The sequence below is a fragment of the Choloepus didactylus genome, chromosome 2 (genome assembly GCF_015220235.1).
Source record: "Choloepus didactylus isolate mChoDid1 chromosome 2, mChoDid1.pri, whole genome shotgun sequence".
NCBI classification, from domain to species: Eukaryota; Metazoa; Chordata; class Mammalia; order Pilosa; family Megalonychidae; genus Choloepus; species Choloepus didactylus.
The window spans coordinates 15706243-15850421 of NC_051308.1; the positions used below are offsets into that span (position 1 = coordinate 15706243).

At 37.3% G+C, this 144179-nt stretch overlaps 3 protein-coding genes and 2 pseudogenes across 4 annotated transcripts; 1 reads left to right on the plus strand and 4 right to left on the minus strand.

The window, feature by feature from the left end:
• Window positions 1-2333: 2333 nt before the first annotated feature.
• On the minus strand, window positions 2334-10199 carry EXOC8 (exocyst complex component 8). The gene has a single exon (XM_037820904.1). The coding sequence runs from the start codon at window positions 10103-10105 to the stop codon at window positions 7931-7933; it is 2175 nt and encodes a 724-aa protein (XP_037676832.1). The 5' UTR covers window positions 10106-10199; the 3' UTR covers window positions 2334-7930.
• A 162-nt stretch (window positions 10200-10361) lies between these two features.
• Window positions 10362-21929, plus strand: SPRTN (SprT-like N-terminal domain). Of its 2 annotated transcripts, XM_037820907.1 has the most exons (5): window positions 10362-11003; window positions 12139-12238; window positions 14209-14337; window positions 17189-17456; window positions 18463-21929. In XM_037820907.1, exons 1-5 carry the CDS (start codon window positions 10783-10785, stop codon window positions 19212-19214), a joined length of 1470 nt encoding a protein of 489 aa, XP_037676835.1. In that variant the 5' UTR covers window positions 10362-10782; the 3' UTR covers window positions 19215-21929. The 2 variants fall into 2 exon arrangements, with proteins under 2 accessions (XP_037676835.1, XP_037676837.1); XM_037820909.1 differs by lacking the exon at window positions 14209-14337.
• Window positions 21930-27503: 5574 nt separating this feature from the next.
• Window positions 27504-82495, minus strand: EGLN1 (egl-9 family hypoxia inducible factor 1). Its single transcript, XM_037820913.1, has 5 exons — window positions 81071-82495; window positions 38127-38246; window positions 34434-34570; window positions 31621-31688; window positions 27504-30499 (listed from the first exon to the last, which is right to left on the minus strand). Exons 1-5 carry the CDS (start codon window positions 82013-82015, stop codon window positions 30435-30437), a joined length of 1335 nt encoding a protein of 444 aa, XP_037676841.1. The 5' UTR covers window positions 82016-82495; the 3' UTR covers window positions 27504-30434.
• LOC119526756 lies at window positions 65913-67164 on the minus strand (annotated as a pseudogene).
• A 52721-nt stretch (window positions 82496-135216) lies between the features above and the next one.
• On the minus strand, window positions 135217-135609 carry LOC119522471 (annotated as a pseudogene).
• Window positions 135610-144179: the final 8570 nt, after the last annotated feature.

The window sequence follows — 144179 nt, forward strand, 5'->3', positions numbered from 1 at the left end:
AGCGATCCATCACATACAAAGGAAGCTTGATAAGACTGGGCGGATTTCTCAATAGAAACCATGGAGGCAAGAAGGAAGTGGGGTGATATATTTAAGATACTGAGAGAGAAAAACCACTAACCAAGTATCCTATATCTGGCAAAACTATCCTTCAAATATGAGGTAGAGCTTAAAATATTCTTTGAGAAACAGACAATGACAGAGTTTGTGAACAAGATACCTGCTCTATAGGAAACACTAAAGGAAGCACTGCAGACAGAAAGGAAAAGACAGTAGTGAGAGGTTTGGAAAACAATTTGGGGAGATAGTGGCACAGCAGTGTAAGTACACTGAACAAAGATGACTGTGAATATGGTTGAAAGAGGAAGGCTGGGATCATGTGGGACACCAGAACAAAAAATGAACAATAAAGACTGGGACTGTGTAACTCAGGGAAACCTAGGGTGCTCAACGATTGTAACAAAAGGTACAAATATGTTTTTACATGAGGCAGAACAAATGAATATCAACACTTCAAGGTGTTAAAAATAGGGTGGGAATGGGGGGAAAATATAATCAATGCAAACTAGAGACTATAATTAACAGAAACATTGTATTATGCTTCCTTTAATATAACAAAGGCAATATACCAAAGCTAAATGCATATGGGGGGGGGTGGGGAATAGGCGAAGGGTATGGGACTCCTAGCATTGGTGATGTTGTCTGACTCTTTATTCTACTTTAGGTTAATGCCGTCTTTCCTTTTGTCACTTTCTAGCTGTCAAGTTTGTTTTTTTCTCTCTTTCTCTTTTTCTTTTTCCTCTTTGCCTTCTTTGACTCTTCCTCTGTCTTTGTGGAAGAAATGGAGATGTCCTTACACAGTGGCGATAGTGCTGAATACATAAATACATGACTATACAGGGAACCAATGATTGTTTACTGAGAACGGAATGTATGGTGTGTGAACAAAACCATCTTAAAAGAAATGAGTTGATGAAGAAAACTTGAGGGCACTATATCGAGTGAAATAAGACAGACACATAAAGGCAAATATTGCAGGCTGTCACTGATATGAACTAATTATAATATGTAAACTCATAGACATGAAATGTAAGTTACCAGGATATAGAATGAGGCTAAAGAATGGGGAGCGGTTGCTTATTATGAGCAGAATGTTCAACTAGGGTGAACTTAAATGTTTGGAAATGGACAGGGGTGATGGCAGCATGTTGTGAAAATAACTAATAGTGCTGAAAGGTGTGTGAAGGTGGTGGAAAGGGTAAGCTCAGAGTCACACATGTCACCAGAAGGCAAGTTGGAGGTTAAAAGATGGGAATGTATAAACCAGTGAATCTTGTGGTGGACAATGTCTGTGATTAACTAAACAAATATTAGAAATCTCTCTCACAAACTAGAACAATGTATGACACTATAACTAGAAGTTAATAATAGAGAGCCATATAGGGAAAAAATATATACCTATTGCAAACTATATTCTACAGTTAGTATTTTAACATTCTTTCATCAACAGTAGCAAATATACTATACCAAAACTATGAATCAATAATGGAGGGGGGCATTGTTCTAGTTTGCTAATGCTGCTGGAATGCAAAACACCAGAGATGGATTGGCTTTTATAAAAGGGGGTTTATTTGGTTAAACAGTTACAGTCTTAAGGCCATAAAGTGTCCAAGGTATCAACAATAGGGCACCTTCACTGGAGGATGGCCAATGACGTCCGGAAAACTTCTGTTAGCTGGGAAGGCACGTGGCTGGCGTCTCCTCCAAAGTTCTGGTTTCAAATGACTTTCTCCCAGGACGTTCCTCTCTAGGCTGCAGCTCCTCAAAAACTTCACTCTTAGTTGCTCTTGGGGTGACTGTCCTCTCTTAGCCTCTCTGGAGCAAAAGTCTGCTTTCCAGGGTCGTCTCCAAAATGTCTCTGTAAGCTGAAGCTCCTCTCTCAGTTCTAGAGCATTCTTCAAAGTGTCCCTCTTGGCTGTAGCAGCCTGCTCCTTCTGTCTGATCTTATATAGTGCTCCAGTAATTTAATTCAGATGCACCCTGAATGGGCGGAGCCAACACCTCCATGGAAATTATCCAATCAGAGTCATCACCCACAGATGGGTGGGGCGCATCTCCGTGGAAACACTCAAAGAATTACAATCTAATTAACACTGATAACGTCTGCCCACACAAGATTACATCAAAGATAATGGCGTTTGGGGGGACATAATACATTCAAACTGGCACAGCCATGGTTAGGGGTATGGAGGATCTGAGTTTCCTTTTCTTTTTCTGGAGTAATGAAAATGTTCTAAAAATTGAAAAAAAAATTAATTGTGTTGATGGATGCACAGCTGTATGATGGTACCATGGGCAACTGACTGCACACTTTGGATCTTTGGATAGTTGTATGGTATGTGAACAATGTCCATTAAAAAAAAACAACCAACAAATCAATATGATAAAAGGAGGAAAGTCATGATTAGCTGAATAAATGCTGAGAGTCACTTGATAAAATTCAACATGCATTCCTCACCTAAAATTAAACACAACTCCTCATTAACTGGAATAAACTCTTCCTTAATAAAATGATCAAGAATGAGCATCATGCTTCAAGGAAAAACAGGAAAAACAGTCACATTAACATCAAGCAAAAAAATATTATTTAACATAGTTTTGGATGTTAAACTTAGTATTGAATAGAGAACTATGTAAGAAGTATGAAAATTGAAGAGGCAATATGATCTTTATTTGCAAGTGATATGACTGTATTTTTGAAAACTCCAAAGAAACAACCAGATAACTATTAAAATCCATAAAATAATTAAATAGGACACAGGTTACAACATTTGTAGTTAAAATAAGTATGTTTCCTGCATACAAACAATCAGAAAACATAATGGAGGTAAAGATTCCATTTACAATAGCCTTGAAAGATGAAGGAATAAACTCACCAAGAAATGTACAAGATCCACCTGAAGTACAATTTTAAATGCTACTGAAATGCAAAAGAAAACCTGCAAAAATGGAGAGGCAGATTCAAAATCATAAAGGTGGCAATTCTGCCTAAATTAATCTATAAACTCGCTATGATTGCAATCCAAATGCCAAATCTTTTGGGGATGGTAGAGAATGTCATAAAATGATTAAATACAGCTTGAATATTAAACATGTGAGAATACTTAGGAAGACTCTGAAAGAGCAAAGTAATGAGACCAGTACCATCAACTGTTAAATCTAGTTACTTAAAACAACTTCATACTGGCATAGAAAGAGAAAATAGTCTAAAAAATGTACCCAGATACAAATCTAATATGAATGTAATATATTATTAAAACGGCATTTCAAGTAAATGGGGGAAAGTTGTTGTTAACAACTTGCTAGTTATTTGGGAGGATGGGTCATGGAATTCTTACATCATTCTTTACTCCAAAATGAATTTTAGATGGAGCAAAACTTCAAATATTAAAATGTCATAAATTGCTAGGAAAAAAAACATGAATATTTTTAGAATCTCAGAGTGGGTAAGACTTTTTTAAGCCTGACACCAAACATAAAAGTCATTAAGAAAAAACACATAAATCTACTTTTGTAACAGATTAAAATTTACTATACTACAAAAATAAAGGAATGAATAAATGATAACCATGAAAAAAAAAACCAAACCAACAACACATAGGACAGATGAAAGGTTAATTTCCTAAATATATAGTAAACTCCTACAAAAATAATTTTACAAAGATAACCTAAGAGAAAAATGAGCAAAGGTCATAAACAGGGAGCTTAATGGAAAAAGAAATCCAAAGTTGTTCAGCCTTGCTCATAAGAATTACAAGTAAAACCAGATACTAATTTTTCACAGATAAGTTAGTAAAATTGAATACACTGTACTACAAAGTGTTTGTATTTATGATACAAATGTATGAGAATTTGGGGACACAGGTATTTTAAACTGTCAGGGAGAATGTAAAATTGTGTAATTTTCCTGAAGAGCAATTTGGCAGTGTTTATCTAAATTTAAAATGCACAGTTTGACAGAACAATTTCTAGAAATGTGTTCTATAGATACAGTCATACAAGTAAGCAAACATATATAGGAAATTTTTTTTGCAGGATTTTTTTGTAATCACAAAAATCTGGACATAACAAAGTAACTAAAAAATGCAAAATGATTTATCCATTCAATGAGACTTAACACTATTCAACCACATGACAAGAAAACAGGTCTAGTCATAGGAATAGGTCTTAAACATATGTTTGAAATATACTGAACTAAGTAAAAAAAATCAAGATGCAGAACAAAATGTATAATACGATCCAATTTCTGGAAAAAAAAACACGAGAAATTCCCAGCAGTTACCCCTGTTGGGAGAGATCATTAGGGGGTTTGGGTGAGAATGAGAACTTTGATTTTTTACTTTTGCATTGATTGGAGCTTTCTTAGTAAGCATGTATTACTTTTATTAATTTTTCCACTAACTGAAAAAAATCTGCAATGACTCTGTGATAGTAATACATCAAGTCTAAATCCTGATGGTTGACTTTCAAAACTCTTCATAATGGGCTTATAACCCCCATACAACATTATTTCATAGAACTGTCCAACCTGCATTCTGCAATCCATTCAAGCAGATCTCTTCAAATATGCCACACATATTCCCACTTCTGTGTTTTTGCTCAGGTCATGCTCTTTCTTTTTCTTTGCAGCTCTAAATCTTCACCATTCTTCAAGGGCCAGCTCAAGTGCTAGCAATTCCATGAGAATTTTCCTAACTCCTCAAAACTACCCTGCTTATTCCTTTACAGTGTTCCCACTGAAGTGAAACTGTAACACATGGCCTGCACTTAACTAACATTTGTTGAATTTTCCCACAGTTTAAGCATCTTAAGAGGAGAAAGCATGCCTAAATTTATTTTATATCCTTATTCCCACAATACAGACAATGTTAGGCATAAGAATTCAATAAATACTTTTTAATCAGTTTTATGTGATAATTCCCTCAGTATATATATATTATTGTAAAAAAAAAAAAAAAGAACTTTATCATTTATTTCCCAGGAATTGTGGCCTGTATTGTATTTTCCTCATTTAGGTACATGCAGATGATACAATATCCACTTTTTAGAGTAAATTTACATTTTGAATATATGAAAATTTCCCATTCAAGGGAATCCTAAAAATTTCAGACCTGATTTATTCATAATTCTGACAGTAAGAAGAACATGAATTACATTAGCTAACAGCTTTCTGTCTACTCCCCTATACCAATAAAAACCCACCAATCTTGGCTCTCCAAAATATTTCAGTAGTGAAATTAACAAGAGGATAAGAATATTAAATTATGATCAAAGACTTTAGAGAAATAGATATAACATTTTAACATCAAGCAATTTTATCCAGTGTAAGAAAATTTTCAATCTTTATTTTTATAAAACATTTCAAATTCTCTTATATCACAGCATCATATCAGTAAGCAAAATGCACATGTACTGATTTCATATTACATATTAAGTCCTAAATTCCCAATTCTAGGTAAGATAATCAAGTTGCAAAATACTAGTGCTGACAATTAAACGATAGGTAGTATTTTAAACAAAATAAGTGAGGTTTCAGCACTTAAGTGAAATGAGGCTTTAATCAAAGAGACTTAATTTCACAGTGTCTTTTTTCAATAGCAATTAATTCAATTAAGTCTGTGATTCCAAGCTTAAGTGACAGTGTTATGTTTGAAGCAAACAAGAAAAGGCAATCAGCTCTTAATATGTACTATATTTCTGGGAAAACTCTAACTGCATTCAATTTTTATAACTTGTTTTAGAGTTTAAAGAAACAAAAGAATCAGAAAGACAAGCTCTGACTCCACTTTAAGGAATGGAGCTTATTTGTTCTGTCTTGGCACAAAGGTATATTATAACATTGGTGGTCTTTAATCAACTTCCCACACTAATTGATTCATCAAAAAAAACCTTCCTTCAGCTACAACTCTGACTAAGAAACACACAAGTTTAACAGAAGAAAGTTCTGTACTTCCAGTTTTAAAAAGCAGCCAGTTTTATGATGAAGCAAACACTTAAATACCCAAGTATACACATTTAAGTTTTTATAACTTCATGTCTTAGAAGTTTCAATTTGAGAAGTATCATGTCATGGACCCAGCATCAAATTTTTACACAATATGTGTTTCATACAGTATAATTTTAGCGACCTTAAATGGCACAAAATAATCCTAACAATCACAAAGTTTTATCAAATTTAAGTTTCCAGTGATCTTAAAAAAGAAATAACTGTCTTTGTTCAACTGACATCTCCAGTTATGCTTATTATCTAGAAAATCTGAAAGTTATAGGAGAAAGTTGGTCAAAATCTGTAACTTGATAATTTTCATACTTTTAAATATGCATAGCTAAAAATGAAATAAAATAAAAGGCTGATCTGGCAAATGAGCAATTAAGTCAAGGAGTTTTATAATCCTAAGCCACTGTTTGGAATCTATTTTAGGTTTTACGTAATTTCCCGTCTTACCACCATTTTTATTTGGATAAAAGAAATGACCTTTTGAAGTCCTTGGCATCAAAAATGGCATTTATAGACAAGAATCACAACTAGAAGTTAGGGGGAAAAATGGATCTCAGCAAGCACAATTTCTCTCAAAGTATGAGGAATGTTATATAATCAATATACTGTAGAAGCAATAGTTTAGAAACCTTGGGAAACCTAAATTTCTTTAGTTGTTTTACCAAACAATCTGAAATAAACATTATATTCACTTTTAAAAACAAAGCAGGAAAATAAAAAATAAAATAAGAAAAATGTGGCACAGCTTTCAGGAGGAGTCATAAAAAGTTCTCCTCCTCCCTAGGCTTTGGGTACATTGTCTCACCTCAGTTCTCCACTTTGTTACAAAAACAAAAACAAGTCTCTGCTCAAAGTAGTTACTTGAGAACACTATGTGATTTGCATTTGATATTTCCCTATTTCTCTGTTCACCCAGACCCTGAAATCCAAGCTAACATTTCAGTGAAAAATTTTCTCCTATTTGCACAAAGTCTGTGGCACTACATCACCTACACTGAAACAGGGGCAGCTAAAAGCACTGACTGCTGCCAGCTTCCTCAGTGCACCCAGTCTTTTGATTTTATTAATATCATTGTTATTATTTTAACAGGACAAAGATGAAAACTCCAGCTGGAAACTTACACAGTTCTGGAATACACTGAAAAAAATTACTTTGCCATAGTTGTTAAGATTTTGAAGTCAAGGCTCTCAAATCAAGTAGTATGTAGCTGCTAATTGGCAGCTGAAAATAACCAATCATTCAAAGTATGCTAGAAATGTCAGCTGAACTGTTTTAAGAAAGCTTCCTCTTTTATTGTATAGGATTGACCTATCTAAGTCCACACACTAATTAGTTTCAGGAAAGAATTCTTTTGACTATAATTTTTACCCTAACACAAATTTTCCCAACTCCTTTCTTTTCTTCGAATTGTTCATTCACATTTTACAGTGGGGAAATACATGATGCAAGGTGTTTTATATGGCATTGTACCCTGTAAGTGATTCAAAAAACCTAACATTTTAGTGAAATGGGAAACTTTTCACAATATACTTTAAACTCTATGTATTTACAGATATTATTTCTCTGTGCTATATAATATATACTGTGAGAAAGCGTATGTTGACTCAAAGGATAAGGTGAAATACTATAGTGTGACTATATAGAATTAGCATAATTTAAAAGGAAAGAATATTATATGTTTTAATAATTCCACTGATTTTGTTACTTTGGCTTAATTAAACTTTTTGTTTCTTTTTCCTTTTGACTTGGCATTTCTGAGAGGACATCTTTATTTTTAAGTGATGTTGGAGACATTAAAGAATATGCTAACGTAACTTAATATAAATAATACATAAGTAATTTATGTACATATATATGAACAGACCCAAGCATCAGACTACTGATGTTGTACTTTCAGGGTTCACACGAATAAGTCTGGATGCATTCCTCAGGTCTTGGAGTTGCTTGGCCGGTTTCCCCACACCTTCTTCAAACCTTTTCTCCACCACAGGGAGGACTGTTTCATATAGAAAGGATGCATTCTGTCTGATAAAGGCCTTCTTCTCCGGATCCTGCTCACACCGAAGACTATAATCCACATGCTGAACTGCAACCAAAATAATTTCCACCAGGCTCTCCAAAAGTACCATGTGCAGCTCTGGGAAGTACAGCTTCAGTGCCTCTTCCAAAAAGCCCATGGTCTGTTTGGTAAAAGCAACCACTGTGTAACTTAGGTTCACCCAACAGTCATCCCCTGTGTACTGCTCAAAATTACTTACCCCACAACTTTTCATCTCTTCTTTGAGTTTACCCAGGGCCTCTGGAGTCATCAAGTTCATTCTCCTCCACATTTCCTCAGAGTTGCGATGCTTAGTGGCTTCGATGATGATTTCTTTGTAACTGTGCAAGGCCCCTTGGATATCTTTCACCAGAAGGGCATGGATGATGAAGGTAAGGTCTAGTCCCCTATCACCCAGTAGCTGACACTGATCCTTAGCCACCTTTACACACTCAGCGGCTGTTGAGAGGCTCTCTTTGCTATCAAACACTTGCTTGCTAAAAGCATCCACAAACATGCCCATGGCTGACCGTGCCCAGACCACAAAGGCGGAGCAGCAGCCACTGTCAGTGCCTGCAAAATCTGTCTCAAATTCTCTTGCAGTCTCAAGTAGGCTGTTAAAGAAGACATGGCATAGCTTATGAATATAGAGTAAAGTGGCACCTTCAATGCGCAGCTGACGTATGGCAGTATGCACAGCTGCTGCCCTGTTTCTCAAAAACAACTCACAAGCCTTGGTGCACTGGCCAAGCCGGATTAGTTGAGAAACTGCCCTGCGAGTAGCCTTGGGACCACCTCTCAGGGAACGATCTGGGGAGAGTTCAAAAACTAATACCTCAGTGAGCTGACGGACGCGCTCATCCACTTTGGCCCTTAGTTCTTTTACAGGCGGGGGACTGGGCTTATCTTCCAGGTAGTGGTTCAGTTTGTCCAGCAGGTCAACGGCCCCTTCAAAGTCCCTCTGGGCAATACAAACGTCCAGGTCTTCAGGTAACTCCTGGATCCATTCCATTGAGAGGTCCACCTTCTCTTCCTCTACCTCAGGAACAGCCAGTTCTTCTTCTTCATCATCCTCAAATGGGTTGGTGGCCTTGGAAGTCACTTGCGGTGGCCCGCGAGGGGCCGCTGCCTCCTCTTGCTCCCTTCGTCTTTTTTCACTGAGGGCCCTCTTGGTTTCCTCCAGCACTTCCAGCCACTCCCGTTTGATTTTAGCATTTTCCGCCTGAAAAATACGGCTCTCGGGAAACATGAGCAGCTTGAACATGTCCTTCATGGGTGGGTTGTCCTTAACGTTGACCACGGCCAGACCATCTAGGGGATAAAGGGCGTTGTAGCGATACATGCCCCGCCGCTGTGGCAGCCAGGTGGCCACCAGCAAGCAGTCATTCATGAGAAAGCCATGCACCCGCTGCAGCTGGGCCATGTGGTCCGCCTCGTATTCCACCAGATCCCCGTTGTACACCAGGTACTGGCCCGGTGTCTCTAGCAGGTGCCGGCAGCCTTCCACCTTCTCAAGCAAGGTGGTGAGAGTGCGCTGCTTCCCTTCCTCACCCGAACCTGAACTGTCGCGGCAGGCGCCCCCGGAGGTAGGAAAAAAGCCAGCCTGGCCTCGGAGGTGGTCTCGGCCCCCAGCACCCACTGCTCCCTCCTCTCCTCCAGAGGCCGCGGCAGCCCCAGAAACCGCGGCGGTGGCGGGGAGCAGGGTAAGCGGGATGCTCTCCAGGCTGCTCTTCTGTTCGGTAAGCAGATGACTGAGTTGATACATCTCGCTCTCCAAGTAGGAGATCTCGCGGGCCGTCTCGATGAATTGCCGGTAGTTCTGGTAGACGTTGCGCTTCAGGTTCTGCGCCGTCTCCTCCGCCAGCGCCTGGATGCGCTGCCGGTGCTCCTGCAGATCCCGGTCCCCGTCCGACTGCTGCGAGAGCTGCTTCACGTACAGGCTCGCCTCAAAGCCACCCGACTCCAGCTGCCGCCGCAAGCGGCTCGCCCCACTGTCCGACATCGCCATCGCTATTTCCTACTAAGTCTCAAGCAGTCACTGTCACTACCGCAGCCGCCACCGCCGTCGAGACCCACCCAACCCCGACAGAGGTCCAGGGCTACGGAAGCTGGATGGAAAGGAGAGGAGTGCGCCTGCGCCCAGGTTTGAGCTCCAAACACTGCGCCTGCGCACGGGGGTTGCGCGCGCGCGCGCGCGCACATAGTGCGCCTGCGTAGAAAAGCCAGCTGCTTAGCGTGCCTGCGCCGAGTTCGCTGTTGCGGAAGTGAAGGCAGGGCGGAGGCATGTAGGTACTGCGCATGGATTCGTGTGACTTGGGGTGTTTGAAATTATGGGCCAAGTCCAGGGAATCTAAAGACAGTAACTTATCAGCTTCCGGAACCCTTCCTCTGAGCAGAGTCCTGAAAACCCAAGTTTTGCGGCAAGTAGGAGGTGTCATATTAGTTGTTTTTTTTTTCAGTCCCCAAATCTCGGCTTCGACGTTTGGTCCAAGCTTAATTCTCGTTCTCAAGCCAGTTTTGCCTGAATTCTCGCAAGTTTGGTAGGATAACCCCAGAGCAGCCTGGGAGCCGGTATCTCCTAGGAGCTAGACTAGGGCCCTTGGAGCCTGCGAGGACTTGGAAGTCTCGGCCTGTCCTGGGAGCGGTTTAACCTCGGCGAGTCCCTGCTCTGAGCTCCTGGCAGCGATGGACGAGGACTTGGTGTTAGCGCTACAGCTTCAGGAGGAGTGGGACTTGCAGATCGCGGGGCGCGATAAGGCCCCGCAGCCCTTGTCGCTAGTGGACGCGTCGTGGGAGCTGGTGGACCCCACCCCAGATTTGCAGGCCCTGTTTGTGCAGTTCAACGATCGGTTCTTCTGGGGCCAGCTGGAGGCCGTAGAGGTGAAATGGAGCATGCGCATGACCCTGTGAGTCACTAGTCCCAGGGTGGGCAAGAGGGTCTTTGGCTGCTTCGAACCTTGGGATTCTCTTCTTTCTCAGCCCTGATGGTCTCAGGGGACTTAATCGAGGGGGTTTGGTTCTAGACCAAGCAGCTCTTTAGTGTATTTCTCCCTTTCTTACCCTGTCTTTCGCTCAAGCAACTTGAAGAAAGCTCTGAGCCCCGCCTTCCCCCAATGCTACATTACGTTGGGAAATAAGAGAAAAGGACTCTTTTTTGGAACTCACCTCACTTGAAAATAAGTTAACACATTTCTGATTTGTCTTATGGTGGCGCTTTAGGACCGAGGAGGAAGGAGCAACCGAAGTCTGCCTGTAATTAAAAATAATGAGGACGCAGAGAAGCCTCCAAAGGATATGTGTTGTCCTCTTCTGAGTAGAAGAACTCAGATACCACCACTTAGTTGTGAATTCATGTGTTGGAATGGAGAAGGAGTGGACGTTTGTCTGTATCTGGCCCAGGCAATCGTCAGTGGTGCCTTTAAAAGAATTCCTTTTGTACTTTCTTGAAACTATATCGTCTTTGTTATGAGATGTTTACATTTCAGCCCAGTTAGGGAGAGAAGTGAACAGTAGCTGCTTCCCTATCCTAGCCAGGCTGCAACAGCTCAATTAGCATTTGAAATAATTATTTACTCCTGCATATGAAAGGAATTAAGTTTAGGATGCGGTTTGCATCTTTTTAAATTGCTAACACACGTAACCTACCATAAGATATTATTTCAAATTGTACTTAAAGTACAACTATCTTTCATATAAGCTATTATAATTTTGGAGATGTGCTACTGGAGTTTGTGTCTGCCTGTTGCCACCAGAGACTGATTACAGCTTGTAGGGAGGAGACTGGAAGTAGATGAGCAGGATCATCTTATTTGAGCTGTTGCAGCCTAGCTAGGGTAGGGAAGCCACAACTGTTCACTTGTCTCCCTAACTGGGGTGAAATGTTAACATCTCATAACAAAGATGGTATATTTTCAAGAAAGTCATCTGGCAGTAGAGTTCTATTAGTGTAAACTGCCCAGGAATGTATAAGGATTTGCTCTTTCATGTGTTCCTTTTGGTGTGTATTTAGTGCAGTAACAAATTTTTGTGGTTGTTTTCCAGGTGTGCTGGGGTATGCAGCTATGAAGGAAGTGGTGGAATGTGTTCCATCCGTCTCAGTGAACCGCTTTTAAAATTGAGACCAAGAAAGGATCTTATAGAGGTAGTCTTTGCATAAACCTGATTCTTCAGTAATTTAGAAATGCTTATCAGCGATTTAGACTACTGTGAATTTGTGCGTTTTGCAAAAATCACTTTCCCCTCTGCAGTTCTATTTGTGTGTTACATAATAATGGTAGTTACCTTATGTTTTTTTATAGTGCTTCATAGTTACAAAAGGCTTTAAGATATATTATCTCACTTGATCTTTACAGCAACCCTGTTGATGTTCAGTTTGTGTTGTCATTTTTATAAATGAGGAAATTAAGTTTCAGAGAGGTTAAGTAACTGGTTTAAGTTGCACATTTAGAAGCACAGGAGAAAAAAAAAAGCTTAAGATCCAAATCTTCCTGCTTTGACATGCAAATTTTATCCAACCACCACAGTGTTGTCATCCCAGGACACCTAGCTGAGCTGGGAGCACAAAGTGTAAGAATAGTTGTTTAACATTATTTTGGAATGTTAAGAAACTTTTGAAATGTAGAATGGGTTTTGATAGCGTGTCATTTACTTGAAAAATCAAGTTCATTTTGAGAGAGACAGCTAATAATTCAAAAAGGGATATTTTCATAATGACCAAGATAAAATATTTGATTCTCTCAAAAGACTAAAAAGTTCATTAATGCCAGCCTAGTTCTTCTGATGGAACTTCTTTTTTTAAAAAAGGATTATAAAAATGGTATGCTTTTGAAGACCTATATGATTTTCACTAAAAAAAAATTTGTATGGTATGAAGAATGGTTTTTTTGTTTGATTTAAATTTTTACGTGATTCGTTTTACATGATTCAAAACCCCAAAACCAAAGAAAGTTATTCACAGAGAAATCTTGATCCTACTCTTGCCCTTCCCCCATTCTGATCTTCCCACCCCCTATAGGGAACTGTTGGTACTAGTTTCTCATATTTTTTCCTTGTTCTATTTTGCAAATATTTATATCTACTTCTTCCCCCCATGCCATATTGCACAACTTCTTACACAAAAAGTATTATGTAGACTCTTACGTTCCTTGCCTTTTTCATTAAAACAATACAATCTGTACCTTCCTCCCAATCATTTCGTAGAGATCATTTTCATTCTTTTTTGTAGCTGTATAGAATTCCATTTTGTGTATGTTCCATCGTACAGTCAGCCAGTCCCCTGTATCTAGACACTTGAGTTATATCAGTCTTTTGCCATTATGAACAATGCCACAATGAATACACCTTGTACAGAAGATCTTTTCATACCAGTCTAGGTATCACTGGGCCAAAGGATACGTGCATTTTAAATTTTGTCAGATGTTACCAAATTTTCCTCCTTAGGGCTGATACCATTTTGCACTCCCACCAGTTAAGTGTGGGAGTGTTTATTTTCCTATAGCTTTACTAACAGTATCAAACATTAGAGCCTGATAAGCAAGAAATGGTATCCTAGGGTAGTGTTAATTTGCATTTCTTTTATGAGTTTGAGCATCTTTTGATATGTTTATGTCATTTATATTTCCTTTTCTGTGAACTGTCCATGATCTTTGCCCATTTTAAAACTGGGTTGTTTGTCATTTCCCTGTTGATTTTAGCTTTGTACATAATAGGGGGTTAATAGTCAGGCTGTGATGAGAGTTACACATGTTTTTTCTAGTTTCATTTTTCAGTTTAATTATGATTTTTTTTTTCCCATACAGAATTTTAAAATTTTTATGTAGTTGAATTCATCAGTCTTTTCTTCAGGATTTTGATTCATAGTTAAAAAGCTTTCTCAGAATAGGGAGTTCTTAAACTGAGTTCTGTGGAGCTTTGGATAGCATTTGCAAAGTTTTGTGAATGTGTGCATATATAGTTTTTTCTGGCAAGATGGTTCATGACTTTTATCAGTTTCTGAAAGGAGCCTGTGATTCAAAGAAGATTAAGACCTCCAGGTAGAGTAAGACGATGCAACTGAACATTTTTATTTTCTGAAGTGCTGTTACAAATTCTTTTGATTGTTTTCTATTTCAGACCCTCTTGCATGAAATGATACATGCCTACTTATTTGTCACTAATAATGATAAGGACCGGGAAGGGCATGGTCCAGAGTTTTGTAAACACATGCATCGCATCAACCGCCTGACAGGAGCCAATATAACGGTATATTAAGACATGCTTACGATACTTAGTACTTGTTTGTTGAGATAACTCCTGGGAGATTTAGTTAAAAATAGAAAACTGGGTAGAAATAAGTATCTTTGAGGATTTTCAGCCACAATCTTCAGGCCTAGGGAAGCTGATTAATTTATCTAGGACCACATAGTAGAATGGCAGCAAAATCAGAATTTTGTTTGAGGCCTCTGATGTCATTTAGGTTAACATTTTATGTATAGTGGTTATTTTAGGCCTGTAATACTTCTCTTCTGGACTCTTATCAATTGTCTCTTAACTTTGTTTCCTTATTATAGTCTCCTTCAATCCATCCTATATTCTGCTACCATTTCATATGTCAGTCTTTTCATCAGAAGTCTTCTTTGATTCCACATTGACCATAGAATTAAGAACAAATATCTTAGCATAATGTTATAGGAGGCAGTGTTAGCCTAGGGCTAAAGAAGCCTGAGGAAGCAGATTTCTTATGTTCAAATCCTGGATCCATCAATTATTAACTGTGACCTACTTAGTTCTTCTATGCCTCATTTTCCTCACTTTTAAAATGGGAATAACAATACCTATTTATTGGTTCCTTATAAGGATTAAAGGAGAAAATACATGCAGAGCATTTTAGCACAGTTTGAGCACTAATTAAATATTAGTTGTTTTTATTATTATTTTAATTTTGGAAGATAACCTTATTGTTCCTTTTTTCCTACCTCTCAGAACTCCCCTGCTTGTGTTGTGTTCCTGTGTAACTGAACTTTTCACTTCCATGCTTTTCCTCATATATCCCCTCCCTAAAATGCGCCATTTCCTCTGTTTTCTGTCAAAATGCCCTTCATCTTTCCAGTGGGATATGACTTCTCCCTCCTTTGAATTTCCTCAGCAGATATTTAACTTCTTAAAATCCTGTATTCTACTTAAAGACCTCTGAAGACTAATCTTTTTTTGTGCCAGAATGTATAAGTATCCTTACAGGAGTTTAACAAATATGGAATCAAATAGAACCAAATGGAATTATTAATTCCTACATAGGTTCAATTCTGTAGTGTAGTTGGGTATTTGTTTCCTTCAAAAAGTGATAAAGACTAGTGTGATAGAAAATGTAAAATGCTAACCCTCCATGTATTACTCTTTTCTTTAATATTCTAGAGAGCTCATTTAATTATTGGATGCACAGTTACTTCAACATCAGGAAAATGGCCCACGCTAATAATAATCAGATGTAAAATCCAGATTAGCAAAAAGAATTATGGAGTGTAAAAAATTTGTAGTTTAATCATCAGAATTTACAGTTTAAGCAAATCCCCAGTGTATTTCCTACTGTTCAGTTGGGAGAGGATGCATTCTTTTATCTTGGTTGTGAGTGTGTGTTTTATTTAGGGGAGGTTTTATAGAGTGAACACCCCTTGCTTTTACAGGTTGCATCCTGTTATAACGAACTCCACAGGGTATCCAGTTTCACATTGTAGAGCAATTTTATTTTAGTGACTACATTGTTTGGTGTCATAGTCCCAAGCCATAAGTATAATAGGATTTGGAAGTAAAGCAGATCCAATTCCCTGCCTTTTTTTTTTTTTTGCCAGTGAATTAAGAGAGTTCTGAACATAAATAGAGAGGGCAGGATCTCATTTAGTTCTTTGTCCCAAAACCTTTGTCCTTCAGTCTCTTTGGCATCTAACATAATGTGGATTATTTGCATGCTTGCCAAGTAATAGATATTTTTTGTTTGTGATGGAGAGATAGTTAATATAGAACCATCATCTATCTATAGACTTAAAAAAAGCTTATCATTCTTTCCCACATAGGGAGTTTATTAGAAAGTTAAATGCCTTTGGTTAAAAACTATCTTACATACAAGTGCTCTTTATCTTAAATAGTAATGTTCCATTGAGGGGCCAGAAGAAAAAGGTGTGCATGATCATTTGGGAGTAGTGAGTTTTAAGTGGTGCTCTGTGATCCTCAGGTCACCATGGTGGGAGGTTAGCCCTCCTTTCAGTGGAAGAATACGCCCTCTATCTGTTTCTACTTAGCTTCGAAATAAGATTTCATTGCAAGGGTGAAAAAACCATCCTGCTTAAATATTGGAAAGCTCATTTACAGAGAATTGTATTTGACGCAGCGAATGAACCTTTTCATTCACTCAGACAGCAAATCCTTATTGAGCCTCTCAACTGTGCCAAGCACTATATTAGCTGTTAAGGAGACAAAGATGAAAACTTTAGAATCCTGGCGAGCTTTTCAATCTGGTAAGAGAAACACATTTATAAACAAATAAAATGTTTCCTTATAAGGGTTATTACAGAGACAAGAACAAAGAGCTGCAAGAATGCAGAGAACCAGAAAAACATTCTGTTCAGGAGTTTAGCAAAGGCTTCGTTAAGATAATTACATTTCTGTTGTTAGGGTCATGCATTTATAGGAAATAGTTTAGTCCTTCAGAACCCTTTGGTATTGTTTCTTATAGGGAAAATTTCAATATAGAAGTGGGAATGATTCTTATTTACTATGGTGTTACATAAAATTTGTCTTTATCCTAATTTTTGATTGTTTTAAAATTTGGCTTCTATAACTGCTAGCATTCATAGAGTTTGATTTTGATTCTTGTAAAAAGTTTTTGTCTTCTAATGTCACATTTTTCTACCTTTATACAGTTTAAGAAATACTAACTGCTCCTGTTTCCCATTAAAAAGAAGTTTTGTAAGAAGCTAAATATAGATGCCGCCTTTCCCAAAATACTTTTAAGAAAGCTCTAGGAAATGGGAAAGTTTCAAAAACCAGCAACAACAACAAAAAAACAAACCCCGAAAGTCTGCTCATATAAATATTTTAATAAAATTCTCTCTCAACCCAGGTATACCATACTTTTCATGATGAAGTGGATGAATATCGTCGGCATTGGTGGCGCTGCAATGGACCCTGTCAATACAGAAAACCTTATTTTGGCTACGTAAAGCGGGCTACTAACAGGGCACCCTCTGCTCATGACTATTGGTGGGCTGAGCACCAGAAAACTTGTGGTGGCAGTTACATAAAAATCAAGGAGCCAGAGAACTATATAAAAAAAGGCAAAGGAAAGATGAAACTAGAAAAGCACCCATTGTCAGCAACAGAGAATAAAGGTACTTTGATGTATATTCTTCCAGCTGTTTCATGACACAGCTATGATTTAAAGACAGTACTGTCCTTTAGGGAACTGGTATTAGGGTAAGAGTAAAGATGGTTTTTAGTTCAGAAGTTTTCAAGTGTGGATTTAAGAAAAACTGTTGTTCATGAAATGATGGTAGGAAAATATACTTTGCTCTATATATAAATGAATAAAAGTAGAAATAGTTTCCAATGATAATATTTGAGGTAAAGTTCCTTTCCCTATCTTGACTTTCACTGAGTTAATAGGAAACAGAAGGCAGAAAGATTGTCAAACTTAAAACATAATTCAAATAACAATAACCGGAATGTCAGTCCTAACTACACCCCTTCCTATCGGTTGGATTCTATCCAAGTGACTTCTGCTATTGAAGTATGTATTTGTGTTGGGAGAAGAATGGGAAAAGGATATGACATTTACTTGTCAGTACTTTGTCTTCAAGATTTATCCCTTTCCCATGAAGTTCATTTACTGCCTTTTCAGGACGTAACCAGATTACTGAAGTTGATTCTTCTTCCCTTGTGAACTTGTTGGTTTGATGTGATACAATCCAGGAAAATAAGCTGTATTTTTCAAATCTGACATGTTAAGTAAGTCAAGGAGCTCTCAAAAAATTTTTCTGGAGATAGTATGTCATTTTTGTGAGTAGGAGGAAAGATATGAATGCAGTAGCAGATTTTTTCCATGTGAAACTAAATTTAAAGGATACTAAGCTGTTTTCAAAGTAAAAGTTATTTTGCTGTTGGCCTTTGGCATCGTAGAATTTCTTATCTAAATATGAGAGAATTTTTTTTTATCCTTCATATTCTTTCAATACCAGAGCTCTGACTTCTGAAGATTACTCACAATAACAATATGTTGTTATTACAGGGATTTAAGTTAGAATAAAATAGCATTTTGAAAGAGTTACTATTTGTTACTGTATTTGTTACTGTATTAATTTTGAGTCAAGGAAAAAATCTTATTTGCTTATTTTGCAGGTAAACCAAACAGAGGTGAGACACAGCTGTTAATCCCTTTTAGTGGGAAAGGATATGTTCTAGGAGAAACAAGCAATGCACCTTCATCTGGGAAATTTATCCCCTCACATGCCATTAATAGAACACAGGAACTTTTGAGTCAAGACCATTCAGTAAATCCTCTAAGACCAAATTCTAAAATTGAAGTGAAATTTGAACAGAATGGTTCAAGTAAAAAAACTTCTCATGTAGTCTCCCCTGTTCTTAATTCCAGTCACCAAAGTGTTTTAAGTAACTACTTTCCTAGAGTATCAGTTGCAAACCAAAAGGCTGTCAGAAGTGTGAATGGATCTCCAGTGAAAGACTTAACAGCTGGTGATACCACTAAAAGTTCAGTTCCTTTTAGTTCTCTGAGAAGGGTTACATCTTCTAAGATATCCCTAAGAAATTCTTTAAGAGCAATGGAATCGACATCCGTGACTGCATCCCAGGATGTGAGTGGGTCTGAAGATAAATTGCCAAGTAAACGACCCAGGCTAGAAGACAAGAATGTTTTTGCCAATTTTTTTATCAAGAAAGAGCCAACGCAAAGTGGTGGTAATGATCTACAGTATAGTTCATTTCCTGCAACCTCAGCTCAGAATTCCGGTAGTTCATCCAGCCAGAACAAAATGGTTAATTGTCCTGTGTGTCAGAATGAAGTTCTGGAGTCTCAAATTAATGAGCACTTGGACTGGTGCCTTGCACGCGGAAGTATCAAAGTCAAAAGTTGAAAACGTCTTTGAAAAATGAATGGATCTCACATACCGCCTGTAGGTTATAACCTACTAAGAGTTGTAGTTTATAATGTTCACACAACTGATAGAAAATGTTCTGGTATATATATGAGACTGTCATTTAAAAAAATTTTCTCAGGGTGCTATATTCACTCTTGCCTTACATACACTGTAGCCCAGAAGTTGTTTTGCCTGTATATGTTTATTATTTTTAGATTCTTTTATCCTTTCTTGTTCTCAAAGGTTTTTAAATCTGTTAATCTTTTTATTTGTGTACCCTCCTCAAAACATTACTATGAGGAATCCTGTCAGGTATTGGGTTAAACTGAATATCTCTTTATTAACTATATTAAAACTCATTCCCAGAACTAGTATCAGACAGGGTGACCAAAACACAGTCCTAGAGTATGAAGTATATTAGTTGTTATAGGGTACTCAACTTTTCCCAAAAAATCTTAACAAGAAGTATATTTTCTAAATTTTAAAGAATTTTATTTCTTTGTTCCATCTTCACTGAAAAGTGGCAGCAGATTTCAGGTTAAAGTAGATGAGGAAGTTTCTGTTGAGATATTACTGGTAACATAGATACTGTAATCCTGTATGGCAGATCTTAAATTGAGTTTAGCTATTTTCTCAAAATTTAGCAAAGTGGGTGGTTAAAACTCAGTGCTGATTAGTATAACTGGTATATTCGATATAGAAAAGTTGCCTAATTTATGTAACAGTGGACTGTTATATGGAAACAGTATTATGAACCTTAAACCAAATTTGGAACTATTATAATTAATGGAATACCATCTGTGCATTTCAAAGAGTGTATTTCTTTTTAAAAATGTTCTTTTCCATGTTATTGATAAGATACTTTATCTGCTTGCTTTTTGTCTGCCAGCTGCACCTCTAGCATGTTGGCATATTCCCAAGACCTTAGTTGCTCACAAGTTTTCTTTTTTCTTAAGTTTATTGCAGTGTAACTTGAACATACTGTAAGGTGCACACATCTTAAGTGTACAAATAGGGAAACTTTCAGGTAGTGTTCACCTGCTTGACTACTACCGGGATCATTTCCTCCCTCAGGTGCCTCTTTCCAGACAATACCCACCACCACTAAAGGTAACCACTGTTTTGATCTCTCATCACCATAGATTAGTTTAGCCTGTTTTTGAACTTCATAAAGGTATTATCTTTTTAAGTGTAAGAGAAGTTTCTGCTTTTTCATTGCTCTATAATATTTCTATAAATATACCAGAATTTATTCATTCATTCAAATATTAATGGACATTTGAATTGTTTCCAGTTTGGGGCTATTATGAATAATGCTGCGAAGAACATTCTCGTAATGTTTGGGGGGGCAAAAGTACTCATTTCCACTGGGTATATACCCAGTAATGGAATTGCTGGGTCACAGGAGATATTTATGTTTAGCTTTAGTAAATGTTGCCAGTTTACACTCTTACCAGCAATGTTCAGCATTTTAACTCTATTGTCAGTCCTTTTAATTAATTTTAGCTTACCTGGTTGGTTGTCCACAAGTTTTGATATTTCTTAAACATGAAGTTTAAAAATGGTATTTAATAAATATTTATTTATAGGTAAATGGCTATTTAAATGTGTTATTTTGAACATATGTAGTTTTTACTTTCATAGAGGATGATTTTCTCTAATTCAATTCAACAAATTATGTGTAAACATTTTTTGAGCACAAGACTGCAACAAGACTCTGGGGGCAATGAAGGTAAGTAAGACAGTCCATTCCTCAAGGAGTGCTATAGCCTGGTTGGGAAGTGAGACAAAAACAGATTAATTCAATAGAACTTGGTAAGTGCTGTGCTGGGATTTCTGCTTAGTGCTGTAGGAATTTAAGGGAGGATAATTAGCATAGTCTGGGGTTTTCTTGGAGACAACATCCAAGTTGAATCTTCTAGGGTGAGTAGAGGTAGCCTGGTATAGAAGGGGGAAAGGGTGTTGCAAAGAAAAATAATACAAAAAGGCACCAAAAGGCATGTTCTACTGGGAGAACTATAATCTGTTCCATGTAAATAGAGTGTAAAGTGTGAAGGGGTAAAATGGCAAAAGGAGTAGGATTGCAGAGATGACAGACCTAGCTAAGAATTTCGAGGGCAGGGACTGTATCTATTATGTTCTTCACTTTAATGTCCAGTTTGTGTAGTGCCTGAGGATAATTACGTTGACTGGAGTGTGGGGTGGTGGCAGTGGGCTTGTAAAGGTTTTTGAGCTAGAAGAACACATTCAGATGAGTTTTGATTGAATCTTCTGGGGCAGTATAGATTTCTAGGAGGAATGGCAGTGGCAGGGATGGAGAGTAGAGGATGGGTTGAGAAATATTTAGGTGGCAAAATCAGGAGGAGATGGTGTTAATTTCTAGGGGATGATGGAAATATCTGTCAGCTGGTAAGAAAATGGAAATTTAATTTTTAAATTGGGATTAAATAAACCTTTACTTCATCCATGTAAAAAAAACTTTTGAGAGGCCTTACCTCGTTGAAGATTTTAAAACTGGTGCATCTGAGTATCTGGGGGTGGGCTGGGGTAGATTGGAGTTCTCTGAAAAGGGTTTATTTTTAAACCTCATTTGCAACTGTCCTGTAAGTTTGAAGTTATTTCAAAATTAAAAGTTTAAGAAAACCTTTGAGAAAATATGCACCCTAAGGATTCTGTTAACCCCCCCCGCCCCGAACATACACACACACCAAATCTGAAGTCATCTCTATTTTATCAAAGGAATAGTTTTTTTTTTTTTCTTTTTCTTTCTTTTTCTCTTTCTTTCTTTCTTTTTGGTTCAGTTTACGTTTTCCTTTTAAAGCAAATTCCTACCTTAATAGCAGAGCTGATAGTTCCAGTTCAACCTTTTAAGTGCTTAAAAGCAGGCATTTTGGGGAGGAATGTTGAAGGGAAAAGAGGGTTAGATTATTTCTATAAAAACTAAGATGTTTTTTAAAATTAAGATTACACATCAAAACTTTTTTTTTGGCTGTGGTAGAGTATAATTGCATATCTTAAATGGAAATTCTAAGGTGACTGGGAAAATACCATGAGAAAAATTTCTATACTATCCATTTATCGCATTGTCCCAAAATTGAGATTTTTTTCCAAAGATTGCAGGATTTAAAAAGTAAGAAGTGAAACAGCTGTATCTTCCGGAAAACTAGTACCTAGCTGGGATCCTGTGCCTGTGGGCTGTTCTGAAAAACAAAACTGAACACTTCGTAATTTGTTAATTCTGTTATTATTAAGGGGCCAATAGTTTCCTTTTATTCTTTATTTCAGTTTTTGTTTTGTTGTTGCGGGCTGTTTGCTGCCTTTTTAGCAATTTTTTGCCAAGTGAAACTAATATGACAACTATTACAAATTAAATTGATTAGGGAGTTGAAATTAGAAAAGGATGAGATGTGGAGATTAGCTCTGGCATCTTTTTTTTTTTTTTTTTGAATATGATTACCTGTGACTCACATATGCTTTGAATGAAAAGAGATGTGAGGATCTTCTTAAGATCATTAAAATTTACCATGTTGTATAATAACGTAGCACAGAAACAAGAGGCTGTTTGCTTTCTTCAGTCTTGATGTTAAAGCTACCAAGAGGTTTTCCGTCCTACTTAGTCAACACTAGGTGGTGCTCTTGATAAGCTAAATTTCTCTGGGGAAAAAAGGGCAACGTCAAGCCAAAGGAGCAAGAGAGAAACTTGCCAACAACTGAAGCTATTACTGCCAGTTCTGATTCATGGAAAAGGAAGAACAGGTTATGATCTCAAGTACTATAAGGCAACAAAGCAGGCAAAGTATGTTTGCTTGTTCAAACGAGGACTGATCTACAGGCCATCTTAATCTCCCCAAAATGATTTTCATTTCACTTTCTACACTAAACACCTCCTTCTACAGCAAGAAAGAAACCAGTACCCAGATCTGGGAAAACCTGGTAATGCCCCACAGGGAGGCTTCCAGACAAGGCAATACTTCTCTATTTTTTAAAATTACAGTACTACTACTCTGAATATGTCTAACACTTACCTCTTTGCTCTACTTCATCTAGACTAGTCTGAAAGCTCCCTAGGACATGAATTATGTCCTTTGCCCCTTCATGAGAGGTCTAATCCAGCAAACAGTTACTTTTTAGATTCTTGGTGTTAAGTGAACAAAATGGCTAGGCATTTCTCAAGTCCGATTGTTTCACGCCTTTGCGAAAACACCTTAGAATACGGATTCTTCTTTATACTTCTCTGAAGAATAAACGATTAAGTGTATTTTCAAGCTAGAATAGTTTTAAGTCCCACATCATTTCCAGGTTATAAGCTTTCCTTGAAACTAAATGTATGGAAATCTGGATTTACATAAAAGAAACTGGGAAGGTAGTTGGCTTTAAAAAAAAGTTCCTCACAGGATTCCTTTACGGATTTGAATACATTGAAAACAATTCAATAGATAAATATATAAATGTGTGGCTAAACATAAACATAACATACACACACAAATGGTTTATATATTAAATTGTTTCCCACAACTCATTTATAAAGTAAGATGATGGATCCTCCATAGGGTCTCCAAGGGGAGAATGGAGTTATTTCTTTTTCTTAAGTGTTATCTGTGAGCATCATCTGTATTGTTGCATGTATCTGTAGATTGTTCATTCTCATTGCTGTATATTTCATTGTTTAAAAATATATCATAAAACTGAATTTAAGAAATAGGGTGGTATATGGGCAAAACTGAATTTCTAAAAAAGTGTATCATAATTCATGTGTGTGTGTCCATTCCTAATGTAACACATAATTTTGTCTTTTTTTAAACTCTAACAAGTTACAACCCTTCACACTTTCCTTTTTTTTTTTTTTTTTTTTTTTTCCTATTTCTGAGGGTTTTGCATTTCTGACTTTGGGTGTTAATTTTTATATATGCAAAATATATTTAATATATTATATACATATAATATTTAGAGATAAGGATATTTAATTCAGGCTGGGGTGTGATTACAGTTTTCCATGTTATGGTTGAGGGGAGAATATTCATCTTACCTGCAGATTCTCTTTTTTTTTTTTTTCCTTAAAGTAGCTGTTTTGGATGTCTGCCTTTTTCTGCTCATTTTGAAATATTTTATTGTCTTTGACTTGCAAACACAGTTGATCCTACATAAGCAGGGGTGAGGGGTTTGTGTTGCTTATCAGGTTTCTTGATACAAAAGTGCTCTCTTTTTTGTTGGTATAGAGAAATGGAGGGATTTTTTTTTAGATGGCACTTTGTGTATGTGTGTGTGTGAAAAAGATAAGTGGGAGGGGTTGGAGTCTTCTGATTTTATTTTGTTCTTCTTTCCCCTCTGCAGGATCCTTGCTTTCTTCTTTCACTTTATCATCAAATCTCCAAGAGAGATCTCACCCAAAGAGCCATGTTAAGTTGCATCAATTTTCAAAACCCTTCTTTTTGATACCCCAGTAGCCAGTGCTCTGATACATGTCAGTCTTAGCAGTTATTTTCATCACTTGGAGTGGGGGTCTCTTGATTTTTTTTTCCTGTGTTCTGCTACTGCTAGGCCCCCTTTGCCGTCTCCTCTTTGCAATACGGTTTATTCACTTTGCTAGATAGCTCTAGTTTCAGATTATTACGTCTCTGCTTATACAAGTTTTTTTTTTACAACTCTTATGCTGCAGGCATGGGTGATGGGTGACTTTATTTGCTCTCTTGTTAGTCTGCATGGTTTTTGGAAACTCATGACTAGATACCAGAGGAAAACTTTTAACATAAAAGATAAAAAATTAAAACAAGAAAAAAGGATTAAATACTATCCATTAAAAAGAATAGGTTGCTATATAAAAACTATTTAGGTAATGAGAGAGCTCTTAAAAATTAAAAACATGATCGCAGCCATGAAACACTCAATAGAGGAACTGGAAAATAAAGACGGTCCCCAAAGTAAAAAAAAAAAAAAAAAAGACAAACTGCATGATCAAACTCAGGTCCACTGTCTGCCCAACGGGAGTGCCAGGAAGAGAGAACAGAGAAAATGGAGAAGAGAAAGCAATTAAAAAAATAATTTAAGAAAATCTTCCAAAACTGTGGTCATTAATTTAGTTTAAATGCTTAAATGTGCTGGCTGAAAACAGGCACACATGAGTTGTCCATTTTTACACATCAAATTACAGAGCAGTGGGGACAGAATTTTATACACTGCTAAAGAGAAAAGTTATATATAAAGAATTAGGGATAATAATGATTTCAGATTTCAGCAGCCAAGGTGGAATCTAGAACCTGCGAGGCAATGCCTTTAAAATTCTGAAGGAAAATTATTTCCAAACTAGAATTCTACATTCAGCCTGGTTATTAATAGTGTGAGGGTAAAATAAAGACATTGGTCTCAGAAAATTAACCACCCACACACTCTTTCATAGGAATTATTGGAGGACATGCTCCACCAAAATGATGGATTAAATCAAGAAAGAGGAAGACACGGGAGACAGGAAACAGGAGACCCAACACAAGAGAACGGTAAAGGGAATCTCCGGAATAATGGTGAAGGGAGGGAGACCCAAGAAGACAAGTGTGCACCAGGCAGAAGGGGCAACCCAGTCCTGACTGGAGGTTAGAAGCCACAGAGAACAAATGAAAAATCAAGACTTCACTTTAAGGGAAAAAGTAGGTTGTGGAAGAAAATAAAAGTCATCATAATTTACTACAGTATATGCCTCAGCTTTAAATAACATAAAGAGTTATAACAGAAACAATATTAATCTCATCCAAATTACACCGTAATTATATAAGGAGGATCAGGGGACAGAAGTGTGGTTTATGTGCATGATAGAAGAGAGCTGGAAATTCTCATATGGAGAATTTAGTAGATAATGCCTAATACTAAAAAATCAAGATGTTGCAATGCAATTACGTTACTTAGAACAAATGGGATAAAAACCCAAAGAATCATTTAGAAGAGTTGAAATTTGCTTTCTCAGGGGAAAAACACAGGGGACTATTATTTTTTCTTAACTACCCTTATTTGATTTAGCTATTTGTGCACTTAACTTTGTGTTTAAGAAAAAATCAAACAACAACAAAAGGAAAACCCATGTTCAAATCCTGGCTCTCTACCCCTTACTAGCTATGTGACACTGAACAAGACACTTCTCCTATCCTATTTCAATTATAAGTAGAGATAAATTTGCTCTGCCTACTTTGTATGTCTGTTCTGAGATAAAACATGTAAAGATATTTTGTACAACACCATAGGAATATAATAAATTTGGCAGTTCTAAGCTCAATGATGGAAAAGATCTTTTCCAATAATTCTTTGACCCTTATGATTACTTATTCAGAGTTTAAAATTGCCATTCAATAAATAGAGCTTTAGCCACCTGCAGCTCTTTAGGTTCTCCCTACTTTGTGAAGTGTTTTATTTTTAAGTGTTTTCTACTTATGGCACTATTTCTAGTTCATGAGGTCATTCCCTTTATCAGTCTCAATGCTCCAATGGTATAGCCATGAGCATCACCATATTTCAGAGGAAATTTACTTGCAGACAATCATGAAAAGAATCTGCATAAAAATGAAGCACAGAATCTGAGGGATATATTCCTGCCCTTAGAAGTCCAAAAATTATCCTTGAAGCAATGGAGACAGGATGTTTACTGCTGCGTGTTTACAGACTAACTGAAAAAAATCCAATATACAATTATATTATCAGATATATAGTATAAATAGAAAAATCATTGCAGTCCATACCTAAAATATAGTTCTCTCTCTCAGAAATAATCTGACAAACTGCCTTACAACAGTATAATTTAAATCCCAAGTATGGACTAAAGACTCATCATGATAAGGAAAGCGATTAACACACTCCTGCTTCCAAATGATAAACATTTACAATTAATAAAATTATAGTTATTCAAAACTCATTAATCCCATTTTCTCCTTCTGCAATTATGTTATACTGTTAAAGGAGGAGATAATATTTGTTGAAGGCCTGCCATGTTCAATGCACTGTTACTTTACACACTGTACTTCTTTTAGTCTCACACAACTATAAATTCCAAGATATTGTGCTTATTTTCAGATAAAAAAGACTCAGAGGTCACACAATGAAGTCATCAAGCCAAAACCAAGTAGAGATTTGTCATTCTGCCTGTGCTCTTTTTACTACACACCCTAATTGGATTAGTGTCATTCGCTAACTCATCTGCCCTTTCCTGTAGTCCTCCCAGCTTTATTTCAATACAATTCTCCAATTCCCTAACATAGGCCTGAAAATAACAAGATGACCACACTAAAAACTTAAAACAAGAGACAGGTGAACATTTATGAATATTTATATTGATCTCATGTTATAATAAGCACTCTTACACTTTAGTCTATGACCACAAAGATTAAACTTTCTTGCATACACACAACAGAACAGCTATGACAATTAGAGATAAATCCTTAATGCCCCTTCCTTTTCGTGGCAGAGGGATGATATGGATATGCTCAATAACTGTGAATGTTAAAATAATTTTAAAAATCCTATGTGTTGAGCATCCAAACACAGAGCTCATAGATTCCACTGACAGTCCAATTACCTCCAGGATGTTTAGAAAATTGTTAGACCCCTATATTTACTATTCTCTCTCTTGTTATTATTTATAAAAAGTAATACTAAATGTTCTGGACTAAGATAGAGATGTGATAGAAAAGCACATTATCTGATGAAAAGACCTGTTAAGAAAGCCAATGGTATGCATAATAAGGGATTTAAAAATAAAAAACACAGCTGAAAATAACAACCATAATTTTTTCAAGAACATTTACACATCTTTTTAATTAGATTAGCTTTACAAGCAACTTGAGAGTTCTTTCATAATGAAACACCGCTTTTCAAATTACATGACTTTATAGGCTATCTGTATATGAATCCTGAAATTCTTTACCTGCTATTGATAAAGGTCTGTGTTTTATAGCTGGTTAATGTATTGAATAAAAACAGCATTATGAAGCTTTATCTTTAACCAGGATTAAACACACACAGGTCACAAATAGTTTTAAATTTTGTTTTAAATAAGAGTCCTAATTGGTGACAAGTTAACGGTCCCACTAACAATAAATGAATAGATTTTAAATGGTTATTAAAGAAATGGCTATTCTGATTTCTTTACCCTTTCACAATGATCTCCAAGAAATTATATAAATTGTTCCAAAAAAAAAAAAAATACACAATTTAAGACCTGTCTGGCAAGAACAACTCACAGATAGTAGAATGTGATTCTCTGCACAAATGAAGTACACATTTGAATGACATGGGAACTCCCCAATTAAAAGGCTGTTGCTGTACATTTTGAAAATCAAACAAACCTTCCATCAACATAATACAATTTCTACTAAGCCCGAAAATGATAGCACTTCTGAGTTGTGGCCTAATGCAATGTACTGCACTGTAGACCAGATAGCAAAGATAACTTGCACTCCTGGGTTGGGCTGGCAGAGGCACTTACTGTAGAGATGTTAAGTTTTATTATCTGGAATGAAGGAGAGGAAGTGGAACAAAACTGAGTATGGGTAAGCAAAAACAACACACTATAATTTTTTCCTGCAAGTTCTCCTAAGTGAGATCTCAATACTGAATACTTAATCCCACGCTAAGTCCACACTGTCAGTTTCACTAAAATTTTTTTTTTCATGTTTTACATGAACAATAGCAATCTTTTAATAAAAATTACTGAGCTTTCCATAGAAAAGTTCTCTAATTGAATACAAACTATACAGATGCTAAAACTGATATAAGTTGAAATATACAGAAATATTTCTGTACACTCACATTATTTTGGCAAAGGTGATCAAGGATACAGAAAGAAGACTTAAGTGGGCAAGGTCTTATACCCATAATTCATGTAAAATAAGGACTCATCTTTTGGGCTTTGTTAAAGAGCTTAGGAAACTGAAGTCTAAGACGTCCATCTCAATTCACTCCTTACATTACAGAAGTGTGGGAGGTCTTGTGTGATTTTGTAATATTCCCTCTTTTTCTGAAAAGTAAACAAGAAAACCCTTACAACATAAAAATAAAAGTATCTGGTTTTGCTTTTTTGGTTTTGTTTTTGTTTCTTTAAACTAAACATACATCTTTCAGTATGGATAAAAGGCCAGCATCATGTTTGGAGAATGCCTCAACAGGAGTCACTAAACATTAAGCCTGTAATGACACATTTCCGTCTCAATGCATATATAATCTCCCCTTGATACTATTCAATAGAAACAAGGTTCTGATCTAAAGATGGGTCATACTAGTAGGAAAAACCCATAATAGCAAATTTGGAATTACAATCACCATTGAAGGGAAGCAAAAGGAAAAGTCTTAGGAATGGGGACATTAACTTCTAAATCTATAGGAAACACATGAAAGCCTAAGAAAGCCCTTTATTTTAGGAACTTGATGCTAAGGATAACTTCAAGTTCATTTAGCGCCAGTTACTTTAATTAAAAAAAAATTTTAACTCAAAAGATAAACCTTTCTTACTGTGTATTTTTTTCTTGTAAAACATGAACTAAAGGTTATAGTAAATAATAACTTTGTTACTGTTATGTTTCATTAACAATGTCCTAAAAATAACAGCAGCAATATTTAAAAAGAGTTCAAATTAGTGTAAGATTTGAGACAAAACAATCTGATATTTCAGTTGGTTATTAAAGTGCTCCTTTTCTTACTTTAAGTAAAAAGAAATTAATCATCAGTAACTGGCAATAATCATTATAAGAGGTCTTTTAGGGCAAATTTAATAGTACGAAGAGATTTACAAAAATAGATTGATGCTACTTTGGGGAATAATACTCTAATTCTTTTTCTGTTTTTGACAAATTGTACCTAATCATACAAAAATTATCCCAAATTCAAACTTGACCATATAAAAAAGGGAGAAATGAAATGAATTCAGCTGACAGATCTGGCAAAATATAAGAATGAAAAATTCTACACAGGGCACTTATTTTCATGTCCAAATGTAAATACCATTTTCAGCTGATAGCTTATATCCTTCCCATAAGCAATCACAGATCTGAAGTCAATCATGCAGTACAAAGCCATAGCAGTCAAGATCTTCTGTTTGATGCAACACAAAAAAAGTTGTTTTTGTTTCCTTATTAAAATGCCACCTGGGTGGCTATTTTTCTTTATCCCATTTATTTGTATTCACAAGTTAACAAACAGCATCAACAATTATTGTAGGTGAAGTGGGGTATTGCTGGATCAAAGGCTCTATAAAACGTCTTTACTGATTGAATCAGAAGGTTTATTGAGTTCAGTCCTCACACCTTTTTCACCTGCAGCGGGGGGAAAAAAAAGAAATTATCCATTAAGGACCAGAGAGCCTCTGCTACTGCTTCCCATTTAATTTCTCTAGCATTATGGGCAATATTTCACCTTTGCAAACATCATCTGAGAACTATCACACTAGCACTTCCAAACACTACCCTCAGAATTCTGTTATGAGGAATATATTACTTAGAATTAGTAAACCCTCAAAGGCAAAAAGCATTCTCTATAAAGAGATAATGATTTTATCTCCTTTTTTATTTTAAAAGTAATGTGGATTACTATAAAATTATAGTGTGAGCTTCATCGACAGGCTATTATTGGGCTTCTGCCACAACTAATGGTTTTAAAAATACATAGAAATTATATGTACATCCAACTTTTATATTTTATCAAGGATTGATATGGGATTATCAATGGCTTATGACATATAGCTAGTTAATCAGTAATGTAAAAACAAGCAGACTTCTGGAGATATAAGGTAGGGTTAAAGAACAGACAGCTAAGTGGTCCATCGGATGGAAAACTAAGAGCCACTGACCTAGGAGAAACAGTTCAAAACCAAGGGGGTGGCATAGTGAAGGATCTTCAGATTCAGCATGCATACAGGTATGTTGACCCATGTACACTGTATGTAATCTACAGGCCTTTCTGACTTTTTGATTTTGGCATTTCAATTCATCTACTTTGTATTAATTTTTTCATGTCCATATTCAACATGGAAGATCTAAGATATTCTTAAGAATACGTAAGTTTAAAAAGGAAAGGATAATAATTTACTTCTAAGGGGAAAATAAGAGGAAGCCTTTAGAAGGCAGTTACCAAGAGTTAAACATCCTTGTGATTGAAAAGGATCATCACAGAAAAACTAAGCTTGGATTTGAATAATTTACTCAACTTGTTTGCCTCAAACTTTCCTATTCTTTGGATAATTTTGTTGGTTAAAGATAACAATGAAGATGACTTAAGAGAAGTCCACTTTTAAATAAGAGTTAAGAAATCTGACAAAACAAGGAGTAAGTATTCATGGCATTACTAAAGACTATACTTGAACTCACTGAAAACACCACAATAGCAGGGTTTTGTTTTTGTTTTTTTCCAATATGCCCTGGCCCAAAATGATGATTACCTGTTAGATATTTTACTTTAGCTCGTGCTCTCTCATCTGCATCAAAATACCAAACAGTTATTGCGTACCTAAAAGAAAATTTAGAATAGGGTAAGGATGATCACAATGGGCGGTAAAAGTGGTACGGTGTTGAAATGATATATACCTAAATTGGAATTATATCAAAAGATAAATGAGTACAGTAACAACTGACTTATTCCAGTAACCTCAATGCTAAAAAATATAGTAAAGAGCCAGGAGTGTCAAAATTGTTGCAAAGTTGATAAGTTTTTATGACTTTTTAATACCTAATTTAACATACTTGTTCTCTTTTTTGCAAGCCCACAGCAAATCAGAAGCAGACAATAAGAAGGTGAAAGAATGGCTGTCACAGAAAAAAAGTGCACTATCAATAGCAAAAGTACTAACAGAAGAGAAGTGAAACAGATAAAGTATTGAAAGCATAAAAGCCTGGGCCCATTAGTGAAAGGAAAGGCAAATAATCTGGACAGCCTCCAAGCATATCACTATATTACAGCAAAGATTAATGTAGATGTTTATAAAAGTAACCTTGAGTTATCAAAAAAAGAGTAAAATTATGTTAAGAATTTTTTTAGGATTTTCATCAAAATAATTATACTGGGTTTGAAGCTTGAAGTTTCGCTAAACTTCATTTTTCTGAAAATTTCACTTATATGGAATGTCTCATTCCACAAATAAATGAGGCATCTCTGGCTTACTGAAATACTACAAAGCACATAGTTACCCCTTTTGGCACTCATAATTGGGAAAATGAACGCACACTATAGGAAGTAAAAGCACACTACAAATCATCATTTCCCTGTTAGAACCAAACATAGCAATTAGCTAAAATATCTGGCAGATTCTGGCCACTGATCATGGGTGGAAAAGCAACACCGATGAAATGAAGAACCAGTAAATGCTACAGAATTAAATCATGTGGCATATTTTGAAGCAAGAGTCAAATGCAGAGTAGATTCACAGTCTGGGAGCTTGGACAACTGGGGAAACTAAGGCCTACAAATCACTCAGCTGGTGCTAGGCCTTCTGACTTCTAGACTCTGCTCTTTCCAGAGTTCCACCATCTTTCTTGCCAGAAATCTCTTCTACTTTTCTGGGTGGCCTTGGTATTGGAAAAGGGGCACAGATATGTAGTTCTATAGTTTTAAATCTCTTTTGCTATCCATGCCTCAAAACTTCTAATTACTTTGTAGTGAGAGTTCTAATATCTGGATCGACTCCCCTTTAGTCCTTATCAGAAAACAACTTCAAATTATTATACGTCATTCTATCTTTCCAACCTTATCTCACATTGCTCTATTTCAAAACTCCTTTCCCTCACATTGGTCTCTGCACTGTAAACATGAACAATGTTGCCGTTTTCTCCCAGGGGTTTGCTAAAACTATTGTACTCCCTCCTTTTCATCATTCTAGGTCCAGCTGAAGTGTCTAGCTTCACTGTGACACTTTCTCCATCTACTCCAAATGGATAACCCTTTCTCTCTCCTCTGAATATCTCTAGCACTATCCTCCAGTCATTTGGCATTAATTTACTACCTCCAAATGTTCATTATTTCTTCACCTAGCAAGGATGGAACCAAACCACACTCCAAGATTCCATAGGAAAAAATGTCTGTGAAAGTTTTCTATGGCAGAAAAAAGTATTAAAGAAGCAGTAGAGAAGTTCTCAGGGGACACTGGAATGCTGAAAGGAGAGATGGGAGATTCGGGAAGGCATATCATATTATATGACTGGATCCTCCCTGGTCTCCATTCATGACTTCTTATGATCTCTGGCACATACTGCTCAGCATGCTACTCACGACATGAAACAGTGTTCAAGGCAACATGGCTCAGAAAGAAGGAAGAAAAAAGCAGAGCTGACAACAAAGTCTGTATTTAGTACCTCAAAGGGTGGCTCATCTTTCCAGCATATTATTAAAAGCCAACTCTTCTCCCGCATATCTAAAGGTATGTGTCTTCTCACCATATCTCATCTCACTGCATTTCCTAAACCAGATACAGCACTAAATGCCAGTGATTCACTATCATAATGTTCAAAGTCCTCTGTATAATAACAATAAAGGCAAAATAGTTCAGTTTATCTACAAATATTTATTTCATAATGTCTACAACATTTACTGTTTTAACAGTCTTAACATTTTAACTAAGTCATGGTAAAAAATATTTGGAAGAATAAAAACAGATAAATGTAACAGACTTGAAATACTATACCTTGTCAAAAAAGAGTACAAAGAAACAGATGCTTATTATTTTTAATGCTAAAGGACTGTTTTTTTCTAACATTAATTCCCTTTCCTCTACTTTTCTTCTTTTCTCTCTTCACTTCTATTCTCTGGTTACCTCTTATTTTTCTACTCTGCATCCATTTTTATCCCCACATCCCCTCTCTTCTTCCTCCCTCACCACTTTTTAAAAAGATGTGCTTTTCCTTCCCTGCTCAATCTTTCTATTCTCCAAGAGAAATGCTCCCACAGAATCAAGGAATGAATAGCCCTTAAAAGATGCACAAAGCAGGGAGACCAAGCTAGAAAGATAGGAGGGCCTGTGCTCCCTTTTCTTACCCCCCACAAGGAGTGGCTGTGCAAAGAAAGACATGCAAACATTGAGTACTAAATGTGAATAAATTTTAGAAAATTTTTCAAATTAAAACATTTATGATTGTGAAACATTATGATAAAAGTATCTGAAGAACAGAAAGATACCCATTTGAAAACTTACAAATTTATCCTACCTATCCCCTCCTGTCCTACCATGCTCTGTAACCAATTTTTTCTTAGAAGTAATATTACCTTGTAGCATATGCTGGTTGGACTTCATGAGGGTTGCGACGGTCAGACCAGAAAAACAGCAGTCTATCAAATTTGGGTTCAATGTCAGCAAACTGGGCTTTGCCTTCTGGAAAAATTCGAAGTATACCTCCACTTACCTAAGAAAAGAGTCAAAAATGTAACTACAAGTAACTAAGAATACTACAAATCATATATAGGGGAAAAAATTTCAATGAATCAAAATTGTAAATTGCATTATTCACAAATATAATTTCAGTTACTTCCTTACTGTGAAATATAACATATATACAAAAAGGTGATAACTTTTAAATTACAATTTAATAAGTAGCTATAGAACAAATTTCAAAGGATGCTATGGGTTACAGTTCCACCATTTCAATTCTTTCCTTTTAGCTATTCTAATATCCTAGCACCTAAGAAAAAGAAAATTATATAGAGAGTCAGTATTCATAATCCTTTGTTAAATTCCATCTTGTCTGTTGCTACCATTTCCTTTAGTTTAATCACTTTCCCAATCTTCAGGGATGTCTAGGCAGTGACCACCCTAACTTGTTCATGCTGAAAAGGGGTGTCGACTTTATGTGAAAAAGGGACACATCTGGTTGATGTTCTTGAAGAAGCTATTGCCTCTGGGTTTTGGGACTTAGCTGTCATAGGAGTGCTCTGAAGGATTTAAGTTTCTGAAGAATAAACTCATTGAGTGAAACTTTTATAGAGTCTCAGATGGGGATCCGGGTATTCTTTAGGATTTTCGGGACTGCTGTTGAGACTTGGGCTTATCATACTGCAGTCAATTGGCAATTCTAGGTGAAACTTGCATAGGTGTCTGTAACCTCCAGGAAAGCTTCTTGACTCTATTTGAATTCTCTTAGCCACTGAAACCTTATTTTGTTGCCTTTCTTTTCCCTCTTTTGGTCAAAAAGGCATTCTCAATCTCTCAATGCCAGGATCAGGCTCATTTCCAGAATCCATGTCCTACATTGCCAGGGAGACTCACTCACCTGGGGGGTCCTGTTCCATGATGGGGGCACAAATATATCTTAACAATTGAGATGCTAAGTACATGCACTGATTCAAGGAAAAATTCTTTTGTTTTATGGATTTTTGTAAATACTTGATGAAACAAAGGAATATTGTCTGAATTCAAAAGTCGTAAAATGATGTTTGAAAGTTTTGAAAATCAGCCAACATTTCTTCTTTATGTATGCTAATAACTTACTTAACTTGCTCTTAAAATGGATACAATTCAAATAATCATGACTAACTTACTGAAAACGGCTATTTACATCAGAGTTTATCATACTTTAAAGTTCAATAGACAATTAACAGCACAGTTACAAATTTAATGCCTTATTATTTAAAGAATTTAATGTATCAGTGGAAACTGTCATCACTTATTCTTATTCATCACCATCATCACTGTGGCCATTATTAGAAACTGTACCTTTCCCTTTCCAGACTTGACCTGACACATTGATAACTACCTACCTACATATGAAACTTGTTTCTACCCATAAATCCTCATCCATATAATCATTCTCTCTTTGGTATTAAGATGGATTCATTTATTTATTCCAATATTGACTGAGCATTTACTGTACCAGGAACTGTGATAGGCCCTAGGTTAGAGTAGGGAATAATACAGACATGCCCTGTCCTGATGGCATTTATAATCTGGTGAGGATTAAAGGCAAGCAAAACCCACCCAATGAAGTAGCTCTTTACCTTGCAAAACTAAACTTCCAAGCAGGGAGACCCTTAAAATTGAAAGGAACTTTAATACCTAATAAAGACATCATGGAGATGGATCCTTTATCTAGAATCTATCGTTAGAGAAACTGTTTATCCAGCTCATCCTCAACTGTAGTTAGATTCAAGCTACTTGGTACCCTTGCCAGTCTTCATCAGGTTCCAGTGCGTTCAGGGTGATTTCCAAGGTAATCACGTAAACATCCAAAGAAACTCTAGACTGTAACTGAGAACATGTCATCTTTTTAATTTTTTTTTCTGCCCCCTTTCCTTTGATGGCAATCACTGGGAATATCACAGGGGATCTGGTGAAAATGTTTGAAGAGAAACACATAGTTGAAGTTTCCAATCTTCCTCTGGGACACCCTCCCTGACCTCTGAATTAGAACCCTCCTATATGCTCCCAGAGCAATCTATCATAAACTTGGCACAATCAATTGAGATTGTCAATCTACAGATCTGTACCCTCTAATAGATTCAAAGCTCTAAGAGAGCTATTTTACTTCTGCTCAATCCCCAGCACCCAGACCAATGACTGGCACAATTGCAATGGAACTTTTCAATTCTACCTATAACAATTCTACAAACTTTTTCCTGCCCATGACTAATTTAAATAAACTATTTGTTAATGACCTTGGGTAAGGCATAGCAAAAGTAAAAGATCAACCTAGAAAGAGCCTAACAAAATTTAGAAGTTAGGAGTTAATCAAACATATTTCTAACTTTCTAGATAGAGCAGAAAAAAATCCATTTTTAAGTTTTAACCAGAGTCATACCAATCTGTTCTGTGCCTTGGGCTTAAGGTGAATCACTGAATTTATTTCTCTATTTCAAACTCTGAAAGCCATACAGAAAAACCATGCTTGTCGATTGATACAATGTCTCAAAATCTACTTTGCAATAAAACTTACCTCCTTTTGAACCTGGACTAGAATAGAGGAAATTCTTTAAATCAGCATTGTATTGAAAGACTACTGGAACATTGTGAGCATAGCCTAAATTTAAAACAACTTCTAGTGTAGGGCTAGGTTTTTGCATATTGAAGAGTTGGATGGTTTCTGTTTGTGTATGTAATGGAGGGTAGGTAGTGTTTTAAAGGTTATTTGATTTTTTAAGAATCACTCTGGTTACACAGGTGTGTTCACATTATGAAAATTCACTGAGTTGTTCACTTTTCTATTTGCATGTTCTACTTCAATAAAAAGTATATAAAGTTTTTTTTAAAAATCAACCAAAAAAATCAGCCAATACAACCTCCAATGTAACAGATGATATATTGTAAAAAATCATTTAAAGTTAAGTGAAATACTTTATACCCGTAATATTTATATATACATAAATTTAAATATATTTATATATTATATACATAAGCTAAATATACTATATATTCTGATTGATTTTACAGAATTTGTCAGTGTTGATAAACTTCTGTTTTTTTATAGTCAAGAAAAGAAGGAATCTTGCCTCTAATCTTCAATCCTGCAACACAATGCCAGATAACATCTCTTCAACAATGCAAAGATAAAATGTAGGAGTAAGTAGCAATAATCCATGAAAATTTTTATATACACAATTTTCCCCCAAAGCCATTATAAAATAATTGGTTCTCAGATGTGTTAAAAAAATACTTTGAAAAGACCTGTTTTAATAAAGTTCACTTTTCATAAAAGTTAAATTTTGGATACAGATGTCAGTATCTGAAAATAAGGGAAACCACTTTTTGAGATATATTAATATTTATTTTACTTTACAAAGATCCAGTCTTAATACTGGAGACAAATCTCGGGTAACAAATCTAACAGAGAAATTTTTAACTGTTCTACATGTTAAGGACACTCTCTCCTACAAGGAGTATGAGTCTTAATACTTGCGAGAAAAATACCTGTGATAAATATCTCAAATAACTGTTAGAGAAAAAAATAAATGCTCAATTAAGTTGCATACCTTGGCATCCCAGTCTTTATTAAGATAATATATACATGTCACACATCTTCCATCTCCATTCGGATTATCAACATGACGCACATAGCCTGTTCCATTGCCTGGATAACAAGCAACCATGGCCTGTAATAAAAATAAATAATTTTTTAAGTCCAGGTACGAATCAAGCAGCTTAAAAAACAGATCTCTGATTTTTGACTACTCTGGCTTATACTTAAATTATTCTAATAAAAGTAAAATTTTGTAGATAAGAGGTAAAAACATTCCATGTTAATAAGAATATATGGCAACAAGGGTGAGTGGGTGAATAATCCAAGGCCTGGTAATTCTGCTTCACAAAGACAGGAAAAGCCAACATGGAAGGATCAAAAAGCAATCTTGCTATGAACATTTGGCTGTCGCAAGCCTCTGCTTCAAACCACAAAGTCAAAAGAATCGTGAGTCCCCATATTCATGATCTTAATTCATACTGATAATCAAGACCAAGTCAGTTTTTCTTCTGCTCTATAGATTTCCATCCCCTGAGCTCATCTTAGAACATCAACTTTATTGTGAGGCAGGTAAACTGACTGCCTGAGTCCCAAACCCCATCTAATACTATCTCTGAATGATACCAATGTGGATAGGCATAATTTAGAATGTCATTTAATGGCAGTGATTTAAATTTTAAAAAGGGTAAGTAAAAAAATTAGCCCGACTAACTTTTCAAATCAGAAGGAAAGTGTTATAGATTGAATCATGTCACCCACAAAGAAATGTTCAAGTTCTAATCCCTGTTCTGTAGATGTGAAAAAAAAACATCTGTAAACTCTATCTTTGAAGATCCTATTAAAATGAGACCAAACTGAATCAGGGTAGGCCTTAATCAATATTACTGGAGTCCTTATAAGCAAAGGACATTTGCACAAGGTGGTAGGAGAGAAAAGGAGACAAAAGGAGAAAGATCAACATATGACTGAGGCAGACTTTGGAGAAAGCATGGCCTGATGACACCTTGATTTTGGACTTCCAGCCTCCAAAACTGTGAGACAATAAATTTCTATTACTTAAGCCACCCAGTCTGTGGTATCTGTCACAGCAGCCCTGGCAAACTATGACAGAAAGTCATTTTTCCCTCAGATTATAACAAGATATAATTTAGAAGATTATTTGGTTGCCTAATATGACTCCATTCCAACCCCAAACAACTGGTGTTAGCAAGTTTGAAGGTAGAAGAGAGTTCCAAAATAAAAAGCACCAAATAACTTACATCCTCTAGGAATGTAGTACACAATAAATGAAATACGTTGAGGGTAATTAAAAAAAAAAATCACAGGATTTATGAAGAAAACAAAGATAAAGTTTTGGATATACAAAATGCTAAGATTACCAGTGAGTCTTGAAATCCTTTATTTCACCAATTTCTTAATGTATTAAAGTCAATGGATCAGTATTAAGTTATCAAACAATAATTAAATAGCTCTACCAACATTATTTAAGATTTGTGACACGCTAATTTTTAAAATTTGCATTCAATTAACTAACGAAAAAGTAATTCAAAGGTTTCTTTTCTGAGGGACTAGAAAACATTTAAAAATCTAACCCCTTAAAAAAAAAATCACATTTTCTTAGACACCTAGGACCCATTCCTCTTTATAAGAAACAAAATTTTTGGTGAACATCACATGTGTTTCTATTCTTCCTAACACCAGACAGACTTAAAAAATTCCTTCTTTGGGGACTTGAAGTTGGTAGTTAATGGGGATTTGGCTTGGGTTTAAGAATTCTCCGTACAAGATAAACCAAAACAATTTCCTTGCCACTAGCTGCCAAGGAAAGGCTTATATAACAACCTTCAACAATAACCTGTAAGAAGGTACTAATTTAACAATGCAATTAATCCATTTGTGGTTATTTGAGACAATTATGGTGAATTACATGACACATTCTTATTTAAGGATAAGAATGAAAACAAACAAACAAAAACCCTCTGAACTCTTCCCTAAAATAATCTCATTTCCAAAAAAGTTAATTCAGGCCTCTTCAATAATCTGGTAACCTCAGAATTTTTTGTGCAAAGAATGAAGGAGAAATTCTTTCTCCATTTCGCTCTCCCATGCTGTGCCACTCATTTAACAGATACTTATTGAGCACTTATTATGTATATGAAAGGCAGTGGGGCTAAAACAATAAACAAAATAGAGAAAGCCCCTTGCTTTCACTTATCATGGAATATAGTTTATTAAGGTAAATAGCCAATAAACAAATAGATGTATAATATAATGTTAGGTAGTGAAAAGTGTTATGAAAAAAATTAAGTTGAGTAAGGATACAGAAAATGATGGATGATATTCTAGAAAAGTGGTCAGATAAGTCCTCTCTAAGGATTAACATAGGAGCAGAGACTTGATTGAAGGGTCTGGCAAATAATGCAAATGGATGAGGGAAGAGCATACCAAGCAGAGGGAAAAATGAGTGCAAAAGCAGAAATAAGCTTGGCAGGTTGGAATATAACAAGCAGGTCAGTAGAGCTGGAATAGAATGAGCAAGGGCAAAAATAATACATCAGTTTGACAGGTCTTCAAAAAATTAAGTACAGAATTACCATATGACCCAGCAATTCCACTTCTAAATATTTATCCGAAAGAAATGAAAATAGGGCCTCTGATAACAAACATTGTATGACTCCATTTAAATGACATATTTAGAATAAGCAATTCATAGAGACAGAATACTGGGGTTAGGGACACGGGGGAATGGAGCACTACTAACTTAATGGGTACAGAGTTTCTGTTTGAGATGATTAATGCCACTGAACTGTATACTTGAAAATGGTTAAAAAGGTAAATTCTATATCATGTATATGCTATTACAAAACATTAAAAAAAAAAAAAGATCAGAGAGGTACCAACTAATATAAGGCACAATAAGGACTTTGGATATTTCTCTAAAAATGATGGGAAGCTATTGAAGAATCCATATGATTAATAGTTTAGAAGATTAGTTTTTATTCTGTATTAAAAAAAACTGGCCCCACCCTGATCAAGACAGCAGTGAGACATCTCATGCCTGTCCTTCCACAGAAACTTTAATCAGCAAGAACTGGCAGAAACGTGTTTCTCAAAGCTCCAGAAAACAGTTAAAGGACTATGTAACAGACTGAGCCCTGAATCAAGAAAAAGGATACTTAAAAGCAGTAGGATATTGGGCAGCTCTGGAAGTCCACCCTCTACCCCTCACCAGCTCTGTGCAAAGCCAGCTCCACTCCCAGTGTGAATCCTTGGTCCTGGTTCCAGGGGGAAAAGAGTAACTCTTGTGGATGTACTGGGAGCACACAGTCTGGCCCAATCTGTCTGGTGGTGGCTTAAGTGATTCGCTGTCTCAGAACCTACTGTGTGTGTAGTAGACAGTTCACAGCACTCTTCTACAGAGTGCTGTGGGAGAGCAGTCATGTTGCCTGGGGCAAGGGAACATTTGGAACTGTGTAAGCTGTGTAATTCCTAGTGCCCTGTGCACATACCCAAGACAAGACCCATGGGCAGAAACGATCACAGAGGCTCCTATACTTTGGCCTTGAGCTATTCTCTAAACTCAGTGTATGGATAAGCCCTGAAGGAGAGTATGTATACAGGTCAATCAGAAAAGAATGAGAAATTATTTTTTCTCTTCCTTCTTTTTATTTGATTAGCTCCTGGCATTCAAAGAAAGCTCTGTCATAGCAATAGTTAGATACAAGCTTAAGGAACTCCCATCTCATAATAAATGACAGCAATAACAGATTAAAACATCAAAATGTCCAGATTTCAACAAAATACTACAAAGCAAACAACAAAACAGGAAGTGATGGCCCAGGCAAGGGAGAAAATTAAAGCATTAGAAACCAAAAATGAGAAAACATACCCGGGACATATCAAAGACTTAAAAAAAAAAACAAAACATCCTAATCATATCTAAAGAGATAAAGGAAAACATGGACAGAGAACTAATGGAAATCAGGAATATGACAGATGAACACAAAGACAGTATCAAAAGAGAGATGGAAATTATGTAAAGGAAACAAACAGAGCTGAAGATCACAGTAAAAGATATTTAAAATTCCTTAGAGGGGCAAAATAGCAGATTGGAGCTAGCAGAATAAGGACTCAGAGAACTTGAAGATAAGACAATTGAAATCCTCCTGTCTGAGGAACAAAAGAAGAAAAAAATAAAGAAAAATGAACTAAGCCTGAGGAACCTGTGAGACACGATCAAGCATACCAATATATGCATTATGGGAATCCCATAAGGAAAAGAAAGAAAGGAGTAGAGAGAATATTCAAAGAAAGAATGGCTGAAAACTTCTCAAATATAATGAAAGATATGAATATGTCATTCAAGATGCTCAATGAACTCCAAACAGGATAAACCCAAATGGAAATACAATGAGACATATCATAATCAAATTGTCAAATACCAAACATAAGGAGAGAATTCTGAAAGCCACAAGAGAGAAGCAACGTGTCACATACAAAGGAGTCTCAATAAGATTAAGTGCTAATTTCTCATTGGAACCATGGAGGAAAGAAGTCAGTGAAACATTTAAGGTGCTGAAAGCAAAAAACTGCCAGCCAAGAACTGTGTGTTTGGTAAAACTATCTTTCAAAAATGAGGGAGAGATTAAGACATTCCAAGATAAACAAAAGCTGAGGAATGTTGTCACCACTAGACTGGCCCTACAAGAGATGCTAAAGAGAGTTCTGCAGGTTGAAAGGAAAGGTCAACAGACAAGAGATCAAAGCCACATGAACAAATAAAAATCTCCAGTAAGAGTAACCACATGGGTAAATATAAATGCCAATACTACTTTATTTTTGGTTTTTAATTCCACTTTTTACTTTCTACAGGATCAAAAAGGCAAGTGCTTAAAATGTAGTGATGAATCAATGGTTTGGACTCATAATGTATAAACATGTAATTTGTGACAAAAACTACATAAAGGTGGGGGATTGGCGGGGCACAGGAAAATAGCTTTTATATGTACTGAAGTTATTTATGATGTTAAATTTAAGGCCCACAGTAAATATAAAGAAAATATCAGAGAATATGCAGGCTCACTGAGGCAGAAATTAAGAGTACAGGTTGTCAGGGGTGAGGAGTCAGGTGGAATGGGGAGTGAGTGCGTAATAGGTATAGGGTTTCTGTTTGTGGAGATGGGAAAGTATTAAGTAATGGAAGGTGAAGAGGGTGCCACAATATTGTGAACGTGATTAATCCCATTGAATGGTATGCTTGGGAGTGGCTGAGAAGGACAAGTTCATGTTGAATATGTTTCCACAATTAAAAAAAAAAAAGAATGAGCAAATAAAGACTAAAGAGACAATGACATTTAAATGTAATTAAGTGAGGAACCTAAGATGGTGGCTAGGTGAGACAGGGCAAAAAAACACCTCCGTGAAAAATACTAGATAAAAGCCAGAAAGTGACCCAGAACACCAGTTCCAGCGATGCATCAGCCGGACAAGGTCTGCTAAATCCACAGGGACCATGCATTTGGTGAAACTGGGAATCTGCATTCCGAAATGAGTGAGTGAGCTGGCTGAAAGTCCGGTGGCTGCGCTGCGGTGTGGGAAGCCGTGGGTTGGCGTTTGGAGATGGACTAGTTCTTTAAAAAAAAAAAAAAAACAAAAAAAAACCCAGCAGCGGCTACGGTTACGACGGTGAGAACCACGCAGTGAAGCACGGCAAGAGCAGGCTGTACCAACCTCTCGGTGTCTGATGTGGAGGATAGCCCACTGCTGATTGTCTCAGGGCCAGGGGGGCAAAAAGGAGAAAGAAACCGTGCCTGTTGCAGCCATCTCCCCAGCGGGCTGGGAACGCTCCTGCCCAGGATCGGAGCTGTAGCCCAGAGCCACGCCAAGAAACCCAGTGTGACGGGGAGTGTTTCCTGCAGCACCGCGCACACGCCACAATATCGGCTGTGGACAGTGGCCTTTAGTGCACCCACAGCTAATTGTCCCGGAGCTGGGAAGGTGGAGCTGCGCGAAAAGGGAGAGAAATTAACATGCCCCATTCAACCATCTTTACAGCAGGCTGGGAACGCCCCTGCATGGCCCGGTGGCCCAGGGCTTCCCTGGAGGGCCAGTGTGCACTTGTGACATGGTGCACCCTTCCCTCAGCAGAGGTCCTGGAAGACCACAGCTGGGAAGGGGGACCCACTTGGAAACCTCAGGGACCCTACGCCAATACCAAGGACTTGTGGGTCAGCATCAGAGACAATCTGTGGCAAGACTGAAATGAAGGCTTAGACTCTTGCAACAGCCTTAAATCTCTTGGAACACCTGGGAGGTTTGATTATTAAAGCTGCCCTGCCTCCCTAACCACCCAGACACACGCCCCACATTCAGGGCGGACAGTACCAACAACACACCCAAACTTAGTGCACCAACTGAACCCCACAAGAATCAGATCCCCACACACCACAAAGTTGGGGAGAACTGACTTGAGGGGAATAGGTGACTCATGGATGCCATCTGCTGGCTAGTCAGAGAAAGTGTATGCCACCAAGTTGTAGATCTGACAAATTAGAGATTGGTATCTTTTATATCCAGAAAGAACCCAGCAAGTAAGGCAAATGCTAAGAGGCCAAAAACAACAGAAAAATCTTACAGCATATGATAAAACCAGACGATATGGAGAACCCAAACCCAAACAGCCAAATCAAAAGATCAGAAGAGACACAGTACTTGGCGCAGTTAATCAAAGAACTACAGACAGGCAACGAGAGCATGGCACAGGATATAAAGGACATGAAGAAGAGCACGGCACAGGATAAAAAGGACATAAAAAAGACCCTGGAAGAGCATAAAGAAGAAATTGTAAGAGTAAATAAAAAAATAGAAGATCTTATGGAAATAAAAGAAACTTGGCCAAATTAAAAAGACTCAGGATACTCATAATACAAGATTAGACGAAGTTGAACAATGACTCAGCATCCTCAAGGACCACAGAAGAGAAAATGAAAGAACAAAAGAAAGAATGGGGAAAAAAATTGAAAAAATCAAAATGGATCTCAGGGATATGATAGATAAAATAAAATGTCCAAATTTAAGACTCACTGGTGTCCCAGAAGGGGAAGAGAAGGGTAAAGGTCTAGAAAGAGTATTCAAAGAAATTGTTGGGGAAAACTTCCCAAACCTTCTACACAATATAAATACATGAAGCATAAATGCCCAGCAAACTCCAAATAGAATAAATCCAAATAAACCTGCTCCAAGAGAAAAACATAAATTTGTTCTTAGCTGCGCTTAATGGAACTGCATAAAAGAATTTTCTTGTTCATGGGACATGTATATGTGAATTACATTGTTTGTTCAAAGATGTGTGCAGCTTGCTCTCATATGTTCAGAAGACAGAGCAATAGATGATGGATGATAGGGAGGGAGAGAGGGAAAGAAAGAAATGGTGGTGTGACAGGATGTTAAAGTGGGTGGATCGGGGTATCAGGGGAGGGGGGTCGGGGTATGCTGAAGTTCTGCATATGGGGTTTGTATTGTTTTTGCAACTGTTCCTGTAAGTTTGAGTTTATTTCAAAATAAAATTTAAAAAAACGTAATTAAGTGATACTGGATGGGATCTAATAATGGAGGGGAAAGCCTCAAGAGACATTTTTGGGACATATGAAAAAATTGGAATATAGACCGTGTTTTGGTTTGCAAAAGCTGATGAAATGCAATATACCAGAAATGGACTGGCTTTGTTAACAATGGGGATTTATTAGCTTAAAAATTTACAGTTCTAAGCCTGTGAATATGTCCCAATTTAGGTATCAACAGGATGATGCCTTCTCTGAAGACCCATTACTAGCAAGCTTGGGCTCTTCTGACAGATAGCAGGGCACATGGCAACGTCTGCTGGTCCTTCTCTCCCAGGTTTCCTTGCTTCAGCTTCTGGCTTCTCCATCTGTGGCTTTTTCTCTAAACTTCTCTGGGTGTTTCTCTCTATTTCTTCTCTTAGCTTCTGTATGGGTCTTATCTTCTTACAAAGGATTCTACTAAAAGGATTAAGACCCACCTTGAATGAGGTGAGTCACATCTCTATTGAAATAACCTAACCAATAGGTCCCACCCACAATAGGTATACATCCATGCAAATGGATTAAAAGAACAAGATCCTTTCTGGGATACATACAGCCTCCAAACTACCACAAACTGTAAACACTGTATGTTAAATTTCTTGAATTTAATTAACTATACTTAAGGTGGTTACATAAGTGAATGTCCTTGTTCTTACAATTCCATGTACATTAGGAATGTACATGGAATTACCAACTGTTCAAGGAGCATGGCATATACAACTTATTCTCAAATGTTTAGACAGAGAGACAGAAAATAGATATTTGCAAATGTGGCAAAACATTAAAAGGTGATGGATATGGATAGCTGGGTGGATGGTATACGGAGTTTTGGTATGGATTTGGATTATTTTTGTAACTGTCCTGTAAATTTGAAAGTGTTTCAAAATAAAAGTTAGAAATAACAACACTGCAATAACCTCAGTATCACTTAGCACTTAACATTTATTGGATATTTACTATTTGCCAAGTACTATTAAGTAATTTATGTGTACTATTTCATCTGATACAACCTGGTGAAGTAAATAATATCATCAAACTCATCCTCAGTTAAGGAGACTGAGGGTCAGAAAGATTAATTAATGTTTTCAGAACCAGGTATGAACCCAGGTATGGCTCCAGAACCCATTAATTAACCTCTCTACTAGACTGCAGGGGAAAGACTGAAAAAAAAAGACAGTTGGTTATTGTACTCAGTAGGAGAGAAACAAGGGAAGCTGGGACTAGGGATGTATTTTGAAGGTAGAAACCATAGGGTTTGCTAATGGATTGGAAGTGGATGGACTGGAAGTGGAGAGAGTAAGAGAGTCAAGGATAACTCAAAGGTTTTCAGGCTATGTAATCAAATGAAGAAGTTGCCATTTACTAGGTGAAAGTACAGTCTTAAAAATATACATAGGGTAGGAAAGGAGTTTCTCAGCAATGGTCATGATAAGCCAAAGGTCTCAGAATAGAAAAAAATTGAGGACACCAGCATTTTGCCGCATTATGGGATCTGTTTGCATTGGTCATTTCTGAACTGCTTTCCTTGGAGTCCTAGGGTTGGGGTGGAGGAAGATGAATGAGGAAATGAGAAGATGCCAAATAAGGAGGTTTTACCCCAACTTTCAACTAGAGACAGCTTTTGTTTGTTTCCTGTATTTGAATTCCAAGTGAACTTTTTGAAAAAAATGAAAGATATAACTTAAAAAGTCTTTAACAGTTGTGTTAATTAAGTTGTATATCGCTGATATAGCTCAATTACTTCCATTTAAATATGTTATTTAAGAGTGGGCACTACCATTTTAGTCTTATCTGATGTCCCCTAGGACCATTTAACTCTGCTCTGGTGATAGGGACACTGAAAAATGAAGAGAAAGGAAGAAAGAAGAGAAGGATGAGTCCTAAACAGTGCCTGTATTTAATCTGCCAACTCAATTAACTTGCAACAGTACATTATTATAATTGTAAAAATGATCAAATGAAAAACATCAGTGTAACCCAGCAAACTGGAAAGCCTATCAATAATGGCAGCTGAATGTTGGTGGCTACAAAATAATAGTGATATATAAATTAGAAAGAAGCAAGGTAATACTGCTTTGGCAGGAATAAGAGTCCCAGAAAACAGAGAAGCCTCTCTATCTCTTGTAACTGTAGATCTTAAGAGGAGAAGGGAGACCCCAAGGAGACCCAGAAAGAATAGAGTTGCTACAGAAAATCCAAGACCGAAAAGATCCAAACCCCTATAAGAAGTTTTGTTGGAAACTTGCAAAGTTTGGAACGGCCATTAACTCATTCCAGTAACTGTGTGCCTTAAAAATAATAATACAGTGAAACTGCATGTAGTTATTAATGTTATGCACTGAGAAAACCTTCCTCATTTGGATTTTGGAAAACATATAAAGGTGTTTATGTAAGTCATGAAATCTGGAAACTACTATTTTTAAATCCAGTATTTGTATTTAAACAAAGTTATCTTCAGCTATGATTTGGATTATCAAAATTTAAAATTCCTCAAGTGTGACACAGCTTTAACAGTTTTGAAATATTATTCATGCACTATTACTTACTTGGTAAATTTGTTTTCCTGGTGCATTTTGTATATATTTCTGTAAAAAGACTCCAAAATTGCTGTTCTTGTTTTAAATATGTAGAAGACTCTTACCTATCCTTGTTCACAATAATTTTAGTAAATACAGTTTTTCTCTTAATCTCTTGGTTAAGCAACTAATAACTCAATTCATTCTATACCTGATTCACCAGCTTGATCGCCCTATTAGTATGTAAGTCATTAGTTAGCCTTAACAAATATTTATGGAATACCCACCATAACAGTAAAAAAGGGTCAATATGACATTGTTAATGCAATCACCTCATTATATAATTTTGAGGTATATTTCCTATTTCGCCATCTCATAGAAACAACTTTAAATATTTCAATTTTCCATTAAGGAAAAACGTGTCTATACATAAGCAAAACAAATATTTTTTCCTTTTTGATATGAAAATACACATCATTGAAGATGTTCTTAAGATTAAAAACACCATAAATTTGCTTTTCACTCTGATAATAAAATGAAGGAAGAGGTCTGTGATACCTCTTTGGCATCTGAAGAAATTTATTTCTGCCATTGGAAGGCTTGTATCACATGAAGTTGAACTAGGAAATGTTTTTTATTTTTTCCCCTTTTTGAACTGAATTATTTTAAAAGAGACTCAAAGCTAAGAAAACAAAAATCGTATGGGCTATCAAAGCACTATTTAGGAGGAAAGTTTTACTATCTTAAAATTGATCCTATTATAATATACTACCTCTGGGCACCATGCCCTTTGTACATACTGACAGCAAACATTTACCAAGCACTTATTACAAACCAGGCTTGGATTCTCTCATTTAGTCTTCACAGCAAACCTGTGGGGTAGGTCCTATTAATCTCCCCATTTTAAAGATGATAAAACTGAACTATGGTGAGAATAAAAAACTTGCCAAGGGTCAAAGACACTCTAAGTGGCAGAGATGAGAAATGAATTGAGATAGTTGAGAGGGAAAAATATCCTCCTGTATTTTTCCTCAATCCCTCCAAGTAAGGCTTGAGTTTAGTCTGACTGAAGAATTCAGATGAATTTGGGAACAGGCTAAGTGACCCACTCCCTGCTATAGTGACACACACACATAATGATGTTCAATTTTTCCATAACATGTTTTCCAACTCTACAGTTACACTTGTTAAGTCTCCACTTCCAAAGCACACATACCTACTACTATCACTAACTCAAGACGACTTAGCCTCTGAGATTTATACAGTTTATCTCAAATATGGGGGGGAGACCATCAAAAGACCTAGACTAAAAGAGCCAATTTGGTATCTACTATAAAAATAATCTAATTTTTAAAATATAGGTTTTAATTACACTTGCTTAGCTTAGGTAAATCTCACTTCCAATTAGAAAAAGAACTTTTGAAAAAGATATATGTTGTTCAACGCACTAGCATATTAAATGGAGATAATGAGGGAGGGCGTTTGTGCCAGTTTGAATGTATTATGTCCCCCAGAAAAAGCCATATTCTTTGATGCAATCTTGTGGGGCAGACATATTAGTGGGGATTAAGCTGGAACGTTTGGATTAGGCTGTTTGCATGGAAATGCGCCCCACCCAACTGTAGGTGATAACTGATAAGATCTTTCCACAGAGGCATGGGCCCACCCATTCAGGGTGGGCCTTGATCAGTGGAGCCATATAAATGAGCTGATGGGCAGAGGGAACTCAGTGCAGCTGAGAGTAACATTTTGAAGAGGAGCTACAGCCAAGAGGGATGCTTTGAAGAAAGCACAGGAGCTGCAGATGAGAGAGACAGTTTGAAGACAGCTGTTGAAAGCAGACTCTTGCTCCAGAGAAGCTGAGAGAAGACAAATATCCCAAGTGCAACTAAGAGTGACATTTTTGAGGAACTGCGGCCTAGAGAGGGACGTCCTGGGAGAAAGCCATTTTGAAACCAGAATTTTGGAGCAGACGCCAGCCACATGCCTTCCCAGCTAACAGAGGTTTTCCGGACACCATTGGCCATCCTCTAATGAAGGTACCCAATTACTGATGTGTTACTTTGGACACTTTATGGCCTTAAGACTGTAACTGTGTAACTAAATAAACCCCCTTTTATAAAAGCCAATCCATTTCTGGTGTTTCACATTCCGGCAGCATTAGCAAACTAGAACAGCGTTCTGCATGCATTTTTCACTTTAAATCTCTTTACCTATCTGCTAAACCTTCAATGTCTAACCTGCCCTGCAGTACATAAACTCAGACTTTATGTTCTTAATAAGCAAAATTTTCAAAACTTTGGTATCAAGGTGAAAATTAAACTAGTACTGAAAAAAAAAACAAAACAAAAAAGGATGCAGCAATAAGGAAAAATGCAATGTCCTTTGGCAGAAGTCCTTTCTAGTCCATGAGGGGCAATAAAGACAATTCAGAATATCAGTATTGAATAAGTACTCACCTAAATCCAAGTAGAAAGAGAAGAACACAAGGGATACCGAGAGTGCTATGAGAGGTCATGGCAGACTTGACGGAAGAAGTAGTATCTGAGTTAAGCTTAAAGGAAATATGTTAAGTTGGAAATTAGAACATTTCAGAGTGAACTGCAAACACTAAGTTCCAAAGGCAAGAAAATTCAGAATATATGGGATGACAAGGAATATTCACATTTACTAAAGCAAAGAGTTCTTAAGAAGGGGATGAAAACAGAAAAGGTAAGTGGGGCCAGACTGTGGAAGAATCTGTATGACCTTTATTCTATAGGCAGAGGGAAGCCATAGGTTTTCAGCAGTGGAGCAACATGATCAGAACTGTGCTTCTGAAACACAAGTGGAATATAAGATGAATTTGAGAAAGGTATAAGAAAAAGAATGACACTGGTTATGACAGAACATAATTGCAGTAGACAAAGAAAAGAAATTAAAAGTCCAATATAGAGGAGGGGTTTTTGGAAGGGTGAGGGGAATGGGGGAACAGAGGCAGAGTGGCATGAGGAAGGGAATGAATGAGAAATATAGAAGTGAAAGGAATTGGTATGTGCTATCACAGCTTAAGGTACAAGGATGAATGGTTGTGTGTCTACCTGACTTTGAGGTTAACAACCATCAAAAGAAATAGGAAACACAGGTTTGAGAGAGATGGGTTCATTCTGAGTGGACATTCTGAGTTTGCCATGCTGGTAGGCCATCCAGGTGAAGATGTTCAAAAGGTAGTTGGAAATGTGTTTGGAACTCCAAGAACGGGTCATGGCTGCAGATGGAGATTTAGGAGTCATCTTCCTAGGTGACAACTGAAGCCAAATGACTGAGAGATTGCCAAGAAAGAGAGTATGGGAGAAAAGAAGAGAACAAAGGACAGATTCTTATGGAATAAACTAATGTAGAGTAAGAATTCATTAAACTTTGCTGCTTTCCTGATCAGAGGAAAAATGCATAAGTGGTCAAAAGTTGACTAATTGTAAATGATAAACACATATAAAAACCACACTTACAAAGGCATTTAGGTTATTATTTTTTTTTAAATCTAATTTTCTGAGAAAATATTTGCCATTATAATATCATGACCAACAAGAGTTTTGAGCTCTATTTTTGGAAACATCCTTGATACCGTCCTAAAATTAAATTCCTATTAGCAGAAGTATAAAGCTTTAAAAAAATTTTTGTTACCAAAATGTTCTCCAGAATGCTTTTAGCTCATATGCTCTCCAGCTTTGTACAGATGCACACAGATTTCCAATCATATGCCAATCCTGGGTATTAAATTTTATATTTAAAAAATTGCTCAATCATGGTTTATTAATTTTCTTGGGGTATGGTAGGAACATATTGGAAGCCAAGTAGTTATTTTAGGTTATTTGTTTTCCTTAATCCATTGCTTTGTTTGAAATGTTGTGGGGTTTTTTTGGTTGTTGTTTGCCTGTTTGTTTTTAATTTTTTGATAAACAAAGTTAAAAAATTGAAAAAAAAATCAGTAGAAAAATGGGAGTAAAAACTAAATGACAAATAGGGTGGGATGGGGGGATGGTTTGGGTATTCTCTTTTCACTTTTATTTTTTATTCTTATTCTGATTCTTTCTGATGTAAGGAAAATGTTCAGAAATAGATTGTGGTGATGAACGCATAACTATATGATCATACTGTGAACGGTTGATTGTATACCATGGATGACTGTATGGTTTGTGAATATATTTCAATAAAACTGAATTAAAAAAAAAATTGCTCAATGATGTAATTTTTAAATTTACATCTCATATTTGTGAAATATGGCCATTTAATTCTCCTTTTGTTAACTGCTTATTCATTACCTTTATTCCACTTTCTAACTGGGTTGTTCATCCTTTATTGATTTTTAAGAGCTCTTCCACTATTAACCTATCACATGACACAATTTCAACATTTTTACTTTGCTCCTATAAAATGTTTTATTACAAGTCACTTATTAGTGTGAGAAAGCACAGTATAACCATGTCAATTACCAATATAAAGTTTTAAACGTCCAAGAATTTCTTCTGTCCGTATTTACAGGAATGTGAAAAATGCAGAAAGAAGAAAGGAAAGATAATAAATAGCATTGCTCCCAAACACTCCCCAAATGAACCAAGAATGACAGACTGTTTAATATAAGATCAGATAAACTTACTTTCTTTAAATTAAGATTGACAATAATTTTTATTGTGCTTTAATTCTAGCCCAAGAGAAAAACTTAAATACACATTTAAAAATTAACTTGCTTAAGGGTAACGTTCCCAACAGGCAGTGTAATCTAGAGATTAAAAAAAAAACAACAACAAAAAAACCATAAGTAAAAGGTTTTGAATAACAGCAGTAAAATAATCATATTCCAATTTTATAAACATCACTCAGGCTACTTGTAGAGGATGGAGTGGATGACACAGGATTAGAGATGATTGACACACAGGTAAAAGATGACAGCCTGGAGGAAAGGCAGTAGGAATGGAGAGGACAGGATGGTTTAAAGCAAAAATAAGAAAGCAAAATCGATAGAATTTGGTGGTGGTGGGAGAGAAGGAAAAATTAGTTTTTTTTTTCTTTTTTTTTAAATAAACCTTAACGATCATCCACTATAGGTTCATTCATTCAACACATATTTACTAAGGACCTACTATATATGTCAGGCACTGTTCTAGATATATGCCTTCAGGGAACATATATTCAAGTAGTAGGAGAAAGGACAAACAAAACAATTATGTCAACTATATAGTATGTTAGAAGATAAAAAGAAAAAAATAAACCAGGAAATAGTGAATACAGTGCTGGGGATGTAATTATAAAAAGGTGATCAGGGTACCTCACTGAGAAATGGATATCTGAACAAACCTGAAAGAAAAGAAGATGCAAATGTTCCAGGCAGTACAAAGACTCTCAGGTGGAAGTGTATGTCAGGCAGGTCTGAGGAAAAGAGGGTCAGCATGGCTGGAGAGGAGAGAGCAAAGCAGGGAATAGTAGAAGATGGGGTCAGAAGGGCACGAATAATGCAGGGCTTTAAAGATTGCTGTAAAGACTAAGTAAGAGGGTTTAAGACAAGTCACTGAAGGGTTTTGAGTAGTCTGGCTGCCATGCAGAGCAAGGGTTGCCAAACCACAGCCCACATGCCTGCTTTTGTAAATAAAGTTGGACTGGAACATAGCCACACTCATCATTTACATATTGTCTATGGTTGCTCTTGCACAACAACAGAGATGGAGAGCTGTGACAGAGTCTATTTGGATCACAAAGTTTAACATTTTTACTATCTGGCCCTTTACAGAAAGTTTGCCAACCACTTATATGGAAAAAAAGACAGGCAAAGGTGGAAGAGAGAAGACTACTTAGAAAGTTATTCAGTAAAACAGGTGGGATGCGATGACTGCTTGGACCATGGTGGTGTTAACTGAGGTGGATGGAAGTGGTAGGGCAATCATTCTGTTTTTAAGCAAAATAATCAGGATTTTCCGAAGGAATGATATGGGGTTTGAGAGAAAAGATGGCTCCAAGGTTTTTGGCCTGAGCAACTGGAAAAATGTAATTATCACAGACAGGCAAAAACAGCAGGCAATATAACCTAGGTGTGGGGGAAAGCAGGAGAAATCAGGAGTTCAGTTTTGCATGTTCTGTTAGGGTTTGTGTAAGGCACAGTGCTAGGAAGACAGTTCCTGCTCTTAAAGAACTTAGGTTCCACTGAAACAGAAGGGAAAAGTAATTATTTCAGGACAGCATGGCAATTAAAATGACCAGACTATACCCTAAGAGGGTATTATTCCATTGGGAAGAATTTGGGGTCAGAGGAGGCTTCCTGAAAATGGGTCTTGAAGGAAGAATAAGAATTAGCCAGGCAAAGAAAGAGGTGAGCATGTTTCAGGAAGAGGGAAGATTATAAACAAAGACAAGAAACAACATGGTATGTGTGTGCAGTTGTGTGCTGTGTGTAAACTGCAAACAATGGGGAGCTTAAGGTATGAGGCAAAGAGTGGTAACAAATAAGGGTGGACATAACTAAGGCCCCATTCTGGAAGTATGCCCTGATAACAGTATGCTCTGATAATAAACTTGGACTTTATCTTGTGAGTAACAGAGTGCCACTGAAGACTTATGAGCAAGGAAGTAATACAGTCAAATCTGTAAGTTTATAATCATTTGAGTAGATAATCAGATTAAGTGGCACCATTTTTAAAGTAATGAGTCTGCTTTTTTTATTATAGCTGGTAAAGAACTATCTAATTTCTCTTTTGTGTTACTGTTTAAAGGGATAAAAGATTTGTATGAATTTAATTTTCTTGATGCAAAACCAATGTGAAAAAAGGGGGTGTTTTAAAAAAAAATTCCCAAAATGAATGGACTCAAATCATTTCACTCATGAATATCATACTTAAAAGTTTAACTTTGGCTCCAGCTTTAATGCTTAGAGGGATATTCAGTAATCACTAAAATTTTATTGAATGGAACATTTTAACTTAAGACTTAATAGATCAGCACTCCTTGGTTGATAAGACTGGTCATAAAACATGTAATTCAGACCCTCAACAAATGAGTAACACCAATAAGAAGCTGCTACTTTTTAAAAGTAACAATGTAACTTCTTTTGTAGGCAGATAACCAACCACTTCTGAAACGTTTTTGTGGCATAACTGACAGATTCAAAGTCACAAATTTTGTAAGAGTACAAGTTTATTTGTAGAACTCTAGTTTGGAAAAGTGCAGAATATAAATGTTCCAGGAGTTGACTCAAGAAATCAGTAGGTTTGGAGGATTGTGAGGAGGTTTTCATCTAAAATTCTACCTCTCATTTTTCTAAATGTAGCACCAATCTTCAGGGCTCACATCCACAGTCATCTTTATCCTTTTCTCTGGTTCTCACATCTAATTCCTTCACCACTGTCCATTCTTTTTGACTCTTACAAACAAGTTAATTTAAACTCTCCCTGTTGTGACTACTCAAATGTCTAACATTTCTTTGCTTCTTGTCTTTTACCCTCCAATCCACTCTGCATGCTATCTTCAGCATTTAGCATATTACTATTCTGCTCAAAAGCAAAGCTGCCATGATCCATCCACAGGTTAAAATCCAAACTCTAACCTAGAATTTCAAGTCTGTAATATTTGGGTCCAGGCTACCACTTCAACTTAATTTCTTAAATTTTCTATTCTACCAAACTAGTTATTAGTCAAATAAGTCTTATCTTTTGTTCCCCAATTTTGCTCAGGACTTAGAAAACCTCTTCACTAAAATTCCTCTAAAATTCCCAGTTTAAACCTAATTTCCTTCATCAACCTTTATTTACATCACTCATCCCCAGTTTCTAATGTACTTTCTCAACTGGCCTGGGTGATTCTATTGCTCTAAACTTTTTAGAACTATACAGACAATAAACATGGTAGACAATTAAGTAGGCCTTTAGTTAACATTTCCACTGTTTAAAAAGTAATTACATAAACTTCCTATGATTTGAGTGCAATCATTTAATTCTTATCTTCCCATCGAGACTGAAAAATTACTTGAAGATAAATATTTGCACCTTCTCTATGATCTATTCAGCATTTAGCACAGAGATAGTAAAGATAAGTATTGATTTGATTTTTGCTGATAGTACAAATAGTAGTGATACTAATCTGGGATGAAGAGCTTCAGGAATCTACTGCCTTTTGGGGAAAATTAGGGAAGGGGGAGTGGCAGACATTATCTCCGATTCTTCATCGAGGAAATAGTTCCACATTTCACTTGTATGGACACACAAATAGGCACCAAAAAGGTCTCCTCAGAGACCTTTTACTCTACACCTTTACCTTCTGTATCTTCCTGTATCTGCTTCTCTATCAGCTGCCCCTGCATCACACATAATACCTCTCTCTTCTATTTTAAAATAAACCCTCTTTTTGGTTCCTCTTTTCGATATCACCCAGTCTTCGTAGCTCCTTAGCTCCATAGCCAAAGTCCTATAAAGAATAGGTATGTCAAAATTGCTTTTTTCACAGAGCCCTTAAAGTCTCAGTAATTTTTTCATGGCACTCCCAGGCCTTGAAATACCATTTGGTCAGTATTAGGTCCTAACAACTTAGTGGCTACTGGGAACTGCACACCTAAGTTTTCAAACTTAGAATCAGATGGGAAGGACACTCTGATTTCCTATTCCACTGATTTTCAGGCAGTTTTCAGTGTAAGCACTGAAAACCCAGTTTCATAAAGTTATGGCATCATGGAAAGGAATATAGCCATCTATATTAATAGTTACTTGAATATCTTCTTTGAAAAAATGTCTATTCAAATCCTTTCCCATTTTTTAATTGGGTTGTTTTCTTTTTTTGTTGATGAGTTGTACTGTGACCAGTTTTTGTAAATAAAGTTTTGTTGGAGCAGGGCAATGCTGTATCATTTAAGGAATGTCTATGGCTGCTCTGACATTACAATGGCAGAGTTCAGCAGTTGCAACAGATACCGTGTAGCCCAGAAAGCCTAAAATATTTACTATCTGGTCTTTTAGTAAAAGGTCTGCTGATCCCTGCACCAGACCATGAAGACTGATATGGTTGAACTGTGTTTTACTTCTGTTTAAGTCCTCAGCATAGACCTGGAGAAGACACTCAAAAATATTTAATGAATTTGAGTTGTGCTAGAAGATCTCCTAGGGAACATAATGCATACAGAATGCCCTAAACTCTAAAGAAGACTATATGAAGGCCAAATAGAGATATTCCTTTACCACTCAGTGAAATCTGAAAGGTTGAGATGTGATAGGTCATATGGTATACTACTATACATTTGTTAAAAACAGGATCTAAAGAAACTGATAAGCCCATCAGAACTAAAGCTGCCTTCCCCAAAGACCTCAGTACGGCACTATATCACAAACAAAAGCATTTAGTCGTACCTAAGAAAGGAAATACCATTCAGGGCAATTACTATGAGAATTAGTACTTCCGGAACATTTGTAACTACATCATACCTGTACTTCTCCAGATGATGAGAAGCAAACCACTTAAAACCAAAAGATTTTAGTTAACAGTAGAGAAGCAAGGAGCTAGGAAGGCTGTCCTACTTTACAGTCTATTTTGAAATAGAGAATTATTTCAAGAAATACTGTATAGAGTGGTAATGAAAAGAAAGGAAGGAAGGGAAGGAGGGAGGGAGAAGAAAATTTAAACTAATATATAAACCCTGTTTACTCTAAGACCTTAAACAATAAAAGATCCATGAGATCCCCTAATAAAGAAAGGCAACTGTTCTAGGTAATGGAGGTAGTTCCACATGTTAAAGTACAGAATGCATGATGAGAAGTAAAGGGAGACAAAACTGGAATGGTAAATTGAGGCTGCATAACAAAAGATATGAAAAGCTATGTTAAGGAATTTAGATTCCATTTTTCAAGCTCTGGAATGGCTGAAGTCATGTAAGCAGGTAACTGATACAATCTGAGCACTCCCTTAGGATAAGGGTCAGCAAACTATGGCCTGTGGGCCAAATCTGGCCTACCACCTGCTTTTGTAAAAAAGTTTTACTGGAACACAGCCACACTCATGCACTTACATATTGTCCATGGCTACTTTCACACTGCAACAGCAGAGCTGAATAGCTGCAATAGAGACTATATGGTCTGCAAAGCCTAAAATATTTACTATCTGGCCTTGCTGACCCGTATACTTTAGGAGGATGAATCTGATAAGAGAAAGATGGTTCTAAAGGATGTATTAGGGAGGACCAGGAATACTGGAGACAGGGAAATGACATTCATGGCTACTGGGGAAAAACACACAATAAGTTGATGAGGTTCTAAACTGCAGAATAAGAACGAAAAGTAAAAAATGGCTGTTTGAGCCTTGATGCAGGTGAGAATGTAGAGGGAAACCAGAGACAGACTGAAACAAGAGTGTAAATGAACCAACAAAATGCTAAAGTATCATGACTGAAAGGATGTCAAGAACATTAATAATAATATGGAACACCTGATAAACAGCAGGTTTTATAGGGAAGAGGATACGGGATGTTTAGTTTGGTATCAGATATGAAAATTCTAAAATGCCAACAAGGCATATAGACAACATCTAATGGCAGTTTAAAATACACCTTAAGAGTGCGAGAAGCAACTCCAGCAAGAAAAATCGAGTTAAGAATCAACACTTCAGTGATGGTACATGAAGACACAGAAGTGGATGAGATCAACAAGCTATAAATAACAGCAGGAGTAGCAGATCCCATTTCCTCCGATACTACACTGTATCAGACCCTGCACTAGGCACTTCATGTCATCTCTAATCCTCCCAACAATCTTGCAATAAAGAAATTATTCTTCTGTTACAGATCAGAAATCTGAACTTGGAAAGGATTCCAGTTAAATTCCAAGGCCATACAGCTAATATTTGACCAATACCTTCTAGGATTTAAGTGAAAAAAACTAACCTGCTCAAAGACTGTATTCTATGAAAAGAAGAATTCTCCTTTAAGTGAATGTTTAGTTTTTCTTGAGTATGTTTTAGTCCATGTTGACATTAAGCAACATTCTCATGGTATGTTTCTGGAACTGTTTCAGTAAGGAAAATAAAGACTCCTTTGATAAATACACTTTTCAAAATTAAGAAACACCTTCAACACATACAGCAGCATCAAATAGGAGAACTGAAAATAAATAAAACAATGCCCAAACATGTATATAGAAATACAGATGCTGTAACAAAGAGATCATACTCTGGAATCAGACTATATGGATTGTGTCATACTCTGTAACCTTCTAGCCATGTGATTTGGGACAAAATTACTTAACCTCTTTGTGCCTTAATTTCCTCAACTATGGAATGAGCAAAGTAACAGTACCTACACACCCCATATGACTGTTGTGAAATTAAATAAGAAAGAACACTTATAATAGTGCTTGGTACACACTAAGCATTTAATAAATGTTAGCAATATAGGTGTATAAAAACGTCTTTAAAACAGTAATTGTAATTCTAGAAATTTTTCTTATAAAACACTTGTTAAAGTGCACAAAGATCTATCTTCAAGAATATATAATGCAGAATTATTTGTAAAGCAAAAAATTAGAAATAACCCAAACTTCCACCACAAAGAACAGGTTAAATAATTTATGATACAAATCACTCACACAGCTGAATATTAGACAAACTTAAAAAATAAGGGAGAGCTCTGATCAAGATGGCTACTTGAAATGCTTCAGGGGCTTTGTCCCCTTACAAAATGTTGTGCAACAAGCAAGAACTGGCAGAAACATCTTTCTCACAGCTCCAGAAAACAGTTAAAGGACTACAGTAACAGGGAGAGCACCAAACCAAGAAAAAGGCCACTTAAAAGTGATAGGTTCTTGTGGTGCACTGGTTGACCCTTCCCCTACCCTTCACCAGCTCAGCATGGAGTCCAGTCTGCTCTTCCAGTGCAGGTTTCTGGTCCCAGTTCCAGAGGGAGCAGAGTAACCCTTATGTACATACTGGGAGCATGTATGTCTGGCCCAGGATGGCTGGTGGCGGCCTGAGGGACTCACCATCCCAGAACTTGTCCTGTGCGTAGAAGGTGGCTTACTGACTCTGCACAGAATGCTGTGGGAGAGCAACAGCGTTGTGCTGCCTGGGGCAAGGGATTGCTGGCCGTAGGACATACATTCCAGTGCTGTGAACCGTGAGGAAATTGTTTCAGAACCCTGTAAACGGGGGAATTCCTAGGATCACACGTGCATGTCTAAGACAGGACGCATGCACAGAAAGGATCAGGGAGGCCTCTACACTTTGGCCTTGAGCTATTCTCCAAACCATCGTACAGATAAGCCCTGAAGGAAGGCACTTGCACAAGTTAATCTGCAAAAACTGGTAAAGGTGTTTTCTTTCTTTTTTTTTTTTTTTGCTAGCTCAAGGCATTCAATGAAAGCTCTCTCATAATACTAGCTGGATGCAAGCTTAAGGAACAGATGCCTCAGTCTAAATTCCAGCAATAACACATTAAAATATCAAAATGCCCAGATTTCAAAAGAGGTTACAAAACACACAAGGAAACAGGAAGCGATGGCCCAGGCAAAGGAGAAATTTAAAGCATTAGAAGTCATCAATTAGGAGGACAAGACCTGGGACATACCAGAGAAAGATATAAAAAAGTGGTCCTAAATATGTTCAAAGAGCTAAAGAAAAACATGGACAAAGAATTGAAGGAAATCAAGAAAATGACAGATGAACACAAAGAGAGTATCAATATAGAGATGGAAATTATGAAAAGGAACCCAACAGAGTTGAAGACCACAGTAACAGAAATTAAAAATTCCCTAGTGGGGTTCAACAGCAGATTGGAGCTGGGAGAAGAGAGAACCAGAGAACTTGAAGATAAGACAATGGAAATCATTCAGTCTGAGGAAAAGAAAGAAGAAAGAACGAAGAAGAGTGAACTGAGCTTTGAAGAACCTGTGGGACACATCACCAAGTGTGCCAAGTGTATCACTGTGGGAATTCCAGAAGAAAGAAAGAAGTAGAGAGAATATCCAAAGAATAATGGCTGAAAACTTCCCAAATTTAACAAAAGACATGAATATATGCATCCAAGATACTCAACTAACTCCAATCAGGATAAACCCAAATAGACCCACACCAAAATATATCATAATCAAACTGTCAAATATCAAAGATAAAGAGAGAATTCTGAAAGCCTTAAAAGAGACTCAATGTGTCAGATACAAGGAAGCCTCAATAAGATTAAGTGCCAATTTTTCATGGGATACCCTGGAGGCAAGAAGGCAGTGGGATAACATATTTAGAGTGAGGAAAACAAAAGGTTGCCAACCAAAAATTCTGTACTTGACAAAGCTATCTTTCAAAAATGAGGGAGAGATTAAGACATTCCAAGATAAACAAAAGCTGAGAGATGTTATCACCACTAGACAGGCCCTACAAGAGATGCTAAAGAGAATTCTGCAGGTTGAAAGGAAAGGACAATAGGCAAGAGATCAAAGCCGCTTGAAGAAATACAGATCTTCAGTAAGGGTAACCACATGGGTAAATATAAATGCCAATACTATTTTGTTTTTGTTTTTTTAACTGTATTTTTTACTTTCTAAAGGACCTAAAAGGCAAATGCATAAAATGTAATGATAAATGAATGGCTTGGACTCATAATGTATAAATATGTAAAGTGCACAAAGGCAGGGGGGCAGAATTTTTGAATACTATTGAATTTAAGTTGGTATTAAAGCAAACAGAATTGTTAAATTTAAGCACCACAGTAACTACAAAGAAAATACTGGAGAATATGCAAGCTCACAGAGACAGAAATCAGAGAGAGAGAGAGAGAGAAAGAGAAAGAGAGAGAGAGAGGGGGGGGGGGCAAAGAGAAATTAATGCATAATGGGGCTAGGGCTTCTGTTTGGGGAAATGGGAAAGTTTTAATACTGGAATGTAGTGAGGGTACTGCAATACTGTGAATGTGATTAATTCCACTGAATGGTATGCTTGGGAGAGGATGGGATAGTAAAGTTTATTTTGTATACATATTTCCACAATTTACAAAATAAAAAAAAAGAGCAACAAAATGAAAGGTAATAAATGATCCTGGATAGGATCTAGCACAGGAGGAGAAAAGGCTTACAGGTGCTTCATTGGGACATAAGAAAAGAACTGGAATATAGACTGCCAACTTTATATCAATGTTAATTTTCTCAAACTTGATAACTGTACCTTAAGCTGGTTACATAAGAAAATATCCTTGTTCTTAAGAAATATACACAGCAATATTAAGTATTCAGGGGGCATGATGTATACAACCTACAAGCAAATGTTCAGAAAATGGATTGAGAGATGGAACAATATGGTAAATGTGGCGAAATGTGTAAATTGATGGATCTAGGTATCTGGGGTTGGGGAGAGGTGTTGAAGTTCTTGGCATGGAGTTTTTCTGAATAGTATCCCATTGTATAAATGTACCACATTTTATCTATTCACCAGATAATGGACATTTGGGTTGTTTCCTATTTTCGGCTATTATGAATAATGATGCTAAGAATATTCATACACAAGTCTGTATGTGCACATGTTTTCATTTCTCTTGGACAGATAGTTAGTACTGGAATTGCTGGGTCATATGATGTCTATATTTAACTTTTTGATAAAGAACCAGCCTGTTTTCCAAAGTGGCTGTACAATTTTGCATTCCCAGAAGCAAAGAATGAGGATTCCAGTTGCTCCACATCCTTGCCAAAACTCAGTATTGTCAATATTTATAATTTTAGTCATTCTAGTGTATGTGTAGTGTTACACCACTGTGGTTTTAATTTGCATTTCCCCAATAACCAACGATATCGAGAATCTTTACAGGCACCTTTTGGCCATTTGTGTATCTTCTTTTTTTGACATAGCTGTTCAAACCTTTGCCCATTTGTGTTTTTGTTTGTTTGTTTTTGTTCCTTCTCTTATTATTGAGTTTTGAGAATTCTTTATATATTCTGTGCACAAAGTCTTTTGTCAGACATGTGTTTTGAATATGTTCTTCCAATCCATGCTGTCTTTTCATTTTCTTAATTGCCTTTTGATTAGCAAAAGGTTTTAATTTTGCCAAAGTCCAATTATCAATTTTTTTCTTTTATGGGTCATACTTTTTGTGTCCTAAGAAGTCTCTGCCTATACCAAGGTCACAAATATTTTTTCCTATGTTTTCTTCTAAAAGTTTGATGGGTTTTAGTGCCTACATTTAGGTCTATGATCCATTTTGAATTAATTTTGTATATGGTATGAGGTAAGGATCAAGGTTTTATTTTCCCCATGTAGTCCAGTACCATTTATTGAACAAGACTTTCCTTTCCCCCTGAATACCTTGGCACCTTTGTTTTTTGTTTGTTTGTTTGTTTTTTTAATCAACTGATCTTGTGAGTGTGGGTCTATTTCTGGACTTTCATTTCTGTTCCATGTATTTATATACCTGTATCTTTCTTCTTTGACCCATAGGTTATTTTTTTAAATTCCGTTTTATTGAGATACATTCACATACCATACAATCAACCAACTATTCACAGTACCATCCTATAGTTGGGCATTCTTCACCCCAATCAATTTTTGAACATTTTCCTTACACCAGTAAGAAAAAAAAAAATAAAAAATGAAAGTAGGAAAGAACACCCAAATCACCCCCCGTCATCCCACCCTATGTTTCATTTAGTTTTTGTCCCTATTTTTCTACTCATCCATCCATACACTGAATAAATGGAGTACGAGCCACATGGTCTTCACAATCACACTGTCACCCCCATGTAAGCTACACAGTCACACAATCATCTTCAAGAATCAGTTACTAGGTTGCAATTCGATAGTTTCAGGTATTTTCTTCTAGCGATTCCAATACACTAAAACCTAAAAAGGGATATCTATATAATGCCTAAGAATGGCCTCCAGAGTGACCTCTCGGCTCCATTTGAAATCTCTCAGTCACTGAAACCTTATTTTGTTTCATTTAGCTTCCCCTTTTGTTCAAGAAGATGTTCTCAATCCCATGATGCCGACCCATAGGTCATTTAAAAATGAATTGTTTAATTTCCAGTTTTTGCTCCACGTATTTTGGAGCACTGTATTATTGTTATAATCAGAAAACAAAAAGGCAGCAACCTCTTTTCCTTGATACACAAGATTTTTACAGTCAAAATATACATGCAACTAAAAAAGACAGCAAATTGTTAAAATTACCAACTATATAAGTTGTATTAAATTATCATTCAAAGTGTCATATAATTCAAGCAATTTTTTTAAATCTGTAGCATATATCTCTGTAAGATAAACACAGGTATGGGCACAGTTTTCCACTCAATTCCTTATTTTCAAATGATAAGCTTTATTTTCGTCGTAAATGACCAAAATAATTTTATTCAGTGTCAATACTAAAAAAGCAACTTCCTACAATATATAAGTTGCATTGTTCACATCTTAAGGGTTTTATGGTTCAACTGTTAAAAATATTAAGGACCAGTTTAGGGAAAAAATGTGGAACCTACAAGCAATTTCTTAAATCAAGGGCAATACGGGCTTTACAAAATGCATTTTTCACTCTGAACACAGCTGACAAGAGTCAAATTCAGAAGTGCAGACACTAAAGTAATTCTACAAATTTATAAAAGCCACAAGAAGATATTAAAGGTAAAGAAACTGGCTGGTTTGAATCTATTATGTTCCCCAGAAAGCCATGTTATTTTACTCCAATCTTGTGGGTGCAGACCTATTGTGGAAAGGATCTTTTGATTAGGTTGTTTCCGTGAAGATGTGACCCACCCAATTGTGGGCAGGACCTTTTGGTTAGATTATATCCATGGAGATATGGCCCCGCCCATTCAAGGTGGGTATTTTGTTTTGCATTTTTTGTTTATTTGACAAATATAACAAAGCTAACAGTGACACTGAATAAGATAAGAACACACACAATTTGTTAGAATGCAATATTCTAAAGGCTTTCTGTGTCATATATTACCAAAAATTGGAAAAACTTCATATTTCTTACCCAGGTAAGCCCACATCTAAAAAAAAAGTCTAAGGAAACAATAAAAGATGTGGGTAAACATTTACATATAATCTGATTCTTCACAACATTATTTATAATCATGAACATGTGGAAATAATCCAAATGTTCAAAATTGTGTCATGGTTATCAAGGTTATCAAATATCCAAATAACGGAAAATTATACTGTCATTAAAACAGCATTTTAGGAAGAATATTTAGTAGCCTGGGGAAATGCTCATAAAATAATGTCTAAAAAATATAAATACAAATAAAATCGTAAAATTACTAATACTATTACTTTTTAAAAATTAGTATTCCAAGAAAATGCACCATTTTATCTCTGAGTAATAAAAAGTTGAGAGATACAATTTTTGTTTTCTACTTGTTGAATTTTCTACAATGAACATACACTCATAAAAACAGAAAAATAACATCAAACAAAAGCTTTACCAAAAACCAAAGCCTTTTGAAAGGTCACAGACTACCTCAGCGCTTTGTTATACGGTTTCTGTCAGTATACTGAAAACAATATTGCTACAGCTACTATGTGACAAAGTTGCATAAAATAACAGGAATACATTCAAATATTGTCCCATGTCAGTTTGAGGAAATTATGCTGCTATATGTTAACTCAACTCACTTGACTACTTTCCATTATGTCAAATGTGTCTCCAAAGGCCAGCAGCTATGAATTTATACAATCACTTTTCCCTATTTTGTTCGGGACACAAAAATTAAAAAAAAAGAAAGTTGACGTGAATTTAAAAATGTCCTTATGTATCTTTGTTGGTCATTTTTTTCTCCCCAATTAAGGATCAGGAAGTACAGTGGCAGAGAAGAAAGACGAAAACGAAGTATGTAAAAAACAAATTTTTTCTAGATTTCATTTTCAAAGTTTTTTTTTTAAGTTTTGGACCAAAAAAGGTTTCGATACTTTTCATTCCATGCTTGTCAACTTTAGCCAAAACCTTCTAAGCTACAATCATTTTGCTACTTTTCTTTTCAGTATTCAAATCGTTAGTGTTAAATTTAATCTTCTTTTGCTTCTACAGGCTTATCTGTTAACTTTACTTTCTTTCATAGAGGGTTTGGCAATGAAGGCAAAAGTTCTGGAAGCTTTAAGTATTTAGATAAGGCATCACTTAATTCTTCAGAAATGTATTCAGATATCAGACCCTGGGCATAACGAATATAATCTTCTTCCCTATCGCTGGACACGTGGTCACCAGGTAAAAAGGCAGCTGACTGTACCCGGCCTCCAAACACTGATGTTACTGGCTTTTAATGCTGCTGTAGTCTGATTAACCTTTTTTCCAGCCACTTTAACGTCTTCTGTTTGCTGTATTTGTAATATTTCTTAACATCCATTTCTTTTTCCTTGGTCACATGGCGAAGTAACTTCTCTAGCTCAGGAAATTGCAGCAACAAGACGCAATTCGGGAATACGTCACCCACTACCACTCGAAACTTTCCCTCATTATCAGCCTTTCTGAGATAGTGGAGAACCAGGTTAATAAAAGATCCATTGGTGTGGCAAAGTGGAGTTGCCCTTCTGATTGAACTGACTGATTTATAAACCAAGAGTGGCATTTTTCCTTGAAAACTTTTATTTCAAAAAGCTGCCGCAGACACATTTTGAACAAGTACATGGCTCTTTCCCGTGAACATGGGTTAGCCAATTTTACAAACATTAGCCCGCTTTTGATCTTCTTAGGAGCATCTTTCAAACGTTCTGCGAACGGGAACACATACTGGCGTACTGGCTGGCGGACGCGCCCCGCGCCCCCGCGCCCCCTGCTGGCCGCTATGCCACGCGTTGCTCCCGGGGCCCTGAGGCCCTGGGGCCCCGGCTGGGAGCCGCCAATGACGTGAGAAGGGCCTACTCCTGGCGCCGACGGGGACGGCGCGTGGGGCCCACTGCGCCCGCGGCGTTCTGCTTTTGGGGCCAGCCCGACGGCTGCGCGCAGCCGGGCCCCGCCCGGGTTTTGAATTTAGCGCCAGGTCCCGGCTATCCCGGCCACCGTTGCAATGGCGCGCCTGCGGGGCCTCCCCTCAAGGTGGGTCTTAATCGTCTTTTACTGGTGTGTTCTATGAAATGATAAAAGGCAGACATTTTGAAGAGTGCTCAGAGACGCTTAAGAAAGAAAACACCCAGAGACATCTTAGAGAAATGAAACCAGAACCGGGAGAAAAGCTAAGAGATGAAATCTCGAGTTTGCCCCGTAGAAGCTAATAAAAGACTCCCAGACGCTTAGAGAGAAAGGTCCAGGGAGAAACAAGCAAGGACGCACAGGAGCTGAGAGAGAGACACTGAACAGCAGATGTTGCCATGTGCCTTCCCATGTGAGAGAGGAACTCCGGAGGCCATCAGCCTTTCTTCACAGACGGTATCTACTTCTTGACTCCGACGCTTTCATGGCCGTAGGACTGTAAATTTGCAACCTACTGAATCTCCATTGAAAACAGCCAAACCATTTCTGGTAATTTGCATTCCAGCAGCTTTAGCAAACCAGAACAGAAACCATAAAGAATTACTGAAAAACAGAGAAAGTCCCCAAGTCCCCCTTCTTTTTTTAGGAAAAAAAGTAACTTGGAATTTTGTTTTAAAAGTCACCTATTGGGTTCTAGACTAATGGTAAAGTAAAAGATATACTAAATAATAACAAATTATAAAACAATATAATCTATGCTTACATCAATAAGAATTATAAGTATAAACTCCTTTGTGTGAGATTTGATCCCAATCATGTCACAGGTACTAGCTTATTTGTATGCATGGCTAGCTTTTAAAATTAATTAACATCTAAGGGTTTTAATTTTTAAATGCAGAGTATTTAAATTAATGATTATAAATCAAATATTTATTGCCATATGACTTCATTTTGCTAAGGAGGCAGGCACAAAAAGAAAGGTCCTTTGATCAAGGTGTTGCTCAGTTTGAGTTATTTCATTACCCATAATGTAACAGAACTATCTGAAACTCAATGCAAGATGCCCTTATCAACTGACCAGTTTCCTTTCTCGCAGTGCCAAAGCTAATGTGCCAACTGCCTAAACAATAATAGATTGGTTTTAATTAAAAATAAGGTTCTAATACCCCAGTAGAAAAAAGCCAAGAAATATGAATCTAAAACTGAATTTAAACTTCTGATGCCAGTATTCACCAACATCATGAACAGGAGGGAAATGTTTAGTTTTTAGTGGCTTGAGTCCTAATTTATCTGAAAAGGCATCTGCTGAGAGCTAAAAACATACTCACTTTTCCCCTAGATTTCTTACAATAATCATTTATTCAACATTTCTTCTGTTAATTACATCAGCACAATATATCCATTTCATAGATGGAGAGACTGGAGCGGGTCCTGAGTGATTTGCTCAGTGCTAAGAGAGCCAGATGACAGGAACCCAAACCAGTACCAGCAGGCCCTGTTCTCATGCCCGGCTTCTGTCAATAATCACCCACCACTGTTCTCCATTTCCACAGACAATTCCAAGGTATAGAAACACTTGTAAGAATTTTTAGAGAAGGTACACACTAAAGAAAACCCCAAGAGTTATGTAAAGCCAAAGCACAATCGTTTCCTGAAAACTGGCAATCTGAACAAATTGTTCTTATTTATATCAATGACACTTTCTACCAAAACTACTAAGAGATGCTTCCAACTTAACAATTATAGGAACTATTTTTAATATAAACAAAATCAACCAAACCAATATGAATTCTAGTTTCATTTCTGTTAATAAAGGTAACCCTCCCCACCACCCTGGTGCACAATATCATTACTAAGGCTTTTATTTTCAAAATTCAGGTTAATCTTACTGAAATGCCAGTTACAAGAAGAAAAAAAAAAATACACACACACAAATGCAATGGGATCAGGGGCCTGGACAGTGTAGAGAACAAGAGGAAAAACAGAAAGAGTCAATTTAATTTTAGTGATAAAGGCTCTCAATCTTTTATGGTAAAACTGCATATCTAGAATTCTAAAGCAAAGTTTATCCTAGCAAATGTGTTTAAAGAGGTATACCTAGAAGAAAGACGTTATCACTAAGGTCATGGTTTCCATCCTGGTACATATGACTTAATTTTGTTTTGTTCAGTAACTAGATATACACGGCAAACATCTTTGAGAGGTCTGTACATATATATCACTAGCTATAAGTTAAAATTTATATCCTTTTGACTGAGTCTTTATAACTTAAATTGACTACCACTATGGAGGAAAAAAAAAACTAAAAGCATTCTACAGACATGAGGCAAGAATAGCAACAGAATATATGCATGAATCTCACTCTACAATAAGCTGATAAGAAATGATTAAAAATGTTTTTTGTTTTTGTTTCTTAGAAGAACTCTAAAAATGGTTTTTTTTTAAGCTAGGGTCTATGGATTGGCTTTATTCTAAGCCAAAAAACAAAACAAAACAAAACAAACAAAAAAAAACCCTTCAGAACCACTAGCTCATATTGCCTTGAAAACAAACTTAGAAGCTGTGAGAGGCAGGGGGTTACTATTTTATTACCACATATAATTTTTAGCCAAAAATGGCTAATTTTAGCAAAATGACTCCCTATATTCAAGAAATTTAATTCCAAAATACTATGAGTTATAACTACCCAAAACCCCAACAATTCTTACACATGAATCATCTGTGGTAAATTTTAAATCTCAAGTCACTTTCCCTACCAACTAAAAAGCTCTGTACTCAGGGAATGAAAACATTATAAATATCAAAACTGAGAGAGTGAATTTTTTTTTTTTTTAAGGATTAAAATATCTGAATGCATTCCAAGGCCAAATTCAGATTACCTTCACACTGGTCAGTTTTCTATCATCTGCACTACTAAAGTCCCTCTTTTAATTTAGTTAAATCAACTGGTTCTCCCACATCCCCCAAGATGATTAAATGCCTGAATCCAGAAATGTGGTTAAAGCCAAAAGATTCTTCTGATCATAAAAAGAAGTATTTCTCATCTTTTTAAATCCATACTCTTTTGCTAAACCTCTTGAACCCTTTTTGTTATTTGAAATTTCAAATAAATTACATTTCTAGAACAAAATCTAAACTATAATTTTAAATTTTAAATTTTGATCTTGAAAATTTTACTTTGTACCCCAGTTCAGGTTTGTGTGTGCTTGCCAGGCACAGCTTTTCTCTTCTAGGTCATGTAGAAGTCTGTAAGAGGTCACTTTCAATATCATGTCTACTATGGTGCTTTGTGTGGATTCTCAAATCATTGGTGGGGGTGAGGTGCCTCCCCTTGAGATTCATGAATGTGCAGGTTCTACCACAATTCATAAGCTGATCAACTGACTTTTGAACTAGGTAATAGCATAAAACTTCATTCCACCTTCAGAGAAGACCTTTCTCCCAGTACTTGGAGTTAAAAATAGCTTAGGCCATGTTGGCCTGGGGTTATTTTTATCTGGAAAATATGGACTAGGAACAGCCTAGGAAGCATAGAAAGAAGGGTTGCCCACAATAGGACAAAAATCCTCACAGACTTTTGAAAAAGTTTTACTGTAGCTTTAGAAATTGCCGGATGGAAGGTGGTCAAGCAGAGGTGAAGTACAGGGCAGATCAGCTGAGGGCAATTCAACAAATGTTATATATGAATAATACATAACAACCACCAAAGAGTCTTTGCACAAGACAGAATGGCAAAGCATTACTCCCGCCCTTATAACTTCCTTGGGAAGACACCTCAGGAATAAAAGGTATAAAGTCTTTGAGAAAAGAGATCAATGGAGGTTCAGAATTTGGGGAGTATGTGGAAATAGGATTTAAGTTAGATCCTCAAGGATGTGTAAGATTTGAATTGCTGGGGCAGGTGTGTAGGAGAGGTAAACTAGGCCAAGAATTCACAGATGTGTTCAGAGGAGAGTAGGGAGAGAGGAGCAGTAAGGAGGAAAATAGTCTGGCTGAAATAGTAGTTGAATTTCAAAGAGTGGTAGCAAATAAGAATGGATATGTGGTGTAGGCCTATCCAGTTGGCAAGCATTAAATGCATAAGAATCATATTGCATCCTTTAAATAAATCTGTGAAGTTCTGAACAAAATCTTTAAATGTTGGTAAATTTATATTAAGATGCATATGGGTGGTACATAAAGAATGAATTAAAAAAAATATTATGTAACAGTCCAGATTTAAAGTTGATTAAAATTTCAATTAGGGTGGTGTGGTAGAAAATCAAATATAATACTTACTGAGTGCCCTATACAAGAAACTGAGTACACCAACATGAGTAAGACAGATTTCCAACCCTAAAGTGGCTCACAATTAGCAGCAGAAATGAAGGAGAAAAACCACCATTGTGAAAGGTGTTCTATCAATGACAAGAAGTGCCATAGCAACAGAGTAAGGTTAGAGTTGTAATTCTGCTTAGAGGGACTGGGGCAAGAAGAAAGTCAGAGAAACCTTCCTACCACCTTCCCACACAGAAAGAACCAGGGAAATGCAGAGAGAGAGACAATTAATGCAGGTTTCAAGAACCTGCAAGTGGGCTCATCAGGCTGAAGTAAAAGTACATGACAGGAGGTGAAGTGTTCTTTAAAAAAAGCTTGTATTTCATACCATGGCTTTGCAGGTAACAAACATTTCTAATCAGGAGAATGACATGATCAGATTTGTATGTTCGAAAGTTAACACCAGGGACAATGAGTAAAATGGACTGAAAAGGAATGATACAAAAAGAAAAAAAAAATGGGGCTTTTGTAATAATCCAGGTCAGAGATGAACACGGGCTTCGAGAGAAGAGTATAAATGGGTAGGAGGAACAAGAAACAGGTATGAAATACTTTTTAAATGAGTAAAATTTACAAAACCTCTTGAAGTATTTGTTCCTCTAAAATACCATGCTCTTTTCAGATTTGGAGACTTTCAATGGACTTACTCCAATTCATCCTTCAGGAGTCTCAGCCTAAATAACTGCTGCTTCAAGGAAATCTTTCCTGACCTGCAGACTGAGTTAGGTCTCCTCTAATTTCTCAAATAGCATCCTGAATATCTTATAAACATTCATCACACTTGTAATTACAGGCTCATTGGTTTTCCCCTCAGACAGTAAGACTCCAGAAGGGCAGAGAGAATTAACTCGTCTGACTTGGGCGCTGTGGTATCCTCAATACGCACAGACCCTGGCACACTGTAAATAGCTGTTGAATAAATAAAGTTCACAGACAGGTGAAGGATCAATTTAAAACCTGTTCCCTCACCTCCTCACCAGACAACCGTCCCAACTCTCAGAACCCCCACCAAGGGGAAACTTCAGCCTTAACAGTCTTGAGTTTGCAGAACTTCCAGGACATCCAGGTGGAGGGGTCCATAAGTCCTCTACAGATGCCAAGGTAAGAGAGACAGATCAAGGAGGCATCAACAAATCCTAAGAGCCAAGGTCATGGCTGCACTTACTATGACTACTACTAGGAGTATAGCTACGGCTAATATTGACTAAACACTAATTATCTGCTGAGCCCTGCTCTTGTAGTATCCCACTAATCTTCAAACAAACCTTATTGAGATAGGGACTATTACTGATGAGGAGGCTGATACTTTAATTGTTAGAAAATGTGTTCAGAATTATAGAACAATTTAGTAATAGAACAAGGGCTTGAACACAGGCAAACTAATTTAAGAACCTGTGCTTCCACAAGTACATGAGGTTACCCAGGGGTAAAAAAACATAGATGAAACTAGAAAGAGAAGAGAAACCACAGACCATAAGGAATAGTAACTTTTAAGGGGCAGACACTGCAAAGGAAGAACCAATTTAAGAACTGAGACAATAAAAATAATAGAGTCAACTACCAGGTTCCAAGTGCAAGTGTTTGAGAGAATGAATGACTGCAGAAAGTGATGGTAAAGGAAGCAAGCCTTTTATGGGAAAAAAGTGAGAAACAGGGAGTCTTTATGGATTCACTATTCTAGACGTGTGCTGTCCAAGCATGTGTGTGCAACTCCTACCCTCCCTCTTCAAGTGTGGCTATTTCAGTTTCACTTCAATTAATTAAAATTAAATAAGATATATTCAGTTCCTCAAGTCACACTGGCCAGATTTCAAAGACTCAATAGCCATGAGACTAATAGGAGTATTAGATTGTGAGGAAACAAAATTTCCATTATCACAAAAAGTTCTATTATGTAGCATTGCTGTGGACAGGTTGAATATAAAGCAAGACAAGGACTTGGAAGAATTGAGTAAGGAATGAAAATGTAGCATTTGAACTGTGTGGCTGGCAGACTTCTAAGACGCTCCCCAATGATCCTGTCTCCTGCTATTCATGCCCTTGTGTATGTAATCCCCTCCCCTCGAGTATGGGCTGAGCCTAGTGACTTTTTCTAAGCCAAGAATACAGCAGAGGTGATAGGATGTCACTTCTGTGATTAAGTTACAAAAGATTGGGAATTCTGTCTTGCTAGCAAACTCCCTATTGCCTTCTTGGCTTGCACACTTTGATGAAGCAAGCTGCCACAGAAAGGCTCACATGGTAAGTAACTAAGATCCTCAATCCTGTCCAACAACCCACAAGGAACTGAATGCTGCCCATAACCCCTGAGTACACTTGGAAGCAGATCCTTCCCCAATCGAGCCCTCAGATGAGACCACAGACCCTGACAACCCCTTCACAAGAGACTGTGAGGCAGAGGACCCAGCTAAACTGTGCCCAGATTCCTGGTCCACAGAACAGTGAGATAATAAATATGTTTTGTTTTAAGCCACTACATTTTGTGATACTTTGTTACACAGCAATAACTATTACAAGCTGAGAAAAATCTAGAAATATAGATTTTTCAAGTTCTCCCTTTGTGGATGTATCTTCTGACAGTGATAAGCAGAAAGCTAAAAAACTGAGCTTTAAGAAATAAATAGTCAGAAGCTGAGAAAAGAAGGAAAACTCTGAAAAATATAATGAGGAAAAATAATTGAAAGCCTATAACATAAGGTAGTAAACGAGGAGCCAAAGATTTTAGAGGTGGGGTGGTCAATAGTGGTGCTGAGGCAGCAAAAAAGACCTAGTCTAAGGAAAAAATATCCCTAAAGTTTGTAATTAAAAAGTAATTTTCAAGACATCTATTTCAAAGGAGTAGTGCTAAGAGAAGTCCACAAAAGAAATAAAAGAAGGTAAAAAATGAGGATAATTATATGACAAAACTATATAATCAAAGCTTCTTGCCACCATTTATAGATGATAGTTGAAGCATCAATATTAATGAGAAAAGATTCAATATTTTAATTCCCCACTCCTTCAATTTACTGGTTAGATCAATGTTTCCTATCTAGGTTTTATGATACAATAATCAGTCTTAAACTGAGGTTGTTTGAATTAAGATTACAGATTCCTGGATTCCATTGCTTGTGTTTGATATTTCAGGCTTTAATTTTTAAAAATCATTTCACATAATAACTTAAGTGTTTACCCATACTTCTGTGCCCCTCCCTCACCTTGTAGTCAAAAGCATGACTTCTATGCTAAAAGTCCTGAATACTATATTCTAATTTTATTATTATCAGTTCTTATTTGATACTTATAATTCCAGTTTCAGGCTCCGCATCAAGGGAATGAAAGTATCTTTTCTGTGAAATCTTCTCAGACATCAAATATGATTCTTGAACATTCCCCTCCTTTACGTACTACTTCAGAAAGCTATCACATAGTCATTTGTATCCGTAAGTTAATGGAACTATTTATGATATTTTGTGGTCCTCCCAATTTTCTGTATTAGTTTTATTTTCAACTGCATGTTTAAATGAAGATGTTTTATTTCTGACTTTATTTTGACATTGGATATAAATCTATGCTTGCTTCACACTGAGCCATTCACTTTTCTCCAATGTTTCCCTAAATTTCACAATCTGCATTTTCTTTTTACATGGATTTAAATTTATAAACACTCTTAAGAGAATAGTAGTTCACACAAGAAGGCACAGACATACTTGTTGACAACGCCAGTGCTTCAAGATTTCCTGCAGTAATTCCTGTAAGCAGACCAAATGGTAGAGCTGATGAGAGCATATTGTGCAAAGAAGCCATAAAGCCTTTGGAGAAAAAAGGAAGGGGCTGAAAGGTCAATAGCTGTGGCAGCAAGAACACCCAATCTGAAGGAATGTGGAAATGCAGAGCATAGAATTTTTTTTCCTGTGGCTTTGGCTAGGAAATAAGCATTGGCAATCTACTATAAATGAAAACTCTGAAAAAGTGGGCTAAAAGACAAATAGCATAAGAGTTAGGGCAAGATAAAATAATAATTATATCCTTCCAATTGCTCAAGCCCAAAACCTTGGAGTCACTCTTGATTCCTCCCTTTCTCTTATATCGCGCGACTAATCCATCAGCAAATCTCACTGACTTGACTCTAAAAAAATACAGCTACGATTCAACTAATTCTCACCACCTTCACAGCTACTACTCTAACTTAAGCCCCCATCATCTAATGCCTACACTATTGCCAAGAAGTTTTCCTACTTCCATCCTTGCTCCCTTATAGTTTATTCCTACAAAGCAGCTACAGAGGTCTTTTAAAACAAACTCTTCAATAGTTTTCTCTATTACCCAGGATAAAACCCTGAGTCCTTGCCATGGCTTCCAAAACCTTACATGATCTGATTTCATTTACTATCCCACTACTTTACTGATTACATCTCCTATCATGCTCCTTACTCACTTCACCATTAATGACAATGGCCATCTCACTATTTTTTGAACACACACTCACATCAGGGACTTGGATTTATTATTTTATATCTCCACTTAGAATACAACTTCTTCCACAAGTCCATAACTCACCCTCTCACTTAAGCCTCTAAATATCACTATCTTATCAATCCTACCCAAAAGAACATTCTCTGGTCACTCTGCCACCTTACCTTGCTTAATTTTTTGTCCTAATATTTACCACCTAACATGTATTTTCTGATATTTTATTGTCTCTCTCCACCCCTCACCTACTCCAAAGCAGAATTTAAGCTTTATGAGAACAAAGGCTTTTTGTTTTTGTTGTTTAGGTACCTGTACACAGTATCTGAAACACGGAAAGTACTCATTTAATATTTGAGGAATGAATAAATGAATTAAAAGATTACCAAAATCAGAATCAGATAATAAAACAAGGAGGAACCAAGAAAACATATACGATGTTTCGGTAAAGAAACTGGATCTGGGATATTGCATAAGGAGAATGAGAGCAAAACTCATGGAAATTTTATTGTGATTTCAATGAGCAAACGGACTATAGATATCATCCATGCTCTTCAAAAATAAAACTGATTGTGATTTGGTTCTGAAAAAATGTGATAATGAAGTACAAAACATTCCAATGAAAGCTGCAGAAAAGTTCAAGAGTTTGGACTAGGAAACACACGTGAAATAAACTGGTCAGAGAAGATTTTTGTTAACTATCAGATTTTTTTGTTTGTTTTGTTTTTTAAAACATGAGGTTTAGCTGGAATAAGAGTTAAAGACAAGTTACTGACATGGCTCAATAAATTACATGAATGCAATCTTGCAGTCACAGACAATGTTGGTTAGAACAAAAAAAGAGATAATTGTTCTAAGTCTTTTTTTTCCTAGCTTGTAAAAGGGGGAAAAAGAGGGGGAAAGCAGTCCACTTAAAGAAAGAATCAGAAAAACAGAAAGCTAAAAAATGAAAAGCTTAACAGTAACAACATTTTTACAAAGTGCTTTACAATTTAAAAAATGCTTTCACATGCACGATTATACGTACTCCTTAAAACAAGCCTGAGAGGCAGGGCAGACAGGTATCATTTAACACTATTTTACAAATGGAGCAACTGAGGCTCAAAAAGATTAAGCTACCAGCCCAAGGACACAGAAACAGTGGCAGATGCAGGATCTAACTCAGATCTAATAGCATCACAGGGTGTGTTATCCTTCTACTTGAAGATGCCCTCCTCCTGTGCGATTAAATTTCTACAAGGTATTTTTGTGGCTTGTTAGGCAGTAAATAAGTGAAGAGTTATAAATCTAAAATATACACAGAATCTTTTCATTTAAAATAAAATTCCTTTAAAATTAAAGGAGTTAGTTTACTAACTCACTATACAAAATGTTTTCCTACAAAGTTGAACTTGGTTCCTTTGCAATCTATTAAGACCCTTTCAACCTACATGTATCTCCTTTACAGTTGAGAGCTACTGCAGTTGCAATAGTTCCAGTCCTTTTGTAGACAGAATAACTGACTTTGATCTTGAATTCTGATGTAATATTAAACCACTAAACAAGCTGCTTCAATTTGTATATCTTGGATGCCAAGAGCATAGGAAAAAATGGCAGAGGTAGTAAGAGAAGGGATTTTTTGTTTGGTTTTGTTTTTAACATCTAAGAAGACTGTCTTCATATTTCTATGATAATGATAATAAAACAACAGGATTTTCCTCATACCAGTCTGCTCCAAAAGCATAATGAGCCAGAGCTAAGTAACTGCAGTACTAGTGACAAATCTTAAAATATAATCTGCTGCTTCTTGATCTCAACCTGTTTTATTACTCCTTTACTTTATGTTCCTTTTAACTGAACAGATTAAATTTTGGATTAAATTCCAAAAACGATATACATATGATTCTAGTACTTTTATTTTAAAGGACATTTTTTTTTGCTTCAGAGTGGCTAAGAAATTTGAATAGAAAATGTAAACATTTTTCCATAATCTTCATACCTCTGCATTTCTTCCTCTACCTCCCAAGTCAATGCAACTATGATTTCTTACAGTCTGCACATCATTAGTCTTTCAAAACAGCAGACCATCATTCCTTTTTACTTACATCATTGCAAATCTTCTTGATGGAAAAAAAGGGTGTGAGAAAGGATAAAGGCTCCAGGGGCAGTTTGAGGGCAAAAGAGGGGGAATAAAATTCCCCCCCAAAAACAAGAGAAGTTGGAAACCAAAGCTAAATTACATCAGTGGCTGCAATCGTGTTCCCCCTTTTCTCCTGTATTGTTTCATTCTCCTCTAGCAGTTCCTCCTTTAAAGTACCTGGAGAAACAGTGGCTGGATAAGCAAGTCTGAAGGAGAAACTTGGGGGAAACCAATGCCTATACTGAATGAATTTTAAAATCCAATTAATTATACATTACCTGATTATCAGGCCCTGACATACACAAAGACCATAAAATATATATAATGTAGATGAAAAAGAACATTAGATTCTTGGTCAGAAAATGTGAATTTAAATCCTGGTTATCCTGCATTATTTCCAACAAGTGAACTAACTTTCCTCAGCCTCACTCTCCTAACCTATAAATAAACAGGCATAATACAGAAACTACCTACCTATTTAGTCCCAGAGTTGGCTGTGAAAGTCTAAGTGAGAAAAATGCTACACATTTGAGGCAAGTAACTTTTTAAATCACTATGCTCTGAATAAAATTCTTAATTAAAGACCCTCTCTGCAATCACACATAATACCCATATTCTGCCATCTCTTAAGAGTTATACTTAAATGGACATGATTCAGGTGGAATACAAATACAAAGTAGTTTTTTAAGCCACTATCTGAAATAAACATTGCATAGCTGCCTCATAAAAAAGTTTATACAGCCTGACCATAGAATGTAATTATTCGCATAAAAAATAATGCTATTAACCCACTATCAACAGACAACATAGTATGCTAAATAATTTACATCTTCTCATTTATACTACCTATATCTAGCATAGTAGAAAAAGCATAGGGCTTGATATCTGAATGGCCTGTTTGAATCCCAGCTAGGTTATTATAAGTGGTGGGCCTTAGTCAAATCTAAATTGAAATTTCCTCAAATGTGAATTAGGAATATACTACCTACTTCACTGGAAGAGTCAGATTACTGTCATCATGTCTGTATTGAGCCTAATCTGGTGCCTGGCACACTGTGGTTATTCAGTGTAAGGTGGGCTGGTATTTTGCCTTCCCACTTCCCGAAAACAAGCACCCTGAGTCTCTTCAGGAATGCTTAAATTACAGGACCAAGCATGATTACCAAAAACTCTTCCAGCCAAGATATACAATGAAATGAATTAGAGCTTGATACTGTGCCCCTAAAATTAAGGTAAGCCTAAGAGCACATCTAAAGATTTTAAAATTCATCCTTCCTTTAAATCAGTCCCTTACCAATGATATGTGTAGTTGGGTGACTTAAAATCTCAACTGCTGTGCTCTTGAGCCACTAGGACTCCTGAGGAAGGAGGTGGCTATTTTCTGACAGCCTCCCCAGGAGAAGCAACAGCTCTAAGAGCAAGGCTGACTGCTATCACTTCCCTGAGAAGGGCAGGTGGAAACAAGAAGATAGGTGAGAAGAGAGCTCAGCTTAATTTGGATAGCTAAATTAACTAAGAACATCAAGGAAGATTTAGGAAATTATCTTCATGGCTTCACCTTAAGCTTAAGCTCCAACTATATACTTTTGGTCAATCTTTATAACCCTGTATTAATCTTCCCTCAAGCTAGCTCCTTTCCTGCTCTAGGGTTGATGACTATATTCAGATTTGACCCATTAAAAGGTATTTTTATATAAATAAAAAGTTCAGTAAAGGCCAATTCTTCCAATTTAATATTAAACAACTGTTCAGTTTTTTAGACTACATAATATTAAGACATGTGCCTTCATCCTGCATTGAAGTGGCAGTATGTAAGTTAAGACTTCAAGCTGTATTTTCCCCCCACAAAATTTTCATGTTTAGAACTTTCCTCATTGCCTCTGCTCGGTCTTTCCTGCAGTCTGAGAGTCAGACATAATGACTGTTAAAATACACCCAAAAGAACTAATGGGAAGAGTTTGTGTGTGTGTACAAACACGTACGTGCAATGATCTTGAAAGACAATCTTTCAGACCTCACAAAATCAGACCGAGATTGATGATGGAGAAGGGTGGAGCAGGGTGGGGTTGGGAGGAGCTGGTTACAAAGAAAAGATTAAGATCTGGGAAGCAAAGTAAAAAAGGGCTGCAAGAGAATATTAGGGAGTAAAGAGTCTACTGTTTACCAGACTCAGGGAGAAAGAAGGACTTGATTAGGTATGAACTGAAGAATCTGTTGGGGGAAAAACAGCAATAGTGAGGAGAAAACAAAAAGATCTCACCAAATTGACCCTTTAAAATGAGCCCTCCTGCTCCCCTCCTACTCCAATTCCGTGTACTTTGCCCAGGAAGCTACAGACCAGTTTTTCAACCAGGGACTATATTAACAAAGCAAATAAAGGAAACCTATGCTAAAAATGTAACCTACCTACTCTGAGAGATCTAGAAACGGAAATACTTCTTTCCCCGTTTTGTAATGGGTTTCAAAACAGAAGGGACAAGGCAAGGGAAACAACTGTAAGAGGGGGAGGGGACCGGCCAAGCTCTTCCCTAATTTTCTTTTGACTAAATGCTTATTTTAAATTTACCTTTTTGTGGTCAGCTGGCCGAGTCTTAACCACTCTGTACATCAGGATCTGATGAAGGGTTCGAACACCATAGGGAATTTAAGAGCGTAAGCAAACACAAGGCAGACGCAAACCCAGTACTGCACTTGCTCTGGGTAGTACTCTAATACCTCGCAGTAGGTGGCTAAAACTCCACTAAGATTTAAATTGTGATTCACAGTGCTATGGAGATAAGAAAATGGGCAAAGTAAAAGGGAGAGTTAGTGTCTAAGTTTAGCCAGAAAGGGAAGTTTGTAAGCACCATAAGTGAAAACTAGTAGGCACAGAGCGGGGGACGAACTAGACGAGCACTTATCTACGGACCAGATCCATTTTCTTTATGGGTTCCTGCCACACAAGAAGGAAATCACTTTTGTTCAGAGAAACCAGAGCAATCCATGTTCCACCCCCTAAGTGGCTCGCGTCGCGGGAAGGGGGACTGCCGGCCGAGGAAGGGATGTCCAGCGCAAACCACACACACATACACTTACTTTCGTCCGGCCATTGATTTTGTAGTTGCCCAGCTTCCCGTTACAGTGGCGGATCAGGTCGTCCATGCTGCTCATGAGCAGCCCTATGGTTTCGCAGCCGGGCTCCTTGCCCTCGATCCAGGTGATCTTATCGCCTCGGATGTCCTTGGACGAGTCGCTCTTCTGGCTGACCAGCTGCCCATCGGTGAACTTGCCGGTGTCGTGCAGGGCCCGCACCTCCTCGCCGATCTGCTGCCCCGTCTCCTTGCCCAGGAAGTCGTCCACTACACAGATGCCGTGCTTGTTCATGCACGGCACAATGTACTCCAGCGCCAGCTTCAGCGCCGGCAGCGGCTTCGTCTGCCCGTTGGGCCGCAGGCCGCCGCTGTGGCTCAGTCCCTCGCCAGGGGTGTTGCTCGGCGGGTACATGTTCGACTTCTCTGGGAACAACTGCGAGCGGGCCAGCGGCTCTTCCTTCCCGGGCTCCGCCTCGGTCGCCGCCAAGCCCTGGCTGCCAGTGGCAATGTGAGGCAAGGGCGCCGGCATCGCCGCCGCCGGATCCGCCGCAGGCTTTGCCTTTGCCTTGGCCGCCGGCGCGTCCCCAACCGCGGATCGGCCTGGGGCCTCCCCGGCCTTCGCGTCCCTGCGCGGCTGTGCCTTCTTGGCCTCCTTGGCCCCGCCGGACCTGGGCGGCGTCGGGGCCGCGGGCTGCGCGGAGTTGAGATGGTGATGGTGGTGACCCGCGCCGTGGCCGCGGGCGCCCCGGGGCTCCGCGGTGCCCTCGCTGCCCTGGCAGACGAGCTTGTGCTTCTTCCAGTCCTGGCGTTGGTGCTCCTTGCTGCAGTAGAAAGAGCTGCGGCAGCGGCTGCAGCGCAGCAGGTTCTCCATCTTCCCACATAGCTCGCAGTACTGTCGGTCTCTCTCGCTCGGGCTCAGCCCGCCGGGCCCGCCGCTGTCATTGGCCATGGCGGCGGCAGCGGCGGCGACTGCTGAACAGGAGAGGGTGGCGGTCAGACGGCCTCGCCCAGAGTCAAGGGAGTGGAGGCGAACGGCTAAGGTTGTTACTGCGCCATGCACCCGTTCGCCCCTCGCCTCAGGGAGACCAGTGTACCCCGCTGCACCTCGGCCCGGGCCGCTTCCTCGTTCTCCCGGTCCGGGCCACGCCGCACCGAGCCGCGCCGAGCCTGCAGCCGTCGCCTCAGAACCTCATCTCCGCTGCTGCGGGCTGAGGGAGTGCGGCCTGGGCGGCGGAGGGTTATCTTGGCTGCGGCGGAGCGTGGACCCCGGGCGCGCGAGACAGGCCCTAGTCGCTGCACGGTCGCCGCCGCCTCTGTGTCCCTGCCGACCCGGCCCAGCCTGTTCAGGAGAGCGGAGGGCGTGCGGGCGCCACTCGCTCTGCGCGCTTTGCACGTACACCACGGCCCCGCCGCGACCCGGCGGGCGGGCGGGCGCGCCAGAGGGCGGAGGGAGGCGGAGGGAGGGAAGAGGGGAGGGGAAGAAGTGGAGGAGGGCGTCGCGCGCGCGCACACGCCCTGGCTGCGGGCGCAAGCCGCCGCCTCCGCTCGCTGGCCAGCGCCACGGGGCTGGGCCTCAGAACCCGGGGCACTCGCGCCCCTCCTCGCCCCCCTCCGCGGCCCCGCCTCGGGCGAGGCCGGGTGGCCGAGACTCCCTGGTGCTGCGAGCTTTGCGCGGGACGCGCGGAGGGGCAGGCCGGCGAGAGCCAGAAAAGCTGGGCCACCGGCCCTGCCACCCAGACGGTGCCTACACCTGCTCCGGGGAAGAGCGCCGGCAGCGAAATGGTTGCGGAGCGAGGCCGAGTGATAATAATGGCTGCTATTTGTTTCGGACTTCTTGGGTAGGTTCTAGGCGCATTTCTAGACAAGGTTGCAAGGTGGCTTTTGCAATCCTCATTTTTCATGAGGAAACGGAAATTCAGAGAAGTAAAGTAACTTGCCCAAGGTCATGCAGAACTGGGATTGAATCCAGGAATCAGACTCCGTCAGATTCCGAGGCTGCCTTTTCCATTACACCATATAGCCTCTGTTTCAAGAAGGCTCGAAATGGTTAAAAACAAAAATAAATTAATCCAAGCCCCTAAACTGAAGGTACTAAAATTTAATTTAATTTAATTTAATTTTACTGTTTTTAAGTTCTGTGAAATCCTGCCAAATATAAACCCCCAAGAATAATTTTTTAGCTACTAAGTTAAAGTAATCAAGACTCATTTCAGTTACCATATTCAGGCACTTAAATTCAGCCTGTCACATCTGCTCCTGAGAAGTGAATTTTCGTGTTAAATGAGCATTACTAGATTAACAACTTTTTAAAATTTAAAAAAAAAACCTCTCAATAGAATGTAGGCTACCTCAATAAATATATTTGATCAAACATAAAAACATAACCAGAAATAAGCCAAGGAGGTTTCTTTCCGCTTGCCATTTATCTTAATGAAAAGGGGTGTGATTTAGATTTTCACAGTCTTTATTGAGCACCTACTAATGTGGAAGATGCTGTGCTAGCGTTGTATCATCTGCAAAGACTGCAAATAAAATCAGCAGCCTTACAGATAATAGCCTTCCAGACTTGCCACTCAAGAACTAAAATGTGTAGGTCAAAAGCAGAAGAATATAGGGAATGGATTATAAGGCACTTTGTAGACAAATTTTTTTAAAAAGCCAGCCTGAATTCAAAAACAAAATCTTTTCATCAAGTGTATGGAATTTTTTTTTTTAATCATCATTTTATTGAGATATATTCACATACCACGCAGTCATACAAAACAAATTGTACTTTCGATTGTTTACAGTACCATTACATAGTTGTACATTCATCACCTAAATCAATCCCTGACACCTTCATTAGCACACACACAAAAATAACAAGAATAATAATTAGAGTGAAAAAGAGCAATTGAAGTAAAAAAGAACACTGGGTACCTTTGTCTGTTTGTTTCCTTCCCCTACTTTTCTACACATCCATCCATAAACTAGACAAAGTGGAGTTTGGTCCTTATGGCTTTCCCAACCCCATTGTCACCCCTCATAAGCTACATTTTTATAAGGTGTATGGAATTTTAAGCTGTCATTAAATTCTACATAAACAGCAGCATCCTTGAGGATCTAGTCTGGTGATACAGGATAGCTTGTCCTTTGGGAAACTGAAATAGGTATTATACTCACCACAGTTTCAAATTCCAAAACAAACTGAAAATCCAACTTTCTGTAAAGAAGCAAGACCTGGATGTATCTCAGATGTGTATCCAGCTTTTCCAGAGCTTTATTAAATACAAGAAAATGCCATTTTCTTCGGACAATACTAATTTGGTGGTTCAACAAGTGAATTAAGAGCATACTGTGTTGCCAGACTATCCTTAGCACGTGGGTGAATTAGTTAAACCATACCCAGAAGGCACACAGTCTAGTGCAAGAGGAAGACGTATAGAGAAATAGTAATTACAACCCCGAGTGTCCAGCACCCTAAAAGAGGATTGACAGGATGGGATAGGAACACAGATAAAGGAATTGCTAACTCTGCCCTTTGCACTAATCAAAATTCCAAGCAAATTCATTCAGACATTCTTAAAAATGTAAAGGAGCTATTTAATGCCTTAAGAAAGCAAACTGTATAAACATATTTGACGTAGACAAATTATATAAAATATAATTTAAATACAAGTAAAATCTAATGCTTCTTAGACCTCCCTTTGCTACATTAATTGTAAGTGATTCTTCACTATTCACGGGGGCAACAAAGGAACACGCATTCCACAAGTACACTTGATTCTTCTCAATTTAGTTATTAGTAGATATTAGAAATAGTCCTACAATTTCTTTTAAAAGTACTGTTTAGGTCTGTGGCATGCAAACAAATGTATTGCCATGTCTAATGTTCTCATATATTCATTGAAGTTTATTTAAAAGAATAAAATATATGCCCATATAAAAACCTTTATTAGCTTTCATTTTTTTCAAGTAAGTATACAAAATCACAAATTAAACATGTAGATCCTGAAAATATTTAAATAAAAATATTTAAGATTTATTTGACACTCCAAAGTTTTCATGAATGGAACAAGTATAAAATACTGATTTATGGTACCTCTGAAGAACCATAATTTTAGAATTTTCACTTATTTGGGCCCAACAATTTGTGAACTAATTCTAATTTAGTGAAGTTTCACCATACTTTCTGCTGGTAATGCAAAAGCTAACAATAAGATAAGTTGCCTAACTAGATTCTGGAACTCTATCAGCATTGTCACAGTCACCATTTATTCAAATGTTATAGAGAAGATTCACTCTGTAATGCAGGAATTTATTTAATAAAACTCATATGGTGCTTGCTATTATGTGCCAATCCCTGTTCAAAGTATTCTACAACTATTAGCTCATTTAACCTCATAACAATGGTATGAAGTAGGTACTATTATTATGCCCATTTTACAGAAAATGAAACTGAACTATATAGAGAGACAATGAATATCCCTTCCAATCCTTAAAATTATATGATTAGTACCACTAGGTGGGTTACTTAATACTCTGGGGGTGAACAAAGGCTTGTGACTTCCAAAGACAGGAATTGTTACAATTTTTATTTTCCTGGCCCCAATCTAATCAAGATAAACTATTCCAGAAACTGAAGGATTAATTAAAGTAAAAGGTGCTATTGTATCATCTCTGTATCATACCAAGTTTAACCAAAGCTAATTTGCCCCCTGTTTGGCTTCCCTTTGCTTCTCTGGCAGTATTTACTTAAGTTATAAAGCAGCAGCCACTATCAACTGATAAAAGACTCACTAGACAATAGAGAAATGCAAAGGACAGAGTTAAATGAGGAAAATAGTTTAGAAATAACTGTGCCAGCTCTTGAGGAAAGCCCACTAAGCAGAACTGACCTACTAGAGACTAGCTCTATTCCTCTTTTAAAAATATGTTTTCAAAATTTCACAATGGAATATCTTTTCTACTCAGGAAATCAAACTTCTGATTGTTAACTAATGACCCCATGTTTCCCCATCTGTGACAATCTTGTTTTAATACTACAGAGCACAGAAAAATTACAAGTATAACATAGGCATTCCACCAAGATAAACAGGAAGACAATCTTTGAGTTCTGGGAAAAGCAACTAAAAATCTGAGCCATTTTCTAACTATAGTGTGGGACACACACAAGTAGGTATCATTGGGAAATAGCACCTGCTCTTTTTGAACTGGGGGTTCTGCCAGATGCAGACGTGTACATGGAGACAGCTTTACTTTCTACTAAGGTTGTTTCCTTAGGAAAAGAAAATAATGAAATAAGTTTTCCATGTATCCAAGAAAATTTATCTCTCACCCAACTCCATTAGTTCATGATTTTAAAATTACCCCTCAATCCAGTTAAAAATTGATCATTTCACCTCAAGAAATATAAAACTTGACAACCAGCACTCATTATAGTGAATTTTTTAAATTACTGGCAGACATGGGATACTCTATTATGTGGTACTATAATTATATAAAAACTTTTTAAAAAAGAAATAAAAACAAAGAAACCAAACATTCCCTCAACATTGAACCAACTTTTAGAGTAGTCGCAATCAGTAACTTATAACAACCCAGGTTGGAGACAGCTAAATCATTTTTTTTCTATAATTAGTGGAAAACTTTACATACACAGAAAAAAAGAGGTAATAGTATAAGCAACCTCACATTCTATTTTTCAGGTAAGAATACTTCATAAGTATCTGCAGTGTACTTACGACATTTTATCGTGAGACACATAAAGTTTGGTAGCTTCATTTTTAATGATGAAATGTTCATAGGTTCAGGTAGTGCCAGTCAGATTCCTGTATTATAGAAATATAAAGTTCTCTTTAACATTTCACCCATTGTTTTGGCATTCTCTATGTTTGTGACCAGATCCAATATTTTGTTAGAGCTTGCAAAATGATGAATTCTTAATTTGATCATTCCTTCTGGATTTATAAGCCGGAATTTCTATAGAGAACTTCTATTTCATCAACTCTTTGGTTACGCTGAAATAAAATTTAGAGATGAAAGGTAGAAACATTTGTATATTTTTCTATATCAATTTTCAGAATGACTTGGTGACCTAGCAGTCTCCAGTTGTGAGCAATGAGATTTTAAAAAAAAATAATGTGAATGCATGGATTTTCATATATTTGAAGTGTTTTAACACATCATACTCATTACTCATTTTTATTGTAGTAACATACATACAACACATTTACCATTTTCAACCACTTTCATGAGTAAAATTTAGTGATACTCATTACATTCACAAAATTGTGTTACTGTCTCCACCATCCATTACTCGGACATTTTCATCACCCTAAACAGAAACTCTGTACCCATTAAGCAGTAACTTCCCATTCCTCCACCCTCAACCCAGCCCTTAGTAACCTCTAATCTATTTTCTGTCTCTATGAATTAGCTTATTCTAGGTATTTCATGTAAGTGAAATCATACAATATTTGCCCTTTGTGTCTGACTTCACTCAATATAATTTCATCAAGGTTCATCCATGTTGTAGGATTTATCAGAACTTTATTTTTGCCGCTGGATAATAGTCCACTGTATGTATACACCACATTTGTTTATCCATTCATCTGTTGATGGACACTTGGGTTGCTTATACCTTTTGCTATTATGAATATGATGCTATGAACAAATTGTGCAGGTATCTGTCTGAGTCCTGTTTTTTGGGGGGGAGGGGGTGTTATATACCTAGAAGTGAAATTGCTGGGTCATGTGGTGGTTCTATGCTTAACTTTCTGAGGAACCATCAAACCGTCTTCCACAGAGGCTGTATCATTTTACATTCCCACCAGCAATGTATGAGGGTTACTTGTTTTCCACATTCTCACCCTCCTGTCCTTTTCCTTTTTTTTTTTTTTTAATAACAACCATCATGGTATGAAGTGGTTATCTCATTGTTGCTTTGATTTGCATTTCCCTAAGGATCAGTGATGTTTAGCATCTTTTCAGGTGCTGATTGGCCATTGTATATCTTCTTTAGAGAAATGTCTTCTATTTTTAAATTGGGTTGTCTGTCTTTTAGTTACTGAGTTGTACAGAGTTCTTTATATATCCTGGATATTAAACCCTTATCAGAAATACGGTTTCCAAATATTTTCTTTCATTTTGTAGGTTGCCTTTTCACTTTCTTGATAATGTCATTTGTTGTATAAAACTTTTTAATTTTGATGAAGTCCTGTTTATATTTTTCTTTTGTTGCTCATGCTTTTGGTATTGTATCTAAGAAGAATCCATTGCCCAGTACAAGGCTCTGCAGATTTCCCCCTATGTTTTTTTTCCACAGTTTATGGTTTTAGCTCATATTTAGCTCATTGATCCATTTTGAGTTAGTTTCTATATATGGTGTAAGGTACAGGTCTAATTTGATTCTTTTTTATGTGCATTTCCAATTTCCAAGCATCATTTGTTGAAGAGAATGTTCTTTTCCCATTGAGTAGATTTGGCACACTTGTTGAAAATCAATTGGCCATGGATGGATGGATTTATTTCTCAACTCTCAGTTTTATTCCATTGGTCTATTGTCAGGCCTTATGCTAGTCACCACACTGTTTTAATTATTAGTTTGTAGTAAATTTTGAAATCAGGAAGTGTGAGTCCACCAACTTTTTTCTTCTTTATCAAGATGGTTTTGGCTATTTGGAGCCCCTTGCCATTCCATATTAATTTGATTATTGGCTTTTTCATTTCTTCCAAAAAGGTTGATGGAATTTTGATCAGAATTATGTTAAGTCTGTACATCGCTTTGGGTAATATTGATATCTTAAAATATAAAGTCTTCCAATCCATGAACATGGGCTGTCTTTCCAATTTATTTAGGTCTTTAATTTCTTTATCAATATTTTGTAGCTTTTTGTGTGCAAGTCTTTTACATCCTTGGTTAAACTTATTTCTAGGTATTTTATTTTAAGTGCATTGTAAATGGGATTTTTTTCTTGATTTCCTTTTTTTGGATTGTTTATTGTTTGTGTATAGATTTATAACTGATTTTTGCTTGTTGATCTTATACCCCACAACTTTATTGAATTCATTTATTAGCTCTAGCAGCTTTCTTATGGTTTCTTTGAGATTTTATTTATATAGGGTAATGTTATCTATGAATAGAGATATCTTTACTTCTTTCTTTCTAATTTGGATACCTTTTCTTTCTTTTTTTTGTATAATCACTCTAGCTACAACATCCAGTGCAATGTTGAATAGCATCGGTGAAAGTAGGCATCCTTGTCTTGTTTCTGATCTTATGGGAAAATGCTTTCAGTCTCTCATCAGTGTCTGTTCTAGTTCGCTAATGCTGCTGGAATGCAAAACACCAGAAATGGACTGGCTTTTATGAAGGGGGTTTATTTCGTTACACAGTTACAGTCTTAAGGCCATCAAGTGTCCAAGGTAACATATCAATAATAGGGTACCTTCACTGGAGGATGGCCAATGGCATCCGGAAAATCTCTGTTAGCTGGGAAAGCACATGGCTGGCATCTGCTCCGGAGTTCTGGTTTCAAAATGGCTTTTTCCCAAGATGTTCCTCTTTAGGCTTCAGCTTCTCTCCAAAATGTCACTCGCAGTTGCTCTTGGGGTATTTGTCCTCTCTTAGCTTCTCTGGAGCAAGAGTCTGCTTTCAACGGCCATCTTCAAACTGTCTCTCATCTGCAGCTACCCTCTCTGCTTCTATGCATTCTTCAAAGTGTCCCTCTTGGCTATAGCAAGCTTGCCTCTTCTGTCTGAGCTTATATAGTGCTCCAATAATTTAATTCAGACCCACCCTGAATGGGCAGGGCAACACTTCCATGGAAATTATCCAACCAAAGTCATCACCTACAGTTGGGTGAGGCACATCTCCATGGAAACACTCAAAGAATTACAGTCTAATCAACACTTACACGTCTGCCCACACAAGATTACGTCAAAGATAATGGCATTTTGCGGGACATAATACATTCAAACCAGCACAGTGTCATTTTAAAAATCTTTGATGCTCAATATCTTTGGTCAGTAAGAACTTCTTCATATTAGTTTCTATGTATTTTAGATGTGATCACATTAGTCTTTGATAGTTCTCTTGCTTTCGGGTACAAGGTGACCCAGGCTTATCTTGTACATTTCCTTTCTCTGACCTGGAATCAGTCATTTGTCTGAAGAGTCCTTGTTCCTTTTAGTAGGAACTACTAGTTAGAGACCACAATTAGGAGTACTCATTGCCACTGCATTGGCATTGCTTCTAGAGATAGGAAATAAGTAATTTTTTCAGAGAAAAAAACTTGAAGCCGTGCTGATATTCCAGTTCAAATTTAAGATTACAGAGTTTGAATTTAATCTCCTTGATTTTAAATTTGTCTTTTTTCTCTTACACTAAATTCTTGGTTTCTAATGACATTTACATACTGTTGATCTGCTTTATCCTGCAGAATACCTGTAATGGTTTCAGAATAATAATACCAATGTTATTATGACCAATAAGGCTACTGAATGCAGTTTATTGCAGTTATTTTCTTTTTATTAGAGAAGTTGGAATGTACAGAAAAATCATGAATAAAATACAGGGTTCTTATACACCACCCTATTTATTAACAACTTCCATTGGTATGGTACATTTGTTAAAATTGATGAAAGCACATTTTTATAGTTCTGTATTAAGTATAGTCCATGGTTTAACTTAGGTTTCACTCTTCATGTAGTACAGTCCTATGTTTTTTTAAAAATATTTATTTATTAACATCTGTATATATACACAAACATTTCCCCTTTTAACCACATTCAAATATATATTTCAGTGCTGTTAATTATCGTTCACAATGTTGTGTTATCATCACTACCATCCTTAGCAAAACTTTTCCAACATCCTAACTAGAAACTCTGTACATTTTAAGCCTTAACTCCATATTTCTTACCCCCAACATGTTCTCTGGTAATTTGTATTCTGCATTCTGACTCTGTGGGTTTATTTATTCTAATTATTTCATATCAGTGAGATCATACAATATTTGTCCTTTTGTGTCTGGCTTATTTCACTCAAAATGATGTCTTCTAGGTTCATCCATGCTGTCACATGTATCAGAACGTCATTCCTTTTTATGGCTGAATAATATTCCATTGTATGTATACAGCACATTTTGTTTATCCATTCCTCAGCTGGTGGACATTTGGGTTCCTTCCATCTTTTGGCAATTGTGAATAATGCCATTATGAACACCATTGTGTGAATATCTGTTCAAGCCCCTGCTTTCAGTTCTTTGGGGTATATACCTAAAAATGGGATTGCCAGTTCATATGATAATTCTGTATTTAACTTTCTGAGGAACTGCCAGCTGCCTTCCACAATGGCTGCAATATTTTACATTCCCACCAAAAAATGTGCAAGTGTTCCTGTTTCTCTGCATCCTTGTCAACACTAGCTATTTTCCATTTTTTAGACAGCAGCCATTCTAGTGGGTGTAAAATGGCATCTCATTGTGGTTTCAATTTGCATTTCCCTGATGGCTAATGATGTTGAGCATCTTTCATGTGCTTTTTGGCCATTTTGTATATCTTCTTTGGATAAATTTCTATTCAAGTCTTTTGCCCATTTTTTTTTTTTTTAATCATCATTTTATTGAGATATATTCACATACCACGCAGTCATACAAAACAAATTGTACTTTCGATTGTTTACAGTACCATTACATAGTTGTACATTCATCACCTAAATCAATCCCTGACACCTTCATTAGCACACACACAAAAATAACAAGAATAATAATTAGAGTGAAAAAGAGCAATTGAAGTAAAAAAGAACACTGGGTACCTTTGTCTGTTTGTTTCCTTCCCCTACTTTTCTACACATCCATCCATAAACTAGACAAAGTGGTGTTTGGTCCTTATGGCTTTCCCAATCCCATTGTCACCCCTCATAAGCTACATTTTTATACAACTGTCTTCGAGATTCATGGGTTCTGGGTTGTAGTTTGATAGTTTCAGGTATCCACCACCAGCTACCCCAATTCTTTAGAACCTAAAAAGGGTTGTCTAAACTGTGCATAAGAGTACCCACCAGAGTGACCTCTCGGCTCCTTTTGGAATCTCTCTGCCACTGAAGCTTATTTCATTTCCTTTCACATCCCCCTTTTGGTCAAGAAGATGTTCTCCATCCCACGGTGCCAGGTCTACATTCCTCCCTGGGAGTCATATTCCACGTTGCCAGGGAGATTCACTTCCCTGGGTGTCTGATCCCACGTAGGGGGGAGGGCAGTGATTTCACCTTTCAAGTTGGCTTAGCCAGAGAGAGAGGGCCACATCTGAGCAACAAAGAGGCATTCAGGAGGAGACTCTTAGGCACAAATACAGGGAGGCCTAGCCTCTCCTTTGCAGCAACCGTCTTCCCAAGGGTAAAACTTATGGTAGAGGGCTCAACCCATCAAACCACCAGTCCCCTATGTCTGTGGTCATGTTAGCAACCATGGAGGTGGGGTAGGCGAATACCCCTGCATTCTCCACAGGCTCCTCAAGGGGGCACTACATCTTTTTTTTTTTTTTCCCTTGTTTGTCTTTTTTCTTTTCTTTTTTTTTTTTTTTTTTTAACTTTCCCTTCTTTTTTCAAATCACCTGTATGAAAAAAAAAGTTAAAAAGAAAACAAACATACAATAAAAGAACATTTCAAAGAGACCATAGCAAGGGAGTAAGAAAAAGACAACTAACCTAAGATAACTGCTTAACTTCTAACATGTTCCTACTTTACCCCAAGAAAGTTACATAATATAGCAACATTTCAGTGAACTTGTTCCTACTACAACCATCAGAAATTAACAGACCATAGTCATTTCTGGGCATCCCCAGAACGTTAAATAGCTTATCTGTTCTTCTTGGATTATTGTTCCCCCTTCCTTAATTGCTCTCTACTGCTAGTTCCCCTACATTCTACATTATAAACCATTTGTTTTACATTTTTCAAAGTTCACATTAGTGGTACCATATAATATTTCTCTTTTTGTGCCTGGCTTATTTCGCTCAGCATTATGTCTTCAAGGTTCATCCATGTTGTCATATGTTTCACCAGATCGTTCCTTCTTACTGCCGCGTAGTATTCCATCGTGTGTATATACCACATTTTATTTATCCACTCATCTGTTGAAGGACATTTGGGTTGTTTCCATCTCTTGGCAATTGTGAATAATGCTGCTATGAACATTGGCGTGCAGATATCTGTTCGTGTCACTGCTTTCCGATCTTCCGGGTATATACCGAGGAGTGCAATCGCTGGATCGAATGGTAGCTCTATATCTAGTTTTCTAAGGAACTGCCAGACTGACTTCCAGAGTGGCTGAACCATTATACAGTCCCACCAACAATGAATAAGAGTTCCAATTTCTCCACATCCCCTCCAGCATTTGTAGTTTCCTGTTTGTTTAATGGCAGCCATTCTAACCGGTGTTAGATGGTATCTCATTGTGGTCTTAATTTGCATCTCTCTAATAGCTAGTGAAGCTGAACATTTTTTCATGTGTTTCTTGGCCATTTGTATTTCCTCTTCAGAGAACTGTCTTTTCATATCTTTTGCCCATTTTATAATTGGGCTGTCTGTACTATTGTCATTGAGTTGTAGGATTTCTTTGTATATGCAAGATATCAGTCTTTTGTCAGATACATGGTTTCCAAAAATTTTTTCCCATTGAGTTGGCTGCCTCTTTACCTTTTTGAGAAATTCCTTTGAGGTGCAGAAACTTCTAAGCTTGAGGAGTTCCCATTTATCTATTTTCTCTTTTGTTGCTTGTGCTTTGGGTGTAAAGTCTAGGAAGTGGCCTCCTAATACAAGGTCTTGAAGATGTTTTCCTACATTATCTTCTAGGAGTTTTATGGTACTTTCTTTTATATTGAGATCTTTGGTCCATTTTGAGTTAATTTTTGTGTAGGGGGTGAGGTAGGGGTCCTCTTTCATTCTTTTGGATATGGATATCCAACTCTCCCAGCCCCATTTGTTGAAAAGACCATTATGGCTCAGTTCGGTGACTTTGGGGGCCTTATCAAAGATCAGTCGGCCATAGATCTGAGGGTCTATCTCTGAATTCTCAATTCGATTCCATTGATCTATATGTCTATCTTTGTGCCAGTACCATGCTGTTTTGGCAACTGTGGCTTTATAATAAGCTTCAAAGTCAGGGAGTGTAAGTCCTCCCACTTCGTTTTTCTTTTTTAGAGTGTCTTTAGCAATTCGAGGCATCTTCCCTTTCCAAATAAATTTGATAACTAGCTTTTCCAAGTCTGCAAAGTAGGTTGTTGGAATTTTGATTGGGATTGCATTGAATCTGTAGATGAGTTTGGGTAGAATTGACATCTTAATGACATTTAGCCTTCCTATCCATGAACATGGAATATTTTTCCATCTTTTAAGGTCCCCTTCTATTTCTTTTAGTAGAGTTATGTAGTTTTCTTTGTATAGGTCTTTGACATCTTTGGTTAAGTTTATTCCTAGGTACTTGATTTTTTTAGTTGCTATTGAAAATGGTATCTTTTTCTTGAGTGTCTCTTCAGTTTGTTCATTTCTAGCATATAGGAACATTACTGACTTATGTGTATTAATCTTGTATCCCGCTACTTTGCTAAATTTGTTTATTAGCTCTAGTAGGTGTATCGTTGATTTCTCAGGGTTTTCTAGATATAAGATCATATCATCTGCAAACAATGACAGTTTTACTTCTTCTTTTCCAATTTGGATGCCTTTTATTTCTTTGTCTTGCCGGATTGCCCTGGCTAGCACTTCCAGCACAATGTTGAATAACAGTGGTGACAGCGGGCATCCTTGTCTTGTTCCTGATCTTAGAGGGAAGGCTTTCAGTCTCTCACCATTGAGTACTATGCTGGCTGTGGGTTTTTCATATATGCTCTTTATCATGTTGAGGAAGTTTCCTTCAATTCCTACCTTTTGAAGTGTTTTTATCAAAAAGGGATGTTGGATTTTGTCAAATGCTTTTTCAGCATCTATTGAGATGATCAATTGATTTTTCCCTTTCGAGTTTTTAATGTGTTGTAATACATTGATTGTTTTTCTTATGTTGAACCATCCTTGCATGCCTGGAATGAACCCCACTTGGTCATGGTGTATGATTTTTTTAATGTGTCTTTGGATTCGATTTGCAAGTATTTTGTTGAGGATTTTTGCATCTATATTCATTAGGGAGATTGGCCGGTAGTTTTCCTTTTTTGTAGCATCTTTGCCTGGTTTTGGTATTAGATTGATGTTAGCTTCATAAAATGAATTAGGTAGTGTTCCATTTTTTTCAATGTTTTGAAAGAGTTTGAGTAAGATTGGTGTCAGTTCTTTCTGGAAAGTTTGGTAGAATTCCCCTGTGAAGCCATCTGGCCCTGGGCATTTATTTGTGGGAAGATTTTTGATGACTGATTGGATCTCTTTGCTTGTGATGGGTTGGTTGAGGTCTTCTATTTCTTCTCTGGTCAGTCTAGGTTGTTCATATGTTTCCAGGAAATTGTCCATTTCTTCTACATTATCCAGTTTGTTGCCATACAGTTGTTCATAATATCCTCTTATAATTTTTTTAATTTCTTCAGGATCTGCAGTTATGTCACCTTTTTCATTCATTATTTTGTTTATATGGGTCTTCTCTCTTTTTGATTTTGTCAGTCTAGCTAGGGGCTTGTCAATCTTGTTGATCTTCTCAAAGAACCAACTTTTGGTGATATTTATCCTTTCTATTGTTTTTTTGTTCTCTATGTCATTTATTTCTGCTTTAATCCTTGTTATTTCTTTTCTTCTATTTGGTTTAGGATTGGTTTGCTGTTCATTTTCTAGCTTCTTCAGTTGATCCATTAGTTCTTTGATTTTGGCTCTTTCTTCCTTTTTAATATATGCGTTTAGTGCTATAAATTTCCCCCTTAGCACTGCTTTTGCTGCATCCCATAGGTTTTGGTATGTTGTGTTCTCATTTTCATTCGTCTCTATATATTTAGCAATTTCTCTTGCTATTTCTTCTTAACCCACTGATTGTTTAGGAGTGTGTTGTTTAACCTCCAGGTATTTGTGAATTTTCTAAGTCTCTGATGGTTATTGACTTCTAATTGTATTCCATTGTGGTCAGAGAATGTGCTTTGAATAATTTCAATCTTTTTAAATTTATTGAGGCTTGTTTTATGTCCCAGCATATGATCTATTCTGGAGAAAGTTCCGTGAGCACTAGAAAAGTATGTGTATCCTGGTGATTTGGGATGTAATGTCCTGTAGATGTCTGTTAAATCTAATTCATTTATCAGATTGTTTAGGTTTTCAATATCCTTATTGGTCTTCTGTCTGGTTGATCTATCTATAGGAGAGAGTGATGTGTTGAAGTCTCCCACAATTATTGTGGAAACATCCATTGCTTCCTTTAGTTTTGCCAATGTTTCTCTCATGTATTTTGTGGCACCTTGATTGGGTGCATAGACATTTACGATTGTTATTTCTTCTTGCTGAATTGCCCCTTTTATTAGTATGTAGTGGCCTTCTTTGTCTCTCAAAACATCCCTGCATTTGAAGTCTATTTTATCTGAGATTAATATTGCTACACCTGCTTTCTTTTGGCTGTAGCTTGCATGAAATATTTTTTTTCCATCCTTTCACTTTCAATTTCTTTGTGTCCCTGTGTCTAAGATGAGTCTCTTGTATGCAACATATTGATGGTTCATTTTTTTTGATCCATTCTGCGAATCTATATCTTTTAATTGGGGAGTTTAATCCATTTACATTCAACGTTAAAACCGTGAAGGCATTTCTTGAATCGGCCATCTTATCCTTTGGATTATGTTTGCCATATTTTTCCCTCTCTCTATTAATATCCTTTATTGTACCCATATCGAATCTCTTTAGTACTGAACCTTTCTCCAAGTCTCTCTGTCCTGTCTTTGTTTCTCTGTCTGTAGGGCTCCCTTTATTATCTCCAGTAGGGCAGGTCTCTTGTTAGCAAATTCTCTCAGCATTTCTTTGTCTGTGAAAAATTTAAGCTCTCCCTCAAATTTGAAGGAGAGCTTTGCTGGATAAAGTATTCTTGGCTGGAAATTCCTCTCTCTCAGAATTTTAAATATATCGTGCCACTGCCTTCTCGCCTCCATGGTGGCTGCTGAGTAGTCACTACTTAGTCTTATGCTGTTTCCTTTGTATGTGGTGAATTGCTTTTCTCTTGCTGCTTTCAGAACTTGCTCCTTCTCTTCTATGTTTGACAGTGTGATCAGTATATGTCTCGGAGTGGGTTTTTTTGGATTTATTCTATTTGGAGTTCGCTGAGCATTTATGATTTGTGTATTTATGTTGTTTAGAAGATTTGGGAAGTTTTCCCCAACAATTTCTTTGAATACTCTTCCTAGACCTTTACCCTTTTCTTCCCCTTCTGGGACACCAATGAGTCTTATATTCGGACGTTTCATATTATCTATCATATCCCTGAGGTCCATTTCGAGTTTTTCAATTTTTTTCCCCATTCTTTCTTTTATGCTTTCATTTTCCATTCTGTCATCTTCCAGGTCACTGATTCGTTGTTCAACTTCCTCTAGTCTTGTACTATGAGTGTCCAGAATCTTTTTAATTTGGTCAACAGTTTCTTTAATTTCCATAAGATCATCCATTTTTTTATTTAGTCTTGCAATGTCTTCTTTATGCTCTTCTAGGGTCTTCTTGATTTCCTTCATATCCCGTACTAGGGTCTCATTGTTCATCTTTAGTTCTTTGAGTAGCTGCTCTAGGTGTGTCTCTTCTGGTCTTTTGATTTGGGTGCTTGGGCTTGGGTTATCCATATCGTCTGGTTTTTTCATATGCTTTATAATTTTCTGTTGTTTTTGGCCTCGTGGCATTTGCTGACCTTGATAGGGTTCTTTTAGGGTTTGTAGACCAGTTGAAGTCCTTATCTCTAATTTATCAGATCTACAGCTTCGTGGAGTACACTTTCTCTAACTAACCAGCAGGTGGCGTCCACGAGCCACCTGTTCTCCACAAGCCAGATCTCCCCTGCTTAGCCTTTTTGGTGAGTGGGGGAGTGAGTCTTGTGGGGCCCAATTGGTGTCCCAAGCTTGCGTGTGTAGTTGGTGTTGTCTGCCCTGTATGTGGGGCGTGTTTCTGGGCAGTCGGGGAGGGGGGGGTGGCCCTAACAATCAAATCTCCCTGATGATCCTAGAGTTTTAAAGCTACTGCAATAGTCTAATCCTTCAGTTCAGTCCTGCCACAGTTTGTCTCTGCCACTGACCCACAAGTCTTTGGTATTGGCGTATGGCTCCTGAGACTTGCAAGTGGGCCCCTCTTCCAGGCTGTGCACCCCGGGTCCTCTGTTGAGGGATGACTGTGCTATGTCACAGGTGAGTGCCGTCCCCCCAGGGCAGTTCTGGGCTGCTGGGCTGTGTTGGGAGGCTCCCAGTCTGCTCAAATGATGGCTGAATGGGGCTCTGTTAATTCACACTGCTCCCCCTTCCCAGCTCTGGGACATTCAGCTGAGGTTGCAGGGAAGGCTAATGTCCACGCCCAGTTTTGTGGTGTGTGCCTGTTATTTGAAGCACTTCCGTCACACTGGGTTGTCTGGGGCAGCTCTGGGCTATGGGGCTGGCGATGGGCAGGAGTGTTTCCTGTCCACCAGGATGGTGGCTGTGAGCGGACACCCCCGTTTTCTTGGGAAGTTGTGTTGTTTAGTGAATTTTCTCAGCCACTGGATTATTGCCTTTTGTCTCAGAGCTCTCTTAGTTCTGCTCTTGACTTGACGTTCCCAAATTTCAATTCTTTGAAGCTTTCTGTATTGAGCTTCTTAGAGTAATTGTTTTAGAAAAAGCAAAAAGGATTTAAAAAAAAAAAAAAAAAAAAAAAACAACAAAAAAAAACGGCCCTCCTCAGAGATCTAATGGGTTATTGAAATGCTAATAGACAAAGCAACCAGAGCCATTAAGGAAAGGTGCACAGGGCAGAGAGATCAGCCTTGCTTCGGGATTTGCATATGCGCCTCAAGGCCTGATCTCCGCCCTTCCCCTTTCTGTGTTCACCAGAACTCCAAAAATCCTCTGCTTTTACTTTGGAGCTTCTCGTGTTGTTTTCCTTCTATGCCCGTCTCCTCTCTGCTGGGCTGGCTGCTCTCAGAGTCTCTGGTGTCTGGCCTCAGTCTATCTATGGTTGGAGTTTGAATCAGTAGAATGAGTTTCCGATAAGAGCAGCCACTGCAATTCTCCCTTCTCCTTCCTGGAGCTGACAGCCCCTCCTCCCCCGGGACTGAGCCTGGCAGGGAGGGGCGCGGGTCCCCTGGCCACAAAAACTTACAGATTTCGCTGATCTCAGCAGTTCCACGTTTTCATGAGTGTTGTATGAAGTATGCCCAAAGACAGATTGCTCTGTGGTGTCCAGTCCACGCAGTTCCTGGCTTTTTACCTGCAACTTGCTTTTATATGTCTGCCCATTTTTAATTGAGTTGTCTTTAATTGGTGCGATGAAGGATTTCTTTATATATTTTGGATATTAAACCATTATCCAGATAAGTGGTTTCCAAATATTTTCTCCCATTATGTAGGCTGTTATGATGAATTTCTTTGATGCCCAAAAGGTTTTAATTTCAATGAGGTCACATTTATCTATTTTTTCTTTGTTGCTCGTACTTTTGGTGTAAAGTCTAAGAAACCATTGCCTAACATAAGGTCTTGAAGATGTTTCCCTGTGTTTTCTTCTAGGAGTTTAATAGTTCTTGCTCTTATATATAAGCCTGTGCCAGTTTGGATACATTATGTCCCCCCAAAAGCCATATTCTTTGATGCAATCTTGTGAGGGCAGACAGTAATCTTTTGATTGAGATGCGACTCAATCAGCTATGGACCAGACCTTTGGTTAAATTATCTCCATGGAGATATGGACCATGCCCATTCAGGGTGGGTCTTAATTACATCTCTGGACTCCTGTAAGAGAGGGACATTTTGGAGAGCAGCAGAGATATATTTTGGAGAAGGCCATTGAAAGCTGATGCTTGGAGATGCAGACAGAGGAACATTTAGCTACGAGATGAAACCCAGAGTTTGCCCCAGGATGTGCTAAGACAGGACCCCCAGGCACTTAAAGAGAAACATCCTGGGAGAAAGAACCAAGAATGCACAGGAGCTGAGAGAGGGACTGGAACACAAACTGGGATCAGCAGATGCCAGCCATGTGCTTTCTCAGCTGACAGAGGTTTTCCAGATGCCATGGGCCATCCTTCAGTGAAGGTATCATCTTGTTGATGCCTTAGTTTGGACACTTTTATGGCCTTAGAACTGTAAATTTGTAACTTAATAAATCTCCTTTATAAAAGCCAATCCATTTCTGGAATTTTGCGTAATGGCAGCATTAGCAAACTGGAACAAGATCTTTGGTCCATTTTGAGTTGATTTTTGTATATGGTGTTGGTGGGGGCTCCACCTTCATTCTTTTGCTTATGAAGATCCAGTTTTCACAGCACCATTTGTTAAAGAGACTATTCTTTCCCAATTGAGTGGTCATTGCCTTCTTGTTCAAAGTCAGTTAACCATAAATGTGAAGGTTGATTTCTGAATTCTCAATTTTATTCCATTGGTCTGTATGTCTGTCCTGATGCCAGTATCATGCTGTTTTGATTGTTATGGCTTTGTAATAAGTTTTAGGATTGGGAAGTATGAGTCCTCCAACTTCATTCTTCTTCAGGGTAGCTTTGGTTATTCGGTGCCCCTTACATTCCATATAAATTTCATAATTGGCTTTCACATTTCTGCAAAGAAGGTTGTTGGAATTTTGATTGGGGTTGTGTTGAATTGTACATCTCTTTGGGTAAATTGACATCTTAATATTAATTATCCCAATCAGTTTTTCATCAGAAACCATGAAAGCAAGAAGGCAGTGGGTTGAAATACTTAAAGTGCTGAAAGAATACAATTGCCCATCAAGAATTTTATATCTGACAAGACTTTTTTTTCAAACGTGAAGGTGATATTAATATCTTAACAATGTTTAGTCTTCCAATCAAAAAACACAGAATGTCCTTCCATTTACTTAGGTCTCCTTTGATTCCTTGTAGCAATGTTTTGTACTTTTCTGTGTATAAGTCTTTTACATACTTGGCTAGATTTATTGCTATATATTTGATTCTTATAGTTGCTATTGTGAGTGGATTTTTTTTTCTTGATTTCCCAGATAAACAAAAGCTGAGAGAGTTCATCAGCCTTATACCTGCCCTGCAAGCAATGCTAAAGGTAATTCTTCAGACTAAAAAGAAAGGACACTAGACAGTGATTCAAACCTGTAAAGAAATAAAGATGTCTGGTAAAGGTAACCGTTTGGGTAACTATAAATGTCAATATTATTGAACTTTATTTTTTTTAATATGTAACTCCACTTCTTCTTACAGGTGCTAAAATGCAAATGCATTGAAGTAATCATAAATCTATGGCTTTTGGATATCCAGTGTACAAAGATATAATTTGTACAAGTACAAAAAAAGGTTGGTGGGCAGAGAGGTAGAGGAACAGTGTATGTGTGTGCTATTGAAGTACAGTTGGTATCAAATATGGTTGTTGTATATTTAGGATGTTAAATTTTAATCCCATGGTAATCACATGGAAAATATCTGAAAAATATATCCAGATAGAAATGAAAAGGGACTCAATAAGGACAATACAGAAAATCAACTGAATTTGAAAATAGGCATTAACAGAAGAATTGAGGGACAAAAATGTTTTCAGACTGAAAAAGACTAAATAGCAAAATGATAGAAGAAAGTTCTGCATTATCAGTAGAAACTTTAATTGTAAATAGATTAGACTCTCCAGTCAAAAGGCAGAGATTGGCAGAATGATAAAAAGCATGACCCAACTATATGTTGTTTATAACAGATTCGCCTTAAATTCAAAGATATAAGTCAGTTGAAAGTGAAAGGATGGATAAAATATACCATGCAAGTAGCAACCAAGAGAGAGCTGGAGTAGCTATACTAATATCAGACAAAATAGACTTTAAGTAAAAGACTGTTATGAAGGGCAAAGACGGTCATTATATACTGATAAAGCGGTCAGTTTAACAAGACAGCTAATGATTATAGGTATATATGCCCCTAACAGCAGAGTCCCAACATATCTAAGCAAATAGTAACAGATTTGAAGGGAGAAATAGATGGTTCTCCATTAATAGTATGAGACTTTAAACACCATTTTCAACAATGGATAGAACATCTAGACAGAAGATCAATAAGGAAATACGGGACATGAATGATGCTCAAAACCAACTAGACCTAACAGACATATATAGAATACTTTTCCCAACAACAGCATAATACATATCCTTCTCTAGTGCCCATGGGTCATTTTTCAGGACAGACCATAACTTAGGTCACAAAACAAGCCTTAGTAAATTAAAAAATATTGAAATCATACGATATACCTTCTCCAACCACAATGGAATGAAGCTAGAAATCAATAACAGAGGGAGAAATGGAAAATTCAAAAATATGTGGACATTCAACAATGTACTCTTAAACAACCAAGTGGGTTAAAGAGGAAATCACGAGGAAACTTAGAAAATATCTTGAGGCTAATGAAAATGAAAATACAACATACTGCCATATGAGGTGCAGCTAGGCAGTGCTAAGAGGGAAATTTATAGCTTTAAATGCTTACATTTAAAAAGAAGAACTATTTCTCATCAAAGACCTAACCTCAAAACTGGAAGATCTAGAAAAAGACAAGCAAACTGAATCCAAAGTGAGCAGAAGGAAAGAAATAACAAAGGTTAGAGCTGAGGTAAATGAAATAGAGAATAAAAACGTTAGTATAAACAAAACCAAAAGCTGATTCTTTGAAAAGATCAATAAAATTGACAAACTTTTAGCTAGACTGATGAAGAAAAATAGAGAGAGGGCACAAATAACTAAAATCAGAAATGAAAAGGAGGACATTACTACTGACTCCACTGAAATTTTGCATTTCTTTTTGTCTATGGAATATATTCCATTAGGGATGGACAGTCAAAATACTGTTTTAAAGGCATTTTTAATGCATTTTTTATTGTGAACTGTAATATATATACATAAAATTGATAACTTTCAAAGTACAATTTAACAAGTAGTTAGCAAATTTCAAGGAATGTCATGGGTCACAATTCCACAACTTCACCTATTGTAAAATATACATAGAGAAAGGTGTTAACTTTCAATGTTACTGCTCAACAAGCAGTTATATAGGTAATTTCAAAAATTGTTATGGGTTCCACTTCCACAGTTTCAATTTTTCCTTATTATGCAATATAAGGTATACAGATAGGTGAAGACTTTCAAAGCTCAATTGAATGAGTAGCTATAGAGCAAATTTCAAAGGATATTATAGGTTACAGTTCCGCTATGTCATTTACCTCCTTCCAGCTATTCCAACACCCCAACATCTAAATATATATATATATATATAAATTTATATAAAGTTTCAGTATTCATAGACCTTTGTTAAATCTTATGTTGTTTGTTGTTACCCCTTCCTTTCACTTAATCTCTTTCTTCATCTTCAGGGGTGTTTAAGCAGTGAGCACCCTAACTTGTTCATATTAAAAAGGGTGTCAACAGTATGGGGAAGGGGGCTGTATCTAATTATTGGTCTTAAACAGGCTGTTGCCTCTGGGTTTTAGACTTGTCTGGCATAGGAACACTCTGGTGGATTTAAGTTTCTTAAAGGTAAAACTTAGTGAATTTTTTATAGAGTCTCAGGTAGGGACCTAGGTATTTGGGGACTACTTTTGGTAAGGGCATGGCATGCTGTGTCCATTTGGGATGTCTAGCTGGAGCTTGCATGAGAGAAACCTGAAAGATAGCCTCTTAACTCTGTATGGGATCTCTCAGCCACTGTGACCTAAGCTTGTTACCTTTCTTTTTTCCCCCTTTTGGTCAAGTAGGCATTTTCAGTCCCTTGCTACCAGGGCCAGGCTCATTAAAATTTATTTGCCGAGTTGGGCTTAGAGAGAGAAAGGACGCATCTAAGCAACAAAAGAGGTTCCCTGCAGTTGCTTCTTAGACATAAGTATTGGAGGGCTCAACCTCCCATTTACAACCCTAAATTTCACAAGAGCAAGCTTCAAGTTGGGGTCTTGATTTATTAAGTAGTGGGTTCCTAATTTAGCTTAATATATATTCTATCCCAAGATAAACATTTTCTTACGTTTTCTTCACTTGTACTATCATCATCACTCTCAATTTAAACAATTATCATAACATAATCATCCCAGAGCTCTTATCAGCAGCTAATTATTCATCCCTAGTGTTACTGTAGTGTTGGCAAGATATTCCGATTAAATACAGTGTTTAATATGTAATGGGTAGTTTTTCCATGCCACTCTGTTGTTAACCTTGTGCACCAGAGTCATACCTTTTAAATATATCATGCTAACACTTATTTAGGTTTGTGGTGCTACTCTGTGGGTTACATGCTTTTAAACATTCATTTATGAACATGTTTACCTTCAATGCATCACTGATACTTATAATCCATTAATGAACCATAGTCACACCTGACCATTTCCATACCATTAAGTTCACACTCATTATCATATCTGAACATATTATATTATCATTACCCCTTCACTAGCTTCTGTCTATCTCTAGGTCCCCTATATCCTACATTATAAGAAACTTATTTACATTTTTCGCAGAGTTCACATTAGTGGTAACATACAATATCTCTCCTTTTGTCTCTGGCTCATTTCACTCAGCATTATGTCTTCAAGGTTCATCCATATTGTCATATCTTTCATGACCTCATTCCTTCTTACTGCTGCATAGTATTCCATCATGTGTATATAACACATTTTGTTTATCCTCTTGTCTGTTGACGGACACTTGGATTATTCCCGTCTCTTGGCAATTAGGATCAGTGCTGCTGTGAACATCGGTGTGCAAGTATCTGTTCATGTCACTGCTTTCAGATCTTCTGGGTATATACTAAGAAGTGAAATTGATGGATCATAGGGTAACTCAATATCTAGTTTTCTGAGAGACTGCCGAACTGCCTTCCAGAGTGGCTGTACCATTATATAGTCCTACCAGCAATGAGTAAGAGTTCCGATTTCTCCACATCATCTCCAGCATTTGTAGTTTCCTGTTTGTTTAATGGCAGTCATTCTTATTGGTGTGAGATGATATCTCATTGTGGTCTTGATTTGCATCAAGCTAGTGAAGGTGAACATTTTTTCATGTGTTTTTTAGCCATTTGTATTTACTTTTTGGAAAAATGTCTTTTCATATCTTTTGCCCATTTTATAATTGGCTGTTTGTTCTATTGTCATTGAATTGTAGGATTTCTTTATATTTGCAAGGTATCAGTCTCTTATCAGATACATAGTTTCCAAATATTTTCCCCCATTGCATTGGCTGCCTCTTCATTTTTTGACAAATTCCTCTGAGATACAGAAGCTTTTGATTTTGAGGAGTTCCCATTTATCTATTTTTTCTTTTGTTGCTTGTGCTTTGGGTGTAACGTCTAAAAAGCAACCTTCTAATACTAGGTCTTGAAGAAGTTTCCCTACATTATCTTCTAGGAGTTTTATGGTACCGTTTCTTATATTGAGGTCTTTGATCCACTTTGAGTTAATTTTTGTATAGGTTGTAAGATAGGGGTCCTCTTTCATTCTTTCGGATATCGATGTCCAGTTCTCCCAGCTCCATTTGTTGAAGACACTGTTCTGTCTCAGTTCAGTGGATTTGGGGGCCTTATAAAAAATCAGTTGACCGTAGTTCTTGGTGTCTATTTCTGAATTCTCAATTTGATTCCATTGATCAATATCTATCTTTGTGCCAATACCATGCTGTTGTGACTACCGTGGCTTTATAGTAGGCTTCAATGTTAGGAAGTGTAAGTCCTCCCACTTTGTTTTTCTTTTTTAGAAAGTTTTTAGCTATTTGAGGCATCTTCCCCTTCCAAATAAATTTGATAACTAGATTTTCCAGTTCTGCAAAGTAGGTTGTTGGAATTTTGATTGGAATTGAGTTGAATTTGTAGATCAGTTTGGATAGAATTGACATCGTAATGATGTTTAGCCTTCCTATGCATGAACATGGAATGTTTTCCCATCTCCTTAGGTCCATTTTTATTTCTTTTATTGAAGTTAAGTAATTTTCTTTGTAGAGATCTTTTACATCCTTGGTTAAGTTTATTTTTAGGTATTTGATTTTTTTAGTTGCTGTTGAGAATGTAAACTTTTCTTCAGTGTCTCTTCAGTTTGGTCATTTCTAGTGTATAGTAACATTACTGACTTATGTGCATTAATCTTGTATCCTGCCACTTTGCTGTATTTATTTATTAGCTCAAGGAGGTATGCCATGGACTTCTCAGGGTTTTCCAAATATAAAATCATATCATCTGCAAATAATGACAGTTTTACTTCTTCTTTCCAATCTGATGCCTTTTATTTCTTTGTCTTGCTGGATTACTTTGACTAGAACTTCTAGCACAATGTTGGATAATAGAGGTGACAGTGGGCATCCTTGTCTCATTCCTGATCTTAGAGGGAAGGCTTTCAGACTCTCACCATTGAGTACTATGCTGGCTGTGGGTTTTTCATATATATCCTTTATCATATCAAAGGAGTTTCCTTCAGTTCCTACAATTTGAAATGTTTTTATCGAAAAACAATTCTGAATTTTGTTGGGTGCTTTTTCAGCATCTATTGAGATGATCATTTGATTTTTCCCTTTTGATTTGTTAATGTGTTGTATTACATTGATTGATTTTCTTATGTTGAACCACCCTTGCATGCCTGGGATGAACCCCACTTGGTCAAGGTGTATGATTTTTTTTAATGTGTCTTTGGATTTGATTTGCAAGTATTTTGTTGAAAATTTTTGTATCTATATTCATGAGGGAGATTGGCCTGTAGTTTTCCTTTCTTCAGGCATCTTTATCTGGTTTTGGTATTAAGATGAGATTGGCTTCATAAAATGAGTTAGGTAGTGTTCCATTTTCTTCAATTTTTTGAAAGAGTTTGAGTAGGAATGGTGTCAATTCTTTTTGGAAGTTTAGTAGAATTCCCCTGTGAAACATCTGGCCCTGGGCTTTTATTTGTAGGAAGCTTTTTGATGACTCATTGGATCTCTTTACTTGTGATTGATTTGTTGAGGTCTTTTATTTCTTCTCTTGTCAGTCTAGGTTGTTCATGTGTTTCCAGTAAATTATCCATATCCTCTAAATTGTCTAGTTTGTTGTTGTGGAGTTGTTCATAGTATCCTCATGATTTTTTTAAATTTCTTCTGGATCCTAAGTAAAGTCCACCCTCTCATTTATTATTTTGTTTATTTGTGTCTTCTTTCTTTTTGACTTTGTCAGTCTAGCTAAGGGTTTGTCAATCTTTTGACCTCAAAGAACCAACTTTTGGTTTTATTTATTCTCTCCATTATTTTTTTGTTCTCCATATCATTTATTTCTGCTTTAGTCCTTGTTATTTCATTTCTTCTACTTGCTTTAGCATTAGTTTGCTGATCATTTTCTAGCTTCTTCAGTTGTTCCATTAGTTCTTTGATTTTAGCTGTTTCTTCCTTTTTAATGTATGCATTTAGAGCTATAAATTTCCCCTTCAATACTGCCTTTGCTGCGTCCCGCAAGTTTTGATATGTTGTGTTCTCATTTACATTCGGCTCTAGGTATTTAGCAATTTCTCTTGCAATTTCTTCTTTGACCCACTGATTGGTTAGAAATGTGTTGTTTAATCTCCACGTGTTTGTGAATCTTCTAGATTGTTGATGGTTATTGACTTCTAGTTGCATTCCATTGTGGTCAGAGAATATGCTTTGAATAATTTCCATCTTTTTAAATTTGTTGAGGCTTGTTTTATGCCCCAGCATATGATCTATCTTGGAGAAAGTTCCATGAGTACTAGAAAAGAATGTATATCCTGGTAATTTAGGATGTAATGCTCTATGTATGTCTGTTGTATCTAATTCGTTTATCACAATTTTTAGGTTCTCAGTTTCCTTATTGGTCTTCTGACTGGTTGATCTATCTATAGGAGAGGGTGGTGTCTTGAAGTCTCCCATAATTTTTGTGGAAACATCTGTTGTTTCTTCAGTTTTGCCAGTGTTTGTCTTATGTGTTTTGGAGCACCTTGATTGGGTGCATAAACATTTATCATTGCTGTTGCTTCTTGGTGAATTGTCCCTTTTGTTAGTATATGGTGACCTTCTTTGTCTCTTGTAACATCCTTGCATTTATAGTCTAAACAGCATACTGATGGTTCATATTTTTAAATCCATTCTGCCAATCTATCTTTTAATTGGGGAGTTTAATCCATTTGTTCAATATTATTACTGTGAAGGCAGTTCTTGAATCAGCCATCTTATCCTTTGGTTTTTATTTATCAGATGTATTTTTTCCCTCTGTCTAATATTCTTTAGTTCTGTGTGTTTCTCCAGGCCTCTCTCCTCTGTCTTTTTTTCTCAGCCAATAGAGCTCCCTTTAGTATTTCTTGTAGGGCAGGTCTTTTGTAAACAAATTCTCTCAGCATTTGTCTGTGAAAATTTTAAACTCTCTCTCAGTTTTGAAGGAGAACTTTACTGGATAAAGAATTCTTAGCTGGCATTTTTTCTCTTTCAGAATTTTAAATATGTCATACCACTTCTTTCTCGCTTCTGTGGTGCTCACTGAGTAGTCAATAGTTAGTCTTATGTTGTTTCCCTTGTATGTGGTGAATCACTTCTTCCTTGCTGCTTTCACAACTTTCTTATTATCTTCACCATTTGTTCTAAATTCTTTACATGTATCATTTAATTTGACTCTCACAACAATTCAGTGATGTAGGTATTACCACCTCTTGGTTACATGTAGGGAGACTAAAGTATAAAGAAATTCTATAATTCCCAAGGCCACAAGTGGTGGGATAGGAATTTAAACTGAGGTATATGATATACAATCCCATGGAAAAATATAAATCCCACAAGAGAGATAAAAGCAAATGAATATATGGGATCCAAACAAGGGAAATTGCATCTACCAAGAAGGACCAGAAAACTGCATTGTGAAAGAAGAGGATTGTGAGATAGTCACATAAACTTCCTCAGATGCCCTGTTTTCATTATAATATTTAAGGTTCTGTATTACATGAAAAATTGGAAACAAACTATAATGACATACAGAGGAATGACATGCAGGCATTTACAAGTATGTTATATCAAATGACACCTGGCTTCTTACTATTCAATTGGAGTTCACCATGTTCAATTTGAAATTTATTTTTTTCTTTCCTTCTACTTCAGTCATTTTAAACCATACAATCTGAATGTCTTGATTGGCAATTTTTTCATTCAGCACTTGAAATATTTTGTCCCACTGCCATCTTGCTTCCTTGGTTTCTAATGTGAAATCAGAACTTAACCTTCTTGGGTCTCCCTTGTTAATAACATGTTGCTTTTCTCTTGCACCTTTCAGAACTCTATTCTTGTCCTTGGCTTTTGACTGAACAAAAATGTGTCTGGGCATAGTTCTCTTTGGGTTTATCCTGTTAGAGGTTTGTTGGGTTTCTTGAATGTACATGTCCATGTCTTTCATTAAATTTGGGAAGTTCTTCCATTATTTCTTTGAGTATTTCTTCTGCCCCCTTTTCTCTTTCTACTCCTTCTGGGCCTCCTGTAACGTTTATATTGGTACACATGATGGTGTCCCATAAGTCTCTTAAGTCCTGTTCACTTTTTAAATTCTTTTTTCTTTCTGATCCTCAGTGTGAATCATTTCAACTCTCTTGTCCTCAAGTTCACTGATTATTTCCTCTGCCTGCTCCAATCTGCTGTTGAAACTGTCTAGGGAATTTTTCATTTCAGTTATTGTGGTCTTTACTCCACTATTTCTGTTTTGTTCCTTTTTAAAGTTTCTGTCTCTTTATTGAGATTCTTATATTGTTCATTTATTGTTTTCCTGATATTCTTTAGTTCTTTCTCCATGTTTTCTTTTATCTTCTTGAACGTATTGAGGATTATTTTTTAAAGTCTTTGTCTGATATGTTTATAGTTTGGTCCTCTGCATTGACAGTTTCTGAATTTATATCTTGCTTCTTTGGAAAGGCCATCATTTCCTGCTTTTTATTTGTCTTGTAATGTTTTGTTATACACTGTCCATTTTAATATTTTAAAGTGTTAATGCTGGGATTTAGTCCGCGAGATGTCTGTTCCTCAAGTTTGTATCCAGCAAGTGATATGACACAGATTTTTTTGCATGCTGTTGGTCTCCTTCAGAGTTTAGCCATCCTATCAGGAAGAACACTTGCAAGAAAATGTTAAATTCAGGATCCTCTCCATCTCTTCTGAGCCTGAGTCTTGTCCTGGGTTTGTGGTCTTGGGAATTCCCCTGTTTATAGGAATTTGAATGCCCCTCTAGTCCATATGAAATAGACTTTCTCCCCCTCCTGGGTGCTCTATTTTATGACTTAATGCAAATACTTCTTTGTCCCAGGCTGCTTTGCCTTAATTGTTTCTCACATTGCTCTGGGTATCCTCAATTGCTTCTGCCTGCAAGGCAAGTTCTGGGAGGGAAAATCAGAGACGAGTTTCCTGTTTCAGTCTTTCAGACTGCTGTTAGATCTTTTGGCACCGGAATACAGGCACCCCATTATGCACATAGTGGTTTACTGCCCCTCTCACATTGTTTCTCACATTGCTCTGGGTATCCTCAATTGCTTCTGCCTGCAGGGCAAGTTCTGGGAGGGAAAATCAGAGACAAGTTTCCTGTTTCAGTCTTTCAGACTGCTGTTAGATCTTTTGGCACCGGAATACAGGCACCCCGTTATGCGCATAGTGGTTTACTGCCCCTCTCAAGCGGGGACCAGGGACCCACAATGGGAGTGCAGGCTGGCCCTCACTAAGCCAGGGAGGGTGTGGGAGTGCTTAGCCAGGGCACCACTAGCATCAGCTACCATATTTAAAGCTGCATTTTCTTGATTTGGCACTTGGTAAGTTATGTTGCTGTTTAACTGTTTTCCAGAGTTTTGAGGAAGGTTTCTCTGCCAGTTTTTGGTAGTTGTTCAAAGATTCTGTGGGGGAATGGCACCCAGGAGCATCCTATGCTGCCATCTTTGTTGACTGGAAGCCTCAAATGTATTTGTTTTGATTTAAAAGGATAACACAATAATATAAATATTTTTGTAATAAAATGATAGCATTAAAATAATAAAGTAATTTAAAAAGTTAAAAACCAAAGATGTCTTTTTAGTTGATCAGAGAAGAAAATTGACAACATTACTTGAGGGAATCTGATCCAGTGGAAAGAGCTTCGATTCTGTAGAAAGAACTAAGTTCAAATTCAGACTCTCTTAACATTTATGTTATCTTTGGAATTCAGAAAGATTTCTCAGCTTCAGTTTACCCATCTTCAAAAAGGAAATAATATTACTTGCCTCATTCTTGCAGTAAGAGTTAAATGAGATAATTTACATAAAACATAATGACTAATTCAAAGTGCTCTACCAACCACATTTATACTCCCTAGCTTTCTAAACTAATTCCTTGGAACTCCTTTCAAAAATTTGTTTTTATCTGAATTGTTTGACCCATTTTTCCTTTTCTTCCATAGTTACGTGAAATGTTTTTCTCTAAATATTTTTATTCCATGAATGGTTATACATGTTTTCAAGGTTATAGAATCAAAGAACAGAGATAAAGTGAATTCCACCACTGTTTTTGAAACTGTTCCTCTCATGAACTTGCTTCAATCCCCTTTTTCATTTTATGTGTATATATTGGAAGGGTAGAGTTTATGTATTAGGTTTCTTTTTTGTTTTACATAAATGGAATCATACTCCATGCATTGATCTGCAACTTGCTTTTTCACTGTTTCCTTCCTCTCCTCTCTTGCTGACAGAATTGTTTGGACTCTTCAGATCTTCAGAAGCTTACACAGCACCCATCAAACTACTTTTTCTCTTGGTCAAATTTTTGCAAATCATGGCCTCTTAAAATAGTTCTCAGCTCTTGACTCCTGAATGATTCAATGTTCTTATGTAAAGAGGGATTTCATAATAATAATGAAAATGTTAGAGTAAAATGGTATTAGTATTATGTTCTAGGAATCATTGTCAGTGAACTAGGCAAGATTAAGAAAATGTTTAATAACATTGGATGCTTTCCTTTTCAAGTTTCCAACCAAAATCCTACTTTTGCAGTAGCTGGAGAAGGTCTGGATCATTTCTTTGATATTTTTGCAGACGTAAAAATCTCAAACAATCCCAATAAATCCCAACCAGACTTTAAAATAAATATGCAAAAAGAAGGAAAAGGCAAATTAATACCAATCACCTGAATGTAGTTAATAATGTAATGATGATGAGAAATTCATTGCTGTAGAGAAAGACTTACTTCTTGAAGTGTTTAAAATGAAAAATCTAAAGGATTCCCTTGCACTTGTGTTGCACACATTTCAGAAAATCACATTTTTAAAACTGGATTTGGAACATTGTTTTCAAAATAATAAAAATACTTCAAACCTCTTCAGGAGTGTTTATGTCTTTGAGATCTATATGGCATTTCCCATGCTTTCTGAAAAGTTTTATTATGAACGCTTTAAATATTTCATAGGGAAGTAGAAATTAAAGTTTTCTCAAGTACATCTTAACTAATGCATGGCCAATACTGTAACAGTGAAATGATTGTGTTTTAGAAATATTTCATAAAGTTTATCTGTATAACATGTAAATGATTTATAAAGATAAAGTTGTTTTATATTAAGTGAATCTTAAACTGAAAAAGAGGAAGACCAACTTTGTCAAACAAAATTGTTTCTTGGCATGATCAGCATTCTCATTATGTTTAACTTACATGAAGAAGGAAATGAAATAGCATTTTATAGTTTATGAGATAATATTAATATCCTAATGCTGTAATTTTGAGAATTCGCTTGGCAGGACATAAAGCAATTTATTATAATTTAACTTTACTCCTTAAGTACGATTAGATTTGGGATCAGATGTGAGGGTAGTATTTTTAATAAGTACTTGTACAAGTATCCCCTCGTAACTTTTGTAATTCCACTTTTTATTAAGTCTACTTGCTAATGGATATAAGCTTTGAATATATATGGAATGTGTGGTTATTTTTCAAGTACCAATCTTTTTATTTATTTGTTTATTAATTATTAGAGCAGTTGTGGGTTTACAGAAAAATCATGCAGAAAGTATAGCATTTCCATATATCTGCCCCACACACACAGTTTTCCCTATTATTAAAATTTTGCTTTAGTGAGGTACCTTTGTTACAATGAATGAAACACTATTATTATAATTGTACTATTAACTATAGTCCATAGTTTATATTAAGAGTTAACTCTTTGTGCTGTACAGTCCTATGGATTTAAAATTTTTTTTTATTCTGTTTATATATATGTATATATATACACACAAGCAATCTAAAATTTCCCATTTTATCCATGTTCAAATATACGATTCAGTGGTGTTAATTGCATTCTCAGTGTTGTGCCATCATCACCATCATCCATTAAAAAGACTTCTATCACTCCAAAACAGAATCTGTGTACCAATTAAGCATTAATTCCTTATTCCTAACCCCTATGTGGCCCCTGGTAATCTGAGTGCTATTCAAGTTTCTGACCCTGAATTTGCATATTCTTATTATTTCATGTGAAATCATACAATATTTGTCCTTTGCGTCTGACTTATTTCACTCAACATAGTATCGTCAGAGTTCATCCATGTCATTGCATGCATCAGAACGTCATTCCTTTTAATGGCTGAATAATATTCCATTGTGCATATAAATCACATTTTGTTTATCCATTCATTGGTTAATGGACACTTGGTGTGCCAGTTTGGATATATTATGTCCCCCAGAAAAGCCATATTCTTTAATGCAGTCTTGTGGGGGTGGACTGATTAGTCTGTTGATTAAGGTGGAGCCTCTGACTGAATTGTTTCCATGGAGGTGTGACTCCTACCCATTCAGGGTGAGTCTTGATTAGTTCACTGGAGTACTTAAGAGAACTCTGGAGTCAGAGCTGAGAGAGACACTTAGAGATGCTTGGAGATACAAACAGAAGGACGTTTGGAGATGCTAAGCTACAAGTTGAAGCCCATAGTTTGACCCGGAGAAGCTAAGGGAGGTCCCCCAGATCTTAGAGAGAAACGCCCTGGGAGAATAGGCAAGGATGCACAGGAGCTGAGAGAGAGAAGCTAAGAAAGACAGAAGCCCAGAGACATTTTAGAGAAACCCATTTTGAAACCAGAACCCAGGAGCAAAGGACCAGCAAACGCCAGCCACATGCCTTCTCAGCTGACAGAGGTGTTCTAGACCAATGGCCTTCCTTCAGTGAAAGTATCCTGTTGTTGATGGCTTAGTATGGACACTTTTTAAGCCTTAGAACTCTTAAGTTTGTAACCTAATAAATTCCCTTTATAAAAGCCAATCCATTTCTGGTATTTTGCATAATGGCAGCATTAGCAAACTAGAACACTTGGTTTGCTTCCATCTTTGGCAATTGTGAATAATGCCACTATGAACATCGATGTGCAAATATCTGTTCAAATCCCTGATTTCAGTTCTTTTGGATATATACCTAGAAGTGGGATTGTTGGATCATAGGCAGTTTTATACATAGCTTCCTGAGGAACCACCAAACTGTCTTCCACAGCAGCTGCAACATTTTACATTCCCACCAACAATCAGTGAGTGTTCCTGTTTCTCCACATCCTCTCCAATACTCATTATCTTCTGTTTTTTTTTTTTAATGGAAGCCATTCTAGTGGGTGTGAAATAGTATTTCATGGTGGTTTTGGTTTGCATTTTCCTAATGAGCATCTTTTCATGTGCTTTTTTGGTCATTTGTATATCTTCTCTGAAGAAATGTCTATTGAAGTCTTTTTAAATTTTATTCTGTGTTGTAGAAAACCATTGTGCAGAGGAGGGATGTGATTGGATTTGCATATTAGGATAAGTATGTGGAGACTAGACTGCAAAGGGGTAAGAGTAGGAGCCAGGAGGAAAACAGGGTAGTGCATAGTCTAGGTAAGTAGTACTTTAATAGAGGGTGATAGCAATGGAGTTAGTAGAAGCAGTTAAATTTAAGAAATATTTTGAAGATAGATCCAACGTTTATCTTTGTTTGTTTGATGGATTGTTCCTGCTCTCAAAGAGCTTCAGTCTGCTGAGGAAAGATGGATATTAAATAAATAATTAAGGGAATAGTGCATTTTATGAAGGGGAAAGTATGGGGTCCTGTGGTATCATATGACAAGATCAGAGATGCTTAAGATTAGAGACCCTATGGAAGTAACAAGGCTTGGAGTCTGTTCTAGTTTTCTAATGCTGCCTTTTTTGCAAAACACCAGAAATGGATTGGCTTTTATAAAGGGGGTTTATTTGGTTACACAGTTACAGTCTTAAGGCCATAAAATGTCCAAGGTAATGCATCAAAATTTGGTACCTTCACTGGAGGATGGCCAATGGTATCCGGAAAACCTCTGTTAGCTGGGAGGCACATGGCTGGCGTCTGCTCCAAATTCTGGTTTCAAAATGGCTTTCTCCCAGGACATTCCTCTCTAGGCTTCAGCTTCTCTCCAAAACGTCACTCTCAGTTACTCTCAGGGCATTTGTCATCTCTTAGCTTCTCCGGAGCAAAAGTCTGCTTTCAAAGGCCATCTTCAAAATGTCTCAGTAAATTGCAGTTCCTCTCTCTGCCCCTGTGCATTCTTCAAAATGTCCCTCTTGGCTGTAGCAAGCCTGCTCCTTCTGTCTGAGCTTATATGGTGCTCCAGTAAACTAATCAAGGCCCAGGCTGAATGGGCAGGGCCACACCTCCATGGAAATTACTCAAAGAAAGATCTCGCCCACAGTTGAGTGATCACATCTCCACGGAAACACCCAATCAAAAGTCTCCAACCCAATCAACACCAGTACTTTTCCAGCCCACACAAGACTGCATCAAAGATAATGGCATTTTGGGGGGCGTAATACGTCCAAACCAGCACAGAGTCCAAAAATGTTAATTCAGTGCAATGGATGTTTTGTATTAGCATCTGGATCTCCTTCAGGAAATTGGCTGTGTTGTGTTGTCTTGGTGGGAGATAGTGGTCGTCTTCCATACAGAAGCTTCAAGGTCCAAATCTACTGTTTCCTGGCCCAGTGCAGCCAGAGAACAGGCACGTGATTTAGGCTCAGACAAATGAATGATCTCTTCTGAGACTCTGAATCTTGAGGAAATGAAGTCTCAAGGAGTTGGGGACAGTTGGAGGTCAAAATCAAGACTGTAGCTGCAGAGCTGTCTAGTCCTGCTGTCCTGCCCTCCTGAGGAGGAGGGAAACCCTTTGTCCCTGCTTATTTTTCAAGCCTAGTCCAACCTCCTATTGAGTTTGTCTATCCCTGTATCCTGCCAGTAAATTCCCCTTTTCATTTGTGTTAATTTACTTTTGCTGGCAATTAAACCCTGTCTGATACATGAAGGATGAATACAAGTTGGCCTTAGCTTCTCCGGAGCAAAAGTCTCCTTTCAAAGGCCATCTCCAAAATGTCTCTCTAAGAGAGCTTCTAAGAGAGAAAAAAGATGCTTGTGTCAAGAACTGGAGTCCAGAGAGGACATGGAGTATTTGAGAACTTTGAGGCCATCCATCAAAGTGGGAGTAAAAGTGGAGGAAGCCACAGACATAGGGGACTGGTGGTTTGATGGGTTGAGCCCTCTACCACAGGTTTTACCCTTGGGAAGACGGTTGCTGAAAAGGAGAGGCTAGGCCTCCCTATGGTTGTGCCTAAGAGCCTCCTCCCGAATGCCTCTTTGTTGCTCAGATGCGGCTCTCTCTCTCTGGCTAAGCCAACTTGAAAGGTGAAATCACTGCCCTCCCACCTACGTGGGATCAGACACCCAGGGGAGTGAATCTCCCTGGCAACGTGGAATATGACTCCCGGGGAGGAATGTAGACCCGGCATCGTGGGACGGAGAACATCTTCTTGACCAAAAGGGGGATGTGAAAGGAAATGAAATAAGTTTCAGTGGCAGAGAGATTCCAAAAGGAGCCGAGAGGTCACTCTGGTGGGCACTCTTATGCACACTTTAGACAACCCTTTTTAGGTTCTAAAGAATTGGGGTAGCTGGTGGTGGATACCTGAAACTATCAAACTACAACCCAGAACCCATGAATCTCGAAGACAGTTGTATAAAAATGTAGCTTATGAGGGGTGACCATAGGATTGGGAAAGCCATAAGGACCACACTCCACTTTATCTAGTTTATGGATGGATGAGTAGAAAAATAGGGGAAGGAAACAAACAGACAAAGGTACCCAGTGTTCTATTTTACTTCAATTGCTCTTTTTCACTCTAATTATTATTCTTGTTATTTTTGTGTGTGTGCTAATGAAGGTGTCAGGGATTGATTTGGGTGATGAATGTACCACTATATGTAATGGTACTGTAAACAATTGAAAGTACGATTTGTTTTGTATGACTGCGTGGTATGTGAATATATCTCAATAAAATGAAGATTAAAAAAAAAAAAAAGTGGAGGAAGATGAGCTAGAGGAGAGACAAGGAAGAGAGAAAAGCAGTTGTGATTCCCGGCCTTTGGTACTAATTAGAAAGATAGTTGGAACTGATTTTAAGAGCTTCCAGTAAGAAATAGGATTCGCAATGTTATTCAAAAAAGGGAAGGGGATATATGGTATGTCAAGACAGAGAAGGAAAAGGTTATTCCATGGATATGAGCAGCTGAGAAAAAGTTTTGGAAGATGAAGAGCCTGAGTGTAGAAAGCCACAAAAATGCACATTCTGTGCCAGTGGAGGGTCAGGATGGCAGTAAAGCAAGAATAAGACCAGGAAGGTAGAACGAAATGATCAGGTGGGGGAGTATGAAGGCAAAGATCTGATGGTTGTATTTGACCTGGCAAGCAATAAAAAGATTCTGCAGTATATATTCTTTTTCAGAAGCCACTTTGTCATATGTTTCCACAACTAAAAAAAAAAAAAGGAGCAACTAAAGAGATAATGACAATGAAAGGCAATAAGGCAATATATGATCCCAGATGGGATCTAACAAAGGAGAAAAGGCTCAAAATGATGTTATGAGAATGTGAAAAAATGGACTATAGACTGTGAGCTTTGTATCAATGTTAAATTTCTTGAACTTGAAAACCACTTAAGCTAGGTACATAAGAATATCCTGTTCTTAGGAAATGTGTATGGCAGTATTGAGTCTTCAAGGAACATAATGTACACAGCCTTAACTCAAGTGTTCAGAAAATGGATGGATGGATAGATAGATAGAATGATATGGCAGATGTGGCAAAATATTAAAATTGGTGGATCTGGGTATTTGGGGGCAGGTAGGGGTATGTTAGAATTCTTTGTATGGGGTTTGTATTATTTTTGTAACTGTCCTGCAAGTTTGAAAGTATTTCAAAATGAGACTTGAAAATATAAGTCACTTTGCCCTGAACCCATTGCATATTTATTTAGTGCCTTCCCTGTGTATAACATTAAATAAATGTGAGGATGAATAAGACAGGTTTGTTGGCAATTTAATAAAGGACTTATGATGGATATACATAAAAAATAAAAATGAAAAGCAAGTGTTAAGAGGCCGTAAGATTAGCAAAGTACTGATGTTTTTTACTCCTGGCATTAATACTTTTTCTTTAGTCAGTAATTTTTATTCAGCTTGTTCTTTCACTCAACATTTGCTCTACATCTAATTTGTATGACAATTTTGGTATATATAATTTGGTTATTATTCCAGACAGCTGCTAAGCAGTGTTATCAAAGATTATCATTTGTTTACCTATGAGTGTAAATTTACTTGTCCTCAAACAACTTGGAACATCAAAGTAATGAGCAGCTAGACTTATTGCAAAGACAACACTGGCCAAAATATTTTCCTGCAATGTTCTCTGCCCTACTATGCATGGAGAATGAGTGATCCAAGTCTGTTCTTAAAAGGGGTTGGAGAAAAGAATGCAGGTAAAGGCAAAAAGATTTGAAGAAGGTAGGAAGAGAAAATCCAAGCAGTGGTATTATCCACAATCCAAAAAGAAAGGATCATAACATATTAAAGGATAATAACATATTAAAACCAATGTACACTTACTTTTCCCATGTGTAAATATTAAGTTGTGTATTTCCTTTTTGACTTAGAAGATCCTTTTCAATCTGAGATTCCCTTAATTCCTATTAACAGTTTATTTTTTAAAGAATGCAAGTCAGGTCAATTTTATTTATAATCAATTAATTTTTAGTTATTAGTGACAAGCATTTAGAATCATTAATAAATATTAGCTATTATTATCCTCTAAATGACTTCATTCATTTCTACCTGTTAGCTTCTCCTCTTATTAGTATAACCCTCTTGTTAATATCACCCTAATTCTCCTTCACTGGGTTTTGTTTAGTGTTATCCTCTGGAAAATGTTTCTCATCTCTCATAAAATGTCTGTATCCTTTAAAAGAATAAGTAACTCAGACAAGATTACTCTAAAATTCAGACAGATAACAGCCTTTCCCCCTTAAAATATAGATACAGTTTAAGAAGGCATTAAACTGATTTTATATTTTATATCTTAATAACTAAAGCCCATTACACATATTTTTCTCTAATAATCCTGGTGTTTTCATTTCTTAGTGTTTTCTTGCTCTCCAGAATCCAGCCGTTCAATCTTTTCTGAGGCTCTGTGTTGTTAGTTTTATGATTGGTAATGCACACTTACTTTCATTCTAGTTCATTTAGTGAATAGACTTTTTTGGGGATATCTATATAAGTTAGGCAATGAGCTAGGCATAAGGGAAACAAAGTTGAAAGACATAGTTCCTGCTCTGAAGAAGCTTATACTCTAGCACAGTTATAGATAAGCTAACAAGCAGTCATGTTAGAATGAAGTGTGAACTTAGTACTATGAGCTTGCAAAAGAGTCACAACCAGTACTCTTTGCAATGGCCAGGGGAGGTTTTCTGGAAAAGGGGATACCTGAAGCCTACTATACTACTGTCTGCCCTCTCAGGATGATCAGCAAGTTAAAATTCTATCTTTTCTATCTGGGCTTATAATTATACTTTCTCTAGCCATATTCCTTAATTACTTCCAGCATAAACTTTAAAGGATTCATGTTACACTAGGCCACTAAACTCCATGTTGTCCTAGGGCCATGTTCAAACATTAAGATGGGGTATAAATAAATGTAAATAAAATATATAGTCATGGCCACTTCATTTTTATAGCATTGCACACAAACATAATAATACAATATTATGCCAAAGGCATTATGACTTAAGACATCTTCTGGAAGGTCATCATCAGTCTATATTAAAAAAAGTAAAAAGTTATTTATGTATGTGAAATATACAGTTAACAAAACTGTTTACATCTACTATTTCAGTTAATTCTCACAAGTCCTTTGACTTAAGCAAGGAAGGTACAATTTAGTTATCATTTTAAGGGGAAGATAAGGAGAAGTTAGACAATAGAGCAGGGTAGCCTGTAAATCAAAGAGAGTACCAACTGGCTGACAAAACAAGTAGTGCCTGAAGGAGATACCAAGAGCTGGAATATGAAGCCAAAGGGTTAAATGCTGGAAAGGCCAGAATAGAGAACAGAGTGCACAACACACTAGAACTCTCTGTAAGTATTTTAGACAGGAAGCTAATGGCTAGGCTTTTACATACAATCTATGACATGACATAAGTAAATTTTGGCTCCATTTAAGGAGTTTCAAATGGACAAGACAATATCAGTACTTGCAGTTCTCTGCTAGACATCTATACCTTGATATCCTGCAGGCATATCAAACTCAAAAAGTTAAAAATAACCTATCTTTTATCCTAGCCCCCTCTTTTGTTGCAAGTCTTTGCTAATTATGCAGTTGTCTGAGTTGGATACTTAAGAGTCATTCTTTTTTTTTTTTTTTTCCTGTATGTTATTTTATTTAGCACTGGGAAAAAAACAAACAAACAAACAAACAAAAAACGCAGCAGCAAGTTCTGTGTTGGCTTCAATAAGACCAAATAATTCATCTTTAACGTAAAGCTACTACACTCCAAAATTGAAGTCAACACAGTCATTACTACAAAGTACTTGTTGAAAGAATCTATCCTGAAAGGAAAGAAAATTAAGAAAATGAATTTAAACATTTCCTCCAAACCACACATTTATAAATATTGTCATATTTAAAATGCTTGAAAGGCATGAATTCTCCATTAATGGAAAAGCAGTTCGCTATTGGCAACAACAACAAAACCTCAGCAATAGCTGACCAAATGCTTTAAAATTTAAAAGCTGCATATTTCGGATTCACACTTTAGCAGTTTTCTTGTCATTACAATAATGACTGCAAGTTGCTTTATACTCACCCACACTCAAGTAAAATCAACAGAAAATCCCACTGTATCCAATATTTGTAATATTTACTGCACTTACAGTGATCTTAAAAACTTTCTAAATTTAGTTAATAGTTTAAGAGTCATTCTTGACTTCTTCCTCTTGTTGATCTCCTACATCCATTTAGTTGCTAAGTAAATCCTACCAATCCTATTAATGAAGGGGTGTCAAGTCAGTCTCTTCCTGTGTGTCTCCATTACCACTTTTTATATCTGGTGGAATGGAGGGGCTGCACAAAGGAAAATTGAGAACATGTTTGTAGTCAGTCCCAGTTAATCCATAAGGGGAATGCAATCGTGATTTAAGAAACAGAGTGCAGAGTGGTAGCAATGGCTAGTAACAAGATCAAAGGGGCTACGGATCTGTGTAGGTCCAAAAGATCTGATCCATTCCTCATGGTCTTGAAGAACAGTCAAGCGCTAGTTAGGCTACCAAGAGTTCAATCCATGTTTAATTCTTTCTAATGTCTTCCCCGTCCCCACCTTATTCGTAGTCTTTAAATTGGGCCATTCATATGTTGGTCACTGGAGCGTTCCCCTTCAATGTTTTAAAGATGCTGCTTAATCTGAGAGACAACCAACCTTCCCATTTCTCCCTAGACTATTTATGTTAGCTATCTCGGGATTGGTCTCCTTGCTTCCAATATCAGTTTCCTACTTTCAATCCACCTTGCAAGACTACAATTTCAGAATTATGTTTTTCAGCCCAAAAATTACGTACTGTCTTCTTGTTAAAAGTCTTGTATGGTTCCCCGTTCACTACTGTATGATAGAGTTCGGACTCCTTAGGGTGTCATATTGGAGCCTCCTATGTTGATTCCATTCTGCCTTTCCAACATCAGTTCCTTCCACCTCTCCCATTATACCCACACTGGTTCTTCCACAAGTAAGTACAGTTCTCTCATGCCCATTTCTTTGGTTACAGTCTTTCTTCTGCCTGGGACTCTCTTCACTACTTTTCTGCCTGGAAGAAAGAGAGAGAGAGAAAGATTTACTAATTAAATTGAAGAATTTCAGAGTGTAAACAATAAGAACCCTAAAGAAAACAAAATAAAAACTTCAGCCTTACTGAGGAGCCTAAAATAGAACTCTACCAAGCATGTCACAAGGGCTTCAAGAAATCTATAGACAGAGAAAATCAACAGACTCAGAGAAACTTAAATATAATCTGATTATTCTGCCTCCACAGAGGTAAAAATAAAATGGTAATCCCGTGAAACAATTGCTTACAATAATGAGATCTCATGTTGACAAATGGACTGCAGGCCAGTTCAAGAATATATGGGGGGAGGAGTTGTTGGGTAAAGGGTAAAAGAGTTTCTATTTTGAATGTTGGAAAGTTGTAGTAATCGAAGGTGCTGATGGTAGCACAACATTGAAAAAGTAATGCCAATGAATTTATACTTAAGTGGCAAATTTTGTGGCAAATTTTGTTATATATATGTTTCTACAATTTAAAAAATTATATTGGTTCCCAACATTCTTCCTGGTTAAAGTCATGCTACGAACATGCCATAGAGCCAAAGTCAAACTTGGTTTAGAGGTAGAGTCTAACCAATAATGTGGAAAATAACCTGGACAAGAACTTCATTTCTTTAAAGACACACATGCTAGTTGTAGTGAAGACAATTCTGGAGTCCATAATATTTGAAGGTCAAGATCTGGGGGATTCAATTAAAGTGCTGGAGGACCAAAAAAAAATGTGGTATTAAGAATAAATTTATTAAATCGCAACTTCTCTAATAAAAAATTTTTAAGAATAAATATTTGAAGACACTAATAAGCAAAAATAAATGTAAATATCTACAATGAAGGGACTGGGATTAAAGATACAATCCATGGGCTTGGTGAAATCGAACTATGGTGAAATATCTGCTTCGCATGTTAAAATCAAGGTAGACTTGTATAAAGACATGGAATAAGATATTGGAAAGCCAGAAATTTATACAGATGTTAAAAGTAATTATTAGTAATTATATAAAACTTTCAAAAATATAAAAATATCCCTAACTAAGGCAGAGTCAGTGAAGAAAAAGTAAAAGTTTAAACTCCTACTTCCTACCAAAGAGGAAAATGCAAGATTGAAGAGGAGCATGTAGGATCAAGCAGCAGTCTGGGATAAGGAATGTGCTGAACTGAGAGATCAAATGCAATTAGTTCAGAAGTGTCAGAAAGACAAGGACAAACTCATGTTTACAAGGAAAATGAAACTGAGAGGCTGAATCATTGATTCATTCTGAATCAGAGGGCAAATACAATGTAATGGAAGAGAAAATGAAAGGCAGCTTGTAGATGACTGGAATGAGGAGATAAAAGATTAGAAAAGAGGATGATTTATGTCCTGCGTGCAGAAACTATATTAACTAGAATCTAAAATGAGTGATGGGCTGCTAGCTAGGCATAACTGGGGAGAAAAACAACAGCAAAAAGTTGCAACTTGACTTTTGATCACTGCAACACACTGGCAGAACTAAAAAGTGAATGCATAGTCTTCTAACAGAAAATAAAGGCTCTTAAAGCACTCTGAAGGCAAATGGATGTTGTTCCTCAAAATAAATGATTTAGGGAGAATGTAAGGAATGAACAGAAATGGTCAGATGTAGAGAAAACAAAACTATACAGGCATAGAATTTAAGAAATGGAAGATGAATTTCAAAAAACAGAGTTTCTGTTAATAGCAGGTTCCTGTTATTATGAGAGTGGCCATGACAACTGATGGTCTGCTTATGCTACTGAAAGAGCTCCTATGGAAGAGAAGAAAAAAGTAATCAGCATAAGAAAGAAAACCAGAGGATAGCTCTGCCTAAAGATCAGTGATAGGGAAGACCTAATCATCAAATACCTCCACAAAGTCATCAGAGGTAACTTTTGACTCATGCATGTATCAGCCTATCCTATCTCCATTAAAGACTGACCCATTGACTCTTGCCTCTACTTTTAATTGAATAGATGTGCCAGGAAGTGATCTGGAGACTGTGGATGGGACTCCACCTAGTCTGAGATCCTTTTAAGAAATATCTATATAAACATCTACCTCTGATCTGTGCTCTGTTTAGCTTTATCAGTGAGCTGAGTGGCCAATGTCTACCACCCTTCTGCCTCTGAGTGGTAGAACACACTATTAGGCCCTCACCCAGTGGACCTTAATGAAAGAGTTGAGACAGAAATGATTCTGAGACTGGGAAAAGACATCCACCTGTTCCAATGGTGAAATAAGAATAAAATATTTTAGGAATCATCAACTTTTTCTATAAAGAGCCAGTTAGTGAGGGAGTGCAGCTGTGAGTGACGTTTTGAAGAGGAGCAAGCTTGCTAGAGAGGAACGTCCTGGGAGAAAGCCATTTTGAAACCAGAACTTTGGAGCAGATGCCAGCCACGTGCCTTCCCAGCTAACAGAGGTTTTCCGGACGCCATTTGCCATCCTCCAGTGAAGGTACCTGATTACTGATGTGTTACCTTGGACACTTTATGGCCTTAAGACCGTAACTGCATAGCCAAATAAACCCCCTTTTTATAAAAGCCAATCCATCTCTGGTGTTTTGCATTCCGCAGCATTAGCAAACTAGAACAGATTTTGGTACCGGAGAAGTGGGGTGCTTTTGCTGCTGAGTTTGCAGATACCAAACATGTTGGAACGGCTTTTTAAATGGATAAGGGGAAGTTTCTGGAAGAATTGTGAGGAGCTTGATAGAAAAGACCAAAACTGCTTTAACGAGACTGTTTGTGGAAATATGGACTCTAAAGATACTTCTGACGAGGTCTTGAACAGAGATGATCAATGTGTTGTTGTGAACTGGAAGAAAGGCGATCCTTGTTTTAAAGTGGCAGAGAATTTGGCAAAATTGAGTCCTGGTGTCAGATGGAAGGAAGAATCTGGAAGCAACAACCTGGAATACTTAGCTGAGGAGATCTCCAGACTACATGTGGAGGATGTATCCTGGCTTCTCCTTGCAGCTTATAGCAAAATGCGAGCAGAGAGAGATAAACTTAGAACTGAACTCTTGGGTTCAAAAAAACCAGAAGTTGATGGCTTGGAAAATTACAGGCTTCCAGGGAGTGGAATCCCAGAAGCTACAGCCCAACATGAGGATGTAACCAAACATGGAACTCAGCCGCCATTTCAGTACAAGCCATGATTGGAGATGGAATTATCCAGAAAGGATTTGTGGAAAGTCCTATTGTCTAATGGCTTTGACCCCTGTGTGCTTCATGCAAAGCCAACAGAATTTTTGTGAGATCTTTATAGGCAGAGCCATTGCCGGTCTGGACTGGAGGAGACAGACAAGGAAAAAATTGAAGGAAAAGTTTCTTCAAAGACAGAGCCATGGAGGTTGAGGTCTGGAGTCAAGAGGTCTCGGGCTGGGAGAGCGGAGCAGCCCACACACATGGAAAGGGTGAGTTTGCCCTGGAGGTTGAGGGTGGGCATTCCACCTCGATGCTCTGGAAGAGTTTTTCCACCGGAGGTCCCAAAGAGGGTGGAACACATTCCCAGGGAATTGGGGAGAGCCTGGCTGCCACCACACTGTTCTGAAGGGATTGAGCATGTGCTCCGGAGATGGAAGGGAATCCGGGAGCTGCCCCAATGTTTGAGGAGGGTGGGGCCAAGAAGGTGGTCTCCCCAATGTGTGGATATGTTGAAGCACTCACCCAAGCATTTGGAGAGGAAAGGGCTGCCAAAAAGGCCCTTAGGAAGGGTTAGGCTCCCGCTGTCTCAAGCCCCAAGGATGCAACGTTATTCTGTTAATGACTCTCAGACTTTGAAATCTAATGGAGTTTGTCCTGCAGGTTTTAGGAACTGTTTTGGTCCTGTTAACCCTGTTTTCCTTACTGTTTCTCCTTATGGCAATGGGAATGTTTATCCTATGAATGTCCCTCCTTTGTATACTGGAAGCATGTAACTTGTTCTAAGTCCACAGATCCAAAGCTAAAGGAAAAGTATGCCTTAGGACTGACCACGCCTATATTTGATTTTGATGGGATCTTGTACTTAACTATTGTTACTGAAATGATTTAAGTTTCTGTGGTATTGTGGGATGAATGTATTTTGTATTCGGAAAGAATATGTTTTTCTGGGGTCCAGGGGGTGGAATGTGCCGGTTTGACTGTATTATGTCCCCCAGAAAAAGCCATATTCTTTGATGCAATCTTGTGGGGCAGACAGAATAGTGGGGATTAAGCTGGAACGTTTGAATTAGGTTGTTTGCATGGAGATGTGCCCCACCCAGCTGTGGGTGGTGACTTTGGTGGGATACTCCCATGGAGGTGTGACCCCACCCATTCAGGGTGGGCCTGGATCAGTGGAGCCATATAAAACATGCTGACTCAAAGAGACTGAAGGGAGTGCAGCTGTGAGTGACGTTTTGAAGAGGAGCAAGCTTGCTAGAGAGGAACGTCCTGGGAGAAAGCCATTTTGAAACCAGAACTTTGGAGCAGACGCCAGCCACGTGCCTTCCCAGCTAACAGAGGTTTTCCGGACGCCATTTGCCATCCTCCAGTGAAGGTACCTGATTACTGATGTGTTACCTTGGACACTTTATGGCCTTAAGACTGTAACTGTATAGCCAAATAAACCCCCTTTTTATAAAAGCCAAAAAAAAAAAAAAAAAAAAAAAAAAGAGCCAGTTAGTAAATATGTTAGGCTTCACAGGCCATATAGTCTCTATTGCAACTACTCAACTCTACCAATGTAGAATGAAAGCAGCAAGAAACAGTATTCAAATGAAAGGTTGTGGCTGTGTATCAATAAAACTTTTATTTACAAAAACAGGTGGTGGGCTGGCTTTGACCCTCAGGCCATAGTTTGCCAGGCCCTGATCTATCTGGTAAGACCCAGCCTCAGAGTAAGGCCTTGGTGTTACTTCATTTTGGAACACTGATCAAAGTATCCCATTCAAAGTTCCAGCTGACCAAGACGGTGGCATAAGATACTCCAGGGTGCCATTCTTCCACAAAATCTTTGAACATCTAGCAAAAGCTAGCAGCAATGTATTTATCAAAACTCTGGGGAATAATTAGAGTTACAGTGACTGGGCAAGTGCTAAATCAAGAAAATGCAGCTTTCAAAAATGTAGGTGAAGCTCCAGGTGCCCTTGCTTGCCCCTCTCCCACCTCTTCCTGGCATGGTGTGAAGCAAGCCTGCACTCTCATTGTGGGTCCCTGGCCCTGTTCCAGAGGGACCAGGGTAACCCCCGTGTGCATACTGGGTTGATTGTATGCCACTCTGTCAGGTGGAAGCCTGACAGACTGAAATTGGAAACTCTTATCTGGCTCACCCTCCCAGGACTTGCCCAAAAGCCAGAAGCACCTTGAGGTCAGCCAAAGCAGTGTAGGAAACGATTAAGCCAAAGCAGCCTGGAACAAAGGAGTACACAGAGCACTCAGGAGGGGGAGAAAGTCTATTTCATAGGGAGTAGAGAAGGCATTAGGATTCCTATAAATGGGGGAGTTCCTGAAGGCACAAGCAAGCAAAAGCCCAGGACAACATTCAGGCTCAGAAGAGAGCCCCCTGCACTACACTCACATTTTGGGGGAACTAATCTTCCTAGGAGGTCTAAACTCTGAAAGAAACCACTATCCAAAGCAGGGCCAATTTTGCAAAGATTGTGAAAGATGTTTTTTGCTTTGGCTTATTTCTTTATGTTAGCGCCTTTCACTCAAGGAAATCTCTGTTGTATAAATAGTGTATACAAATTTAAGGAAGAGACAGCTCAGTGACTAAATTCCAGAGTTAACTCTAAAATATTAAAATGTACAGTGTGCAACAAAAATTTAGAAGACAAAGAAACAGGAAATGATGGCCCATCCAAAGGAACAATATATAAATCCAGAAACTGTCAATGAAGAGGACCATATTATGGACATACTGGACAAAGATTTAAAAAAAAAAAAAGATCCAAAATATGCTCAAAAGATAAAGGAAAACATGGAGAAGGAAGTAAAGGACATCAAGAAAATGATGCATGATCAATATAAAAGTATCAGTAGAGAAAGAAATTTTAAAAATGAACCAAACAGAAATACTGGAATTCAAGACCACAATAAATGAAATGAAAAAATTTCCTAGATGGTTTCAGCAGCATATCGGTGCTGGCAGAAGAAAGAATCAGTGAACTCAAACACAAGGCAATTGAAATGATTTGGGCTAGGGACATAAAGAAAAAAGAATTTTAATAAAGCAAACAGCCTAAGAGACCTATGGAACACCATCAAGCTTACCAATATATGCATTATGGGTCTCCTAGTTGGAGATGAAAGAGATAAAGAGGCAGAAGAAATACTCAAAGAAATAATGCCAGAAAACTTCCCAAATTTTATGGAAGACATGAATATGCACATTCAAGAAGCCCAAAAAGTTCTAACAGGATAAACTAGAAGAGAACCATGCCCAGACACAGAGTGGTCAAATGGTTGAATGCCAGAACAAAGAGAATGTTCTGAAAGCTGCAAGAGAAAAGCAAAGTGTTATGTGCAAAGGAGTCCCAATTAGATTAAATTCCAATCTCTCATCAAAAACCATGGAGGCAAGAAGGCAATGGGACGAATATTTAAATTGTTGAAAGAACATAATTGCCAACCAAGAATTTTATATTGAGTAAGGCTGTCTTTCAAACATGAAGGAGAGATTAAGACATTCCCAGATAAACAAAATCTGAGGGACTTTGTCATACCTATACCTACCCTGCAAGCAACGCTAATGGGACTTCTTTAGTCTGAAAGAAAGGACACTAAAGAGTGGATAAAAGCTGCGTAGAGAAATAGACCTCTGGGAAAGATAACCGTATGGGTAATTATAAATGCCAGCACTATTCGATTGTATTTTTTTTCTTTTTTTGGTATAAAACTCCACTTCTGACTCCCTACAAGTTCTAAAATGCAAATGCATTAAAAAATAATGATAAATCTATGGTTTGGGACATACAATATATAAGAATGTGATTTGTAACAAGTATAATAAAAAGTGAGGACACAGGGTATAGGAACTGTGTGTGTTATTAGTATCAATTAAAATGTGATTGTTGTAGATGTAGAATGTTAAATGAAAGCCCCATGGTAACCACAAAGAAAATATATGAAAAATATTTACAGAAAAAATGAGAAGGTACTCAAAATGGTACAATACAAAGAACCAAATAAATGTGAATGCAGGCATTAATGGAAGAATTAAGGGTCAAAATAGGCATACAATTTATAAAGACAAAATAGTAAAATGGCAGAAGAAAGTCATGCATTATTAGTAGTCAGTTTAAATGCAAATGGATTGAATTCTCCAGTTAAAAGGCAGAGATTGGCAGTGTGGATTAAAAAATGCACACATACAACCTGACTGAATGCTGTTTAAAAGAGACTCATCTTAAAAAAACAAAAAACAATAGAATCAACAAAACCAATGATGATTATTTGAAAAGATCAATAAAATTGACAAACTTTTAGCTAGACTGATGAAGAAAAATAGATAAAAGATACAAATAACAAAAATCAGAAATGAAAAGGGGGACATTACTGCAGGCCATGGTGAAATGCAAAGGATTATGAGAGGATGATGTGAACAAATGTACACCAACAAAGTAGATAACCTAGATGAAATGGGCACATTCAGGAAGAAATAAAAAATCTCAACAAACCAATTACTAATAAAAATAGCTTGAATCAGTCACCAAAACTCTCCCAACAAAGAAAGATCCAGAACCAGATAGCTTCACAGGGGAATTCAACCAAACACTCCAAGAAGACTTAAATCCAATTCTGTTCAAATTCTGCCAGAAAATTGAAAAGGAGGGAACACTCCCTAATTCATTCTATGAGGCCAACATCATCCTCATACCAAAGTCAGATAAAAAGTACCACAAGAAAAAAAAAAAACAAACAAACAAACAAAAAACTCAAGACCAATATCTCTTATGGATATAGATACAAAACTCCTAAAAAAAAATAAATACTCACACACTGAATCCAACAGCATATTGAAAGAATTATATACCAGGATTTATCCCTGAAACACAAGGGAGTTTCAACATAAGAAAATCAATTAATATAATACACCACATTAATACAGTGAAGGAAAAAACCAAATGATCATCTTAATTGATCCAGAAAAGACATTTGACAAAATCCAGCACCCCTTCTTTTTTTTAAATTCAGTTTTATTGAGATATATTCACATACCATACAGTCATCCATGGTGTACAATCAACAGTTTGGAGTACCAGAGTACCATCATATAGTTGTGGACTCATCACCCAAATCTATTTTTGAACATTTTCCTTACACAAGAAAGAATAAAAATAAGAATAAAAAATAAAAGTAAAAAAGAATACCGAAATCATCCCCCCCATCCACCCTATTTTTCATTTAGTTTTTGTCCCCATTTTTCTACTCATCCATCCATATACTGGATAAAGGGAGTGTGATCTACAAGGTTTTCACAATCACACTGTCACCCCTTGTAAGCTACATAGTTTTACAATCGTCATCAAGAGCAAGGCTACTGGGGTTGGAGTCTGATAGTTTCAGGTATTTCCTTCTAGTTATTCCAGTACACTAAAACCTGAAAAGAGATATCTGTATAGTGCATAAGAATACCCACCAGGGTGACCTCTCAACTCAATTTGAAATCTCTCAGCCACCGAAACTTTATTTTGTTTTATTTCACATCCCCCTTTTGGTCAAGAAGATGTTCTCAATCCCACAATGTGGGTTCATCCCCGGGAGTCATATCCTGCGTTGCCAGGGAGATTTACACCCCTGGGAGTCAGGTCCCATGTAGGGGGGAGGGCAGTGTGAGTTCACCTGCTGAGTTGGGTTAGCTAGAGAGAGAGGGGCCACATCAGAGCAAGAAAGAGGTACTCAGGGGGAGACTCTTAGACACAATTATAAGCAGGTTTAGCCTCTCCTTTACAGTAACAAGCTTCATATGGGCAAGCCCCGAGATAGATGGCTCATCATACCAAACCATCAGTCCTCAATATTTGTGAGAACATCAGCAACAATCCAGGTGAGGAAGTCCAGCACTTCCGCACTATCCCCCAGCTCCTCGGTGTGGGGGGGGGGGGGGCGGCAGCATATATATTTTTATTCTCTGCCAAAATTACTTTGGGATGCAGCAGCCCTTCTTGATAAAAACTTTTGGAAAACTAGGAATAGAAGGAAACATTCTCAACTTGATAAATGGCATATTTGAAAAAACAACAGCTAATATCCTTCTTAACAGTGAAAACTGAAAGCTTTCCCTCAATATCAGGAGCAAGACAAGGATGCTCTCTGTCATGACTGTTATTCTACATTATATTGGAAGTTCTTGCAAGAGCAGTTAGTCAAAAAAATAAATAAATAAAAGGCATCCAAATTGCACAGGAAGAAGTAAAATTTTCCCTATTTACAAGATGACATGATCCTATTACAGAAAACTCTAAAAATTTCAGCAAAGTGGCAGGGTAAAATATCAACACCAAAAAATCAGTTGTGTTTCTATATACAAGCAATGAACAATTAGAAGAAGAAATAAAGAAAAAATCCCATTTATAATAGCAAGTAAAAGAATCAAATATCTAGGAATAAATCAACCAAGGAGTTAAAGGACTTGTACACAGAGAACTACAAAATATTGCTGAAGGAAATCAAAGAAGACCTAAATAAATAGAAGGATATTCTGTGTCCATGGATTAGAAGGCTAAATATCATTTAGATGTCAGTCCTACCCAAAGCAATTTGTATATTCAACACAATTCCAATAAAAAGTCTAACAAACTTCTTTGCAGAAGTGGAAAGAAATTTATAAGGAAGGGTAAAAGGGCCCCAAATAGCTAAAGCCATCTTGAGAAAGAACAAAGTTGGAGGACTTACACTTCCCAATCTTAAAACTCACTACCACAGTAATCAAAACAGTGTGGTACTGGCACAAGGACAGATGTGTAGACCAATGGAATCAAATTAAGAGCTCAGAAATCAACCCTCATGTTTATGGCTGTGGTGGTTTGAAGCTGTTTGTACCTCAGAAATGCATGTTCTTAAATCTAATCCAGTCTTGTGGGTGTGAACCCATTGTTAAGTAGGATGTTTTGATGAGGCTACTTCGGTTAACCTGTGACCCACTTCATTCAGGATGGGACTTAATCCTATTACTGGAGTTCTTTATAAATGGAATGAATAAACAGAGAAAGCCATAGAAGAAAGCAGCTGAAAGCAAGGAAACTTGGAGGAGAAGGGAGACACCACCACACACTGCCATGTGACAGAACAGCCAAGGATCGTTGGCAGTTGGTCTTCAGGAAGAAAACATTGTCTTGATGATGCCTGGATTTTGACGTTTTCTTGGCCTCAATCTGTAAGCTAATGAATTCTCATTATTTAAGCCAACCCATTTCATGGTATCTGCTTTAAGCAACCTAGGAAACTAAAACAGACTTGGTACCAGGAGAGTGGGGTGCTGCTATTGCAAATACCAAAAATATGGAAATGGCTTTAGAATTGGGTAACAGGTAGAGGTTGGAAGAATTGTTAGGTGCTTGATGAAAAAGGTCTAGACTGCTTTGAAGGGACTGTAGAAATATGGACACTAAAGGTACTTCTGAAGAAGACTTAGAAGAAAATGATTGTGTTTTTGGAAACTGGAAGAAAGGCAATCCTTGTTTTAAAATGGCAGAGAACCTGGCAAAGTTGTGTTCTGATGTTGGATGGAATGCAGAATTTGAAAGTGATGAGCTTGAATATTTAGCTGAGATTTCCAAGCTAAATATGAAAAGTGCAGCCTGGTTCTCCTGGCAGCTTATAGTAAAATTTGAGAGGGATGGGGATAAGTGAGGACTGAACTCCTGGGCACAAAGATACCAGAAATTGATGGTTTGTTTCCGAGTTTCCAGAAAGTGAATCTCCAGAAATAGATCTCCATTTAACTGAACATGGAACCAGTCAGCCATTTCCATGCAAGCCAGAATTGGAGATGTAGTTATTCAGGATCTGTTGAAAGTCTTACTGTTTGATGGTTTGGACTCTGGTGTACTTCATGCAACACTGACAAGTCTTTTGAGAGATCTGTATGAGTACCAGCCTGGACTAAGAGGGATAGAAAAGGGACATATTGAAGGCTAACAGCAAGGATCAACCCTTGAATACATGAGTGAGGAAGGCTTTGAGAGGACTGTAGCCTCAACACTGTGTGAGAGATCCTGAGTGAGACCCACCTGAGTTAATTCAACACCCTAAACCATGAGAAAATAATTATAATAAATGATTATTTAGTAATAATAAAATGATTATTGTTTTAAGCCATTAAAATGTGAGGTGATTTACTATGCAGTAATATATAACTAGAATAGATTTTGGTAACTGCAAGTGGGTTATCATCATAACAAAACCTGTGGTGGTGACTTTGGAAGCAAGTGATGAAAGGAAGTAAGAAGGGCCTTGAAGACATTGTTAGCTGAAGCCTGATAGCCTTCAAGGAGGCCATTGGGGGAAGTTTAAAAGAAAGGGAGGAAAATATTAGAAGCTAGAGAAAATGTTATGCCATGTCATAAAATTTAGTAGAGTTGTTACTGTGATTACATGGAAAATAGATAAAGTACCTAATGAACTGATGGATCCAGCTAAGGAGATTTCCAAGCAGGATATCAAAAGTCACCTGTTTTCTCTAAGTTGCTTATAATAAGCTATGGATATAGAGAGATAAACAGAAGAAATAATTGTTAAATATTAAGGATACAGGATTTGCTTGGTTCAAAAATGAAATCATTTCTTTTTTCCAGGCTTTTCAATCAGAAAACAATGCTAAAATAAGAAATAGCTTTTAGGCAGAGATCAAATTAAGTGTGCTATCTAGAAAACATGGTCTAGAGATGAAGAGTGTGATGGTAAAACTCATTGTTAAGAACTCAGAAAGGTTTAATGGATGCATCATAGACCCTTTCAAATAGACAGAAGGCTCTATAAGAATCTTGAAGACATGCCTCAGAGATCCTCTGCATTAAACAATATGACATCCAAGAAAAAGGTATCCAGTGTAACTTTACAGGGAACCGAAGATAGAAAAGGCCTTATCTTTATGATATCTGTGGATATGGCTTTTGTCTAATGGAATAAACCCCAATAAGATTCTTAGGACAGCCACCACATTTTTAAGGGAATTGCATTGGTGGAAACATCCCCAGTTTGTACCAAAATTGATAGAGACTTTACAAAATGAAGAAAGGCCTTTAGAGCTCTGAACTACTACAGACAGAAAGCAGGCTGAAATAAAACTACTCAGCTTCAAACAACAGCCATTTCTAAAAGAAAAGAAAGAAATGATTAACATGAAGTGCCAAACTAGTACAAAGAGTTTCCATGTACCCTTCATCCAGCTTCCCCTGATGATAGCATGTTATGTAAACAAAGCAGAATTATCACAATCATGAAAATAACATTGATACAACACAGTTAATAAACTAAAGACCTTATTTGGATTTCACCAATTTTTATATTTCGCAGGGCACATCTTTTCAACCCCATCTGTAACTTTATATACCAAGTGTATTTCTTGTAAACAGCATATAGCTGAATTTTCTTTTTGTCCATCTGATAATCACTGCATTTAATGAAGTATTTAATCCATTTACATTTAGTGTAATTATTGGTATGGTTGGATTTAAGTCTCCTATTTTGTTATTTGATCTTTATTTTTATGTTTCTCAGTTCCTCTCATCCTTCCTTCTTTTGTGTGACTCATATTATTTTCAGTATTTTATTTTCTCTCCTCTTCACTTTTTTTTTCCAAAGTTTTTACAGTTTTATTAATCCTCTGGTGAAAAATCTGCACAATCATGGATCAAGTCATTGAAGAATCTTTATTCCTTCTGTTATCCAATCTCCAGCTCACTTTTTGCCAGCACCAACATTGGCCTTTGCAGTCCCCCTGACTTTCTTCATTCTGTTCTTGTGTTCATTTTGCTGTTTTCTGTAGGTCTTTTTCTTCTCATACAGATCATGTCTTGCAAGTCTGTGTTTGGGTTCATTTTTCTTTGCATAATCCAAGGAGTCATAAATCATGCCAAAGCCAGTTGTCTTGCCACCACCAAAATGGGTTCTGAATCCAAATACAAAGATGACATCCGGTGTGGTCTTGTACATTTTGTCTAGTTTTTCCTGAATTTCTGTCTTAGGTACTGTTGCCTTTCCAGGGTGAAGGACATCAATGGCCATTTGTTTCCACCGAAGCAGTCAGTTGGTCATGAATTTCCTGGTCCAGGTGGTTACTGTGTCACTCATGATGGCTGGTGATCCTCAAGCAGACAGAGAGGAAAAGAGGACCAGTCTGCACTGGCCAATCATATCAACACGCACAGAAGGACCTCTATTCACTTTTTAGTCATATCTCTTTGTGTTATTTTTCAGAGATTGTTCAAGAGATTATAATGGGTATCTTTTAGTTACCACAGTATATCTTCAAATAATATTCTCCTTTATAAGTAGTGTAAGAACCTTACAACTGTATGCTTTCCTTCACTCTTTCCACTCTTTATGTTCTTATTCTTAGTTTTTTTCTTCTTATATTATAACCCTAAAATACTTTATTCTTTTGCTTTAAAAAGACAATAATTTTAAAAGAAATTTAAAATATATTTAGAAGTTAAAGATATTTTAAAGGATTGGTTTTTTTTTACTCAGATATTTACCCTTTCTTCTAGTCTCCATTCCTTCCCATGTATTAGTTTCATCTGCTCTCATTTCCCTTCAATGGGAAGAACTTGTGGACAAATTCTATCAGCCATTGTCCATCTGAAAATGTCTTTATATTGCCCTGATTCTTGAAAGATATTTTCACTGCATATAGAGTTTTAGAGTGAGTTACTTTCTTTTAGCGTTTAAAGATGTCTTTTTATTTTCATCTGTTCTCCATTGTTTCATGTGAAAATTTATCCATTATTCACCATATTTGATGTGTTTTTTTTTTCTTTACTGCTTTTTAGTTTTGCTCTTTATTTTTGTTTTTCAGCTGCTTGATTATGATGTACCTACAAATTTGGGGTAGGTGGTTTGCTCAGTTTCTTGGATTTATGAGTTGATATATCTAATCCAATTTGCAAATTCTTAGTCATTATCTCTTCAAATATTTATTCTCTATTCTCTCTCTCCTCTCCTTCTGGGACTTTAATTATCCATACATTAGACCATTTGATATTGTTCTACATGTCTTGCAATATGTAGAACAATACATACTCTGTTCTGTTTTTTTTTTTTTTTTACAATCAGTTGTTCACAGTACCATTATACAGTTGTACATTCATGACCACAATTAATTTTTGAACATTTTCATTACCACACAAAAAAAGAATAAGAATAAAAAATAAAGTAAAAAAGAACACCCAAACATCCCATTCCCCCCATCCCTCCCTATTATTCATTTACTTTTTGTCCCCATTGTTCTACTCATCTGTCCACACACTGGATAAAGGCAGTGTGAGCCACAAGGTTCACGCACAGCATGAGCTATATAGTTATACAATCATCTTCAAGAATCAAGGCTACTGGGTTGCAGTTCAACAGTTTCAGGAATTTCCTTCTAGCTATTACAATACACTAAAAACTAAAAAGGGATATCTATATAACTAAGAATAACCTCCAGAATATCCTCTTGACTCCATTTGAAATCTCTCAGCCACTGAAGCTATTTTGTTTCACTTTGCATCCCCCTTTTGGTCAAGAAGATGTTCTCAATCCCATGATGCCAGGCCCAGATTCATCCCTGGGAGTCATATCCTGCATTGCCAGGGTGATTTACACCCCTGGGAGTCATGTCCCACATAGGGGGGAGGGCAGTGAGTTTACCTGCAGAGTTGGCTTAGAGAGAGAGAATCCACATCTGAGCAACAAAAGAGGTTATCTGGGGATTCAGAACCAGACCCCAGAGCCTGGGGGAACACGGCCATACCTCCTCACACCAGCCAAGAATTATAGGCTAACAGGAGTCACCTGCTGGGCAGAAAAGCACAGTGACCCGAGGCATCAAAGGGTGGAGCAATTTTCTAAGACACACCCACAGGGAAACCAGATACTGAATATTTCTTCCCTCTGGGACCTGAGCCTGTTCTGGTCTGAGAAAACCCGATTTGGATAACCAAGGAAACCATGCCTACACAACAGAAAATTACAACCTACACTAAGAAAAACAGTTATGGCCCAGTCAAAGGAACAAACGTACACTTCAACTGAGATACAGGAATTTAAACAACTAATGCTAAATCAATTCAAAAAGTTTAGAGAAGATATTGCAAAAGAGATAGAGGCTGTAAAGGAAGCACTGGACATGTATACGGCAGAAATCAAAAGTTCAAAAAACCTACTAGTAGAATCTATGGAAATGAAAGGCACAACACAAGAGATGAAAGACACAATGGAAACATACAACAGCAGATCTCAAGAGGCAGAAGAAAACACTCAGGAACTGAAGAACAAAACACCTGAAAGCCTACACGCAAAGGAGCAGATGGAGAAAAGAATGAAAAAATATGAGCAACGTCTCCGGGAACTCAAGGATGAAACAAAGTACAATAATGTACGTATCATTGGTGTCCCAGAAGGAGAAGAGAAGGGAAAGGGGGCAGAAGCAATAATAGAGGAAATAATTAATGAAAATTTCCCATCTCTTATGAAAGACATAAAAGTACAGATCCAAGAAGCGCAGCGTACTCCAAACAGAAGAGATATGAAGAGGCCTGCGCCAAGACACTTAATAATCAGATTATCAAATGTCAAAGACAAAGAGAGAATCCTGAAAGCAGCAAGAGAAAAGCAATCCATTACATACAAAGGAAGCTTAATAAGACTATGTGCGGATCTCTCAGCAGAAACCATGGAGGCAAGAAGGAAGTGGTGTGATATATTTAAGATACTGAAAGAGAAAAACCACCAACCAAGAATCTTGTATCCAGCAAAGCTGTCCTTCAAATATGAGGGAGAGCTCAAAATATTTTCTGACAAACAGACAATGAGAGACTTGGTGAACAAGACACCTGCCCTACAGGAAATACTAAAGGGAGCACTACAGGGTGATAGAAGACAGGAGTGTGTGGTTTGGAACACAATTTGGGGAGATGGTAGCACAACAATGTAAGTACACTGAACAAAGGTAACTATGAATACGGTTGAGAGAGGAAGATGGGGAGCATGTGAGACACCACAAGAAAGGAGGAAAGATAACGACTGGGACTGTGTAACTTGGTGAAATCTAGAGTATTCAACAATTGTAATAAAATGTACAAATATGTTCTTTTACGAGGGAGAACAAGCAAATGTCAACCTTGCAAGGTGTTAAAAATGGGGAGGCATTGGGGGAGGGATGCAATCAGCATAAACTAGAGACTGTAACTAATAGAATCATTGTATTATGCTTCCTTTAATGTAACAAAGGTGATATACCAAGGTGAATGCAGATAAGAGGGGGGAAAAGGGGAGGCATGTTAGACACTTGACATTGGTGGTATTGTCTGATTCTTTATTCTACTTTGATTTAAGGTTATTTTTCCTTTTGCTGCTTCCTAGCTGTCTGTTTTTTTGTTGTTTCCTCTTTCTTTTGCCTCTCTACCTTCTTTGACTCTCCCTCCTGCCTTGTGGAAGAAGTGTAGATGCTCTTGCTTAGTATGAGCAGAATGTTCAATTAGGATGAACTTAAATGTTTGGAAATGAACAGGGGTGTCGGTAGCAAGATGTGAGAATAACTAACAGCGCCGAATGGTGTGTGAATGAGGTGGAAAGGGGAAGCTCAGAGTCATATATGTCACCAGAAGGAAAGTTGGAGGTCAAAAGATGGGAATGTATAAAACGGAATCCTATGGTGGGCAATGTCCATGATCAACTGTACAAATACTAGAAATCACTTCATGAACCAGAACAAATGTATGACAATACAATTAGAAGTTAATAATAGAGGGGCATATAGGGAAGAACTATATACCTATTACAAACTATATACTACAGTTAGTAGTATTTCAACATTTTTTCATAAACAGTAACAAACGTACTATATCAATACTAGGAGTCAACAATTGAGGGGGTTGGTTAGGGATAGGGGAGGTTTAGAGTTTCCTTTTCTTTTTTTCTTTTTTCATCTTTCACTTTATTTCTTGTCTGGAGTAATGAAAAGTTTCTAAAAATTGAACAAAAATTAAGTGTGATGGATGCACAGCTGTATGAGGGTACCCAGGGGCAAGTGATTGTACACTTTGGCTCTTTGGATAATTGTATGGTATCTGAACAATCTCAATAAAAATAGAAAAAAAAAATTGATCTGAACCATACTAAAACCTTAATTCAACACTGGGTAAAATAAATGAAAAGAAATTCAGGATAGAAGAGATATGAATAACCAACAAAACATAGGAAACACATTCCACTTCACTAACAAATAAAGAAATGAATATCAAAACAAGACATACCCTTTTTATGGACTTCTAAATTTAATTTCATTTAAATCTAAATTAAAGTTGTTTTTTTAACCAATGATAATCTTCAACTTTTCTAGAAAGCAATCTGGCATCAGGAGTCTTAAAACCATCACGCCCTTTAACCTAGTAATTATACGTTCAGGAATAATCTGTTCCAAGGAAATAAACAGCAACATTGGGGATAAAAAAATTATTTCCAAAGATATTCAAGATAGAGTAATTTAAATTAGATACACACACAAAATCGTACTAACTTTAATGTCCCTAAACTGAGAACTTGTTACATAAATTATAATACATCTAGACAATGCAATTTTTTTTGCTGTTAATAAAAATAGAATTTTCAAAGAATATTGAGTAACATGCGAAAAATTCTTATGACATATATCAAGTGAAAAACAAAGGACCCTTTTTTTACAGTACTGATTCCAATTCTGTTAAAAAAATTTAAGTATAAGCACATGAGGTGATGGCAAAGAGGCAGCAAGAATCAAAGGTATTAAATAAAATTAAGAGAGGGGTTACAGGTAATTTATATTTTGTGTGTTATGTTTTTACAGTCTTCAAATTCTCCACAACTGTAGCCCAAAGTACAGCATGTGATCAAAGAGGAGCTGGGAGGACCTTGTTTGGAAAAAGTGAGATTCGAGCAGGCACTGGGCTAGTCTCTGCTGGAGATAGTGGAGAAAGATGTGGCATTAAGCAGACACAGCAGAGGCCAGAGCTCGGGGTTGACCACACAGGACTTGAACCTAGAGTGAAGAGAAGGCAGCCTGGAGCACCAGGCTCTGGAATGAAGACTTCTTCAATACCAGGTGGGGCTCCTTGATACTAGTAAATAGTTCTCATTTTTCATATAAAAAATTAATCCATTTTTTTCAAGACTTCTTGAAAAGGTGCACCAAATTCTTGTGAGGGGTGGTGCTATGGCATAGGTAATAGCTGACAATACTCATTCTGAAAAAATTAAAACAAAACCCCCAAGCAAACAAACCAACCAAGAATGCTATTAAAATGTCAAAGATTAATTTTGGTGATGAATGCACAACTATATAATGGTACTGTAAACAACTGAATGTATGTTTTTGTATGATTGCATGATATGTGAATACATCTCAATAAAATGAATAATAATTAAAAAAAAAAAAGAGATTCTCTGGGGTGACTCTTAGGTACAATTACAAGTAGGCTTAGCCTCTCCTTTGCAGTAATAAGCTTCATAAGGGCAAGCCCCAAGATTGAGGGCTTGGCCTTTTAAATTGGTAGTCCCCAAGGTTTGTGAGAATATCAGTAATTCCCCAGGTGGGGAAGTTTAATACTACCACATTTTTCCACAGTCCCTCAAGTGAGCTTTGTGAATATGTTTTTATTCTCTGTCCACATTACTCTGGGATGTATTGGGGCTTCACACTAACCTGTACAAACCAACCAGATCTCACTCCCTATTCAAAGTTCCATGTAATTATAGTGTTTGAATAAACTGACATACAAGTTAAATTATATAGTGTGCTACAGAAAATATAAATTTTGTACCAAATAAACAGCGCTTCCTTTGGTCTCATACATAAGTTGAAGTTTTAAAACACTGTTCTTCATATAATAACATAGTTAGTCATTCACCACCAGAATCTATGTGAGGACATTTCCATTTCTTCTGCAATGAAAGAGGAAGAGGGGAAAAAAGAAAAAAAAAAATGACTAAAAGAAAAAAAGAAATACAATAAAAAGGTCAGACAACACCACTAATGCCAAGAATTCCATACCCTTTCCTTACATCCCCCTCTTATATACATTTAGTTTTAGGTATATTGCCTTTGTTACAATTAATGGAAGCATATTACAATGTTATTGTTAACGATAGACTCTAATTTGCATTGATTGTATTTTTCCCCAATACCATCCTATTTTCAACACCATGCAAAGTTGACATTCGTTTTTTCTCCCTCATGTAAAAGCATCCTTATCACAATCATTGACCCCTCTAAGTTTCACCAAGTTATACAGTCCTAGTCTTTTATCTTATATCATTCCTTCTGGTGTCATTCATACCTCTAGCCTTCCTCTTTCAACTGTACTCACAGTCATCTTTTTTTCACTGTACTTACCATATTGTGCTACCATCACACAGTATTGCGCTATCCATTTCTGGATCTATACAGTCAATCCTCTTAAACATTCTACACTCCTTCAGCGTCAAATGTCCCATCTCTACCCTCTTTCTATCTCCTAATATGTTCATTTGTACACTCTTCTCCAAACCTCTCTCTCCTGTCTTTTCCTATCTGTAGCACTCCATTTGGTATTTCTTTTAAAGGAGGTCTCCTGTTCACAAGCTCTGTCAGTGTCTGTTTGTCTGTAAATATTTTAAACTCTCCCTCATTTTTGAAGGACAGTTTTGCTGGATATAGGATTTTTGGTTGTCAGTTTTTCTCTTTCAGTTTCTTGAATATATCATACCAGTGCCTTCTCACCTCCATGGTTTCTGCTGTGAGATCTGCACTTAGTCTTCTCAAGCTTCCCTTGTATGTGATGGATTGCTTTTCTCTCACTGCTTTCAGAATTCTCTCTTTGTCTTTGACATTTGAAAATCTGATTAATAAGTGTCTTGTAGCAGGTCTGTTTTGATCAGTGGAGACTGAAATAAACAGTATTTTCCTCTAGACAAGTGTATATCCCTTGTGTCAGGCCACTAGATTAGGAGGCTGTGTCAGTGAGAACTTCAAAATAACTATGATAAGATGCTAAAGAATCTATGTAAAGGTGCACAATATGCATGAAAAGACAGAGAATTTTAGCAATAAGATAGAAGCTGTGTACCTATAAAAGAGCCAAATGAAAACATCAGAAGTAAAAAGTATGATATGAGAAAAGAAGAATTGATTAGATAGGCTTAACAGCAAAGTGGATACAGCAGAAAAACCAGATCAATGAACTGGAAGATTTATCAATAGAAAGTATCCAAACTGAGGGGGAAAAAAATGGGGGAGAAAACAGAACAGGCAAAAATACAAAAGTATGTCAACACACTCTGTTGAAAATGCCTATGAGTGATGTCATCAACATAGCAATGTCAGCTACTGAAAACATCTCTCCAAAGATTCAATGAAAAAAAGGGCAATTCTGAATTGTTTGAAACCCTGAAGGAGGATACAGACGGGAGAAGAACCCTGCAAATGCCAAATTGAAGACACAGGAGAAATATCAGGTAGGAATCTTCTGTCCCACACCAGCCAGTCCTCTCCCTGGCCCTTCACTCAGTCTCAGTGTGGGAAAGGCACAGAATCAGCAGACGGGACCCCTCCCACAAAGAACACAGACTATAAAATGTCTCACAGTACTGAAATGTACCCCCACCATTTGAAGACCTGGAGGACAGGGGAGGATATCTCAAGGCCCAGATCAGTGAGGGACAGAGAGACTGAGAAAACATGGACAGAGACTGTTTCCAGCCCTAGATCTGAAAGTCCTTCCCCCACCCTTGAGGGAAGCAGCAGCTGGCGGCTGTTTCCTTGCCTTGGGGACAGTTTGAATACTGGTCAACTGAGGGAGTACTTTGCTACAGGTGGAGCCACATATTGAGCCAGACTTGGGCTGGCAAATAGAGGCCATAGGACTCCCACAGTAATCATCTTAAAAAGATGCTTCAGTCCCCTTCCTAGGACCAAAAGAGCTGGTCTACATGCCCTGTAGGGAAACCCAGCCCTGTCTTGGCTGAGAAATACTGTTAAAGCAGGGCTTTAAAACAAACCCAGGTCTTGCTGGGCCAGTGGAAAGCAGAGTACCACCAGAAGCTAGCAGATTTGTATTACCACACACAGTGAACTTTCTGGGGTGCTCAGTGCCTAACTCCCATCCCTATGGCAGACTACCATGGGTGCATGATTCTTGGGAGAAGACTGGGGGGGGGGTGCAGAACCAATCTGACAACTGGCCAGCAAGAGAAAAAAAGAAAAGATAGAGATCAAAGACAACCAACAAGAAAACTCTAGCCAAAAGTGAGAAAACGACTTCCAGATTAAACTAATCAAGAAAATCAGATGCCTAGGCAGGAAAAAATCATGAGCCACACCAGGAATCATGAAGATATGGCCCAGACAAAGGAACAAACTAACACCTCAACTGAGATTCAGGAGTTGAGGCAATAATTAAAGATGCTTAAACAAATCTTCTAAATCAAATCAATAAGTTGAAAGAAAATGTGACAAAAGAGATGAAGGATATAAAGAACATACTGGGTGATCATAAGGAAGAATTCATAAACTTGAAAAAACAAATGACAGAACTTATGGTAATGAAAGGCACAATAGAAGAGATGAAAAACACAATGGAGACATACAATAGCACACTTGGAGAGGGAGAAGAAAGGATCAGTGAACTAGAGGACAGGACACCTGA

Coding starts and splice junctions, on each gene's coding strand:
- EXOC8 (XM_037820904.1), bottom strand. CDS start 10,105: ATGGCGATGTCGGACAGTGGGGCGAGCCGCTTGCGGCGGCAGCTGGAG.
- SPRTN (XM_037820907.1), top strand. CDS start 10,783: ATGGACGAGGACTTGGTGTTAGCGCTACAGCTTCAGGAGGAGTGGGAC. Junction 12,239..14,208: donor CAAGAAAGGATCTTATAGAG/GTAGTCTTTGCA, acceptor TTTCTATTTCAG/ACCCTCTTGCATGAAATGAT. Junction 14,338..17,188: donor TGACAGGAGCCAATATAACG/GTATATTAAGAC, acceptor CTCTCAACCCAG/GTATACCATACTTTTCATGA.
- EGLN1 (XM_037820913.1), bottom strand. CDS start 82,015: ATGGCCAATGACAGCGGCGGGCCCGGCGGGCTGAGCCCGAGCGAGAGA. Junction 34,571..38,126: donor ATAAAGACTGGGATGCCAAG/GTATGCAACTTA, acceptor CTCTTTTCTTAG/GTAAGTGGAGGTATACTTCG. Junction 30,500..31,620: donor TAAAGTAAAATATCTAACAG/GTAATCATCATT, acceptor CCCCCGCTGCAG/GTGAAAAAGGTGTGAGGACT.